This window comes from Arvicanthis niloticus, chromosome 28 (genome assembly GCF_011762505.2).
Source record: "Arvicanthis niloticus isolate mArvNil1 chromosome 28, mArvNil1.pat.X, whole genome shotgun sequence".
In the NCBI taxonomy this organism is placed as follows: Eukaryota; Metazoa; Chordata; class Mammalia; order Rodentia; family Muridae; genus Arvicanthis; species Arvicanthis niloticus.
The window spans coordinates 9557076-9678971 of NC_133436.1; the positions used below are offsets into that span (position 1 = coordinate 9557076).

General features: G+C 47.1%; 2 protein-coding genes and 1 pseudogene across 2 annotated transcripts; 1 reads left to right on the top strand and 2 right to left on the bottom strand.

Annotated features, from left to right (window-relative positions):
• Window positions 1–18800: 18800 nt before the first annotated feature.
• On the top strand, window positions 18801–60800 carry Ezr (ezrin). Its single transcript, XM_076926684.1, has 13 exons — window positions 18801–18960; window positions 40965–41048; window positions 44744–44839; window positions 45807–46081; window positions 46623–46706; window positions 47609–47755; window positions 51909–52005; window positions 56131–56294; window positions 56556–56686; window positions 57480–57640; window positions 57988–58080; window positions 59222–59473; window positions 59624–60800. The coding sequence occupies exons 1-13, from the start codon at window positions 18949–18951 to the stop codon at window positions 59786–59788; spliced, it is 1761 nt and encodes a 586-aa protein (XP_076782799.1). The 5' UTR covers window positions 18801–18948; the 3' UTR covers window positions 59789–60800.
• Window positions 60801–60918: 118 nt separating this feature from the next.
• Sytl3 (synaptotagmin like 3) lies at window positions 60919–119372 on the bottom strand. The gene is made up of 15 exons (XM_076926683.1): window positions 118972–119372; window positions 116308–116526; window positions 103825–103889; window positions 92041–92092; window positions 90465–90534; window positions 88760–88838; window positions 84784–84908; window positions 81305–81439; window positions 75699–75877; window positions 70237–70339; window positions 65674–65844; window positions 64130–64235; window positions 63194–63290; window positions 62384–62589; window positions 60919–61306 (listed from the first exon to the last, which is right to left on the bottom strand). The coding sequence occupies exons 1-15, from the start codon at window positions 119079–119081 to the stop codon at window positions 61197–61199; spliced, it is 1827 nt and encodes a 608-aa protein (XP_076782798.1). The 5' UTR covers window positions 119082–119372; the 3' UTR covers window positions 60919–61196.
• Window positions 71185–71942, bottom strand: LOC143440065 (large ribosomal subunit protein uL5 pseudogene; annotated as a pseudogene).
• Window positions 119373–121896: the final 2524 nt, after the last annotated feature.

Consider the following 121896-nt stretch of genomic DNA (forward strand, 5'->3'; position numbering starts at 1 on the left):
TGTGCACATGCAAACATCAGCACATATGTATGCATGCATGTGGAAGAGAGAGCTCAGCCTCGAGTGTCATTCCTTGGGCACTGTCTTCCGTTTTTGATACAGAATCTCATCTCTTACCAAGTGGTCTAGGCTAATGGTCCGAAATCCCTAAGGATCCTCCTGTCCCTGCCTCACCCCCAGGGTTGGGATTGCAATTGTGTACAACCACACATAGCTTTTAAACATGGGTCTGGGGAATCAGCTCAAGTCCCTGTGTGCAAGGCAAGCCCGTTACCTATCTTCCAGTTTGCTCTGACTTTTAAATGTGGATCCTGGGATCAAACTCAGGTCCTCCAGAACAAGGCAAGAACTTCCCCAGATGAGCTATCACCTCAGCATCCCAGTGTCTCAGCCTAACTATTTTTTAAGTGTGTATGATAGCAAGATCCAGCATTCACGTACTACTTAGGACTTTTCATCCTACAAGATTGATAGTCACCATTAATCAATTCCTTTCTCCTGCCCACCCCCAGCCCCTGTAGACAAGCAATCATCTGAGAGTTTCACTATGTCAGATACTGGAGTGGATTGGGAAGTATTAGAATTTCTCTCCTTTTAATGACTGATGTGTAGAGAAAATATTTTGTGTCTGTATAGATGTGGCACCTGTGGCACCTGTCAATAATAAATTAGTTGGCATATGGCTTAGGCATGAAATAGGAGGTGGGACATCCAGGAGGCAGAAAAGATTCTGGGATAGTGCCAGGTGTGGGAGATTCTCCCAGGAAAATGTGACAAGCTGGACACATGGTACCTGAGTATTCCGCGCCCCTTCTGAGTCCCCTTCACCCGTGAAAGAGACACGTGAGGCAGTGTTTGGGTGGTTACTACAGCGAGGCTTTATTCTTGTATCAGCAGAAGCGGAAGACCCCAAGCCCGGGAAAGGCACTGCTATATGTACCCTAGAGTGGTGTGTTCACTTCTGATTGGCTGTTCACTCATCACCCCATATTACTCCCCGGGATGGGCAGTGGCTTGGTGTGCTTTTGCCTTTTGCACCTGCGCAGTTAGTTGTTTACTTGTGGGAGCACAGGATGCCTGCGCCATCTTGTAATGGCGAATGTTGTCACGCTCACCGCGGCTCCTAACACCTGAGCACAGGTAACCAGTCCACAGGGCAGAATGCAGATCAGAACAAACGGGTGATTTTAAGTTATGATCTAGTCAGAGTAGAGTCTAGCTATATGGCCAAGGTATTTGTAAATATATTTTGAGTCTGTGTCTTATTTCTGGTAGCATGGGGCTGGGAGGAAGAATAATATTCTCTCTCTTGCTCCACATTCACTTTATCCATTTAGGTATTAAAGGACATTTTGATCATCTCAAACTCTTGTTATTATGGTATATTAGCAACTTTTCTATTGCTGTAATAAAGCACTATGATCAGGGCAGCTTATAGAAGGAGTTTTTTTTGAGCTTATGGTTCCAAAGGGTTAAGAGTCCATCGTGGCAGAGAAGCATAGTAGCAACCAGCACTGGAACTGAAACTGAAGGCTCACATCTTGAACTGTAAGCAGGAAACTAGGAGTAGCTGAGGCTTTTCACTCTCAAACCCCAGCCCCATTGACCTACTTCATCCAACAAGAATGCTCTTCCTAAGACTTTGTCTTAGTTGATGTTCTATTGTAATGAAGAGACACCATGACCCTAGCAACTCTTATAAGAGAAAGCGTTCAGCTGGGGCTTGCTTACAGTTTCAGAGATTTACTTCATTCTCATCACGGTGGGGGTCATGATAGCAGTGCAAGCAGACAGGTGCTGGAGAACTAGCTGAGAGTTCTACGTTCAGATCTACAGAGAGCAGGCAGAGAGAGAGAGAGAGAGAGACAGAGAGAGAGAGAGAGAGAGAGAGAGACAGAGAGAGACAGAGAGAGACAGAGAGAGAGAGAGAATGGGACTGGCTTGAGCATCTGAAACCTCAAAGCCCACCCCCAGTGACACACTTCCTCCATCGAGGCCACACCTCCTAATCCTTCTCAAGTAGTGCCACTCCCTGCTGACCGAGCATTTAAAGATGTGAACCTATGGGGGCCATTTTTATTCAAACTACCAGAGCCTCCCTAAACGGCAACAACAACTGGATACCAAGTATTAAAATGCCCAAGACCACGGGGGACATATCACTTAGACATTTTATGGCAATCTTTTTTTTTTTTTTTTTTTTTTGTTTATGGGGAGATACATGTTGTGGAGATCAGAGAACAGCTTGTAGGACCTGGTTTTGTTCTTTCACCATATGAGTTCCGGGGATCAAACTCAATTTATTAGGCTTGGCAAACAGCTTTACCCACTGGACCATCCTACCAGTGTATATCTCTATTTAACTGATACCTACTTAACTTCAATAATATACAAAGGTTCTATCCCTGTATCTCTCTCCTCCCCACTACTGTTCATATCACAAATTGTATATTCTCGCATTTTGTCTTTCCTACCGAACAGTCACTGTTTAGACTCTTTCCAAGGCTTCTGACATGATGGTGCTGTCTCTTCTCGTGACCACCGTTCCATAGTCATTCTGCTGTCCACAAATTACCATCTCCTCAGACCCATTAGTTATAAGATTCGTAAACAGATCAAAGCCCCCACACCATCCCTCATTCATATCTGCCACCGTTTAACTGCAATGATAAGTTCTTGTCAGGAGGGCGAACCTTGCTCATGGCGACTCCTCGGAGGGCTCAGCATGGCAGTGGCAAAGGATGTTTTAACCTTCAAATTCTGTACCAGAGGTAAAAGTGGTTTGCATGACACCATTGCAGATTTACAGTGTTTGGTTTGGTATCTGTGTATGATATTTATCCTTTCCAGAGAGCTTCATAATTCATGTGATTTCCCATTGTTCTGCAAGTTTTTCTTTTACAAGGAAAGAATTTGAATTTTCTGTTGACTTTTGCAGTACTCACAGTCTCGGATATTTGGTAATGGGATGGAAGGTGGGGGTGGAGGTTGGGTGGGAGGCTGGGGGGGTGTTTAATTGATGCTGTTATCACATTCACGAGTGTCTAATCTTTTTCTTCAAGGTGCATCATGGAGGCTCTTGCTGGATTTTTCCAGAACTTGAAGCCATGCAAACTTAGTCCCTGAACTCAGCAGTAACAAATACCAACATTTGCATATTCAAAAGGTGGAAGAGCTCTGAACCTCAAAGAAGTTGTTGGCTCTCTGTGGCCACACCCTCCTGAGTCCTGTCAAAATGCCACACTTTCCAAGATCCTGTCACAATGAGCCCTTAGCTGGAGCAAGCCTGGCATGGTCCCCTGTCCTGGCTCATTCACTTCAGAAATCACTTGGAAGACTTAAACAGGAGGCTTGCTTGGGTTCTTGAGTTGGAGGTTAGCCTAGATAAAACAGTGAGCTTCAATCCCAAAACAAATAAGTTAAATAAATAGGAAGAGAAAGAAAGAAGAGAAAGGAAGCTGAGGATGTATTGTTGCCCAGTAGAGTGGAGCTCAAGTGGAAACCCAACTTTCTCAAAGCAGAAAGCAACTGTGTTATGCAGACAACGAGGACATTTGTGAGTGATTTTTAATTTAGTTTATTTCAGACTTTGGTGTTATGAACAATATATAAGGCTTGACGATTATTTATTTATTTATTTATTTGAGACAGGGTTTTTCTGTATAGCCCCTGGCTGTCCTGGAACTCACTCTGTAGACCAGGCTGGCCTTGAACTCAGAAATCCGCCTACCTCTGCCTCCCAAGTGCTGGGATTAAAGGCGTGCGCCACCACCGCCCGGCAAGGCTTGATGATTTAAAAAAGTGTATTGAGACAGTTTTTATAAGAAGTTTCCAGGTACACTTGAAATAGCACCATGGACCTGGGGAAACGACTCAGAGGCCCATCGCTAGGCTAAGATGGACGAGGCCCTGTGTCCGATCCTCAGCACCAAAGTTTGAGTACAGTACTGTGACATTATGAACTTTACAAATGTGGGAAGCTACTAAAAGTTATGTTCAACCCTGGACACCATCCAAAGCACAGCTGAAAATTCAGGTATTTCTTAATCTACAAACTAAATGCTCCCCCAGGGCCTCTGCACTTATCATGCCATTGATGAAATTATGGGATGACTTTTGCTCAGATTATTCAAGCTTCTGACCTTAGAATCCAGCATTTTTACAACACTCTGTTATGACTATATAGATTCTGTAGTTCACTGGCTAAGATAACAGTGTGCCCCATAGTGAGGTGTTCCCTTATCTTGAAAAATGCAAACACAACAAATTGTCACAGAGTTAGAATACAGACATTTTATCTTTTGTTTTTATTGAGGTCTCCATGTATAGACCAGCCTGTTATCTACTCCTGTGCTCAAGAGATCCTCCTGCCTAAGATGCCTAGCTGCTGGGGTTATAGGAGACTGGAGAGCTGAAGACCACCATCAACATGTGAGGGAGGACCCAGGCCATACCTGCCGGAGCTGGCTTTCTTCCCAAGCTGCTTGCATAAACTTTGTCCCTTTCTCCTTACCCGGCTGCATCTCTCCCACAATGGAAGGGGACTTTGGGTACAGTCTTTATTGCCCTCAGGAATGGCAGCTCTTTATTCTTTGACCTCATCATACTTTGACCCTTTCTCTGGTTGTTTGTGTGCATCTGACTCTCAGCCCTTGCACTGGTTGGAAGATGTAAATTCAGTAATAAAACTTCCCATGTCTCCGGATGTATTTATGTGGCTGTATAGTGGTATTTGTGAAAGGTGTGCGTCCCAATACTCTACTCTTTCCTTCAGTGTGTCTACATTTTATTACATTTACTTATGGAGGAACACAATTGCTCCAAACACGTGTGGAGGTCCACAGGCAACCTATGGGAGTTAGTTCTCTTCTTCCACCATGTAAATCCCAGGGAGACTCAGGTCATCAGGCTTGGTAAGAAGCATTCTTACTGGTGAGCTATCTTGTCAACTCCCCGTATAAGACCATTGCTACCTCTGGGAAAGTGTCTTATCCAAGGTATAAGGAGACTATACGTGGGGTCAGAGTCTGTGCCTAGGGGAGGGAAAGCCTTCAATCAAAGGGGAAGTGAGTACCTTAGGAAGCGTGGGAGCTAAGGGTGACCCGTAGCAGATGGACATTGAGCTATATTCTCTTGTTTCAAGCAGTAATTAGTAGATCTGTAGATTACCCACCCCCTTCTGTTGTATCAGTGAAAGCCAAAATGAAGCTGGGGAGGGCTGTGGCACACTTTGGAAATGTACTGTCAGGGTTGGCAGTGTGTGAACATGAATATTAACAGCTGGCGTTTGCATTGGGGTTGCTGATAGGGCAAATTTTATCACCCGATCAACAGGACTGTTGTGGAGGTCATCCAGCCACTCAAAGACAGACTGAGGTCACTGATGCCAAATGCTATGCTGTATCCATCCCTAGCTCCTTCCTGCAGGAGAAATTGTGTCTCTACAGAGAGCAGGATGGCTGCAGAGCTGAAGGGTAGGCTTTGGTGTCATCTTGCGGTACAAGCTGAAACACATTCCACCCAAAGAATGCCTGGTTCTTCTCCTGTCCCAGTTTCACACACACACACACAGGAGAACACATACACACATGCACATGCAGGCATGTACACACACAGGAACACATATACACACACACGGGGGCACACAGGAGCACACATACATACAGAACACATACACGCATGCACACATGTACATGCAGGCACACACACACACAAAGGAACACATATACACACATGCATACACGCACACAGGCACACACAGGCATGTACACAACAGGAGCACACACATGCATGCCTACCTCACCTCTGAGAACAGACAGTAGAGTGTACAGTCCTTGCTTATCCTGCCTTCACATTCTCACAGAGCCAGCCAGGATTCCATTCTGTGGGAGTGAGAACCAGAACCTCGCTGCTTTCGGAGTAGGGACAAGACTATCACAACCTTGGGGATTCCCACGGTTCTGGGGATGACAAACCATCTCTGGGGCTTGCTGGCCACCGCTGTTTTCTCTGGGAAAGCCCAGCTACTCGGGTACTTGTTCTATAGCTGCCTACCTAGTATCTATAAGAGAGAGTGACAGACAAATTTACTCACTGACACACGTGTGCAGCAGTACAATATTAGTGAATATTATTCACTTCAAATAATGGATTCTAATCAATCCTACAATAACATCAGGCGTTAGGTGATAAAAGAGACTGCTTAGGGACCCTGCTCAAGCGCATAGAAGAAGGTAACTCTACACCTGTCTCATTCCAAACCCACCTCGATGCTGAAAAGGACCTACATTTACAGAGCACAGCTAACTAAAACCAGACTGTGTGGTGGTGAGGGGGTGCGTGGGGAGACAGCTCAGCCAGTAAACCCAACTTCATTCCCTAGAATCCACACCCAAAGGATCTGGGCATGGTAGCACGCACTCATAATCCCAGTAACAAGGAGTCAGAGATAGGCAGATCCCTGGGGCTTCCTGGTCAACCAACCTAGTCTTTTTGGTGAGTTCCAGGCCAGTGAGACACCTGGTCTAAAATCAAGGTGGATGGAGACTGAGAAATGACACCTAAAATTGTCCTCTAGCTTCTGTATACACGTGTATGCATGTGTGCAGACATGTGCATACATGTATATACACACATACAAATAAGTAACTATCAGGTGTGAGCTTGTGTTGATGGCGTCACCTCCAAGACATCAGAATGTGAATGAATGTATTTGGAAACGGGGTCACTGCAAATGCTAATGTATGGTAAAGTCACACAGAGTGAGTTCAGTCTTTAGTCCAACTGTGCTGACATACAGAGACACGCATGACAGTGAGCCACACTGGCAGTGAGTGACCGGAGTATTGTTGGCAGAGGCCAAGAGACTTCTGGGATTCCCAGAAGCCCGAAGAAGCGAGGGGAAATTCTCTCTTCTCCAAGTTTCAGAGGGGGTGTAGCAGACACACTGACTCCAGACATTAGGCCTTCAGAGCTTGGAAAACAAATGTCTATTGATGAAGCCTTTCTGCTTGTGATACTTTGTTATAGCCACCCTTGGAAAACTGACAGGAATGGTAACTAGAAAACAGTACATAGAGCAGCAGGAACTTGGGGTGACCAGGAAGACAGGCTAAAGTGGGTGGCAAGATCTGGAAGAAAGGAAAACTCTTTTTCTTAGTACTTATCTCAAAGAGCAAGCCAGATCCTGGATAGGAAGAGGCCAGGTCCCAGAAGATGCAGAACACATCTAGGGAGAGAAAGGTCCAGAGTAGAGCAGCTGCACTGTCCACAATGCTGGCGAGAGAGAAGCCTGTGTGACTCAGCCAGAGGAATGGGATGAGGCTGAGAGACAGGGTGTAACAGTGGTCACAGAAGGCCATGGGCTTCCCACAGAGGACTCTAGACAGGACTAGGGAGCCAGTGGGTAGTTGTAAGGCTGTCTGCTCCTCAGCATGGCCTGGTACCTGCTCTGGCGCCTGCGCACTACACCAGTGACATACTAAACTACCTTCTCTGGTTGCTGGATCTGCCCTCCTCCCTCCTCTTCCTCCCCTCCTCCTTTTCCTCTTCCACTTCCTCCTCCTCTTCCTCCTCCCCTTCTTCCTCATTCTCTTCCTCCCTTCCTCTTTCCCCTCCCCTCCTCCTTCCTCCCCCTTCTCTTCCTCCTCCTCCTTCTCCTTCTTCCCTGCATCCCTTTATTAGGGACTGAATCCAGCACCACACCTCACATAGGCTGGCCAAGCAGTCACTTGCTTGAGCTACTTGTCCCAATAGTAGGACCTGTCCTTCTTGAAGCTTGCGTCATCCTCTGCTAGACACAATGAAAATGACTAAGTTTAACCACAGGAAGTCTGGGCTCCCTGCCTCTGCTGTGCTGCAGGTGTAGCAGTGTGGTCCAGGGGACAGCCCTCCATTCATTCCACCGGTCTTCTCAGAGGGACCACATAGAGTCCTGCCTCAGCACTAGAGGGTTTGACCTTGACCCGGAACCTATACCTCCAGCCCAAGGGATTCATCCCCACCCCACCCCCCCATCTTTGAGCCTGTAGCCACAGCTCCTGTGCCCTCCGGATATTGACTGACGAGGCCTCCTTTCTGGTACTCTTTCCTTCCTGCAGCTCTGCTGGCCCCGGGCCTCTCTATCTCCTGGAGGGCAGGCTCCATCGCAGGTCCCACCTCTTCCCAGCATCTGCCCCGCTAGGCTTCCCCAGTAGCCACTGGCCTGTGAGATGTTACTGGAGGTCCGGTAGACACACTGACAGGTCCAAACCACAGCTGAGTCAGGGCTGTTCTCACTAATAAGTCACGTGGAAGCCATGCCTGACCTAAGTGAGACACGTAAGGAATATCTGTGGGTCAAGAGGAGGAATGTGAAAATTAACATGATTGTCGAGGGCAGAGGAACCGTGAACCTCAACATACCTGGTCGCCTTGGAGATACAGACGGGGTGAAGTGGGAATTTAAGTGGTTGGCTCCGTGATGGTGAAAAACTGAGGGCTTTGCTGATTGACAGGTGAGCTCCCATCTTGGCTCGCTTGCCCCTGGCCACGTGTCTAGCATAAGTTACTTAAGCTCTGAGCTCCAAGAGGCATATCCATCTCTCAGAGCGTCCGTGGAGAGCAAGTGAGGAACGGGTGACCTTCTGAAAGGGCACGGTGACCTGCAGTCGGGGTACGAGTCATCAGGCACAGGGCCCTTGCTCTGTCCTGATTCCCGGAAGAAGGAATAAAAAGCAAGCCAGCATCGCCCAGGTTCTCAAAGCCCCAGGGCACCTGGGGACTGGAGCTACCTGGCACACAGCCTTGTGTGGGCAAGAAAACGGAGTTCCCATAATAAGGACAGTCCTGTGCTGTGCTCAGAATTGGCACTTAATAAGGAGTGAGAACAGGAGTGGGAACATAAAATCAAAGCGGGGACGCCCCGATGCATGTCACGGTGCTAAATCCCCGGTGTCAGGTCCAGGATAGCCCTTTAGGGGCCAGCATGACTCAAGGCAAGGGATTGGGATTTGGGTCTGTGACAGTCCAGAGGAAGAGTAGTGGGGGCGGGGCTGGAAAAGAGGAGATAGACAGGAGTCTCACATACTCCAGGCTAGCCTCAACCCCACTGAGCAGCTGAGGATGAATTTGCACTCCTGTCTTTCTGCCCACACCTGTGCTGCAAGTCTAAACAGAAGGTCATAAATGTACAGGTGTTCTTCACACTTACTGCTTAACCAGTGGTCATAAGACTTAATAAAAGTTAAGACAAAAGCTACCAGAGGATCAGCCTGTCCTGGAACTCCCCGCAGAGATCTGGGAGATTCGTTTATTTGCAACAGGACCTCTTGGGGATCTCTATTGAAAAGGAGGAACAGATGAGGAGGAAATTCTCCTATCAGCTTCATCTAGCCCTCTGCAAAGCCATGGGCTTTAAGATGTGAGAGCAAAGATGGGGAGAACTGGCAGGAAGACCCAGGGACACAGGGGAACTTCAGAGGCTATGAGGGGGACACCAGAGCTGGATGGGGTGACCTAAAGGACACATATAACCCTTTATGTTTATCATTTATACAAACCAAAATATATACATAGAATACAATTTGTAGAGAGGACTTATAAACAAAATATGCATCACATGATTACAACATAAACGGCTAAATTCAATTTAAGTAGGGGGGCTCTTTAAGAAAATATCTGTAGGGAAAAACATTCATCGGGTTAGCCCGCACTCTGTCTCAGTCGATATTTTGTGGTTGTTGCATCTGCTTCACGGAGGCAGGTCTTGTTATGTAGCCCAGGCTTGTCTCCAACACCTATCTGCCTCAGGTTTCCACAGTTGACAGCAACATCTACTGTTTGCTGAGAATTCTTAGTGCTATAAGGAGTCCCAAAGGAAAAGGGACCAGTGGTAGGCTAGAGATGCTGACCGGACATTCTCTGTGTCACACACACACACATCTGCCTTGACTTAGAGCATCTCTGATGTCACTAACAACAAACAGAAAGACGTGGACTAAGTAAGTAAATCTGGCCTTGTGGGATTTGAGAGCTGGTACAGTATTTACAGAACAGAGTCAGTGGAGGGAAGCTGGCTCCTGCGTGGTATTTTAAGAATGGAAAGGCAGAAGTGTTGAATGAAGGTGCTGGTCCCGATTAAACATAGAAGATGCCAGAGAACACAGAGAGAGGTACAGAAGGGCCCTAGGAAAGCCAGTATAGATAAATCAGAGATATGAGACTCTGAGATACCAGAACATCTGGGTGAGAAGTCTCATTGTTGGAGAAAGCCTTCGAACCTTTAAGAAGTTTTCATTTTCTCTGGGACACCTTGGTTGATCTATGGCCTGGACACAGCACTTGATGGGTAGTCTTTTCTACCAGCTCCTGTGTGGCGAGCCAGAGGTGAGTGTGTGTTTCGGTTTGAGAAGGCCTCAGAACTTCTTCCCTTGACATCTCTTTTTCCTTTCCATCCCTGCTCTGAGACATGGCCCTAAGGCTGTACCGCTGATAAGGCTGCCATGGGGAATGCATGCAAAGAGACAACCTTGAACTGAATGGTAGAGCAGCAGCCCTGATCTCCTGCCTTGCCTGGCAGGATGTGGCAGAGGGCTGGCACTATGGCATGTAAGGCTGGAGGCCAAGCAGTGCTAGAAGGGCCTAAGAGCCTTTGGTGATGGCTCTGAAGGGAAAGAGCAGTCTAAGGTGCCAGGTGAGTCCTCCATATATAGCATCAGGAGGGGCCCAGCATGCTGTCCTGGTAGGTTTCTTCACAGTGAACAGTTCATATCCCTGACAGGAGTGAGGTCTCTCTCAACTAGAGGAGTGTCTTCTCTGTTTCAAGTTCTGGGAGATGATAGCCAGGCTGTAGAAGCTCTGGAAAGAATCAAGGCTGTCAGAGCTTGAGAGTTCCATGACCGCAGTCTGCCCACATTCCTATCTGCTTCTCCACTCTTCAAGTTACACAGGTCCTATCTTTGTCCAGAAAGCAGAGCAAGGAGCATATTTGGGAAAACCAGTCTGAGATGCAAAATAGCCTTTTGATTGTGAGTGAATATATGTATATATATCACTCAGGTTATATACATGTCAGTCACTCACATATGAGTTTACGAGTGTTTTGTCTACATGCTTGTATGTGCACCACATGCATGCCACAGGTATGCATAGTGAGAAGGTGTCAGGTCTCCTGGAACCACAGTTACAGGTAGTTGCAAGCTACCATGTGGGTACTTGGAACCAGAACGTGGTTCCTCTGCAAGAGCAGCAAGTACTCTTAACCACTGAGCTATCTTTCCAGCCCCAACTTTTATCTTTAAAAACAAACAAACAAAAAGGCCAAAACAAACAAAACAACCCCCCCCAAAAAAAAAAAAACTTCAAGCAACTCTCAGGAAATGTATACCTGTGGGCCCCAGTTTGCTTTGGGGAGGTCTAGCAAGAAAATCATGTAGGGTCTAAAATGTCTTGAGAGGAAGCAAGCTGCCCCAGTGTGGTGGAGGCTCTGCCACCATGCCTGAGTGTACTGGGTGGTCATTCCATCATCGCATTGGCCTCTGAGCAGGTTTCTTCACTCTGCAATGAGGCACATGGACGGGACGTGCAGCAGACGTGGGAGCAGTACCCATTGCTGCCAGTCTTAGGATCTTTCTGTTGGCAAGGTATTCTTTCTTATGTAACACTGGAGCAAATGAGGGCTTTGGGCATACAACCAAGGTGGAACCTGCTATATTGGAAGACCCATGGCCAATAATTCAGGCTACTGTACACCACAAATGAGGGGAAATTCCGTCCGTGGATATCCCTGGGTCTAAGGCCTAGAATTACCAACAGTCTTTGTTCATGCAGAGAATGGAGTGTCTGTGTGAACAGGCCAGCAGCCAGTTGTATCCCTACCTCCCCAACCCCCATGAGGAACAGCCCATTCTAGCAGTGTTGCCTGCCCCGAGAGACAAATGCTGGACCCAGTCCATACAGCAGATGCTGAATCTGGGCTATGGGGCATAAGGCAGAAGATGTACACACACATGGTCTGTGCACATGCTTCATCTGGCTTGAAGAGCATTTTGATGGAGAAACAACAACAACAACAAAAAGGTTCAACTCATTGCCAATACTTAACAATTGAGAGATTTCATATAAAAAAAATTATAGTTTGGGGCTTTTGACACTGGATGTCGGCAAGATAGGGTCCACGTTCCAGCTGGACCACAGCCCTCCAAGTTATCCTGTTTCCCCAAGTCCCAAGGGCCTTCAGTCTGCCACATCCTTGTCTGTCATCCAGGGTCTGAAGTGACTGCCAACACTCACCGTTAATGTTGGGGCAAGAGCCAGACCCAGTTCCTGGAGTCCTTGGGCTCCACCATCCACTGCTCATGCATCCCTAAATAAAATTCCCAGGGTCACCTGAGGGCCCAGTCTGAGGAATTGGTTTGGAAATAGCAACCAGCCAGTGACAGTGCCAATTTCTTAAAAATGCAGGGGAAAATCTGGTAAACTCCAAACAGCCAAAGGCCAAATTGCAATGAAGTGTAAACTTCAGGGTCTTCTCCTTGCAGCCCATTGCTTAGAGAGAGACAGTGCAGCTCAAGAAACTTGTCAATGAACTGCACGGACATGTGGAATCCTGGTGCAGCCTAGACTAAAGCATCACTTAACATGTTATGATGGTGGTAGGAGTCTTTAAGATCCAACAGAGTCATGGCACACTCAGTGCATATCTCAGAATTCTATTTGCTGAAATGTCAAAAAAGATTTTATTTTAAATTAAAAAAAAATTAATGGAAACTGGAAAATCTCCAAGCCTATATCTCAAATCTCAGGATCCCAACAGCTCCATGTTTAATGAGGAGCCACCATCGGTGCCAGGAAGAATACTCAAGGTTCTGCGTTTGGTTCATATAACAGATCTTCTCTGAGCTCTATCTTGTGCCGGGTTCCATCTTGGGCATTGAGAAACCAGGACCCGGTGAATGATGGCCTGACCTTGGGGGTGGGGCAGACAAACAGAAGGGACTCATGATTTTAAAATGCTTAATGTTTTTTTGTTTGCAACTAAACACTTAATAACTTTTTGAAAATCTGGCAAAATGTGTGTTCCATATAAACAGATTTCTTCCCATATAAATCATGACTCTGCACAGTAAAGACATGGCATCTTTAGAATATTAATTGTCCTTTTGAGGACTAAAGTAGGCTTTATCTAGAATGTCCCTTTTCTTAAAATCTGAAGATAATGGGTTGAAATATTAATTTTCATTAAACTTATAAATAGTGGGTACCTATCTGTTGACTGAATCAAACTTATAAATAGTGGTGGGTACCTCCTGAAAATTTAAAACATCAAAATCTTTAAATGGCAAAATAGGGGCTGGTGCAATGGCTCAGCAGTTAAAAGCGCCGAATGCTTTTCTGGAGGCTCTGGGTTTGATACCCAGCACTGTCTATGACAACAGCCCCAGGAGATCCAATGTCTTCTTCTGACCTCCGAGGTCACTGCCTACACGTGGCACACAGGAATGCATGCAGGCAAAACATCACCCATGCACACAACAACAAACTTAGGAAAACATCTTTAAAGGTGAAGTAATATATTTTCTGATACAGAGAGGGTATCAGAACCTTTGCCCTGCGATGTCACCGATATTGACTGTTGATATACTCCCAGGCTGTGCTGCAAGCCCCAGGAGCTCCTGAAGAGCGTGCTGTGCATGTGAGCCCAGGTACTGTTTTCTAATTTGGTATCTGCTCGGCATCAACTTCTGCCTCTTCGTGACCAGCTGTCCCCTGCCCTTTACCTGGTCTTCTGGTCTGCCACGCCCCAGGGAAAGCAGGGCATTGAGCCTATTAGAACTCAGAGCTGGAGCTGGGACTGTAGTTAAGTGGGTCAGTTCTTGGATAGTATGCATGAAGCCCTCGGTTTAATCTCTAACACTCCATAAAACCAGTTATGGAGGCACAAGCCTGTAGTCCTAGCACCTAAGAAGTGGGGGCTGGACAATCAAAAAGTCAAAGTCAATCTCAGCTGTACAGCAAGATAAAGGGCAGCCTGAGCTACATGAGACGGGCCTCAAAACATCAGTAAGACAGACAAAACACAAAATAAGGCTGGGGTGGAGGTAGCTTAATGGGTAAAGCACTTGCCATGGATGTACAAGGGCCTGCGTTCGGATCCTCAGAACCCATGGACAGAGTAACACACATCTGTGACCACAGTGCTTCACAGGATGAGCTGCAGAGAGAGGAGACTCCCTGGAAGCTCACAGGCCAGCTGGCCTGACATAGTCAGTGGTAAACAAGGTGAGGACCAACCCCAGAAGTTATCTTCCCATCTTCGTACGTGAAACACGGCACAGTCACTCCTGTACCACACTGGTGAACACAAAACCACATACATATTCACACACAAAGGTACAAAAAAAAGAAGTAAAGAACTCAATGAGAATTGTAACGCGTGGACTTTAAGGGCAACCTAGAAAACCTCTCAACATGCATGTAAACTGTTGTTAATGTTTTGGTTTGGGACGGTGCCTTGGGAAGTCAAGGCAGTTAAAGAAAAAGACTTCTAGGTAAACCATGCTACGACTAGTCATCCATCATCCTAGCAGACAGACAGGATGGTGCAAGGTCTGGGAACCCAGCTTTGGCAGTAACGAGCAGTGTCTGCTTGTTTGCTTATGCTACATTGCTCGAACATCTACAGGACCCCAGGCACTGCCCCAGTGCCGAGCAGTCAGCAAACCAGGCAGTCAGGAGAGCTGGCCTTTGTTGGGGATTGAGCAAACAGGAGCAAGCAACCATGGACTGACTGAAAGGGAGCACTGGGGACAACTGCGGACGAGGCTGGTTGGGAAGTACTCCCCGCAGCCAGGATAAAGACCTAGGGGACAGAAGACACAAGGCTGCTAGATATATGGCTGTTTGCTGAGAAGGGGTAGGGGAAGGCTTGAGGAATGAGGACTCCTTTGAAACAATCAAGAGGTGAATTAACACTGAGGAAACCAAGGTCAGAGCTGGAGGGATGGCTGAAGGCTTGGGAACGAAGGAGAACCTAGGAAGGCAGCATACACAGATAAGGGACTGATCTGGGTACACTGAGCTAGGAACGGCCGTGTGTGTGTGTGTGTGTGTGTGTGTGTGTGTGTGTGTGTGAAATGTGTCTAAGGTGAGGCAGGGAAGTGTGGCCCCTGGAATCAGCATGCCAGAAGTTATTGGCAGCCTTGACAAGGGAAATCTGCTAGAGGAATGAGCAGTTTCCATTCAATGGCCCCAGCTTGCTTTCATGTAATATGAAGGTATCCAAACAGGTACAACTTGGGACTTGGGATTCTTGGGATTCTGTTCTTCTCCTAGTTGAACCACAGGCTGAGAAGCTAGAAATGTTTCTTTAAGACAAGGGGACAATGATTAAAAGATAAATTATATATATATATATATATATATATATATATATATATATATATATATATATATGAATATGTGCTATCTGGGAGTTATTAGCCAAACAACTAGTATGATCATTAATACAATTTTACATAAAAGGATATTTATGCAAACTGTTAAAATGGCTATAGGCAGCATTCTTCTTATCGAGCTGTGCTGTCAAAACTGACCCCAACACGCCTTGGCTCATTGTCCTGAAGAATTCCTTACCGAGCTTTCTAGATGTAACACACATTTGGATGGAGCCGAGTGGCGCCCACCCTTTCACCTACTTGCTTAGAATGGACCTGTTGCCCCTTCCAGAAGCAGGGAAGGGAATTCCAATACTAACAGGAATTTATGGGCAGTTCAGGGGACTTTATGAGATTGTGTTTCTCCATGCCACACATTAGTTAATGAAAAGCTTATCCTGGGTTATGTTTAAGAGAAATATTTCAGTCCTAGAGAGGAGACAATAAGACCTGGGGGAGGACAACTTGACAAAGTTTTAACAATGTTGGATTTCCCTAAATGCCACATCTCTGTATCCCCAGAGTTCCCCGTCCTGATTTTTTATCCAAGGTTAAGTGATCCTCCGTTGGCCAAGGGCACTCTACAGGACTTTGTTTCTCCGTTGCTTATTGACTGTCCTTTCCAAGCTAGAGATTGCCATACACTTGGCCGACTAGGTTTAATTGGTTGAGATAACCTGGCACCCGTGTGGAGACAGACTCTCAAGGAGGTTGTTAGACTAGAGGAAATGACTTTCTCAAACTGCCTGTGGCCAGGGCGGTCCCTGTCTGGTTTGGTTTAACCTTGTCCCAAGAACTCCCAGCACGGTGTGAGGTCCCTGGCTCGGGAGGGAGACATGTGACCACGCTCCCCTGCCTGAAAAGCAGACAGCCTAAGATATGGCTTCAGTCAGAGTAAATAGCCAGATGAATAGCAACTGGGACAGTATCCGTAAGTCCCGGCTACACTGCTTCTCTTTGCCTTCAGAGGTACAGATTATCTTGTTATCAAAACAGTGCCTTCAGATGGAGATAAGAGCCTCCTCACAAAGGGTAAAGAGACATACAAGGTAAGTAATATTCACCAGGATCCTACAACTAATATATCCTAAGTCAGAGGTTCTCAAAATCACATGTGTATCACAATCACCTGGAGTGGGGGGGGAGGGGGAGGTGGTATGGGACGGGCCAATAGAATGGCTTCTCATTTCCAGGCCACTGTCCTATGACTGTCTCATAGACTGCCTTGGAGTTCAGACTCCTGAAAGTGCTGGGCTGAGGGGGTTTAAGTCAGATTAAAAAAAACAGATGACATCCCCCCCCAAAAAAATCCTTCTAAAACACTCATTAGGTGTAATATCTGTGGCTTTACTGGAAAGTAGTTTTACCCTGCACAGTAACATCTAAGTGTAAGTTTTACGGTTTTTAGTAATGGGGAAAGTACATACAAATATGGCTTTATAATGTTAATTTATGCAACAAGTAATATACATATGTTGAATATGCATAAGTGCTCTACAAGATGACACTACCATCTTCACTCTCCGGAGAAGATGGTAGCCGGGATTGTATGGCTCAGCCAGTGACCAGCTGGGAAGTGCTGGTGACAGAATGCAACTTTTGTTTGTTTCTAAACTCTGTCATCTTTTTTTTTTTTTTTTTCTACACCACACAGACTATTTTTCAAAAATTCCTTTGGAGGGTAAAGTTCAGGAAAGGCTTCTGAAGGCTATTTCAAACATCCACTTAAGAAGACAATATACTGTAAACGCAGCGAGATCAAAACTGGATTAGATGCAAGAAACTCTCTAGGCATCTGGGGAATAAGACAGCTCAGGCAGGGTGTGTTCGGAATATGTCCAATCTGCGATGCCCTTGCTGTTAAGTGATGTGAACGTTTCCCATAATTTCCTTTCTATCCACTATCTAATTTTCATTTTAATCAAAAACGAAATTATATCTTTCAAAGGAATAGACTCTGCTGATGAGAAGTCACCTCAGCCATGGTCTCGTTCTTTGCCAGGCCCCTGAAGTGCCTAGACATACAGATAGGAGTCGAGTGACCCACAGCAGATTGAGTCAGGATTTTCCTAGCATTGCGCTAATTTCACGTGTATATTCCATCGAAGTCTACATTGTGTAGATGTTGCTCCTAGGATCCCTATTCTACAATTTAGGATTTTCGAGTCCCAAACGAACTTTTCCCGTCCTGGAATGGATATACTCAGTCCCGGAACGGAGTCGTGTGCATGTCACATTCAATACATCTAATTCTCATTACAACTCACCTGTTCCAGTGCCATAAGATGGGGCGATTCTGCAGATAAGAAAACTAAGGACTCAACCTTTCCAGTCCCGTACCCCACTAGAAAGAGAACAACTTTAACCCAACTTCAATCACCTGAGATTTTCAACCCCCAGGTGGAGCTTATTAGTTGTCTCTGAACCAAGCTTTGAGAACCAAGACTTAAACTTCAATCACAGCCCAACAGATTCCACAGCTCGCCAGTGTTACAGAGAAAGCAAAACCAGAAAACTTTTAGAATTAGTTTTTAAGTCAATTTAGGTCAACTTCAGAGACCACTGCCTGTGGAGCCTTTTGCTACAAATTAGTTTTTTTAACTAAGGCGTGCAGAAAAGGGGTCTTCCACTCGTAAGCCTGTCTCAGAGGCTGCACAGGCCACGTGCACGGAGACCTGGGGCCGTGACCCGGGGGAGACCCGGCAGCCCCACCCACGAGTAGGCCCGGTGGCCGCCGCCCCAGCACGTGGAGTAGCATTTCCTCAACTCTGATCCGTGCATCACGGGGCACTAGCACCTTCCCTCTATGCTCGCCTGCCGCAGCACCGGACTCCGCAGAGTCGTGAGCGAGGGGGCGCAGACCCAGGCCCCCCCCCCCCGATCCCCTCCGGCCCCGATCCCGCCGGGTTGCGGCCTTCTTGGCGGGCTCACCTCCCGGGTCGTGCCCGCAGGCTGGGACAGGGTGCGGCCCCGGGACCCCGCCCCGCTCGGGATCCGGGGGCGCACCGGAGGAGCGTTCGGGGTGCCACCACGTGCGATCCCCGGAGGGGACTGATGGAAGAGGCAACCGCCTGTGCGGTCGCGTTGGGGACAGTGGAGCTGTGCCTTCGGTGCAGCTCGAGTCGCTGCGTGACCCTCTGTCCCCGGGGGGGGGGGGGCTCCCTTCCCGCAGCCAAGGCAGAGCGCGGGCTGCACGGACACGCGCCCCCCTCCCGGCCGATCCCAGAATGTGAAGAAAAAGGGAAAAAAGAAGTGTTAAAAGATCCCGCGGTTGCGGTTTCGACTCTGGGGCAACGGTTGCTACACGAAATGAAACCTGGCGGTGCGCTCGGGCGCGCGCCCGGTGCCCCGCCCCGGTGTGACTCAACCCTGGGACCGCCCCGCCCGTTCTTAAGCTCCGGACTGCGGAGCGCGCGCAGGGCTTCCCTCTGCCTGCAGGTCCCGACGCGTCTCCGTCGCCGCCGCCTCCGCCTCCTCCTCCTCCTCCGCACAGCCGACTTGCCGAGGACGCACGCAGAGCCACCAGCTAGCCAAGATGCCCAAGCCAGTAAGTTGTCTCTGTTCCGGAGCGGCTGGCTTACTCCAGGCCGGGTCCCCAAGGGAGTCACTTTGCACAGGCTTCTGTAGAGCCGAGTTCGTTTTCTGGTGAAGGGTGCCGACCGCCCTCTTGCTACCTGTCGACGCCTTTGTGACACTCTCTAGTCCCCTTTGTGGGTGGCTCTTTTTCGGTCGCTAACCAACCCCCACCGGGTCTTCGGACTGCTTTAAAAGTGTCTGCTTAGTGAAACCTCCCAAGTTTCTTAACTGGTGCAGGTCGCACTGAAGCTTGGTGGCTTCTCACACGACCGACACCTGCTCGCCCAGTTCCTTCCAGCGACCGAAATCACTTGCAGCCCACACCTTCCTGGGCGGTTTGAAGGACGTTTGGGAGAAGAGAGGCTTTGTGCCTGGGATAGCCTGGTCTCAGCCCCTTTCTCGTTGGCTGGGGAGGCGCGGCCGAGCTAAACAAGGGTTTTTGCTGGTTGCAGCAGGATCCCTATCTCGGGGAGGGTTAGCGGTGGACTTGAATTGCAGATGAGGCAGTCCCAGAGGCTTGATAAGGAGGCTCACCGGGCACTGGTCGTGAACTTGGGCTTGTTAACGTGCTGTGTGCTCGCCTCTCTGTTCTTGAATCTGAATCTGTTGAGCTTGCTGGCGGGACAGGGTTGGGAGGAGGGTAACTGCAAGGCAGGTCCTCCTTTACACTGGGGCGGGGGGGGGGGTATGACTGGGCGGAGGGAGAGTTTTATGTCTTGTTTGTTTCATTTTTAAGTTGAGATGGAGAAAATAATTAAGACTAATAAAAACTACAAAGAGTTTTCTTAATAAACTACAGAGTTTATTTCTAGTCCTTGCGGCATTATCTGTTTTTACTACTACTTTTGTGTTTTTTATGTTCTCCGAAAGGACGTTCTTCCCTAGAAATCTTATTTCTGTTTCTATTAGTCTTAAGCCTGTTTTCTTTCAGGTCAAAGGATTTACTCTAAAAATGATAATAGATCATCAATACAGACATCAATACAGCTTTTGGCTTAAGTTATCCATGGGACAGTATTTTGACCTCACAGAAATGCATTTTAAACTCTAAAATCTCATCCAGGCTCTACTATGCCTGTGGTATAAAACGGGCACAGGATGTGTTACTCTGGTACTGTAGCAGATGCTGGCGGTGGTCAGTACATTAGTTCCGGGTGTGTGTGTTTTTTTTTTATTTAATTAAAACATACAGAAATGGTGGTGGTGGTGGTGGTGGTGGTGGGGTGCTGGCGCTGTTTCCAGTTGCTCCTTTCCCCCCTCTCTTTACAAACTGTAATTTCCTTTATTCTTAGTTTTTTTTTAAATTATAAGCTACACATGGTGTATAATTTTATCTTTATAAACTAGTTTTAAGTGTGTAGGTCAGTGGCATAAAATATATTGTTGTCCAACCATCACCCATCGTCCATTTTTCCAACAGCACTATTCTACACGGATTCTCAGTACCCATACAACACAGATCTCAGTTTCCCCAGACCCTGGGGATCACTATACTATTCTACATCTGTGTATTGAGTAGGGACCTCATGTGGACAGAATCTTGATATTTGCGCCTTCCTGTTTCCATTAGTATAAAGTGTTCTAATCTCAGACACTTTTAAGATTCATTCATTCTCTCTGTCTCTCTGTCTCTCTCTGTCTCTCTCTGTCTCTCTCTCCCTCTCCACCTCCCCCTCTCCTCCTCTCCACCCTCTCCCCTTTATGGCTGATATGTTTGGATTTTGTCCTGTTTTAAAGGTCTTCTGTGGTAAGACCTTTGTTCTGAAAAAGTAAAGAGCTGGTCAGGTGCTGAGGAAGAAGGGTAGCCATGGTCTGTGTGCCTGTCAGCTTCTGTAACAGAATAACTTTTTTGAAGTCTGTTCTACAATAGCCAGAGTTAACAATTTCCAGACTTTGCTGAGAGGACTCCTTTTAGGTGCAAGGTGCATGCCTGGGGAAGGAAATCACCACCTGCCCCTCTGCAGGTGGGGGAGGGGTGAGAAATGGCCTGTTAGATTGAGCCCTGGAAGTAGCCCTAGTGGCCACCTCTACAGCTGTTACCTGGAAACTGAATTTGTTTAGTTTGTTGTTGTGTGTGTTGGGGGCGGGGGGGTGTGTGTGGTGGTGATTGGGATTTGTTTATTTCCTGCCAGGGTAAATGTTATATGAAACATTCACCAGCAAACTCCTTAGGTTTTTAAACAAAAGGTTTTAAACAAAAGGTTATTGATTCTATTTAAGCCTAAAGTGATAATCTTTCTTATGGTTTGAGTGGGTGGGGTGCTTCACTGGATTAAGGGGCAATCCCAGTTAACTGCAGATATATCTAGATTTTGGCCCTTTTGTGGCCTTTCACGGGGTTGGTTTCTTCTCCAGGCCCAGTCAGATGACTTTGTTCGTAAAACAGGTAGAAATGACATGATATTTAGACCCCGAGTATTAAATTGTTGGATGTTTATTCAGCAAGCAGAGTACCTGGAGCAGAGGGGCAACATGGTTCTTTCCCTGTGGAGACTCACAGTTAGGTTCTTCAACTAAGACACAAATTAGCACATTAACGGTGCCTTCAAAGGAGATATCTCCCACTAAACAGCAGCAGTTAAGACAGCCCCTGGGTGGGGTGGAGTGGTGGGGAAACCAGTTGGTGGCCTCTGGAGAAGCCTAAATTTTGTCTTAGTCCTCCTGGAAGGCATAGGGGAGGGTCTGGCACCTGAGGAGGGACAGCTGTGGCCTGTGACTGCTCTTGAATTTCCGTGGTTACTTTGGCACTCCATCTGAGAGGAGTGATGGACTTCCAAGGAAGGCAGTGGGTTCTCTGGAGTGAGTGCACCTTGGCCTCTGCTCATCTGGTGCCCGGATTGGGCTCTGTGTGGCCTCCTTGAGGACACGGGTGGGGTTAGCATGAGGAGCTGGTGCAGGAAGCAATTGCACAATCTTTTCAGGCAAGGTAGCCTGGGAGCTCCTCTCCCCCTCCCTTCTCTCTTGTTCTCCCTAACCTGCTATCCTGGTCTGGTGGGAAGCTGCAGGCAAGCCTTAGAGAGAAAGGTGTTGCCTTTCAAGCCACCATCTCAGATGTCTCCCAGCTTCACTGAGAACTGCCTGTCTGCCACACACGTGCACACACACACATACACACACACACACACACACACACACACACACAGACACACAGAGATGCCTTAACCAGGCCTCATGCCCAAAGTGTTGCTAAGGCTTATTACCCTTTGTTAGAACTCGAAAGTATGTCTGAATATCTACTGTGAACCGAAATTTTTCATTTTGCACTGGACTCAGGGCTTGTGCATGCTAGGCAAGTGAGTCGGGTTAACTTCTGAGACAAACCATATCTCTCTGGAAATACTGCCTTTCACTTGAGATTTTGACAGGGACAGATTTTAATGAATATACTCATAGGTATTATTAAGTGCGTACGCGTGCACGCATGTGCGCGTGCACACACACACACACACACACACACCTACCTTCATTGAGAAGTGCACGTGGACATGCTCGCTCTCTCCCTCCCCTCTCCTTCCCCGCCTTCCCCTTCACCCAGGGCAGATGGTGAATTAGGTAGCTAAGGTTTTGGCATGTAGCAGTGAGAAATGCTGGCTAGGGTTACCCATGGGCCGTCATCACACAATAAGGCATGATGAATATTTATAGCTCAGCCAGGAGTTCAGCAGACATTTGCTAAGTTCATTGTGAGAGGTGTTAAGGTGCCAGATCGTAGACACAGAAGTAACCCCTGTCATTGGGATTCCCAGTCTGGTTCGGGGCAGACAGTAATCGCTGTAAATGCTGAGCTGTGGCTCTGGCAGTTGTGGGAAGGAGTGCTGAGCAATGAGGAACTCTGGGCAATAGGAAGGGGGAGGAATTAGGGTTCCGGTTGGAGCCTGCTTGGCTGTGGAAGCAATCAGGTGGCTGTGCCGAGTCAGCCATACTCTGGCATTTTAATCTTAACTCAGGTTTTTACCTTCTGGAGGGAGCCACAGGATGAGTGACAGCCTGGACCAGGGTAGTAAAAGTGTGGGGGGGGGGACCCCCCAAACCCACTGATGGTAGATTGGATACACTGGGCGCCAAGGGCTAGGTCAGGTGGCCTTCCAGTTTCTGTCTTACACAGATGAATGGGTGCTGGAAAACCATGATGGGAGAAAAGCGCCTGCTTTTGTTCATGTTCATGTTAATAAAGTTGAAAAGCAGTACTTATTTTTTTAAAGTCTGACTTCAACCTTATGTTGCCATTTTGGACTCTGGCTTGTTACTGAGATGGGAAAGGAGCCTAGTAGGAAGGGACTTTAACTCCAGGAAGACAAGGCTAGCCCAGCACTGATGCAGAGCGGCAGTAGTGATGGCTTCTGTCTGTGTGGGTTCAAGGGCTGGGCTTAACTTGGTAGAGGCTCTTGGTTTTCAGAGGTGGGGAAAGCCTTTATCCCTGTGAAACTTTTCTGTGTCCAGCTTCTGTCTGTTGCCACCCTAAACAGTAACATTGTGATTTCTTAACAAGATGCACACTAACTTGATTAATAATGTTTATACCCAGGGGGAAGAAAACAGCACCACCTAGCGCTGTTAAAATACTCTTTTTCTTAATTTTCTAAATGGAAACTTTTGTAACTCTTTGACCTTTTAGAGAGAGCCCTTTCTTCCCTTTTAACATTAGCTATGCGCAGATTCTTGACTCTTAGTTTATAATTTATGTTATCACTATTGAAATATGAAACACTTATGCAAGAGACTGGAAGTTTGTAGCATCCTAACGTGTTTACCCTCCTTCGCTTCTGACTTCTGGAGGTATGTCAGTCAGATAATGATAGAGAGACCTCTTGTAGCCCAGGCTGCCTCACTGAATTTTTGCTCCTCCTACCTCCAGCTCCTAGGAATTGGGGTTTCAGGTTGGTACCAGCATATCCAGTCTATGCTGTGCTGGGGATCAAACCTAGGCCTCTGTGATCTGTAGGCAAGACTCTACCAACTGAGCTTTAGCGGAGGCCAAAAGTGTTATTTTGTTTGCTTGCTTGTTTGTTTAAGAACCAAGCGGCAGTGCTGGGGATGGATGGCTCAGTGGTTTAGAGCGCTTGCTGTTCTTGCAGAGCACCTGGGCTTATTTCCCAACACCCATCACGGCAGCCCACATCTTCTGTGTCTCCACTTCCAGGAAATGTGATCCTCTTTCTTCTGGACCCCTCCAGTATTATCGATATGCAGGCAAAACACTCACTTATGTAAAATAAAGTTAAAGGACCAAGCAAAACCATTGTTATAATGTGATTTAGAAGCTTTGACTAAGATATTTGTCATATACTTAAATGTACATTAATTTTTTTTTTTATAAAAATGCAGAGAACCACAAAAAATCTCACCAAGTGTACGGCTTGCTGTTAGGGAAGCCGTTTAGTGTCCATCCACCTTGGTTTGTCATCCAGAGCAGAAAAAGGTTTTAAGTGCAAAAGATGCTACCGGGGTAAACTGAGGTAAAGCTTTTATTTGTGACGTTCAGACAGCTAATCTTAACATACCATAAGCCTTGTTAAGTCTGTGTGAACTGCTCAGTGTAAACTGTCAGCAAAAGCAAGTTGTCGGGCAAGCATACCCAGGACCTTCATGGGGAAAGAGCCACAGAAAATGTTCAGTGAATATGACTGTCTGTCTTCCACATCTTCCGCTGTCAGAATCCCCTGGGATTTCTGCTTCCTGTCTATGTGGTGAGATCGTGGGCCTGGTGCTGGGGTGTGCCTGGTAGGAGTTCTGTTGGAGGAGGTGAGTGTAGACAAAGGTCATACTGAGATAGGAGAGCAACCAGGAGCAAGCAGGACCAGGGCAGTTCCCCTTGTTGGTCACTTACAAGGGGCCAGATAAGGGATCTAAACATTTCTGGCCACAGGCTGGTTCCATTTTTATTTTATTATTTTTTTTCATTCAGTAAGGACCTTTTAATTCAGATAGATGGCAATGCTGTTTCAAGGGAAAGGAAAACTTTAGGAACACCTGACCCTTTTATGTCATTCATATATCTGAGAGAACAAAGTTTAAAGGCGAAACAAAAATTCTAACTTCAACTCAATTCTCTCTGATGCAAATAAGGGTGGGGTTGGGTGTCACCCAATGGGGGGCCCACACAGCTCAGGACAGGCGTAACATATTTTGTTTCTCTTTTTGTGAACTTGAAGTCACTTTCTGCAAACAACTTCTCTTTCTGTTGTTTTTCTTTTCCTTTTGCTGGAAAGAATGTAATCTAACCTTACTGGGAAGGTGGAGGAGATGCTAGTAGGCACAGGGGAGGGTGGTAAGCCTTTCTTTTTCTTTAAGGAAGGGACAGGTGACCCCTCACGTAGGGCCTTCCATTTTTTCTATGACCTCCCAGCTAAGAATGTTTTCTTTTTAGGTTTTTGAAACCTTGTTTTAAAGCACCAAATAAGGCCCTTAAAGCCTGAGTTATTTACCATCCAGGCCTTTACAAAATAAAGAGCCAGTCCCTTGCTTCCAGGATAAAGGTAACCATTGTCAAGGTTTTGTTAGACTTCGTGCAGATTTTATGACTAGGCCAATATTTGGAAGGTGAGCCACTCCTTTGGTTCTAGTTTTTACAAAACCCATTCTCATAAAACAAGGAAGCTGTTCCTATGTTCCTGTCAGTTCATTCTAAGTCCTTCCTGTGTCCTGAACAGAGACTGCTACTGGGAACAGTGTCCCAGGGTGCAGACAGGGTTGAGGTTTAACAAGGCTGGTGCTAGTGGCTGCCCTTTGTTTCCTGGGGAAAGTGGCAGTATCTTGTGTCACCTCCTAAGCCATTGTCTCATGACAGATCTTTGGCACACACTGAGAGCAATTTGTACCTGATATTTGAGTTGGAAAGAGACCGTCTATAAATTAGTTGCTTTTTTTAATCATTGAAAATTTAAAAATTAAACCTAGCAGGAGTGACCCCGACCCCTTGACCTCCTCATTATATTTCAGACCTTAGCGCTCCCTTTTTGATGTTTGATAACTGTTTGATTTTTTGATGTTTGATTTGTGCCTTTCCTGGCTTTACAGTAGTGGTCAGACGTGGTTAAGTGTCAACAACAAAATACCCCAAACATCTGCTTCCAGAAAGACCTTTAAATTCTTGCATTATTAGCTGATTCATAGAGGGTGGTAGAAGATACAAACTGGACTCTTCATGGGTGATTCTGCCCACTCTGTGCCTTTAAACAAGAACCTGCCTGCCTACTTGTAAGGGCTGAGGAGATAGGAAAAAAATAGAGAGAGAGAGAGAGAGAGAGAGAGAGAGAGAGAGAGAGTGTGTGTGTGTTTCACATACTCAGCCTTGTGCCTGACCCTTGTGGGTTCTACTTGCAACTCCAGAATTCTCATCTAATTGGAAGTTTCCCGTCCCATGATGGTTACTCTTTTTTTTTTTTTTTTTTTTTTTTTTTTTTTTTTTTTGTCTGATTTAGACAGCCGAATGAACTAGGCAGCACATAAAGTTGTGTTTTCTGTTTGGCTCTCATGATGAATACTGCTCACACCCCCTCCTATACATGGTGTCTACGATGCTGGGGTTTCAGGTCTTGGGAACACACTGGCTGACAACAGAGGGCCTTCTAAGATTTGATCGCTGTTGCCTCTGCCTCAACATGGTTACCACATCATGGCTGACAGGTTTCCATTTGATGTGCAGACTCTCCTGAATGTGCCCCCACCGTCCCATAGTGGCCAAAGGCCAAGGAAAGTTAGTACAGGCCCAAGATAGCCTTTTGCCAAGAGGTCCTGGGGAGCAGTACCTTTCTCTGCTTCTCCCTAGGGAAGGACTTACGTGTGTGTGTGTGTGTGTGTGTGTGTGTGTGTGTGTGTGTGTGCTCTCAAGGGTTGATACATAATGGGAGTGGGGGTGGAAGCACAGAGATGTGGAAAAGCAGACAGATGGCTATCACATATGATCGAGCATCACATATGATCGAGCATTGTTAAGGTGTAGAGTTCACTTTTATTATTCGTTTATTCCTGGGTGAACTTGGTTTCCACATGAATTTGGTGGTGGATGTGCTTCAGTATATTCCTGGTCCACTGAGACCCGGCCATCATTTCTCCAATGCTGCGGGTCAGGGGTGTTGGTTGAGAAATGTTTGCCTGTGTCTCCATGGTGGTATCTTTAGATTTCTTCTTCAGTATGTCTTGGTACCGGATCCAGCCTTCGTCTGTATGTTCGTGAAGAGAGAACTGATCTAGAGTCGACGTGGTCAGCGCAGTTCAATGTGGGTCTGTCTTTGTGGAACAGGGTGTTGTTAGTGCTCTCACTGAGATGCTGAGGTATTGGCATACATACTGCATCACTGTTTGGATGAGCCTCCTCAGTAGCCTTAGCCAGGGAGGGGTTGGGACCACTGTGTACCTTCCTAAGAAGCAGGCTGGAGAGGAAGTAGTGAGTAGCAAAATGTATCAGTTGGATTCGGACAGACCAACCATAAAAGGATCCATGGGTCTTAGTATGCTCAGGGGTTCTCCACGAGGCCCTGAAGTGACATCACAGTGCTGTAGGTCACCCGTGTGTGGCAGATCAAATGAACAGTTGATGTCATTGCAGCTGGGCCTCCACCCTCCCCTCAGCACACATGCTTTTAAGGCAGTTTCTCACTAGACTTGCACTCGCCATGAAAACCTACTAACTCTTGGTTCCCGGCTAGCCCACGGCTGCTAGTCTATACAAGATTTGGGGTTGGGAAGTGTTGTGGCCCAGGATGGTGTCTCACTAACAAGTCTGTCAGCCTTGAAGACTGAAAGGAACATAAGATAGGAGGTATCTCCTGAGTGGAGAGCTTAGGCAGCCATTTTAGGAGGTCTGTGTCCTGGTGCTGGAGGCAGAGTGGGCAGGAAGTGGAGGGGGCACATCTGACAAGGGTTGGGGGAGTTAGTGGTAATAAGGGCTGAAAAGTACCTCTTATCTTCTCCACCCCCCCCCAGTCAAGTACTTGTGTACAGAACCCCTTCGTGGCATTTGGCTGTGACAACATGCAAATTGATGAGTTTGATTTAACTTAATAGAACCTCAAAAACAGACGTTTTAAAAAACAGAAGGGTTTTTTTTTAAGTATGCTTATTCAAGCAGAGTTTATAAACATGCTGATTTTTAGTGTTTTTTTTTTTTTTTTTTTTAAATGAAAGTTAAACTGGGGCTGGAGAGATGGCTCAAAGGATAAGAACACTGGCTACTCTTTCAGAAGTCCCTGGTTCAATTCCCAGCAACCGTGTGATATAGCTCACAACCATCTATAGCTGTAATACTATGAGATCTAATGCCCCTTTCTGGTGTGCATGTTTACATGCAGACAGAACACCCATATAAGTAAATAAAAGAAACAAAAGTAAAAGCTGTGAGCGGGTCAGGCTGCAATTGCTGAAGGCAAAAGGAAAGACTTCACTGGCTAAGATTAAAGATCATATCTAAGCTTCTCATAAGGAAAAACATTTCTTAAACTGCAGAATATTCCTGCTTGTATGGCCTTAGCTAGGGGCAGATTTGTCTCAGGACGCACACTGGATCTCCTTGTGGTCTGCATTAGAGGCGTGTCCCTAGAACAACAGATTACCAGGGCGGTCTGACACTCTCCTCCTCCCCTCCATTGGGAAAGGGAATAACTTCACAGACTTCTAAATTTACAAAGAAAATAGAGCATTCCAGGTGGGTTCAGTCTACAGGCCTTTCATTTCCTGCATGCTGTGAGCGGAGAATTAAAAAACCAGTGTAGCATGTAGCAGCCATCTTGGCTCTGTCTTTGTGGGGATCCCCTCTGTGTATATAATTAGACAGGTATTTCTGTGAGCTACATCCTAACTAAAGTGTGTGGGGCACAGCTAGCAAAACCAAAAGCCGATAACTCCACTAAAGAGCAAGTGACCTTGAATGAGAAGTTATTTAGTCTGCCTTGGTGAACTGAGGGGGTATGTTGGGTTGTCTCTGCTTCTTTCTCCTTAGCAGCAGGTAAACTCCTTTGGCTATCTCGCTCCCCTGCTCTATGTGAAGTGGTCTCTGAGAGTTCTTGTTTGATTCCTTTGGAAATCCCAGGCTGAAAGAAATAGGTACCTACTTACAAGCATACACAAAGTGTGTGAACTTACAGATGCCAGCACCAGCAGCAGCAGCATAAGACTGTTAACAGTCCAGAAAGCACCCTTCCCTTCTGTGGGTTCTGCCCACTGGCCCCCCTGCTCTGGTGTGGGTTTGGGAGGCAGTCTCTCTGCTACCCAAAGGTCCATGGGGAGGGCTCAGCACACCCTGTTCCCAGCCAGGTTTGGAAGTAGAGAGGTTCAGAACTGACCCTCTTTTCAACGCTCGGAAAGTTCCCTTCTGGTTCTAAGGTCAGATTTTTTTTCCCCCTGATCATAATGAGTACAAACAGGACTGGTTTGTCTGCTCTTTGTGTTTGTTAAGTAGCCTTGATCTGACAGGAAGTGGGTCTGGGGGCAGGAAGTATCTTACTTTCTCAGGCAGAAAGGGGCTATTGAGGAGAACTTGAGATTTCATTGCATGTTCTCAAAGTTATGGGAAAGTATTAGCCCATCAGAGTACTTAGTCGTTTTCACTCTGGAATTTACTAATAGACTTTTCAGTACATTGACTTAGATCCAACCTTAGAAATCAAACACAAGGGTTATACAGAGGGATGAGCATCAGGAGTTGAGAGAGTTGCCTAAGACATCTGGGTCTCAGTGCCCTCAGTCATTAAAAAGATTTGACTCTCAATCCAGGAAGGTGATGCCAGCCTGCTACCCAGGAGGCTGAGGCAGGTGGATTGGGACTTCAAGGCTGCACTAGGTACTTAAAGAGATGTTTTTTTTTTTCAATGAAGGCACAAGTGGGGCAATACATGCAGCCGCAGAGATACATGCAAGCGCTCATGCAGGTGGGTGGGGATGGGGGTGGGGTGAGCTGAAGGATGACAAAGACACAGGCACACACAGGGGCTAGGGATGCCCAGGCAGGAAGGAAGCAGTAGCTGGTCACGGTCACTTATAGAATAATTAACCTTGTCACTGTGGTAGTGAAAACATACACATTTATGTTACAGGTAGGAAAACTTCCCTGGGACAGTTGCCAGGCAGTTTTCAGGCCCAGCATCTGTGCCAATATATTAAGAATTTAGTGTTTATATTTAGTCTGGAGGTGGTGGCGCTGTGGTGGCACTGCCGTGAGAACAGTTTAGCAAGAGGCTCAAGGAGAATGCTGTGCTGACTTTCATAATTAAAGTTACCCATAGAGCTCCTTCAAAGTGCACTTGGCATCTGTAAAATAAGGTGTCCACCGGCCGTGTTCCACCCACCATGTTCCCGGGAAGCCAGATCAGACTGGCTGTGGGCACCAGGGCACACATGTACAAGGCATAGTTTATTATGCTTTAAAAAAGTGGGCGTTGGGGGGTGCCTATCCTACTCATGCTGAAATATGCCATAAGTATTTAAGTGTCCCAGAGTGAAGGGATCCGATGTTTGTGGACAGTCATGAATGTGAACATAAGAAGACTTGAATTATGGGGAAAAAAACCCTTAAATTTGGCAACTTCTATTTTGCCAGACCTGCTTGCAATTAAAAGTCAAAACGATGACTTTAGACTCTTATTTGATTTAAAAATTTATACCCAGCATTTTCTAAGCACCGAGGAAAGACAGCACATAGCGTGAACTGAGATACCACAGAGAGAACTGCTTGCTTTTTCTTGGAGTCAAGCTGGCTCCTTTGGCTTTGACCTCTGAGGTCACCTTCATTAGTGGTTAATGCTGGGGCAAACAGTCAGGACTGGCTGCTCTAAGACATGGGTAGTCGCCCTGTGGAGTTACTCTTAATTCATGCTGCCACCAGGAATTCTGTCTGTCCCTCAGCCTTGCTACCTGACCTTCTTTCTGGTGAGCTACAACTGTCCCCAAGAACAGAGTCTTCAGTGGAATAGCTGATGCTGGCCTCTGCTCCGATGTTGCTACCAGGTCTCAGTGACAATCAGTGGTGTGACTGGCATGCATTGTTCCTGGGAACGTTGAAGAGCGAGCAGAACTGCAGAACAGTGCTTTGACCTCTATGGAGCTGCTCTCTGGTTGGGTGACAAGTGGACTCTAGTCAGCTGACATTGGATATTATTGTTGTTGTTATCATTATTATTACTTAAGCAATAAAAGATATATGTCCTAGTATTGTATCATCATATGGAAATTTTATTATATTGAGACCATGCATCCTAGCCAGATGCCATTGTATGCTTGTTGTGTTAGAGACAGTGATACAAGCCGGGCGGTGGTGGGGCACGCCTTTAATCCCAGCACTTGGGAGGCAGAGGCAGGCGGATTTTTGAGTTGGAGGCCAGCCTGGTCTACAGAGTGAGTTCCAGGACAGCCAGGGCTATACAAAGAAACCCTGTCTCAAAAAAACAAAAAGGGTGGAGGGGACAGTGATACACAGATTTTATTGCTTGCCTGACTGACAGTTTCTGTGGTAACTGACCTAAGGCTGAGTGAGCTTCCTTTTCCATCTGGCAGTCTTCCTAAGCAGGTTGATCTAGCTGCTCTGTACACTGTTAGGCAGGCAGTATGGGATGACCAGATCTGACTTAGAGATACAGGGAGCTTGGTGTAAATGATCAGACCAGCTGTGTGTGTCATCTTCATCCATGGACTGTAGGTTCTGGTTCTTCTCAGGCCTGCGTCATCCCTACTGTGTGCTTATCCCACTATTTCTACCTTCTCCACACATCATCAAGAATGTTCCGGAAGCCTGGCAGCAAGAGCTAGTGCTTAGATGTATGCCAGCCTGCCTCCAAATGCCCAGTGACAGCTGTAGCTGTGGGTTGGGCGAGAACCTCAGCTGCCAATGCTGGATTGACAGGCATCACGTGAACATTGTAACAGATAAGTTCCTGAAGTAAGGAAGCCCTTGGCATGGCACTTCTCTCTGAAATACTTTGGTGATATTTTGGTCAATTCTGGCTTAGCATAGTGTATTTCTTGCTTTGGCCCCTCTTCAAAAGAAGGGATAGTTTGGTAGACTTTTTTTTAATGCCATTACAAATGAATGCTTTCTAGAAATAGTAACAATATAAAACGTGGTCCTGGGAGTTGGCCTTGTAGCAACTTTATAGACTTTATGAGTGTATAAACGGCAGTCCGCCCAAGTGCAGATGTAGGCAGTCCTGTTGTTACAGATGGAAACAAAGTTATCTTGACAATTGGCTATGGGGATCCGCTGTGAGACAGAAACAGTCACTGTAACAATAGCAAGGCTCTGGTTCAGGGGTTGGGGCCCGAGGTGGCTCAGCAGGTCTAGAGGTGCTTGTCTACAAGCTTGACTGTGTAAGATCACACACCCTAAAACCTCTATAATAATGGATAAGGGAGAACCAGCTTCAGAGTCCTCTGACACTGTGTTGGGTCCAGGCACATAGACACACGCAGTAAAAACAACTGAAAGAAATTAATTGTAATTAGTCATTGCTCCAACAGCTTCCAAAGGGGCAGAAAGAGCTTCAGAAGAAAAATCCAGCGGTGAGCCACAGAAACCATCCACCTTCTATGGGGCTGCATTTGCTCACCTTAGCTGAGTTCCGGAGTCCGCCTTTTTAGGCGGGGTGGTTAAAGTTTGCTGAGTTACTGGGAATATTTTACAGAGTTGGATTATTTGTTAGCCAGCATTTGTGCAAAGTGGCTACTGTGTCTTAGCAGATGCTACAGGATGACAGTGTATTGGCAGAGACAATGGTTTGTGTCAAAAATTAGAAGGGACCGGGATCCTAGGCCTAGACTGTGGGCCCCTCTGTCACTCCCTGGGCTCCTGCTTTCCAACCAGGTCATGATTAGTAGGTGCTTTAGTCCCAGCTAAAGGAGTTGCAGCCTTCAGTGTGTCAGGCTCTTTCCCATGAATACATGTTGTCACTGACTTCGCCCCTGAGCTTGGCAGAGTAAATAAATTCAACCCACAACCCCATCACATCCGGGAGCTGGGAAGCAAGTGCCTCTTTTGTTGGGCTAACACAGGCTACAATGTGGCTTACATCCCAGAGGAATACCACAGTATTCAGGAGTAGCTGGCCATACTTCTGAGACCATTAGGAAAGGTTATAGTTCTTCCTCAGGTCAGATAGCATAGAGTGTGTATTTCTAATCTCCTTCAGCAGGAGCAGGCCCTTAGGGGCAAAGATCTGTTATTATGAGAGGGTGTTGTGAACAGCATCATTGGAGTGAGATTCAGAACAGAGGACTGAATCCCTGCTTCTGTCTAGGGGAAAACCAGGACCAGGGAAAGCCTGGCCCTCACCCCTGCCCTAGTACTGCAGACCACAACCTAACAGCTCAGCAGCCAACCGTGCTCTGCTGCGTAGGGTAAAAAGAGGTGGGGGTGGAGTGGCCTCGCACATTATTACTGTCAGGCCAGGCTGTGTGATAGCTAGAGCCCTGCCTTCCCAAGGACATGGAATATTTTCATTTAAAACTCAAAACAAACAAACAAACAAAAAAAAACCACGTAAGCTTAGTTACATGTTTAGTTTTTAAAGAATGGTCTTCCTCTAATCTTTTTATCCCCATCAAGCTGCCTGTACATAGTAGGTTTGAGTGACATTTTGAGCTGTCCTGTTGGAGATCATCAAAGCGACAGGGAGCAAACTGACAAAACATATACCCACCCAATCATTCCAGTGGATTACGGAAGGGGATGTATCCATGCAGTGGTGTGGTGTTCGGCAATAGGAAAGGGGTGAAGCACTAATACAGGCACAACAGATGACAGATTTCATTTCTCTGATACCCCCAGAATAGGAAATCATAGAGTCTAAAAAAGTAGGTTATGGGTCATCAAGGTTTGGGAGTGTAAGAATGGGGCAGTGCTAACAGGCACTGTGTTTCGCTTTAGGTGGTTGCAAACATTCTAAAGCTAGCTGGGTGCACAGCTGGAATCCTTGACTAAGGCAGGAGGACTGTAAATTGAAGCCCACTGTGCTGTGTTGCGATACCGTGTCAAAAAGGAAAACAAAAATCTAAAACTTGACAGCCATGTTTGTTGTGTAACTCCGTGAATGATAGAAATTCCAAATTGCACATTACAAATGGGCGAGTCTTAGGGCGTGTAAATTACATTTCCTTAAAACTCCTAAAACACAGACTCAACATGAAAATGAAGGTAAAGACCTGCCTCAGTTTTCTAGTCCAAACAGCAGGCGAGTGTACATATGTCTGATGTCCTTTGTGACATCCCCTTCCTCCCTCTGAGGGAGAATGATACTATGATCACTTCCCATTTAGAGCATTTCCCAGCATTTAAAAAGTCCCACCCAAATAGTTGAAGGTTGTTAGAGTTGCTGACGGGGCACCCTCAGCTGGGCTGTTCCGCAAACAGCACCAACATTTGCCTTGATAAGAAGAGCTGGGCGCTCAGCACAACTCTGGGCCCAGACTGAGCTTTGAGCCCAGGCAGGTGTGATAACCGGGCACAATCTTATCACTGCATCCCCTGCCTGAAATCCAAACATTCCAGTGCCACTATTTGTATTGCCTCTCTGTTCCATGGCATTCCTGATATGTGACTATAGAAGAAAAATTACTGGAGACATTTGACCAGCAGTAGCTACTGTGTGTGTGTGTGTGTGTGTGTGTGTGTGTGTGTGTGTGTGTGTGTAAGGGTCAGTCTAGAATGTATCCCTGTATCAGAACTTACCTTGATATTTGCACTACTCTATAAGAGTGAGCGTAGACACTAGTGAGTCTACATCGAGTCTACAGACTAATTGTGCACAACTTTAATCCCAGTACTTGGGAGGCAGAGGCAGAGGCAGGTGGTGGATCTCTGCATTTGAGGCCAGCCTGGTCTACTTGTGGAGTTCCAGGACAGCAAGGGCTACATAATAGACCCTGACTCAAACAAAACTAGCAAGCAAAAAAAAAAAAAAAAAAAAAAAAAGTGAACGACTGTAGAAGAAATCTTAAGCTAAGGTAAGTCTCTCAGTGACAGTACCCAAAGGAACTTGAATAACAAGATCGGTTTGCCAGAGAAAGAACTGGAAGATAATTTAACTTAAGTCAAACTCAGCAATCACCCACGGGCTAGATGGGGCAGATGGTACAGTACAGGGTTTCGTTGTCCAGTCTGTCTTCTTTCCTTCCTTCCGTCTTTCTTTCCTTCTTTTTCTTTCTTTTTCCTTTTTTTTCTTAGACTCTTAGATGTTTTAGATGACATTTTTGATAATTAAACTGTAAAGACCCAGAAATGTGTGTTTTCAGAGTGCATTCTGAAAAGCCATGCATCTTTGAGATGCCTCTGATGAACAGAGCCTGGGAATTCTAGCCTGCAAGGTCATGGAATCTCACAGTTTGCCTTAGCTAAACAAAGGAAGGAGAACCCTACTCCAGACTCACGTGTCCCAAAGTCACATGACCTTGGGATCCATACTGTCTGGAGAACCACACAGCCACTGACATGGCCAGAAGACTCAAGACGGATTCCAGACCTTGTATGTGTGGAAAGCCAGGGATCCCACTCTGGTTGGAAAGTGGGATGTGGGGGGGAACAGAGAGATTCTGACTTTTCTGCCCAGCGATTGGGGCACCCGCATAGGTGAGGCTGGGTTTATTTACTTTAACAGGGTAGCTGCTACTGGTTTACTGAAAACAAAACCAGGTTGGATGTTTACAGTTTGGCCTGCCCTGTGACGTGTCTGCCCAGAAAGGTCATCCTGAAAATTGAAATGAAGTAGGTGTCCATGAATGACTTCTCCTCGCTGCCTGCTTCTGGCCTCCATTGTTACTTTCTTCCTTGTGGTCAGGTGACGTTACTGGCTGTCCTGTGTTCTATCTGCATGCCCCTAAGAAAGAAGGCAGCTTGTCTGCACCATCACTCTCCACCCCACGTTTCCAGACAGACCTCATTCCCCTGGACCAGCTGCAGCCAGCGGAGAGATCTTTGGCCTAACTTGCATGGAGTCTTTCAGACGTGAAAGGAGGCAAGACTCAGGACTGTCCTTTGCAGCTCAGGTGACTGAGACCCGAGGACAGAGAGAGAGCACCCTCTGCCCTGGGTTAAAGAACAGTCTCTGACATCTTCATTCTTGCCTGTGCTCAGAAACTTGTGGGCTCAATTTTAAGAAATAAGAATGCCTAAGCCAAGCCTGGTGTCGTACACCTGTAACCTCCAGCACTCTGGGGGTCAAGGCAGGAGGATCGTGAATTCTAGGCTAGGTACCTAGACCTTTTCTTAGAATAACAAAAGGAAGACTAGACTCTGAGACTGACAGACAGGTGGGCATCTGAGAATCGGTTCCAGGGAAGCTGCTGAGACCCACCCAAGGGAAAGGAAGGGACAGAGGACACAGGATAGTGTGTGTGTGTGTGTGTGGGGGGGTAACTGTGGTCTTCTCATGGTGTCCGAATGTTCTGAATGAGCCCAGAACATGGGAGAGAACTACCAGTAGGGCCGGGCCTGATAACTCTTCATTTCTGGGAACGACAGATATAAGCTAAGTGACTGAGTGCTTTGAGAATATTTATTAAGCAGAAGTGGGCGGGGGCAGGGTGAACAGGCCACTGTTCAGTCCTGATACAAGACAATGTGTGTGTTTTGCAGTTGGGTGGTCAGTGTGAATGCCTGTGAAATGCCAGTTGCTTTTCATTAAAATCAAAACATATATATATATGTTTTGATTTTAATATATATATATTAAAATCAAATACATATATATATATATATATACACATACATATATATATATACCTACACACACATATACACACATATACATACACATATATACATATATATGTATATATACATATATATATACACAATATACATATATATGTATACACACACACACATATATATATATATTTTAACTGGCCAGTTTCATTCTTGTTTCTTAGAAATAAAAAATTTAGTTCATCCCCATTTTCAGTTTTAGGCAGTTTTTTAAACAAATACACACACACAAACCTCCAGCACCATGTTCGGGCAGGAAATGAGAAACTGTCTCTTGCCACCAAAATTAAAACCATTCACCTAAGTTGTGCTACTGCCTGGGCTACAAAATAGGACCAACTTGAACCATATGTGTATTTATTAGAAACTCACCTTCTTCAAGGGGCTTCGGATATTGGGAGTACCCTACTAACCTGGCTTGTGTCCAAGATAATTTCCTTTAAAAAGGATTTTTACATGACATTTATTGGGGTGGCAAGGGTGTGCTGGTACCCCTGGTGTGCATGTGGAGGGCAGAATACACTTCGAGGGAGTCTGTCCTTTCCTTCCATCATGTGAGTCCCAGAGATCAAACTCAAGTCAGGCTTGGTGACCCTCGCCTTGACTTCCTGAGCCATCTCAAGTCAAGATAAGTCATTCTGAAGTTCTGGATTTTATGGTCTATCCCTGGAGCTGATGCCTTACGGCCTTTTTTCAAAATCAGTCCTTAAATGGAGACAGATGGGTTTGTGTTGTCCTTTCAGAGGGTTCTGTGGTGCTTTGGGATAGACTTGTGGAATGGTCACTATGCTCACTATGCATCTGGATGCCAGTTACATCCTCAGTGGAGAGACTAGCACATTTGTCTGTCTTGAGTATCAAGACTGTGGAGACAGCACTGTATCTACATACGTTAATATTGACTTGGTGAATTTTGGTTGGTTGGTTGGTTGGTTTGGTTTGGTTTGGTTTGGTTTGGTTTGGTTTTTTTTTTTTTTTTTTTTTTGAGACAGTGTTTCTCTCTGTATCCATGGCTGTCCTGGGACTTGCTCTGTAGACCACACTAGCCTTTTAGCTCTGAGATCACCTGCCTCTACCTCACGAGTGCTGGGATTAAAGGTGTGCTTAGGGAAGATTCTTAAAAGCCTGGTGTATGCCCAAATTGGAGCTAGGGATTATCCTTTCGGGTAGGGCTGGTGGAGGGAAATCATCTTGTGTTTCTGCTGCTGTAGAAGGTATGAATTTACAGTCACTCAGGAAGTTCACCTTGCACACTCTACTGAGTGATTATAGCCTACATCAGCACAAGTATTTATGAAGCTACTGGCTTACCTTTCATAGTTGTCCGAACTTTGACTTGAATAAAACCTAATCAGAGCCCTAATATGACACATAGCTGGGTGTGGCGGCATATGCCTATAGTGCTGACAGAGGCAGGAGGATTACCAATGAATTTTAGAGGCCAGTCTGGTTTACATAATGAGTTCTGGGCCATTCAGGGCTACATAGTGAGACCATCTCAAAGAAACCTCAAAGAAGAGAGATGGGTATTACATCTTAAATTCTTAATGTAGTTTTCAGAATGGTTGCTATCATCTCTCTCTCTCTCTCTCTCTCTCTCTCTCTCTCTCTCTCTCTCTCTCTGTGTGTGTGTGTGTGTGTGTACAGATATGGGCACACACGTTTGGACAGATGCATATGTGTGTGTGTGTGTGTGTGTGTGTGTGTGTGTACAGATAATGGGCACACACGTTTGGACAGATGCATGTGTGTGTGTGTGTGTGTGTGTGTGTGTGTGTGTGTGTGTGTATGCCTACTAAGGCTTGAAGTTGATGTTGGTGGTCTTCCTTATTGATGTCCGCTCTGTCTCTCGTGTAACTCCAAGTGTTCCAGCTCCAGCCAGTCTAGGGTCTGGTTACTCAAATTCTTGTCCTCATGCCTTGATTGTCAAACACTTTATCCATTGAGCCATCTCCACAGCCCTTGCAGCATCTTTTTGTGGTAATTACTGGCTTTGGCGTCTGGAGATCCCCTGCATTTAGAACGCCTTGGTTCTGGGCATTCTCTGCCTCTGTTCTGCTCCGTTTGCCGTGCCTTAGCCAGGTGGTCACTGAGGATCTGATGACCTAGTATTGGGATGTTTCTTTAGATTATGCTTTCTTAATGGCCTTTTTTTTTTTTTAAATTAAAAAGAGTATTGCTATCAGGAAATGACTACCACTTTAAGTTTTAAAAATCATATTAAAACGTAACAGCAAGTTTCTTTGCAGTAAATCCCAGTTCTTCAACTTGTAGATATGCAGAGACAGTTTGGACATTCTGGAGAATGCTGCCTATCTCCTGTGTACCAGTGATGCCAGCTAGCAAGCCTCTGGGTATCTGGGATGAGTGTTAGAGCATCCTTTGGCTTGTCCAGCCTTTTACATTAGGGGCAAATCTTTTATTTTTCCCTCTTCCTCCTTTTCCTTCTTGTTTTTTTTTTTTTTTTTTTTTTTTTTTTTTTTTTTTTTTTTTTTTTGGGGGGGGGGGGTGGATATGGTCTCACTATATAGCCCTGGATAGTGAAATTGATAGTGACATTTGCTATGTAGACCAGGCTGGCCTCAAACTCAGAGATCTGCCTGCCTCTGCCTCCCCACTGTTGGGATCACACCTGGTGCCTGCTCCCTGCTGTTGCATTCTGGCTAGATACTCTGTCCAGTGGGCTAAGAACTGGCTTACCTCATGACAGGTCACCTGTGCTGGAAAGAGACCCCTCTGGTCCTATCTATATCACCCATCCCTAAGCATTACAGCTGCTTTGTGCTCTGGTCTTTCTCTGTGGGAGAGTGATATGGAAGAGCCACTGAAGCCGGCGGTGGTGGCGCACACCTTTAATCCCAGCACTTGGGATGCAGAGGCAGGCGGATTTCTGAGTTCGAGGCCAGCCTGGTCTACAGAGTGAGTTCCAGGACAGCCAGGACTACACAGAGAAACCCTATCTCAAAAAAAAAAAAAAGGGAAGAGCCAGTGAGAGGGTTCCTATACAGAGTAAGCCTAGCTTTCTCAAGCATGAGATATGAAAACTATCTTGACTTTTTTTTAATTAAAAAAATTAAAAATTTATATACATAATTTATTATATTTTGTATAAATTACAAATTTCATATAATTTAATATAAATTTATCATATACAATTTCACAAATACATGTATTATATAAATATATGTACTATATAAGATATAATTAATATGTGTACATAATATATTATCTAGTATGTATAATATATTATCTAGTGTATATATAGTGTGTATTATATATTTATATGATTATATACTATGTATGACATATATGATATATAGTATATAGTATATTACTGTAATATATTAATATATGCAATATTACACTATATAATATATAATATATTTATGTCCTGCATGTTTGTATGTGCACCACATGCGTGCATGGTGCATGGAGGTCAGAAAAGGGCACCAGATCCCTTGGGACAGGTTATAGATGGTTGTGAGCCACCATGTGGGTGCTGGGGAACTGAACCTGGGTCCTCCGCAAGAGCAACAGATGCTCCTAACTGGTGAGCCAACTCTCCAGCTCCAACTAGGTTTGAACAAAAAACAAAACCCGTAGGGTGAGAGTAGGGACATTCTAAGGCTCTCCCAGGCACGGGACCACTTGCTGTGCTGTGTGTGTAGGGGGTTGGGCACCATTCTAATGCAGCGTCCCCTGCCGTCCCTTGCTGGCCTCTTAAGTCCAGTCACATGAGCTGGTGTTGATGGACCTGCACCATTTATGCTTGTCACAGTTTAATTTTTAGTCGTTGTTTTCTTTGTTTCTGCTGTATAATTAGCATTTAAATGGCTGCCTGATGTCCCGTTCTCTCTGATTTTGAAGTTTATTCATTGCACCATTGTTTTTTATGTCAGTTACTAATGTCCCCAGACTACCAGGCACCTTCCCCCTTCCTCTATGTGCCTTGGTGTGAACCTCCTGCTGGTACCTCAGCTGCCCTTCACTGGCTGTGGTGGTGGTGGGGGTGGGGGGGTCAATGAGCTGGTATGGGGGGGGGATGTATTAAGGTTTCACATACCTTGACACAGATGTACATTATTGACATGGTGAGACTGAGTTTGAACCCCAGACCCTGGACTTGCTGAGGCTTCGTCAGCCATGGCCCGTGATTCGCCATGAAAACAGATGTTACATGAGGAGTATGCAACTGCTCTACTCCAGAGCAGCTCTGGGTTTAAGTGGGAGGATGAGGAGGCCACCACGGGAAGACAAGGGATATCCAAGTTTCTCTTCCTCTTTTCTAGATCAACGTCCGGGTGACCACTATGGACGCGGAGCTGGAGTTCGCCATCCAGCCGAACACCACCGGGAAGCAACTCTTTGATCAGGTCGGTCTCTGACTTTGGGAAAGGAACTGACCAAGCGCTTAGGAGACGTCTGTAATGGGCCGATCCTTTTGTCTTCTAAGCACATTACCTTGTTTTGTTCACAAGGGCCTTTGAGAAAGCAGAGTGCAATACCCGTGAAGTCGGGTCTTTTTGTTAAATATTCTTTGTTGATAGCATTCACTTGATTTTGGGGTTTTTTCATAGCACCACTCAGTACCCCAAATACAGTTTTGTCTGATGGCACAGCTCTTCCCAAAGTGGACTAGAAAACATTTTCTAGTATTAACAGCTGTGTGTCACGGGTCAGCAAACTCTTTCTGCAGAGGGCCACACAGTCAGTCTTTCAGGTTCGAAGACCACGTGGTCTGTGTCATCGTGACCACTCATTCTTCCCACTGTTACTGAAAGTGGCCACAAATCCATGAATGACCTTGTCAAATAAAATCTATACGGGGGCGCCAAATTCTTAAAGGGATTTCCCGAACCTTCCAAAAACAAAAGCAAAACAAAGAGAACCAAGTTCTGATCTCGTGGGCCACACAGATAGTCCACAGACCAGATTTGGCATCAGGGCCATAGCTGGCTCCAGCAGGCAGGTTCACTGCAGTACGCCGGTTTTGTAAAGCAGCTTTTCCAGAATGTTCTTCATGACTGTCGCATAAAATGGGGAGGTGGGCACCTTGCCTCCCCATCTCATGGTAGGGCTTGGAAAAACCTCCTTGACGTTTTGTTCTCTGCCCAACTTCATAGACTAAATGGGACCAGACAGTGGTGAGGGATGTGCTGAAGATGCCTGTGTAATGCTGGTCAGAGCTCACCCTTGGCACCGAGGCCCTCCCCGGGGTCCACAGAGGATTTTTCGGGAGTCAATAGGGCAGGTGCATCCATGTCTCTGTGCCTTCTGAAGCCTCCTGAGATGAACTGTAGAGATGAACCAGAGCTAATTCTAGAGAGTAGGAGAGAGTGTGGGGATACAAGCGAGACCAGAGATGAGTCACCTGACCTGAGAGCTTGCCATCCCAAGTGCCCTACTGCCTCAGGAGGTAGCACTCTACATTCAAGGGCCAGACTGGAAAAATGGGAGCACCGGTGCTGGGGAGTCCTGGGAAGGGAATTCCAGCCCCTTTGGAGGTTCCAAGTGGTACAGCCCATGCTTGATCCAGTCTCCTCTGGAAAGTCAGTGCAGAGTAGTGTCATGCCAGGTGGCTCTGCACTGGGTGCCAGGGCATGCCTAGAACTGTTCTGCAGGGCTTGGTGTGGGTCTGGGCTGCTGGTCACCATTGTTTGAAGGTTGTTCTCTCTTCTAGTGAGATTTAAGAGATTCTCTCCTGGGGGGTAGGGAGGGGGCAAAGCTGGATTAAGGATGAAATTTAAAGGTCACCTTCAAAAGTTCCCAGGGGATGCTGATTGCAGTCGGAGTCTCCTGTGGCACCACAGGACCTGAGCCTGGCTCCCAGTGTTGGCTCTTGAGCACTTCTGTCCTTTTCTGCCTGTGAGTGGCAGGGCCACAGGCAGAACTGCTTCCAAAGCAGAGCAGGGAAACCAGTATGAGTGGAGAGACGAGACCATAATCACAGATCAAGGTCCGGGAAGCTTGCTCCTGCCTCTGCAGCAGCCTCTTCCCTCTCAGTCCAAGCTCCAGCTGGAGAGCCATATGGAGCAAGAACGGAGAATGGAAGTTCTGTGGGGACAGGAGGGGATGGGACAGCACTTCAGCTCCTGCTTGGGGTTGATTGAACCCCTGTCTTTACCTTCTAAAGCCAGTCACCCAAACCCTTCCTGAGGCAGAGGTAAGGGCCAACCCCCAAGCTGCTGAGACACTCCTTTGGGTGAGGCTGAGAGATGAGTCATAGGACCTTAAAGGCAATGGGACCGGATGGCTTTATGGAGGCGTGGGATTCCCCTATAGGGAGGACCTGTGACCTGTGGCGTGGTTTCAGAATATACTGAGGGAAGTTTGTGGAAAAGCCCAAGTTTTAAAATCAAAACACTGAGACCATTCGTTGGAAACAGTAAGGAGGATGTGGCAAATCAGGGCCATGGGGGCAGCTTTTCACTGAGAGAGGGGGCCTTGGCTGCACAGGGTGTTTGCAGACTGACATGTTCGTCTCCACAGATGCAGGAGAGGACTCTAAGTGGTCCTTGGAAGCCTAGGTCCCTAGGACTGCAGGCTGAGGCTGCATTTGGCGGATGGGTGTTAAGAGTGTATTAGAGCCAGCACCTGCTTGCTGTGTGTGGAGGATTTCCCTGTGCAACCTTATGTCACCTTGATGAGGTGCTGGCTTTCGGATAGGAAGGTGGCAGGAGTGGACATGGAGTCCTTTCCGCACCTGGCACAAAAGGCATGGGCAAGACCCTGGGAGCAGAGTAAAGAGACTGAATCCTTCATACCACCGTCTGAGGAAATCTTGGATGTGGTCTGCCCCACTGTTTTGTGGGGTGAGTATAGGAAGAGGGTGAACAGGGCACAGGGCAGTTAATAAGCAGAGACTTGGGTGTGGTAGCAAGCCTCTGCCTCGGAAACCCCACCCCCACCCCAACACATACACCAGATAAAGGTGATGGGCGTGGCCAGGATTTTATTAGAGATTTCAGATTTAATTTAAGCAGTTGCCTTGTAGATATGTTTTTTTTTTTTTTTTTTTTCTCTTGGGGAAGATACTCTTACCATGTAGCTGGGGACGGTCTCTAACTCTCACTGTCTCGAGCTCCCGAGAGCTGGATTTGGTGTATACCGTCACACCTGGCTTCCCGTGTGGTTGTGTGTGTTCAGTCTGCTTTCAGCATCACTAGGCACTCTATGAGAAAGACTGGTAACCTTTTCTAAAGGCTTAATGTGAGTTTGAGGCCAGCCTGGTCTACAGAGTGAGTTCCAGCGCAGCCAGGGCTACACAGAGAAAAAAAACAAAAAAAAAAAAAAAAAAAAAAAAGGGCTTAATGTTGCATGTCAGCATTTAAAATTATAATATCTAGAATTTGGGACTTAGTTCTTTTTTTTTTTTTAATTATATGTGTGCACCTATGCAGATGTCTGCAGTAGCCAGAAGAGAGCGTCAGATCCCCTGGAGGTGGAGTTGACAGCTGTTGTGAGCCTTCTGACGTGGGTGCTGAGAACCCACAGAGCCTGTCCCCTGCCTCTGGGACTCTGCAGATGATCAGTCACTGTCCTAAAGACTTGACTCATGAGGACTGCCATTGCAGAGCTTTAACAATAGAACACAGGATGCTTCCCCCTCCTGTTGTCCTTGTTGCATCTTGGATTGCAATCTTAGCATAGCTATGAGAATTTCACATTTTTGGAGGCCCTTGGCACGAGAACAACCAAGTGACCTCTGCCTATCCTACTCTTACAACCTGGAACCAACCCCACCTGGGCACCCTGATGCTGGGCAGTGTTCCTGGACATTCATGAGGTAGACTGTTGGTTCTGTGTGCTTGTCACGCCCTGCCCTGCAGCCTGAAGTAAGGGGGTGTGAGCGAGAATTTATATAACGTACAGATAACCAAGTCTGGCCAGATTCAGGCTAAAATGTGTCCTTTGTATTTTGACCTGACATCTGTGAGTCACAGGTTAAGGTTGAAACTCTGCCTATTCCTTGTACCAAGAAGTTTCTGTCTCTGGGGACTCCTGACACATGAGGGACTACCTCATGTTCTGGTGCCTGTGTTTCTCATGGTAGGCCTCTCTCACACAGGTGGTAAAGACTATTGGCCTCCGGGAAGTGTGGTACTTCGGCCTCCAGTATGTAGACAATAAAGGATTTCCTACCTGGTTGAAACTTGATAAAAAGGTAAGTAGGGATAACTTTTTACAGGCTGTTAATTGGGAGCTGGTCTGCTCTGTGGACATTGAAACCAGAATGCTCCAACGAGGTCCTTGTCTTTTTTGTTCCTTGTTATTTGTGTAAAGATTTTTGTAGACAGAGAGGCTGCATGTTTCCAGGAAGAATGAATGTGGACTAGATTTAGATCTTGGCAACTTCTAACTCCTCCTCCTGGCTCCCCTGTTGGGGCAGGTAATGGTTAACTGCCTCCCTTTTAGTTGGCCTTAGTGGCTTTTTTCATGAGATTAATCTAGAAATCGTGAATCACGCACCGTGTTGTCAGAACCTGCCACTGCTCTGTTTGAGTCTGCAGTAAATTATCTCCTAGCTCCAAAGATTGAGCAGCCCCGCTCACAGTAATGAAGTAACTCACCAGCTAAGTGTATTTCCTTCAGACCCTTGGCAGGCTCTGCTTTTTTTCTCTACCTCAATTTCTGTGTCACTGTAAGGAGGGTGAGGGTCAGTTCATGATCCAGGGCCAGACCAGCTTCATAGCGGGTAAGAAGGACATGGGGTCATTCCTAAATGAGTTCTCTGGGATTGATTGAGTTCTCTGGGTCTCAAGAAAGATAATGGATGGAACGAGCCAGTTTCCAGCAGAGTGGGAGAGTGCTTTGGACTGAATTACTGCCGCACACCCTACAGCCATGAATTTCAGGGCTAGGGAATGTGGCTGAATTGGAAGAATGCTCGCCCACCATGTCCAAAGCCCTAGATAGACCAGGCCTGTGGTGAGTTGTACCCATAATCCTGGAACTCAGGAGGTGGAGGCGGGAGTATCAGACATTCAAGACCATCCTCCATAATGCAACAAGTCTGAGGCAAGTCTGGGATACTCTCACATGATAGCAGTGATAATTACCAGATACTTTTGAGTCACTGGTGCTCGGGAACGGCCTGAAGCTGGCTCTGAGGACTGCTGTCCGCCTCTCAGGTCTCTGCACAGGAGGTTCGAAAGGAGAACCCTGTCCAGTTCAAATTCCGGGCCAAGTTCTACCCTGAGGACGTGGCTGAGGAGCTCATCCAGGACATCACCCAGAAGCTCTTCTTCCTGCAAGTCAAGGAAGGAATCCTCAGTGATGAAATCTACTGCCCCCCAGAGACCGCTGTGCTCCTGGGCTCCTATGCGGTCCAGGCCAAGTTTGGAGATTATAACAAGGAAATGCACAAGTCTGGGTACCTCAGCTCCGAGCGACTGATCCCTCAGAGGTGAGCCAAGGCTGGGCTGGGTGAGCACAACCCCCTGCCTTGGGAGGAGAGAGCAGGGGGTATGAGAAGGGAGCAGGCAACTGTCAAGGTGAAGTGTCCCCTTAGGCTGGGATTCTGGTATTTTCCTCAACGCTCACTTTGGAATGTTCTGAGCCAGCAGGCTCCCCTGATGATTAACTGTGACTTAGCTAGGGTACCATGTCCCTCATGGGTCTGAAAGGCAGGCCCCTTTCTGACCTGCCTGCTTAGCTCTGCCTGGTTTATAGTAACCTGACCTCTGGAAAATCTGTCCTTACTAATGGTGGCCCAAAGGGACCCCCCCTTTGGAAGAAAGGGTTATTTAAAATAATTTTTTAAAACTCCCAGCGGGAATGTATTCTTTGGAGGGCTAAATCTTCAGGTTTATGCACAAGAAAGAAAATCAGAAAGTAGAAACAAAAAAGCCACGATTGTCCCATTCAAAAGAACAGTGAGGGATCGAATGCTGGCGGAAAGTGACCTCAGGGGTGACAGTCCTGTATCTCTCCTTTCCCAAACCCAGAGTCATGGACCAGCACAAGCTCAGCAGGGACCAGTGGGAGGACCGGATCCAGGTGTGGCACGCAGAACACCGAGGGATGCTCAAGTAAGTGCCTTTCAGCGTGCCTTCTCTGGGTCTGTAGGCAGCTCTTCCGGACAGGTCAGTGCTTGGTCTTTGTGCTTGGTAAAGTCCAAGACGGACAAGTGGGCTCCCCTTGGGGAGAAGAAAATTTGAGTTTTGTGTTTTAAACAAGGCCTGGTGTTCTTGCCTGGGGACAGAAACAACTGAGCTGCAGCCTTTCATGCTAGCTAGCGCTAACCACCCTACAGCGGAAGGCCCCGTGGCTGACACTCATTTGACTGAGGGTAGCACTGGTTGCCAGTGAATTGGAGTTTCTGTCTCATTGAGGAGCTCTAGCTAACGTGCTTATTAAGGCTATTGCCTAAATGTAATATACACTATCTATAATGGAAGCACGGACCACAGGTGAGGAGGCTTGAGGGACAGAGGCATGGGGCTTTCGGATACTCAAATGAAGACCCCAGTTCCTGCCTCTGGCCTTGCACACAGCCCCTACTACTTCCTTGCAGTTTAGGACTCAGGGACTGTGTGCCGCAGAGGCCTTGAGTGGGCCAGGAGTCTTTGAGAGTCCTTTCTTGGGATTCCTGATGGCTCTGTGAATGCAGGAAACAGAGTTATCCCTAGCAAGAGAATAAAAAGAAAAAAAATCTGTCTCTTTAGAAACCAGGGCAAATCAGGGGTTCTTCTTGAACTCGTGGGGGCTGATAAATTACAGGGCTCAAGACAGAGGACAGGCCCCTCTCACAGAGATGCTTGCAGGCCTAGCTCATCTCTACTGCGTTGGGTAGCTCCAGGCCCTGCCTGCCTGTATGCCTTGCCTTCCGTTCTATTCTGTGTGACCGGCCTTCATTTCAAGAGTACCCAGAGGCTTGTGTGTTTGGTGTCATTGCTGCAAGCTATAACACCTATGTTTTCTTTCCCATTAGGGACAGTGCTATGCTAGAATACCTGAAGATTGCCCAGGACCTGGAAATGTATGGAATCAACTATTTCGAGATCAAAAACAAGAAAGGAACAGACCTTTGGCTCGGAGTCGACGCCCTTGGACTTAATATCTATGAGAAAGATGACAAGTGAGTTAAGTTGATCGTTGATTTTAGCTCTGGGGTAGCAGGCCTGGAAAACAGATGAAGTGCCAGTCTTGCGTGTGTTAGACTGTGTGGTAGCATCATCTTAAGTGGTGACTTGTGCATCTGTTCTGTAGCACAAGAAGCCTGTGGCAAGGGAAGGCCCAGAGTGCGGCGACTACAGGTCTCTGAGCCCTGTGAAGCAGAGATTGGTAGCTCCCAGAGGACTTTCCCCCCTCCACGGCTGCCCCTAGGCTCTTGCCTAGCCAGGGTGGACTCCTGCCTGGCTCAAGGCTTGTGCTAATCCAATCAGGAATGTTGATATTGCCACCAGACACTCCAGGGTTCTGTAAGCAGCAGCCTGCATGTATGAACAATTAGCTAAATCCCCTGAGCCTGCAGAAGATGTCTATTTGTTTAACAGCCAACACACTGTGAGCAGAGTCATAGAAAGAGAGCTGCCTGACACCAGGAGCCTCTTGTCAGCTGCAGGTGTTTGTCCCTGAGATGCCTTCGTCCCACCAGGGGAAGCCATCCCGCTTCACCAGAGGTGAGGTGGTCCTGGAGGTGGCCTGAGCACAGAAGATTGCCTCTGACAGAAGAGCTATGAGACAAGAATGCCCCAGGGTCTTGATGTCCCTGTTAGTAGGTCTTCTCTGTGAAACATAGAAGCCTAGAGCCCGGGGATGCAGCTGAGTCCTGTGAAGTGTGTCAGGATGTGATGTCCTGCTCCATCTCCTGTCAGCTCCCCAGATCTACCCTGTCCCCATGGTCTCTCTGGAGCCTAAGGACATGTACATAAAGAATCCAATTAGTGGCCAGGCATGGTGGTGCACACACCTTTAATCCCATACTCAGGAAGCAGAGGCAGATAGAGCTCTGTGAGTTCAAGACCAGCAAGGGTTGCACAGTGAGACTCTGTCTAAAATATAAACAACCCATTCAGAACATCCCAGGGACCCTGAACCCTTGGAGAACCAGAAGCGAGCTGTGGAGAACTTGCTGCTTGCTTGGGTGATACAGTGTTGGTAGAGAATCTGAGTCAGAAGGAGCTCTCAGAGCCAGGCCACAAGGTCTTCCTCCAAGCCTTTGGAGGAGCCAGGGGCCTGTGAGCCATTACCATGTCAAAGAGCTATGCATGGAGTCAGAAAGTCAGAGAGCACGGGCTCTGGCCCTTGTGGAAATGCATGGGGGAAGCTGCCTCTGTCCTCTGTCCTCTGTCCCTTAACTCCATTTTTGAACAGCCAGATTTTGTAACAAGCCCTGGTGAGGGCTGTCCAAACAGGTTTTTCCAGCTGTAAGAAACAGCTATAGGCAGGAACTTGCTGATGTCAGCCTGTAACCACCTCAGCCTGCAGAAATGTTGCTTTTTTTTTTTTTTTTTCCAAGTAAAATGTGAACTGTGCTCTACTGGGCCCTCCCCTTGCCTCCCAGGCTCTCATTCAGCAGCCAGCTGCGGTTCTTCCAGTGGCCTTCCGTCTTCTCTCCTGGTAGCAGGAGGCAGCTCCACTCCCATCACCATACCCTCTAAAGAAGGCACGCCCTATCTTCAGAGGAAAAGCATTTAAGCGGACATGGAGTCGGTTAACAGTTCTTTCCCATTTGCAGTAGCTGTAGGAGATTGTTCTGGTCAAAGGGACCAGAGCTCTAGGGGACCGGGTGTTAAATTGCATCCTTCACCAATAGAACTGGTGGTAGGGATTGGATATTCTTGATACATTGTTAATAGGAGTAATCCAATACACAAACAAGCAGATATATCTTATCATAGCCTTTCTGAAATTAAATGGGCTCTGGCTGGGACATGTCTCTCAGGAACCCCCCTTTTATGGTATATGTTATACAATTCAATAGGAGTCTGGGTACTGAAAGCATTTGTCCCCTTTCTTTAACCCTGGGCTAGGAAGGAGGAATAGGAGATAGGCATGCATAGTCCCTTCTCCCACCCCTCCATGAGCGTCACGCACAGAAGTCCAGTTAGGCTGGATTATGATTCCCCCTGACACTCTCATACCAAAACCGACACAAAAATAAATGAACTTAGCACACAGGGCTGGCCCTGAATCCTTAGTCTTTGCAGTTCCCCCCGACCCCTTGGGTCACTCCATCATGAAGTGTAGGCAGCAGTCCTGGCTCCACGCTTCACATCTTTAAGGGAGTGGGGTCCTGGGGGAGCTTTGTGGAAAACGGACACCTGCTGAGGTTGGACACCTGGCTTTTCTAGGTCAGAAACTAGTGAGACCTGTCTAGACAAAAGCTGCAGGGCAGAGCCTGGACTCCTTGGGTTTTAGGAGTTGGTGATGTTGACCTGGCTGTGTGACCATGTGGCTGTGGGTTGAGTAGCTATCCCCTGGTTCCTAGCTCTTCTGCCACCAGGTCTTGCTCTTGGGGTCTGGGGCAAGTGCTTTAAAAATGGTTGTCTGACATCACTATGCTTTGGCATTTCCCTGCTAGGGGGACACAGGCAGAAATGGTGGCAGGGCCAGGCCGTAGCTGTATTTCAAGTGTTCTTAGACCTGTCGACAAAACCATACTGCTGAAAGTTCTGTATCCCACGGGTGACGGCGAAGTGACAGAACAAACACTCTGCATCTGAGTGCCGTGACGCATGCTAGCAGTGGGTTAGGTAGGCACAGGAGGCAGCCGTGGTGAAAGCATTCATGCCTGGCCAGTGTCCACCACTTCTGCAGTTGTGTCATGACTGCCGTGCTCTCGAAGCCATCTGCCAAGCTTACAAGCCCTCTCGTGGCCTCCCGAGGCTGCCTTGTGTTTTTGACCCAGCTTTTGCTGTCAAAGCAAGAGCCACCCTGCCCGTTATGTCGTTAATCCCACCCAGACTCCCACCTAGCTGTGATCCCCTCCAAGTAGAACCCGTAGGAAATGACAGGGTTTGTTTTGTTCTTTTTTCTTTCTTTTTTTTAATTATTTTTATTTTAGGTGTGTGTATGTGACAGTATGGGGGTGGTACATATACGCACACGTGGAACGGATGTGCTTGTGCAAAGCCCAGAGGACCCCAGCTGCCCTGCTTGATCGTGCTCCACTTTCTTCCCTTGAGACTGGGTCTCTCACTGAGGCTGGAGCTAGTCTGGTGGCCGGTGAGACTCCATAGCCACAGTGCTGGGTACAGATGCTTTTTATATGAGTTCTGTGGATTTGAACACTGAACCCTGGTTTTTCACACTTGTGCCCAGAAGGGTCTTGCCCGCTGAGCCATCTCCTCAGCCCAGGACAGCTTTTGATGGCAGTGCTTGTGGTTTGAGAGTCTGTTTGAGAATCTGTCCTTTCTTCTGGATTGCTATTACTTCTGGTAAAGTGTTGGAGAGTAGGCTAGAGACGTGATTAAGCAAAGCAGGTCTTGACATCTCTTGATGGGAAAGCCAGAATTCAGGCCAGTGGTGTAATGACATTGAGTAGTAAGGCCATCTAGGGCTTTTGTGTCGTCTCAGCTACCGTGGGCTGACACAGGGCAGCATCCAGCCAGGCGGGAGTGTGTATTTCAATAGAATGAGAGCCAGAGGTGCGGAATCTACCCCCATCCCTGCCCACCTCGTGGGTCAGCAGCTTTTCTGTAAGGAAAGCCCATATGGAAAACAAGGCATGTTTTTATAAAGCCGAAAGTATCGTGGTACTTAACACTAAGCTGGTTTGTGTCAGAGGGGGAAGGAAAGGGCGACGGGGCACAGAGGACAAGGAACTGTGTTGGCAGCCTGGAGCCCTATGTCAAAAGTATAGTTTTAAAGCTTTGAGTAAAAACTCTGCTGACATATCTGGAGAGAGCGCCGACTGGCTGACAGGGAATTAATCAGACAACAGAACAGAAGCTGGGCTCTGGCAGTATGAGAAGTTGGGTAGGGTAGGCATGTGGGGGTTTGGGGGAGGTCAAGTCGGACAAAAGAGTGTTCCTGATTAATAGTCCTCTTACCACAAGGTGACCCAAGGTGATGTCGCACAGCTGCCTGATGCTGAGAACTAAAACCTGGCTGCACCAGGGTTGAACCTGGAAGGGTAAAGTCTCTTTGAACTTGGTGGTTCTATTAACTATGTATCCTGGACTTTGCTTTGTATTTTAAGTGAAAAGATTTGCTAAGGTCCCTCAGTCCAAGAACACGTGAGTGTGTATCTGACCAACTGCCGCTTTTCTTCTTTATAACCTCAGGTTGACCCCGAAGATCGGCTTCCCTTGGAGTGAAATCAGGAACATCTCTTTCAACGACAAGAAGTTTGTCATCAAGCCCATCGACAAGAAGGCACCTGTAAGTTCAAGTGTAGGCAGGATCACTGCTTCCAATCTCCCAGCCAACCGGGTGTTCAGGAGAAAACTGAGATTTCTTAGTATCCAGAGTACATAGTGTTCCTCAAGCTCCCCTCTAATGGAAGCTGCTCCGAGATCTTTGGGCCATGTGACTGACCGCTGCAGTGGGAGGTTGCTATGGAGACCAGATGTGTCTATCCAAAGCTCAGTGATCTAATCTTAGTCTTCATACAGAGAAAAGGGCAGTTCTCATTGACCTTGACCAAGTGATAATAAGTGCTTCTCAAAATGACACACTTCTGCTGTGGCACACCCGGCTTGCCCAACCTTCATGTGGGCAGCCAGCCTACCCCTGGTACCAACTTGTGGGTGGAGCTCGTGCCTGTGTTTCATCAGTAGTTGGTTGGAGGATAGGCAATTAGCCCTTCCAGTCCAAAGGACCAACATTGGGCTTTCTGTACTGCCTTGGGTTTGCCAGTTAACCATTCCAAGTGTTTCAGAGCATGGTGGGTCCCCAGGGGTTCCCCTCTGCCTCTTGCTTCCTGTTGACGATGGGCAGCCCACTTTCCTCTTGTGGTCACCCTGGCCTATCACATGATCTTCACTCAGGCATGTACTCCGCCCACGTGGGCAGCAGAGTGTAAAGTAAGAGCTGAAAGAACCAAAGCACTGTGAAACTTTATTTGGGTTTTATTCTGTCAACATTTAAACTTTTAATTGATGCTGGGCCAGAATATTGAAGACATATAGACACAACTGTCATAGGGTAGAAATAGCAAGACCTCCTTTTTTCTAGGTTTTGTTTTTTAAGTGTGGTTTTTAAAAAGCTTCCTCTGGCTTTTAAAAACCTCAGTTTGGGAAAGACTTTGGGTCCCTGTGTCTTGTTATTGTTGTTCCCGAGTTACAGCGGTAAGCTTAGAGAGGCAAGCATGGCTGTGTGTCTACACCGGGGATGTCTGCTAAGCCTCTCAGGGCTGATCACCCCTTGGAAATTGTAAACCCGCTTGGAACACTCAGCATTACTGACAGTCACTTCCTGGCGGATGGACGTGAGCTGGCTGTGGGAACTGTAAAGTCAGCAGGTCTCCGCTTGGCTTGTGAAAGTATTTTCTTTATTGGAATGTCTCCTGCTGTTTGTAAACCTGTGACTCCTTCTCCACTCCACAAGCACTCACTTAGTCCTTGAAAATTGTTTTTAAACAGGCTCCATGGTAACGGCTCCCATTAATATGCAGGCCCTCCCCATCCCCCAGCCCTAACTGAGGGTCACAACGAACCCATGTTCTGTGGGCAGTGAGGCGGCACAGCTAGAAAAATAGTTCTGAAGTCTGGGTAGATTGCTGACACATTTTCTTTTTTCTTTCTTTTAATTCAGCCGACAGTAGAGGTGGCCTTTGGGGCTAGACGGTTGAAGAATGTGTACATGTATGTTGGTATACGTTTTAGCTTTCTTTGGAAAGTCCAAGAATGCAGACACAGTCGTGGTTGATCTGACTGAACTAGTGCATACATGTTCACTATCAGGCAGCCCTGCTGGAAGCTTCCCTTATAGAAATGGTTGCCAGGGAGACGGCTCAGTCAGTCTAGTGCTTCCCAAGCTAGTATGAGGCCCCGAGTCTGAATCCCAGCAGCTACGTAAACAGCAGGTGCAGCTGGAGGCATGTGACCCAGTGCCGAGAGGAAGTAAGGTGGGCACAGGAGGAGCTGTGGAGCTCAGAGCCAGCCAGTCTAGCTGAATTTCTGAGCTCCAGGTTCAAGGATACACTCTGCCTCAAAATATAAGGCAGAGAGCAACAGAAGAAGACACCAACACACCCCTTCCAGGTTCCAGGATTCCAGGATTGCCCTGTGGCCACGGACAGTCGTGCTTCTGCATTGCAATGGGGGGCAGAATCTAGCAACACTTCTCAGATGAAAAGTGAAGCTGGCTGAGGGGAGGGAAGGAGGGTAGCTGGGCCTCTCAGTGTGTTGACCCAAATGCAGAGGCAGCGTTAGTCCAGAAGCTGAGGGGTGACGCGGACGCAGTGACCCTCCATTCCTTCCCAGGGCTGTGGAGTGGCCATGCCTAATCCCAGTCAGTGTGTGTTAACATGGGACTCAAGAAAACCACATTCTCAAGGTTAGACTATAATACAAAAGAGCAGAAACCCTGAAGGTGAGGAGGTGTAGGGTTTCTTTTCTTTTTGCCGCCTTGTAAAGGGATCCCTGGGAATTTATAAAACTTCTCTAGAGGGCAAGCCAGGAGGCAGCGGCTTCCCTGCCCACTCACAGCAGTCTGGGGCCGCATTCTGACTTTTAGGTGGGCTCTCCAGTCTCATTTCCCTTTTAGCATGTCTGGGCAGGTACCTCTCCCTTCAGAACATTCCGAAGCCCCCAGGACAGTGGCTTTTGAACTGTTAGATAATGTGTGGACTCCGCCGAGCTGGTTGCTCAGGGAAGCCTCCTCAAAAACCCCTCTGACAGACCCCAAATGGTCCTGGAATTGGACTTTGGCCTCATGGGAGTTTCCTGGGAGTGTGCCTGACAGGATTTGGGGTGTCTTGGGCACCCTTTCTCTTGCTCTTCTGCCTGATGTTTGTTTTTGGGACTTGGGTTGTCCATCCACTAAAAAAGCCTCCCCTTGTCTTTTTTTTTTTTTTTTTGCATTAAAATGTTCTCTGAGGACTTGAACTCACAACTCTAACTTGGAGTCATAACTGGCTTCTTTCAGAGGCATAGGAGAAATTCCTTCCCCTCAACCACCCAGCTGCCGACTGCTAACTCTGGAGTGTTTTCTAATAGTTTCTGGGTCAATTTCTTTTAGGCAGGGGCTGGGGGAGCCTCATGGTAACCTGTATGTAGTTCTGATTCTCGAATCGAATCCTTGTGATTGGTTGTTTTCTAAAGGGGGGTTGGGGCATTTCTTTGCACACACTTGTGAGTCACAATGGGACATTTTGGGGCTTGTGCCTTTGAAGCCTTGAGCCAGGGTTGTTTTCTCCTGTGTAATAAGAGATAGGTGGGTAATAAAAATTCCTGCTTCTCTTAGCTCTGTGGACTCCTCCCTGGGAAACCCAGTGACTTAATAATCAGTCTGTGAAACCAGAGAGGAGCCCCACCCAGGAAGTTGAGGGTTCCAGGAGGCCTCATGTAGACAGGGGAGCTAAGCTGCCACCACATGTTTGGTGTGTTGGCTGTCAGTCTCCACAGGTGGAAGGAACACTGCTGTGTTAACCTCACAGATGGCTGGGGGAACCCAGGAAGCATTTCCAAACAGACCATGTAACCTAAACTAATCCTGGAAGGAGCAAGAAGTTAGGAGGCAAGAATGTCTGTGATCATGGCCCTAAACCTGTGTATACTAGTGACAGTTTCCAAATACCATGTTCTGCCCTCCTCTTTGAGGAAGAAACTGCATCCATTGTGAGCACATATGGCACCTGACCCAAGCAGCCCCTGTGCATGGCAGTCAGGGTTCACTAATTGTACTGTCCCAGGTACTATTAACACACTGTCCCAAGTCCCTTGTGGGTATTGTCTGATTTAGTCTTAGGATGTTCCCGTTATTCTGTTGCTCTTCTTCTATGACCCTGAGGCTGAGTGACAGATGCTCAAATGTGTGACAGCGGGCTCAGGGGTCTATATGGTTGGTAGGGCTGGCACGGTAAGGCAGTGGGAATCCAGAGCAGTGGAGATCAGGGCAGTCTGTACCAGTGTGAGAGGGGACAGGCTTGGCAGGAGACGGGAAAACTCAGACGTTAAGGTGTAGCGTGCATGAAGGAATGGGAAAGGAGGGATGGCGACAGGCTGGGGAGCCGGAGAAGCATAAACCATGGAGAAGCAGGTATGCTGGGAGGCCAGTGATAACCAGCTTTCTAGGTGCAAAAGAGGCCTCTCTAGGCTGAGATTTAGCGTGTACACACCCATGCTAAGCACACCACAGATGTACACGTGGATGTACACACACATGCACATTCCCAGGATCCCCTTCCCTGACCCACTGAATATATCTTCGACATACAGGGAGTGGCCCCCCCTCTGTGGCCTTTGACCTTTTAGAGAAGGTGGCGAAACTTGTAAAGTGTGGTCTTGAGAAAGAAGGCCGTTAGCGGAGCTGAAGCCAAGGCCGCCCTGGTCTGTTTCATAGGACTTTGTGTTCTACGCTCCGCGCCTGAGGATTAACAAGCGGATCCTGCAGCTGTGCATGGGGAACCACGAGCTGTACATGCGCCGCAGGAAGCCCGACACCATCGAGGTGCAGCAGATGAAGGCCCAGGCTCGGGAGGAGAAGCACCAGAAGCAGCTGGAGCGGTGAGTGGCCGGCCAGGCAGGACACAGCACCACCTGGGACCCCAGGCTTGGACAGTTGCCTCCTTACATGGCTGCTCAGAAGCACAGTTGGGATCAAGCAGGGACTGTCCCTGCGACCTGCTCTCTCACCTGGTTTGTCACAACCCATCCAGACACAGGCTGTGGCATCCCTTTGCCTGTGGCGGCAGACCGGCAGCTGCAGATCTGGGTCTGTCTTGAGCCTCACCCTTCTCTGGTGTCTCTTCCTCTTCCCTCTACCAGACAACAGTTGGAAACCGAGAAGAAGAGGAGAGAAACCGTAGAGAGGGAGAAGGAACAGATGCTCCGGGAGAAGGAGGAATTGATGCTTCGGCTCCAGGACTATGAGCAGAAGACCAAGAGGGCAGAGAAAGGTCAGGGGCTCCTGCTGTCTGCCCTTTCCCTGCCCCCACAGTCACTCCAGAGTTCGTTCCCCCAGAGACAGGCAGGGTTGGCCCACAGCCAAGAGGGAACTTGTTCAAGAGTTTAACACAACCCCCCTAAGACAGAACAGAGCAATGCAATGTCATCATTGAGATTAGAAAGGAATCCTGTGCTTTACGAATGTCTGTTTCTGTCATTAATGCCCCTGCCACCCACATACACACACACACATACACACTTACTTTACCAAGAATGTTGAACTTTAGTGAGAGAGATACCACATCCCTTCAGCATATGCACACCTGTCACAATCAGCTTGTGACACCTCCACCATACATCCTGGGGTCATAGGTGCTGCCCTGCCCTCCGAAGACATTTTAGAATAGAGGAGAGATGCTGTTTACTGGCACATGAAAGATACCAGCAGGCCATTTCTGTGTCCCAAGTAGTGTCCAGGTGATGAGCCATAAGGCTGTTCTGCCTCAGGGTACCATTATCGGGGTGCAACGGGGTCAGGGAGGTCAGACCTGGCCCCGGGAACCAGGATATCTAACCAGCTGCTCCTTGGTGGTCTCGAACCACACTGAGGAAATTATCTTAGCAATGCCAGGAATGAGCCCCGAGCTATCCCTGCTCACAGCTCAGTGACTCAGTCCAGGACTTGGTGATTGTTGAGATTGGTTTTCACCCAGTCTCCTTCAGCCCACTTGGGGTGGGATTGGAATGCTTAGGGTCACTTCCTGCCCAGGAGTCTGAGCAGTGCTGACTCCATGTTCTCTGCAGAGCTCTCGGAGCAGATTGAGAAGGCCCTCCAGCTGGAGGAAGAGAGGAGGCGAGCCCAGGAGGAGGCCGAACGTCTGGAGGCCGACCGCATGGCCGCCCTGCGGGCCAAGGAAGAACTGGAGAGACAGGCACAGGATCAGATAAAGAGCCAGGAGCAGCTGGTAGGGATTGCCTGGCTTCAAGATGCTGAATTATAGAGAGGCTGTTCCTGGGGAATCAAACGAGACAGTTGCCTTTCAAAGCTCTCAGCTAGTACTGTAAACAGATCTGTGGGGGTGCGCTGGGGGGAGGGCTGGACCTGTCCGAGTCCTCAGTCAGGGAGGTGGAGGTGAGTGCTCAAGATCCCACAGAGACACAGGGAGGTACCCATAGGGTCCCCTGACCAGGAAGAGGGAGGGGGCACAGCTCGTCACCAGGAAGGCCATTCATTCTTGTGGGCGAATGAATGTTGGTTCACCAATGGACTCTGCCAGAAGGATTCTAGACACCCCTTTACCCTCCCTTGTAGGCTGCAGAACTGGCAGAGTACACAGCCAAGATTGCCCTGCTGGAGGAGGCACGGAGGCGCAAGGAGGACGAGGTGGAGGAGTGGCAGCACCGGGTGAGTGAACCCCAGAAGCCAGGCATGGCCATGGGGTATGTCTTAGGAGGGGGACTCAGCTGCAGGCCACATCACAAGTTTCTGGAACCTCTTACAATCCTCTGCAGATGCCTTCTCTTGTTAATGAGGCAGAAATCCCCAGAGAAATGGCCTTGACCCTGCTCACGAGGTAGAGCAGCATGCTAGCACTGGATTAGCAGAGGAACAAAGGGCCCACTTATTTCTTGCCCTCACTTCGTCCCTATGTCTTCAGCCGTGATCAAACACCCCTAACTGGGAACTAGTGTTGATTCTAATTGCTTGGGTACCCCCTGCGACAGGGTCACACACCCTGAAGCAGAATGTGACAGTTGGAGTGTACTGGAGAACTTTGGAGGTTTCCAGACTAGCAGGGACAGCCAGGGCTCCCAGATGTATGACTGAACACTCACCTTTGAGCTTCCTGATGGGGCAGCATCCAGTGTATTGTCCTGCCTTGTCTTCTTTACAGAAGCTCTGTAATAGCTAAACTCTCGAGTTCTCTCAGAGAGCCCGGGCTTCCCCATGTTCCTGTACCCCCAGGACATTAGAGGGTCCAGGTGCGATTCTTCACACAGACTTAGCACAGGGCTCCAAAAGGCCCCGCTTCACGTGTCCTTCTGCTTCTGCGGTCCCCTTTCTGGGTCCGCCCTGGGCCTGCATCTCCCATCATCCATACCCTACATGTTCTCTAACCCACTGCAAGCAAAAAACTTAGGATTTGGGGAAAGTGCTCATTGTAAAAGTATTAGTTAAGGAAAGCCATTTATAAGGCAGGTCTGAGCTAGAAAGGGGTGCAGGTGGAGGAGACTGGGTCTGGGCCCCTGGCTGACACTCTGAGAACGAGATACATGCACAGACTTACTCCAAGTGGTGGCACTTCCAGTAGCTGGAGAACACAGCCAACAAGCGTGTGCCAGGATTATAGGCAGAGAGAAATGGCGCTCTCGAGCACCCAGGGTCCAGAATCTTGATTTTCTGGTTGCACTGTATGTGCTGTCACTCTTGCCAAGAGCCAAGGGGAGGCAGAATCCCCAGGCTCCTCGCCAGCAGACCGTGACACTTCTTACATGACAGGCTGTGCAAAAGAGTCCTCGCTTAACTAGTGTTCTCCTCTCCAAAGGCTAAAGAAGCCCAGGACGACCTGGTGAAGACCAAGGAAGAGCTGCACCTGGTGATGACGGCTCCCCCACCCCCACCACCCCCAGTGTATGAGCCCGTGAATTACCACGTGCAGGAGGGACTGCAGGACGAGGGAGCAGAGCCCATGGGCTACAGCGCCGAGCTCTCCAGTGAAGGCATCCTGGATGACCGCAACGAAGAGAAGCGGATCACAGAGGCAGAGAAGAATGAGCGTGTGCAGCGGCAGCTGCTGGTGAGCGGGCAGGGCTCCGACCCTAGCACCTTCTCCTGCCCTAACCTAACCTATCCTCAATCCTCATCTCCCTGCTGGTCCACAAGGAGGGAAGCCATGACCTCACGTGGGCAGGCAGGTCAATAACAGATAACTTGCTTCCTGTTTCAGACGCTGAGCAACGAGCTGTCCCAGGCCCGGGACGAGAATAAGAGGACCCATAATGACATCATCCACAACGAGAACATGCGGCAAGGCCGGGACAAGTATAAGACGCTGCGGCAGATCAGGCAGGGCAACACCAAGCAGCGCATCGATGAGTTCGAGGCCATGTAAAAGCCAGTCCGGGACCAAGGGCAGAGGGCACCTCGCAGCAGGCAGGTGTCACACTCAGCTCTTTGGTACTAAGTCTAGAAACCCCCTTGCCGTGTTCCAGTCCCTTAAAGAGCAGTTACCGGGCTGACATTCTGCCCCAAGGCCCAGTGGAATCCTCCCTGGTTACTTCCAATTGTATCACATAGTGCCAAACAGGCCAGATCTGTATGACAGTTACTGAATCTCTTCCTGTTTGGAGCAGGGATTCAGATGGCTGGCCCGCATGACACGAGATTCAGTGTCGCTGGGGACAGCACTGTGGCTCACACACGGGTGCCATACTTTTCTCTAGTTTTACAATGAGCTAAAATCGACTTTGTTCTTGATTTCTATGAAGGATCCATCTCTGTGTGTTGAGGGGTGAAAATGATTTTGAAATTTGAGTCTTAAAGCACGCCCCCACACAGTCTCCTTCCTCCAGGCTGCTGGCAGAGTCTCCGGCAGTCCTTAAGAGTATACGGTACAGGACTCTCCGACACAAAATTTTCATGCCTACCTGTTAGCAAACACTGCTGGACTTACATACCTAATGATCTGCTATAGAGGATAGTATTTATATATAATATGGGTTTGTAACATTAGTTTAAAAAAGGGAAAGTTTTGTTCTGTATATTTTGTTACCTTTTACAGAATAAAAGAATTCAACATTAAGAACCATGTAATCGACACTTGATCTGACACAGGGGCAGCTGGGAAACCAATGACTGCAGTAATCACCGCTGTGCAAAGAAAAATATTGGTGGTTTTGTGCATATAAAATGCATACTTCAATTTCCTGTCAGTTTCTTATCGAATACACACTGAGAGCATTCAGATTCCAGCCCTGAAGGGACTCCGGTTTCTTTATTGTGAGCAACTTGTTCCTGTTTTCAGTTTGTCTTCCTTCCTTGCGCCGGACTGTCCTTTTTCAGTTGTGATGTCCTGTGCAGGCGACTCTGCACCAGATTTACACACAATAAAAGCTCTCCAAGGCCTTGAGTCTGATTGCATGGGGGTTTGGGGGGGGGACCTCTGGGACTTGCCTGCAGGATTCCTGAAGCATACTAATCAGAAAGGTGTCTTCCCGGGCCCCACTTTACTGGGAGGCAGACAACATTCACCTTACTTTTATTTTCCTCTGAAACACATAACAAAGCTTAAATTTTGTTGTTAATAAATGCCAGGAGTTAAGGACACTGTTCTGATTTATTGAACTCAGAACATTTCCACATCTGTCGGACAGTAGCCTCCCCCACCACCACCACCACCAGGGTAGCAGTAATTATGTGTCCTAACCACACACATAACTGTAGTTGGCTGGCTATTGGTGATCTGGTGCATCTGATTTCTGCCAGGATCTCACTTCCTGTTGACCTTTGAGGGCGTCACCTCAGTGCAGGACGAGGGTCATGTCTGTCCATAAGTTGGGGCTGGACAGGACTTTTTGCCACTGAAGCTTGGACTGAGAACACGAGTCGGTACAGCCCACAGTACTTCCCTCTGCAATGAGACCGTAGGTGGGAGGGAGTGAGATTGCCCTGTGCTCCCTTGCTTGTAAAGAAGCAAGTACCCAGAAGAAGCCTGTTCTCCCCCTCAATTTGAGACTTCCTGAGAGACACCTCACCCCTGCACAGGTGGCATCACCCCCAAAGCCTAGGTGTCCGTGCTCTAAGTCAGTGGTTCTCAACCTGTGGGTCAGGACCCCCCAATGGCCTTTTCACAGGGCTGCCTAAGACTCCATTTCATAACACTAGCAAAATTACTGTTACGAAGTAGCAATAAAATATGGTTGGGACCACCACAACATGAGGAACTGTGTTACAGGATCACAGGAAGGTTGAGAATTGCTGCTTTCAATTGAAAGGAGGTGGACCCGGCATTCACTTCTTCCCAGTGGGAGTCGCAGAAGTTAATTCTGAGACTGGAGGTGGTCTGAGGGTCCTGTTCGCCCCCCCCACACACACACACACACACATCCCCAGGAAAGATTTGATTAGCAAACATTTGCATTCTAAGGAATGCAACCACAAGCCTTGTTTAGTAATTCTCAGCTGGCAGTCTTGAGGAGACCAGTGCAGGGGAGGTCTTAGACTGTGTAGGGCCCTGCTGAGAACCAAACCTGCCCACTCTCAGTAGGAGGCTGTCCATAGGACGCCAGCAACCTCCCCGTGAGCAATAATAAATGGCGCCTTTGTCTGTCCCGTGATGATGCCCTTCCATATGTATGCTTGTCTGGGTTAAGATATTTTCCTTACAAAATAATCCTCTTAAGATTGACAGGGGGAACAAAAGTAAACACTGTCCCTTGCCTGGTGTGAAGCCTGAAAGCTTTTGTTTCTTTAGCTGATCCAGATCTGATTGAAATTGCTGAAATACTTGGCTGTATTATCACTTTCTTGCAGAGTTAGACCTCGGCTTGGGGATTCCCATTAAGACGGGACAGGGCAGTTTCAAAGCCAGCTAAATCGTTTCCCCTTCAGAAATAGGTATCCATGTTGGGAAATCACTAAGGGCATAAACCTGTGGTTTTTCACTGAACCTCAGAGACAGACCCACAAAAAACGCGAACAGACTTACTTGAACCAAGCCTGGCTTCCCCCAGTAGACGGTCACTCATACCAAAGATGGCCTGGTCCCAGACCGTCAGCTCCAAGGTGGACTGTCTGAGCTGAGACGTGCTCACGCCATTGAACACGAAGGAGTGTTTCCACTGGGGACAAGCCTGCTTCTTCAGCACTGGGGACTTCACACGCAGCTTTTGTTGGTCTGGCAGGGTGAGACAGCTGAAGAGGGAAACCGGCATATGGTCCTCACTGATTATTAGTGTTGTCTTTTGGGGACACTAGTGTGCCTGTGGCGACTACGAATAGCAGAAGAGTGGCCATCTGATGCCTAATGCAAGAGGAGGTGCCGAGCTAGGGAAATGGTAACAGATTTCAAAACTGATGGCTGCTGTTTCGAGAAGTGATGAGGTCTGGGTTTCCGGTCAAAGTGTGTTATTCCCAGCCAAACCTTAGAAGCAAATCGCACTTCTTGGAAGTTCTGGTTCTTAAAAATGTGCTATGCTCCATTTTAGTCTCTTTACGTTTTATAATCTGTTTATAATTCTGTGTACGTGCGCACATAAGACCTAGTACACATGTCACACACATGTTGGTCACAGAATAACCAGCAGGAGCTGGTTTTCTCCCTCTGCTGTGTGGTTGGTTCCACTTGACAAAAGCAAGTGCTTTTGTCCATGGAGCCATCACCCCCCCCCCCCCGCCCCATATTAGATTTTCGTAGGAAAGCTAAAATAAGATGAATCCAAATGACCTATCCTTTCGCTGTTTCCTACAGGTTTAGGGCCATGTTCCATACACACTCACCAACACATCTGATACTTACCCCTTAACAAATGAGTTTAAGGTGCCATCTGACCTCACCGGTAAATTCTTGGCCCCCAACACAACCAAACACAGTTGACCATTAAGCGCTAGCTGACCTGTTCGGGAAGCAAAGTCAGAACTCGTGTTGAGCCTATTTATGTGTGTGTGTGTGTGCAGAATCAACAGAAAACCGTGAGTAGCTCCCTGCAGAGCCATAGCCTCCAAGCCTTAGGAAAGCTCTCAGAAGAGGCTCGCTTCTCGCTTCTCTCACGGCTTCGTTGGCTTTGCCCACCACACACTGCCTTTAGGGCTGGCATGCAGACAGGAGGGAAGGACATGTAAAAATGCCAGGAAGGTGGCAATTACACAGAGGACATGGGAAACCAAAAGGCAGGGCGCTCCTGCAAGCTGACTACTAGCTCGAGGTTTGAGAAGGGAGCAATAACCTGCTGTTCTGGTGTGTTCCTGGCTCTTGGAGCTCTGGATCAGAATGTCCTATTCCTGTCAAGGCCACCACTCCACCCTTTGTCATTCTGAGCCCTCTGTGTCCTCCAACCTCATAGCGTGCACAGACCTTGCATTATCTAAGTTAAATACCTGGAAGTCATCCATGCCCTTGGCTCACTCCACCCCAATCTCTCTGAGTCTCCAGCCCCTAGTGCCCTTAGAAACTCTCTTGGTTCCTGAAGAGCCATGTTGACCTCTAGATGCATGCTTTTGCAGTGTCCCCTTTGATCAACAGGGGCACTGGAGGCTGGCCAGTCTACATGTTAAAAAGGATGAGGTGTGTGCACTGGAGGCCTTGCCTGTTCGCTCATCCATGTTCCCCTCAAGTCAGGAGTTCTGATGTGTGGGATCAGTGGGCAGTGGGAAATCTTATGTCTACTTCAAACTGCCCCCCAGGCTTTGGGGACAGTGACAGATACAGGTGCTCACGGGGCTGGGGGTCACCAACCTTCTTGGGCCTCCTGGAGCTTTCTTGGCCCTGCGGGAAGGACCAGTTTGGCACGAACAGCAAGTTCTCCATTATTCTGAGGAATATTCTCTTCATGTTTCTCAGCCTGAGGGTAAGAGGCAGAGGTCAGAAGCAGGAGCCTTCTCGTTGTTCCTCAGAACCACCCAACTGTACTGTGCATTTTGTCCCAACTCCGTCCACAAATGTCCCATCCCCCACAAGGCCTCTCAAGGCCTGAGGGTGAAAAGGACATGCTTGGTGGGCTGGTCTTCTACCTACACTGGCATCCTGCCACCCTCAGCCCCTCAGGATGGGAGGAGCAATCCACTCCCTCAGAACATCGGAAGCCACTGGGAATAGCATGCCTCCAGGAAGTCTGGACAGCAGTGGGCATAAACCTGTGGGGGTTTTACTGAACCTCAGAGACAGACTCACAAAAAGTAAACAGACTTGAGGACAATCAAGGTCTCATCTACCAGCTTGCTCTCAGTCAGAAGGGTTGGAGCTACCCTTCCATGCCAATGTCTCCCTCCCTCAGGCACCGAGGAAGAAAGCGCTTCAGGCTGTGCCTGAACCGTAGCTCTATAAGCCATGGATGTCTAGCCCCTGTGGAGACACCATTCAGTCCACAGAAATGGCTTCTCTGGTCATGAGTGATTTTTGTCAGAAAGTGAATGAGAAGCCCAGAGAGGGGATGATCCTGAGTCTGATGGACCTTCCACCTCAGCTGTGGAGACACCTACCAGGAGGGAACCGGGAGGGAAAGTCATGTCTGCCACTACCAGAAGTGAGAAGCTGCTCTCAGAAGCTCTCAGCAAGCTTCCAGGACTCCTGGAAGCCCGCACGGGCCAGCTACCATCTGCACTGAAGCATCCCACAGGTTCTTGGGTGCCAACTGGGACAGGGACCCACAAGGTCTAGGAACCAAGTACCAGCCCCTGAATGCCTCAGTGGTGGAGCCCTGTGGCAGGCCTGTGGACATTCCCTGTTCAGTGACAGGATGCTACTCTCAGCTGGCATCCGGTAGAGTGGCTTTAGCTTGGCATTTTGCTGCTAGCTCCTTCACCAAAGGAGGCTGAGTCAGGTACCCAAGGATGTACTAGCCAGGTTCATGCTACCAGTGGGGTGGGAAGGGGCTTATTCTCAAGAACATGAGTGAGTTCATGGTGACTGGGCACGCCCAGCCCCTGTGGTATTTTGAGTGAAAAATGTCACTCCATCAATTCAGGAATTTGAACACTTGGTCTTCAGTTGGTGGTACAGTTTGAGGAGGTTACAGAACTTTGGGGATGTGGAGCCTTGTTTGAGGATGAAGAGTGTCACTTGAGGTGCTCTATAAGAGTTTGAACCCTCAGCCCACATCTAGCTTGCCTGCTCTGCTTTCCGTGTGCCCCTGAGATGTGATCTCCAAATTTCTTGTCCCTGCATGAATAGCTCCATGGTGGACTAGCCCTGTGGAGTCAGTCACAATAAACACTTCCATGAGTTGTTTCTGATCAAGGTGTTTTCTCACAGCCACAAAAAAGTAACAAAAAGACACACACCTTGGCCCGAAGAGGATACCATCTGGCATTCTGTGCCGCACTGTCCTCAAAGTCCCATGTGGCCAGAGGAAGGATCACTTCTCCAAGGAACACCCTCCGGGCAAGAGTACCTAGGTGCCACACAGAGACCTGAAGCCTCCGGGTCACCAGCTGGGCAAGGTCCACTTGATACTGCAGATGCAAGGACAAGGTTGTTATAGCCAAGTCTCCTAGACCCACCCTCAGGCCTGCACAGGCTGAGCCCTGAGACTCGGCGGCAGCCAGAGCCCAGGTGTCGTCAGGGTGAGCCAAGCCGCTTGGATCCAGTGGTCAAGACAGAAGACCTCTTTGCCTGCATGCCAAGTGCCTTGTGACCCTCCCCACCGCTACACACACACACACACACACACACACACACACACACACACACACAAACAGAGCCTAGTTCTCAGCCCCTCCCACCCCTATTCCCACGGACACCTTGTCCTATTTCTCAGAACGTGGCCAGGATGAAGGTCTCAGCCTAGCTCAAGACTGCTGGAAATGGAACCAAGAACTGTGTCAACGCAGGATTTGCCCTTCCACGGGGCCACCCTATACCAAGCCAGTATTAGCCCAAAATACTCAAGCTCAGACTTGATTTCTAAAAATGCAGTGGGACCATAATTGGATATAAAAGATAGGTGTGACATGCATCATGTCCTGCGATCTGTCCCCAGTACCACAGTAAAAATAAATAAGCAAACAAGCTAACAAACAAATCCATCCTCAGTACCACAATAAAATAAACAAATGGATGAATGAATGAATGAATGAATGAATGAGCTTTCATGCCTGCAGTTATGTTTATCTTGGATAGAAATGTATGTGAGTGGAAGGTGGGAAGAGAGATCAGGACTGTAGGTGACACAGGGCCCTTCTGCAGGCTGTGCCACCACATGGAACACTCCTCCTCAGCCTCTGAGAACCTAGATTTCAGTCTGCACATTGTACTTTCTCTGATAATGAATACAGGGCAGGCTGCTGGGCCCTGGTCTTGTACTATGTGTCTTTGGCCTCCACAGGTACAAGTGAAGCCAAGACCATGAATCCTTCATTGAAGGAGGGTGTGGCCCTCAGCCTGGAAGCTATCAGTGGTGGGTGGCACTGCCACCCATACGTCCAGCCCTGACCTCTCACAGTTGACCTTTGCATCATACTGCCTACTCTAGGGTTGTGGCATGGTGTGGGTACACGTGCACTCTCTCCAGTTGGGTTTTGTGGCCTCTTTTCCACTCTCTGTACCTTTCTTTCCCTTTGAGGGACAAGATGGGAGGAAGACTGGAACTAGAACACTGTCTGCTTTTGCAGACAGAGGGAGGTGGTAGTAATAGGTACCAGCCACCCCCACCCTGCCCTTCTGGCTGGCCTTCTCTCTGGGGTCTATGAGGCTATATGGGTCTAATCACTCTTAAGCCATGTTTCTATTCCACAACCCTTGGCGATCTCACTGTGTAACTCTGGCTGGCCTGGAACTCACTATGTAGACCAGGCTAGCCTCAGACTCACAGAAGTCAGTTGTCTCTGCCCCCCACGTGCAGGCTCCCTGCTCCATCTCTCTCTCTGTCAACCAACCAACCATATCATTCTGCTAACTCATCCTGCCACCTCTGCAGGGCTGTGCTTGCTGCCTTGTGAGAAACTATTCCAAGAAGCACTAGCTACGGGGCCATGGTGGAATGGGGCCACAGTGTCGCCTGAGGGCCATTCCTTAAGCACTCACTCTGCAGCCACTTGTTGGACTCCCTGAGACACTGAGGCATTTCCTGGACCTTGATGGTTGCTCACCCCTATCTGATGAACAGGACTTCTCTCCTCCAGTAGCCTAACTTACTGGTCAGACAAGAACTAGCTTCCATTGTGCTCTCCAAAGCCCACACCAGCGGCCTGGAGCTGCTGTAGACTATGGGGTCTGACATCGTCAGAGAACGAGAGCAGACAAGGACGAAACACCCAAATCTACTATGTCTGTTCCCCTCAGATTCTCATTCAGAGAGAGAGTCTCACAGGGAATAGAAACCTCCCTGGAACCCAGAGTAGCCCCCAAGAAACATTTTGTTCAGAAAACTGTGACAACTGAATTTTAGAGGCTCAACTTTGTGTTTTTGGATGTATTTGTGTAGGTGTGCAGTGTGTGTGACCTGTAGTGTATAATGTATATCACATGTCTGTGTGTTACAGTATGTATTGTGTAGGTGTATGTGCATATGGAGGCCAGAGATTGACATTAAGTGTCTTCCTCAATTGTTCTCCGTTTTCTCTTTTGAGACGGGATCTCTCAGCTTAGCCTAATGCTGATTGGCTGGGCTGGCTGACCAATGAGCTCCAGGGATCCTCCTGCTTCTGTTCCCAAGCACGGAGGCTATACACATGTGTCACAACTGTCTTTTTACATAGGTGCTGGGTCCTCATGCTTGTGCGGCAGGCACCTACCAGCTCAGCCATCTCTCTGGACCAAGCCTCAACCTTGGTCTACACACTTAGGACTAGATGGGGGTAATCAGGGTAGGATGGCTGTTGGCCTACACACAGGGGAGGTTCTCACTGCCGTCTTTCCTTGGTTTTACAAACCCCCTAGATGCCAAACCCAGATGAAGTAAAGTACAGGTTCCTATCACTTTTTTAAAAGACTGACTTGGAACTCACAATGAACAGCAGGCTGGTCTTGAACTCAGAAAGATCCGTCTGCCTCTGTCTCCCTTGTGCTGGGAGATTAAAGGCGGGCACTACCATGCCTGACTGCAGGAATTTCTTCAAGAATAAGTTTAGTCTGTGTTAGAACACTGTAAGATTAAATTAAAGACATTATCCTTTCATATTGATCTAAAAGATTGCCAAAGACCATAAAATATTTCTAACAGACTATAATTGTGGCTTCTTTGAGATCTTGCGTGCAATTTAAATAAAGCAGGTAAGACTTTTAAAAGTTGAATTACATAATCAAATACTTATCTACAATAGTTGCTGTCTAATTTCTTGGGCCTTAGTTTTACACAAAATACCTTGTTAGGCTTATGATGATTATTTCAATATCAACCTAGTATGTACCGGGCGGCACATATTTTCAAAAGTCTCCCAGAGAGCAATCAGCCTGCAGGCGGTGATTTGCATGTGGGTGGCCAGCAGACTGAAGTGTGTGGGAACAGGGCATTTTGGGCCCTGCCCACACCTGCTGAGTCAGTGTCTGCAATTTAAAAACAAAACATGGGATTCCTACCCCCATGGACCTTTCCAGGACAGCTTCTCCATTGTGAGTTCCTGCTAACTCCCCAAATCTAATTTCCCGTTGGCAAGTGAAGATTCTAATACTACCCTCAATGTGTACATGAAGCATCTGGCCAGAGCGGAGACCACAAAACAATGGCTATTATTATTATTATTTAATGAATTCAAGGCGCTGTTCCAGCCCCCATATGGCCCCTGACTGCCACTACTTGCCAAGAAAGGCAGACAAAGCCCTCTTCCTTTGATGGTGCCAGACAGCAGGACTTTGGAGCTGCCAGTCCTGGCTGGGGTTTCCTTAGGTCCAAGCTGCCCACGGTTGGAGCAGCCTCAGCCCATGGTGGGACTTCCTCGGCTTCAGATGAGATTCTGAGGCTCTGGCTCTGCTAAAGCATAAACCTGCTTCTTAAAAGCACAGAAAATAAAAATTCAAATGATTCCTTCATAATTTTTGTCTTTGTGCATGTGTGATATGTATAAAATGTGTCTAAATGACATCTGTAAGGTATGTGTGTGTAGGACATGTGTCTACACATGAAGTGAGTACATCAAGGTCCAGGCACTTGCTGGGATGCCCATGAAGGTCAGGAAAAGTCTCATCCCTGATCTTCACCCTCTGCCTCATCTGAGATGGGGGGATGCCCATGAAGGTCAGGAAAAGTCTCATCCCTGATCTTCACCCTCTGCCTCATCTGAGATGGGGTCTCTCTTGTCTTGCCACGGTGTCTCCAGGCTAGCTGGCCTGCCTGCTTCTAGGGACCCTGTCTCCACCTCGCATCTTGCTGTAAAACACCGAGATCATAGCAAATGGCACACACCTGGCTTTATGTGGCTGCTGAAGACTTTAACCTACTGAGACATCTCCCTGGTCTATTTGTTCTTTTATAAAAAGGACATATTTCTCATTAAGAAAAGAAAGAAAGAAAAGAAACCTGTGGCTTCCATCTATTCCAATAAAAAGGCACTTCTGTGAAGACTGAAACCCAGAAGCTTCATTCCCAGAATCCTCTGCTCGAGAACACTGTTCTGATATTCAGGCAAATGTTACAAGACAAACCAATCTTTCAAGTCACCCTGTGCCTGCTTGTTAGCTTGAGACGTGCGTTTTCTTAGAAATCATTAATCCAAAGCTTTTTTGGAATCCAGCAGAGTCCAAAGGCTGACATCTACCTCCTGTCAGCTGGGCACTGATTGAACCATAGGTGACTGCAGTTCTATGTAACTGACTCAAGCCTTACAAAGAGGCATGCTGGACTCTGACCCTAGCTAGGCCCAGCCTGGGGTGGGGAGCACTCAGGAATGTTTTCCCCGCCTGGCCCATACCTTCAAGGTTTCCTCAAAAGTCGGGTCCAGAGTGTTCTTTTGGACTCGTGTCTTGCGTTTTCCCTGGGAGGATCTGTCAGGCAGCAGGTAGGTCTTGACATACCTAGTGGGAAGAGGCAGAAAGACAAAGGGAGACCTCAGCATGGGGAGGACAGAGTTCAGGGGAGCAGAATGCAGCATCAGTGGATCCTCTGCCCTGCTTCCCTGCTGGACCTTGAGTTGATGGACAAGGTTTAGTGCATTCTAACGTGTGTGTGTGTGTGTGTGTGTGTGTGTGTGTGTGTGTGTGTGTGTGTGTCTTAGTTAGGGTTTTACTGCTGTGAACAGACACCATGACCAAGGCAACTCTTATAAGGACAACATTTAATTGGGGCTGGCTTACAGGTTCAGAGGTTCAGTTCATTATCATCAAGGTGAGAACATGGCAGCATCCAGGCAGGCATGGTGCAGGAGGAGCTGAGAGTTCTACATCTTCATCTGAAGTTTGCTAGTGGAAGACTGACTTCTAGGCAGCTAGGATGAGGGTCTTAACGCATACATCCACAAGGGCACACCTACTCCAACAAGGCCACACCTCCTAATAGTGCCACTCCCTGGGCCAAGCATATATAAACCATAACAATGTCTAATGTCTTTCTTAATTGTCCTTAACATTGCTTGCTATCATCATCATCATCACCATCATTGTCACCATCACCATCATCACCATCATCACCACATCACCATAACTATTGCCATCACCATCTCCATCATCATCGTCACCACATCAACATAACTACCATCATTATCACCACCACCACCACCACCACCACCACCATTGGGTCTCTAGACTTGTTTGCAAGCCCCAGAGCTCTTCCCGTCTCTACTTCTTTATCCATAGGATTGCAGATATACACCAACACACACAGCTTTTTTTTTTTTTTTTTTTTTTTTTTTTTTTTTTTTGCATTTCTGAGAAAATTTTATTGTTTCTTTGGATAAAATTTATTTTCCAGGAAGGATGATCCCATCATACTTCTGCTGGAACCAGCGCATGGCCTCCTCTTTGCTGATTCTGTGTTTGGCCCCAATGCAGCCTGTTCTGCGCTTCTTGTCTGCGATGCTGAAACCTGGCCTACCCAGCACCACATAGAAGTCCAGGCCGTATTTGCTTGGGTCATATTTGATGCCCAGGTCAATGTGTTCCTGAATTCCAAAACCAAAGTTTCCAGTATCTGAGAAGTTATTTTTTCGTAACTCGTATTCCCGCACCTTCAGGCCTTTCTCCAGAATCTCCTCTGCCTTGGCTCCGCGGACTGTGCAGTGAACAGCAATCTTCTCATTTCTCCGGATGCCAAAGGACCTGACAGTGTACCTAGCTTTGGAGAACACAGGGGTCTGGCCTGTGAGTTGCTCCAACACCTTGGCTGCCCGGGTCAGTCTGTCTCCGCTCTCCCCAACACAGATATTGAGGCAGAGCTTGCGGATGCGAAGTTCCCGCATGGGGTTCTTTTCACCTTGATCTTGCGCCATGGTGGAGAACAGGAAGAGAGAGTGCCCACACACAGCTTTTTACATAGATGTTGGGGATCCAAACTCAGGTCCCAAAGCTTGCAGAGTTGTTTGCTGACTGAGACACCCCCTATAGGCCAAGTGCTGTGTTATGGCAGGATACTTATTCTGCTACATTGTATTCGCAATGGAGCTCCATGATTAGGTAGTAGAAGAGGAGGTGGAGCTGGGAGAAAAAGAGAGAAAGGGGAGGGGAGAAAGAGAGGAAGGGGAGGAGGAGAAGGAGGCTATCGGCCATGGAGAACCACAGATGGGTTGAAAACTGTCCTGGGTAGCAACTTCTATTGAAAGGCTAGATATTGGGTAACAACTCTGATTGTGTGGGCATCTTGTTGACTGAGCATTTCTAAATATATAAATCCTTTAGATAATCATTAAGCTTTAAGAGTCTCAATTCTACCAGATACTGTGAGGATACTGGCAGAGCCATCCCCCGTGCTGGCATCTCCTGGGTGCTAGGGCCTGCGCATCTAGCTAGCCGGAGCCCTGGTCAGAGCCGAGGAGCAGCGAGAACTTGGTGGCTGCCCGGGGAACAAGCTGGATCAGGCACTGAGTTCTAAATATCCCCCTACACTGTGTGAGTAACTTCTGATTCCCACAGCTTTGGCCAGGCGTTCAGCGTGTAACCTTCTGGGATATCCTTATGACTACAGGTAAAGCTCCTTGCCCTTGCTCTCTCAAGCCCTGCTTCTAGAATCAGTCTCAATTCTTCATCCACTGTTTGATGATGAGTGCAGAACCAGATGTTCCAAGTACATGCTGGGACCCCTCTTTCCACCTCCATCCACTGTCACCCTTGAGCCCTCAGAACTGAGGAGGAGAATGGAAACCCAGGGACCTCAAAGACTGAACTTCCCAACTAAGGATCCTGCTTTTAATCTGTGGAAGTAGAACTGTTCATCTACACAATTCTGTGACTTGCTTTTGTCGGCACACTGAGACTCATCACCACAGCTGACCTGGCCTGGTCCTTCATTTTCCTGCATGTCGTTACTATGTTAGTTATCCACATACTGTATTAGTTACCACGACTCTTTAGCCTCTTAAGATTCTTCATGTCTTAGTTTTTGTTATTATAAATAAGTCTATATTGCTGACACATACATGCAAAGGACACAAAACTAGAAATGGCAGGGTTTATGCTAATAAGCATTTTCAACTAGGCTACATCCCCAGCCCATAAGAATGCTGTCAGTTTTAATAGATCAGGTCAAATTCAATCTCTTTAAAATAAAAGGAACTATTTAGAAGCCAGGCTTGGTAGCATGGTGCCTTTAATCTTAGCACTTGGAAGGCAGAGGCAGGCAGATATCTGTGAGTTCAAGGCCAGCTTGGTCTACAAAGCAAGTCCCAAATAGCCAGGGCTGTTACACAGAGGAACTGTGTCTTGAGAAACAAACAAGTCAGCAAATAAAACAGAACAAAACTCAAAGAACTATTTGGTTTCATTCCTGATATTAGTATTTCTCTTTATCTTGATAGATTAGCTACATGTTTTCCAATATCACTAACCTTTACAAAAAGCTTACATTTGGCTTTTGATTTATTTTTTCTGTTACCTGTACATTTCCTATCCTTAAAATTAATTTGCTCTTTCTCAGGTATTTTTTAGGTCTATCTATCTAATGTGTATGATAACACTGTAGCTGTCTTCAGACACTGCAGAAGAGGGCATTGGATCCCATTACAGATGGTTGTGAGCCACCATGTAGTTGCTGGAAATTGAACTCAGGACTTCTGGAAGAGCAGTCAGTGCTCTTAATCTCTGAGCTATTTCTCCAGCCCCATTTTTTTTTTTAAAGCATTTAAAGGTTAATTTCTCCTTTGTAAATATAAACATTGCTTTGACTAAATACCTCAAATTTTGAAGTGTGAAAGTCAGGGGGTATTTTAGAACCAAGATTATTCCAGATCCCTGGGGCTATGGGGCCCACAAAGGAACAGAAGCTGACACCAGGTGATAAGGGGATCATTATGAAAAATTGTAATCACTATATAAATTTGTATTTTGAGGGATAGGCAAGACTGAGGATCTATTGAAGGCTTCAGAATGGAGTTTGATTAGCTCATCAATTCATTGCTTTTCCTACCATCACTTGCAAGCTAGTAATTAAAACAATTGAGAGGAGAAAACTCCTTGCCTTAAGCCATACCAGAAAAATAATTCTACTACTTCTGAGAAGATCTAAGTGTAACACACACACACACACACACACGTTGCATTTGGATCCTGAGTCCAATTCCCAGCACCCACATGGTGGCTCATAACCATGCATAATGGGATCTGATGCCCTCTTCTGGCATGCAGGCGTACATGCAGATAGATCACTCATATGTAAAGAAATCAATCTTGAAAAAGAAAAGGCTCAGAAAATTTATCACACCAAATTGTCTCCATGAAAAGTCATCACAAATAACCTAGAAGTAATAGCTGGAATAGGTCATGTAAAATATATATATAACAGAGCTGGAGAGATGGCTCAGTGGTTAAGAGCACTGACTGCTCTTCCAAAGGTCCTGAGTTCAACTCCCAGCAATCACATGGTGGCTCACAACTATCTGTTATGGGATCTGATGCCCTCTTCTGGTGTGTCTGAAGACAGCTACAGTGTACTTGTATAAATAATAAATAAATAAATATATATATATATATATATGTATATATATATATGTATATGTATATACATATATATATCAGATGCAGAGCTTTCCCTAATTTAAACAAGGAATTCAGTCTATTTTAAATAGTGTTTTAAATAGGGCTGAGGTCTAGACTAGCTCATCAGTGGAGTATGTGCCCAGCATGCACAAAAAAAACCAAAGGGCTGGGGATGAACTGAATAGAAGTTCAGCGAAAGAGAATATGTTTTGTACACATGAGGCCCTGCATCAATCTATGTGCGCGCGCGCACACACACACACACACACACACACACACACACACGCAAACAACAAAACCAAACCAAGCCACAGCCCAACGACATGAACAGAAAGAACCTTTGCTTTTCTCTGCTAGTTCTCACCTTTCGATAATAATGACATTTCCCTTTATGTCAGTGGGGAGATTCTAAAAAATTCTTTTATGAGGGACTGAGGAGACAGCTCGGGGGTTAACAACACTTGCTGCTTCACAGAGGAGCTGAGCTCAGTTCCCAGCACCTACACAGTAACTCCAGTTCTATGGGGTCCAATACCCTCTGTCCTGGGGTTTTGAATGAGATAGGCTCACATGTTTGAATACTTTGTCCCCAGTTGGTGACCCTGTTTGGAAAGGATTAGGAGGTGTGGCTCTGTTGGAGGAGGTGTGTCCCTGGGGCAGGCTTTGAGTTTCCAAAAGAAGTGTCAATTCCATCTTGATCAGTCAGTCTCTCCCTCTCCCTCTCCCTCTCCCTCCCTCCTCCCTTCCCCTCCCTCCCCCTCTCCCTTGAGCATTTGTGGTAGTTTGTTTATGCTTGGCCCAGGGAGTGGCACTGTTAGGAGGTGTGGCCTTGTTGGAGTTGTGTCACTGTGGGTGTGGGCTTAAGACCCTTGTCCTAGTTGCCGGGAAGTCAGTATTCTGCTAGCAGCCTTCAGGTGAAGATGTAGAACTCTCAGCTCCTCCTGCACCATGCCTGCCTGGATGCTGCCATGCTCCCGCCTTGATGATAATGGACTGAATCTCTGAACCTGTAAGCCAGCCCCAGTTAAATGTTGTCCTTATAAGAGTCATGCATTTCTTCAAATCAGTAAAGTCCTAAGACCCGCATCCAAATTCCCATGTATGCTAATGTCCGCAAAGCCAGATTCTGATGCTATATTGACCAATCTTTACCCTTGCATGAGCAAAAGTCCTATTGAAGTACCACCACTGTCTGATGCCAAAATTTCAATTAAAAAACAAACAAACAAACAAACAAACTGCAACAACTTACGGGTTGCACTTTCTCTTCTTTTCTTCTCCATAGGCGAGATTCTTACAGGTCTTGATGCATATCTCTAAAGAATGGCTTTTGATGCAGTAATGAATGGCAAACTCTATTTCTCCAGTGACATTAGCATTGTCAAAATTCCCCATCTCCGTGCAGGTGCTGCTGATACTCACTAAGCTTCCCTGAAATCAATGGTGGACGGACATAATACATTACTTCACAGTTAACACATAGGTTACAGTTCCGCTTTCATGACGAACAGAGAAAGATAATACTGATCTCAGAGTTTTGAAGACAACTCCATGAAATGTCTTACGTCGGTGGACTGGGCAGAGCTAATGATAAATTATATTTAAATTTTACGGGCACCTAAAATAAAAATGAAATTACCGTCTAATATTAGAACAGTCTAAGCTTAAATGGCCCGTGAAGGTGTGTACGTACCTGAGCATGCCTGTACCTCAAAGATTGAGTCATCTTATCACTATTAAATATACTTGACTGCTTAAATTAAATATACTTAATTTGTGAGCAGTCCCTCTCAGCATGTTGACATTATAGAAACAGTGAAGCCTCAATAATTTCTCCTTCTAGTACCCAACTGGCTCCTCTATACTGTAAAGCTCTCTGAGAAGAACCCAAGAAAGCCTATAGCAGACAGCGAGAACCAGCAGAAAGTGATAAAAAATCAAACCAAACCGTCTCAAAGGTCCTGGAACCTGAATTAACTAAAGCCAAGACTATAGTCAGAATGCAGAAAAATGCTGTCTGACCATGTGACTGCCAGAATAGAAAACAACTTTAAAACGGTATACGTTCAAGGACACGCAGGACAGTGTGGCGGCGAGAATGAGCGAGAGTTAAGAACAGAGACTGGGGAGATATGGAGAGAGGTTGTAAAAGAAGCGAGGAGAAGGAAGGCGTGGAGCAACCGCAGAGCTAAAGAATTCTAGTTGTCACAACATCTGTACTGCAGCTGCAGCTCAGCAACGAAGCGCTTGCCTAGGCTTTAGCAGAAGCACAAGGCCCTGGGTTCTATGCCCAGGCCTGGGAAAAAACCCCAAGGGGCCCTTTGCCTAGGAAATCGGCCCAGGAGGAGAAGTACTTTGCCCTCTGCACAAAGTTCTTTGGAGGTGGCTGCTGATACTCACACCGGGGCCTTGTCTGGGGCTCAGTTCTGTTTTCCCCAGAACAGAGGCTGCAAGCCCTGAGCAGCGAATCGAGCCCACCTAAAGGTTCTGGCCCAACAGAGCAATGCAGATTGGCTGCCTGATTCCTGTGAGTGTCCCTGGCACTGTCCGTCTTAGAGACAAAAGCCAACTCTCATCAGAGCAAAGAACACCCACACGCCAGTGGTCATGGATCTCACTTGCTAGGGACCACCCCCAACCCCACAGGCCATGATTTCATCCACTATAACCACAAGCAGAGCCCAGAGCCTGCCCACCTCACAAAGGCAGAAAATCTAGAAAAATTATGGGTATGGTTTTTTTTTTTTTAATTTATAAATTCCAATAACCCACAACACATGGGAAAGTACTACAAAGTAGGTTAGTGGGTGACAGGCAGACTTTCACCCCAGCCTGAGCCCCGCTGGCTGTGTGGTCTCCAGCAATTTCCCTCCTCGTATTAGTCCTTCCTTTTCCTATTGAACACAGGCTGCTTCAAAACCACCTGCCAGTCAACTTCGTTTTTCCTTATGGTTTTATTAGATAGCTACTGTCAGCCCCTTCAAAATATTCTACCTTATTTTAGTGTTCACACAGTTCAAAGGGTTTTATGTGCTTAGGAACCATAGCCTGTTTTCTGTTTGGCTGCTACCAAATTTCCAAAACTAAGACAATTATAAGCAACACTGTCCTGGACATCTAGAGGTGCACATTTGGGGCAACATTCAGGGCACTCTTTAAAATTATTTCCTGTCTATTAAGTTTCTCAAGAGAACCGGCAGAGCTAGGAGTGAAATGCCGAGGTAAGGGGTGTGTCCAGCAAGCACAAGGTCCTAGGGCAGAAGCCAGGAGAAGACACCTCAAGGCTTTTGAATATATTTGTACATCTCCAACTGCACCCCAGGGAAGCTGCTGCCATCTCTGTTCACCATGTTTTCAGATGCCTGCCGGTCTGGGCTCCTGCTTTGAAAATTTTAGATATTATTAACATCATCCCAAAATAACATTTTGCTTTAATTTTGCCCTGATTCCACTACTTGGGAGGTTGGGTAATTAATTGTCTCTATTTGTTGCCCATCTCTGTGTGTAAGTGGAGATCTCATAAGCCTTTTCTAGCCCAACCCCCTATGTCTCAGAGTTGTGAATCCTCCCTGAAAGGGTGGAAAACATCTTTGGACAAGAAATAACAAAGTGGTTATTTGCCTGATGGAAGTTTGAATCCTTTAGGCAAACACAGCTTTGGTTTAAAAGATGTTTTGTTGAGACAACAATCTAATCTCACCATCATAAATTTGAAGGGTACACACCAGGGGAAAAAATCAGAAGGGTTGAGAGAGGAGTGTCTTATTGAGTTTAAGCCAAAAGAAACTATTCTCTAAAAATAAAAGGCCTAACACATTGGCTCCCTCCTCAGTGTAGCGGCCCCAACTCTTCCTAAAACACCTTCTAAAATTCACTTTCTTGTATAATGTTTATATGTATAGATGTGTGTTCATGTGAAGGCACACATGCCACTGCACACATGTGAGAGTCAAGAGGACAACTGTGGGTGTCGGTCCTCACCTTCTGCCTTATTTAAACCAGGCTAGCTGGGCCTGAGCTTTAGGGTAGTCTCCTGTCTCCACCTCCCATCTCACTGTAGGGGTGTTGGGATTGTGGACACATGCCACAGCACCTGGCTTTTATAGGGCTCCGGGGATTTGAACTCTGGCCATCAGGGGTATAAGTTTTACCCACTGAACCATGTCCTCTGCCCAACCTTAGAAACCTCTCAAAAGTTTTCCAGGCAGGGGTTAGCTATAGGGAGAGAAGAAACAAGAACAGTGCAAGTAAGAAACCACTTCATACAAGAGCTCAACAAGCCTGTGGGTCCTATCTGATATTCCTGGGCTAGTTGGCCTCAAGTCCTGAAGCCCCCTGTAGGACTCTGGTAAACCATCTGAGCCCTGGGCTTTCAGGTTGCTGAGTTGTAATATGTACTAGCAGTGCCCACCACAGGGTCACATGACAATGTATGGGATGAGAAGCTATCAGTGCAGGCTTTCAGAGAGCATGATAGCTGACATATAATCTGGTATTTACCAAGGGTCACTTGAGTGACAGACACAGCCCAGGGAGCTTGGGAATTACATTCTAATGAATAGCTGGTGAAAGGCAGGAAAGTGAAGTACATCTTACTTAGAAGATGCTAAGGGCCGGGCGGTGGTGGCGCACGCCTATAATCCCAGCACTTGGGAGGCAGAGGCAGGTGGATTTCTGAGTTCGAGGCCAGCCTGGTCTACAGAGTGAGTTTCAGGACAGCCGGGACTACTCAGAGAAACCCTGTCTCGAAAAACCAAAAAAAAAAAAAAAAAAAAAAAAGAAGATGCTAAGGATATGATAAATGTGGAGCTTCCACTGGGGTGAGAACACAGCTTGGAAGGCTCGTGATGAAGCTGGAAGCAGTCCCTTAACAGGCTGAATCTGCCACTGCTTTGCTCTTGGCATCCCACCTTCTGGAGCCATACATTTCTATCATTTTTAAATTACCAAGTCAGTGGTGCTTTGAGATAGCAACACAGAACAGATCAAAGTTACTGTTGACTGAGGCCTCATGTTCCCTCAGCAAATTTCTAGGCATTTGGTTTTGTTTAGTACATGAGTGAATAGGTGATCCCGTCCAGAATCTAGAATCTAGAATAGTTGATCCCTGTCTAGAAACTGAACAGATTTTAAACATTATGAAGCCATCTTGAAAAGGAAGAATAAAACTTGAAGACTTACACCTCCAAACTTATAAACAAAGCAAGGTTCTCTGGGCATGAGGACAGACCTAGTGACCAGGGAGAACCGAGTCCAGAACAGGGAGCATGCTCAGTAAGACCCCAAAAGGACCAAGTCTTTAGAGGAACGACAGTCTTTTTACAGGGGATACCATATTGAATAAATAGCCACATAAAACTAGCCTTGCCCTGTGCATTTTACCAAATGGCTAGGCAGGGGACAGATGAAAACACGAAAGAAAACTTTTTACTAAAGCTTCTAGACAAGATGGGGCACTATCTTTACAGCTCATGAAGATACAAACCACAGGAATACCCACAGAAGAAAATCTTGATAAAGGGGACCATTAAAATGCTTCCACTGGGGGTGGTGGCACACACCTTTAATCCCAGCACTTGGAAGGTAGAGGGAGGGAGATCTCTGTGAGTACCAGGACAGTGTGGCCTATACAGTTAGTTCCAGGCCAACCAGAGCCATATACAGAGACTCTATCTCAAAACAAAACACTTTATTATAACTTTTCTTTAACACACACCATTGTTTTGTTACTGTTCTGGTTTGCTTTCTGCTGCTGTGATAAAATCTATAACCTAAAGCAGCTTAGGGAGCAGAGAGTTTATTTCAGCTTATAGTCCACAGTCCATCAGGAAGGGGCCAGGGCAGGAGCTTAAGGCAGGAACCAGGAGACAGGAACTGAAGCTGAGATCACAGAGGTACACTGCCTGGTGGTTTGCTCAGCTTGCTTTCTGACACAACCCGGGACTACCCAACCATCAGTGACACCACCCACAAAGGACTGGGCCTTCCTTTGGTCATTTACCAAGAAAATGCCCAACAAACTTGTCCATGGGCCAATCTGATGGAGGCAGTTCCTCAATTGAGGCTCCCTCTTTTCAGATGACTCCACTTTGTATCAAGTTGACAAAAACAAACCTGCACAGTTAATCGATTACTTTCTGAAGATATAAAGATGTTCTCAACAAGATGATATTTTTTAAAAAGGTGAAAAGACAGCCTCAACATGTCCTCAGGCTTTTCCTAACCCCAAACCTAACCGAAAATCACCTCCAAGCTCCACTCTGACCCTCTGACCACAAGACAACAGTCTAGTCCTTCCCTTGAGTCTTAGACACGTATCTATTGATAGCACCATGACCAAGACAACTTATGGAAGAATGTGTATAGGGGCCTTGCAGTTTCAGAGGGTAAGTTCACAACCATCATTACTGGGGAGTATGGCAGGAGGCAGGCAGGCAGGCAGGCAGGAGGCAGGCAGGCAGAGTGCTGGAGCAGTAGCTGAGAGCTTATGTCTCATCCACAAGCATGAGGCAGAACAAATTAACTGGGAATAGCATGGGTTTTTTGAAACCTCAAGGTTTAAGCCAGTGACACTCCTCTGGCCAGGCCACACCTCCCAATCCTTCCCAAACAGTTCTACCAACAGAGGACCAAGCATTCAAACATATGAGCCTATGGTGGCCATTTGCATTCAATACACCACACCTTGTCTTCTAAGCTAGCTGGATCTGGTTTGGTTGGTTTCCTTCCCTGGTGCTGGGGATACAGCACAGACTTGTGGGGTATGCATGCCTGTGCTCTGCTCCTGAGCTACTTCTTTAGGCCCCAATATCTTGATAAACACACATCTTATAGAAACAGTATTGGGACAAGACTCACATGTCTTAAGCCTCCAGAGAAGACAGCGCTGTGTGTCGGACTGGACGGGGGAGTGTCTTGCTTCAAATCAGGGCTGGGAGGGTGTTTGGGATCTTGTTGATGGAATGCTTTCAGAATATCGGGTGTGCTGGCCTTCTGGAGAGAGCAAACACAAACATCATAGGCCTCATCCCCATCTGACTGAGAGTTCAACAAGCCCAGCCTGCAGGCAAGCCCAGCCTGCATATGTGAACTGCTGTCTCTTAGACACAACCTTCTAGCGGGGGAAGTCAGGAAACACATGTTTGGATGAATTTACACACCTATACACCAGCAGGGCCCTGAGGCAGAGTCATTGGGGATCGTTGTAAGCATTTGACAGGTGGGCTGTTTTGGAATACAAAAGTATTAAAGGAGTTTAAATTCTGCCTTTAATAATGATCATGATAGGCAATCATGTAAAATATAGTATTCACACTGATAAACAATTTTAATTCTAATGTACACATAAGGAGAAAAACATGCATCTTCAAATTGTATCTATTCTTTGTTTCTTTTGCTAGTGACTGATATTTCTTCTGTAATGATACAGCTGGTCTTCTTAGTGCTAACCCCTAACCTCAAGGGATAATTTCAGTTGAAGCTACGGAAGTAAAATAAAATGGCTAAGCTGGTCTCTGGTTGTTCCATGCTGAGTGTGTGATCACAGAGGACATCGGTGCAGTGGTGTCTACACGGCAGGCTGTCTGTCCACAGCCACCCCTGCACTTTCTTGCTTGGGTCCCTCAACTCTCACAACTCAGCAGCCAGCCTCTGGGCTGGGAGTGCCTGGGAGGCTTCTAGTTTGCTAGTGACTGATATTTCTTCTGTAATGATACAGCTGGTCTTCTTAGTGCTAACCCCTAACCTCAAGGGATAATTTCAGTTGAAGCTACGGAAGTAAAATAAAATGGCTAAGCTGGTCTCTGGTTGTTCCATGCTGAGTGTGTGATCACAGAGGACATCGGTGCAGTGGTGTCTACACGGCAGGCTGTCTGTCCACAGCCACCCCTGCACTTTCTTGCTTGGGTCCCTCAACTCTCACAACTCAGCAGCCAGCCTCTGGGCTGGGAGTGCCTGGGAGGCTTCTAGTCCACAGGCTTATGCAGCAGGGGAGGGACAAGCCAAGGATGTCACGTGACACCTACATTCAGAAGGTCAAGAGTGAGGCCTGGGGGAACTTGGGATACCCCACATGGGGCAGGGGCTGGGGGAGGCGCTGAAACATTGGCCTGCTCCTTCTGACCACATTGTACTCTGCAGCCTCGCTATCCAATGTCATCTTTAATGGAGACAGATTTTACAGAGCTGCTTTAAAGATGACATTAAATATCAACGTGGCCTCTCTACAGGGGACAATGCCTGGCTTGTGGTTAGCCTTCAGTCAGTGCCACCATCAGACCAGCTTGATCTGACTGCTAAGTGTCGTGCATCTTGGTCCCTTCCCTTGAGTACCACTTCTTCAGGCTTTCACTTATCCTCACAGGGGAAACTGAAGCAGCTTAAGACATAAGCAACATCTAAGCCCAGGTTCTACTCCTAGCACTGTCTTTCCCTCCCTATGAGCTGCTGGATGTGTGGCCTCTGAGTAAAGTTCAGGGTTTTGATCATGGTCACGGGAGCAAGCCTGTGATAAACTAGGGAACGGAGGCGCCATCTGCCCAGGACAAAGTGCTTTGGAAATAGACCTTATGCTAGCCCCCATCTGCCACCTGAAGAAAAGAGGTTGGCTCCAGGGATGCCACTGTGAGCCAATACTTGTTTGCACTTGGGAATTTCAAAAGCCCTGCTGAGTACATTTCAAATATTAGAGACACAAGTCATCGGAAAAGCGCCAGCCCCTGCCACCCCTTATCACCCAGAAGCTCAGCAGAGATGCCCCAGAGCCTCTGAATCTCATTCCCAGGGAGGACTCCATGATGTGGGAGTCTGCATTCCAAAAGCCTAATGACTCTCCTTCAGTCACAACTTACACCAGGAGTAGTTATTCCAGAGCTTAGGCTCCAAACCAAGATGAGACCAGTTTAGGCACAGCATCCTCATCTCCAGGCAGAAGCCCTGACCTCTCTAGGCCTCCGTGTCTCTCAGTGTGAAACGGGGCTGTAGTTAATACCCATTTTTGTAGGCTTGACAGTCACGTAAAGCTCTGGGTACAGAGTCTAGCACATCGTAACAAATGCTCAAGCTTAGAGACTCTCTCTGGGAGACTTAGATGGCAAGTTAGAGGCTGCAGTTTCTCACTGGCTGCATACAGGACTCCATGCTGGGCAAACACGAGATCATACCATTTTCTTTTTTACCAAGAGGCATCCTGGGCTCAGGGGGAAGGCAGCAGACAGAGGTAGGATGTGAGATCTCTAGATCGGGGGTTCTCACCCTTCCTAATGCTGCAACCCTTTAATACAGTTCCTCATGCTGTGGTGACCCCAACTATAAAGTTATTTTTGTTGCTATTCCATAACTGTAATTTTGCTCCTGCTACAAATCATGACTTATTTTTGGAGATAGAGCTTTGCCAAAGGGGTCGAGTCTCACAGGTTGACAGCCACTGCTGTAGAGTATGTTCTAGAAGGAAGGAGAGTTAAGCTCACCACTGTCTAAAAAAAAAAAAAAAAAAAAAAAAAAAAAAAAAAAAAAAAAGACAGTCTGGGGACATCTTGGATGGAGCCCACAGTCATAGAGGAGGGACATGGGTCCTGTAGAGCTCAGCAGATCAACAGCATTGGCCTGCCAACAGGTCACTGGGCTGGATTGGAACCCAGGCATTATCTGGAGTTCAGTGCCCCTGCTTTTGGCATAACCCACAAGGCAGAAAGCAGAGCGGTGGCTTTCCTTGCAGCTCTCCTTCCCCAGTGAGCCCTCTTGCTTTAGATCACAGGGCAGGAGCAACCTTCCCACTTGTCCGTGCATGTGCAGAGTTTGTTTTTCTTTCCACCAGAGGCCCAGGCAGAGCCTAACCAGAGGTTCTTTGTCTTGAGCAGAAGTAAGAAGGCCTCCTAATCATGAGAAGAGACTTGCAGACCCCAGAAAATAGCAGGTCAGCCTGCATGTAAGGCGTGCTTTTGGTGTGGCACTGAAACCAGAGAGAGGTGGCCTCGGGAGCTTGGGTCAGGTTAAAGCCTACCCCAGATATGAACAATTCTCTACATTGATCTTGAATCGTTCTTTTTCTTTTTTTCCAGGGGGGAATTGTCTCACATTGTTTCTCAGGTTGCTTCCAACCCCTCAATTCAGGCAAACCTCCTCACTAACTGGGAATATAGGCACAAGCTTATTGCATCTGATCTGGATCTTAAATTCTGTGCCTCCTTTAGTCGGGTGTGTCTGAATACACACTATATATAATTAGGTTTTCCTGGCTGATTAAGGTTTTCTATCAAAAGAAAAGTAAATGCAGAAAAAGACAGGCCAGAACACTCAGGAAAGATGGCATGAGTATAGTCAGTTGCCTCAGCACCTACCCTGGATGTGACATTGACGGCCGTGTCTGACTGGCTCCGCCTCTCTGTGTAGCCCACACACTGCCTGGGATCCATGGCCAGAAGATGCTTCTCAGAGGTCATGTCATTCTGAGACTTGGAGAGCTCTAGGAGACAAGAGTGACAGTCGAGAGCAACAAGCTTTGCCAAAACCAGAAGGATCCCGTTTTTGAGGTTCCCCACCATCCATAAATCCTAGGGCCCTGACAGCTCCCCCCCCCCAAAAAAATAAAATGACTAGGCAAGGGCGGCAGATCCATGTGGCAGATCCACAGCAGAACAAAGGGCAAAGGGCACCAAGGGTGACCGTATGTCAGAGGAAGAAGAAAGGTTGGACCCTTCAAAGGTCCACACTGGTCATGTGCTCATGGGCAGCCATTGTCAGGGTGGGTTGAAAGGGAACCTCCCACCCAGCTCCCTGCATCCCAAGCCATCTGTATAATCAACTGCCTGTCCACACACAAGCAGCTGGCTTTTTAGGGGTTCCTGACAGAGAGTGTTGACAAACTACTTTCTCTTGTGACTATTGGAAGGCAGTAAGATTTGAGGTGGCCCAATAGTTGCTTCAGTAACTACACCCTGGAAAGATCACTTAAGCTTTGGGTTTCTCAGTATGACAGTATCTAGCCATTTGTCTTTTGTGGGCTATGCTGGATGGGGAATTGTCTTGGGACACACATTAAAATGACAGGGAACAAAGGATGGGGGAGACCCCAAGTGAGTGAGAGCCCCAGCTTTCAGCCAGACTCCCCCTTAAATCCCACCTCCCTTCCCAGAGGCCCCCTCAACTATCTCCATAGCCATACTCTCTATAGAGAAGATTTGAATTACCTATGTTATTCTAAAGTTTTTTTTAAATGACACTACATAAGAAACAGGTGACCTTATTTTTTAACTCTGCATTTTATTCAACATTCATTTTATTAAGATAAATCATGAGTATTAAAATTACCTGTGAGATCAGTTACCAACTACACCAAATCTCTGAGACCTATACCTAGGGAATAGCTTGTTCCAGCTAAACTCCTGGCAGTGGTCCCTTGGGAACTCCTGAGCAACATGTGGCACCACATGCCACCAGCATCTGCTGGTCCACACACGGAGACATTGCTAGGAAGACCCCAGGCTTTTGCTGCCTGTTAGCTGTCTGGAGAGCCTTGGAGGTCTCCCTTCTTAGACCTGCTTCCTGAGCCCAGAATGCCCAGTTTGCCAACCTCACTTCTTAGCTTCTTTTCTGAGAATCACAACACCCTAGCATTCTCAAGTCTACAACCCAGAAGCATCCTGCTGAACATTGGTTGATGGCAGCAACTGGAAAAGACTAGCACATGGTAGAGAGGACAGCCATCTGTAGCAGCCTGGAATGTGAAGGGCACAGAAGGCTCTTATGTCTGGTAGGACATAATGTTATAACATATATATGTATATACATATATATGTTATATATAACATATATATATATATATATATATATATATATATATATATATATGAGATTATAACATTATAGGACATAATGTTATAATCTCTTATGTTGGTAGGAACTGTCTGTCTGTCATCAGTCTATCCACACTATCCTATCTGGAGACTGTACCTGTTCAGTCCAGGACTGTAACTTAAAGTAGAGGAAAAACTGGAGAAGTTTGGAGTTCTGACAAGTAGGTTTCTATATCAGGCTAATAGGCGGAGAGGAGTGAAAGAGCAGAAAGAAACACAGAGTGTTCCCAAGTAGGAATCCAGGCCCCTGTCCTCTGCTAAAGGGGCCCAGTGGGTTGCCATTGTGAGCTGTTTGTGGGTTTTGTAAAGGAATTGAATCTCTCGTGTCTTCCAGCTACTTGGGCAATACTGGCAGCCAGAGGGCGCCACTCTGGGTCATTACTCTCAAACCCTGTGGTTCCAAACCAATGTTAGCATCCGGGCCACTGTCCTTAGATCGCTCTGGGCTCTTCACAAGCCTATCCCTGAGGGCCCCAGGCACTGACCCACCTTTCTCCCCATTAAGGTCAGGCTATCTTCTGTACCTGCTTCTGCAGGCCCCTGCTTCTGCAGGCCCAGGCATGGAGCTTTGGCTGTCCCTGTCTATGGCTGACGCCAGGCCAAGGACCAGTTGACGTTCCATATCTGAGGACAGGTGCTTCACTCACCCCATCTGAAGATCTGTTCTTGCTACCTACCTGACAAGTCCCACCTGCTGGAGCGGGTGTGTAGAGAGGACTGCACCAGGTGGACCTCTGCATTTAGGTCTACCTGTGCCTAATGGACGAGCGTGCTACGACACAGGTGTCCTGCCTCTTTGGATTTTGGAGGCTGGGGGATCTGAGTGTTGGGATGAATTCTGAGGTACCAATTCCATAGTAGCCTTGGACTGAGGGGCGTGAACTAGAACTTCCAGAAAGAAGGCTGGCCAGTGGTAAAGATCCTGCAAAGTCGACTGATTGATTAGAACTAGTCTGTGATTGTAGAGATTTTGAATTGTTGCAGGTCCAGAGCCAAATTATCTTGGGCTATCTCTGGCTTCCTTAACAGACACTCATTGCCAACCTCTATGTGTAATCTAACATCCATCCTTGTGACTATTAAGTAGGTCTTTTTGGAAAATATATTAACTCCTAGCTTCCGTTGACCCAAAGGCTAAGAATGTCATCAGATAACGTCTGAGGTCTATCACAAATCCCCCAGTTCGTGGTCCCCCACCTGTCTTCATGTTCCTGATGACTTTCAAAAGTGTTCTTGATTTATGACTTTTCTCATGGAATTACCACTGATTTTTTTTTTTTAGAATTTATTTATTTATTTTGTGTAAGTACACTGTAGCTGTCTTCAGACACCCATATGAGGGCATCAGATCTCATTATGGATGGTTGTGAGCCACCATGTGGTTGCTGGGATTTGAACTCATGACCTCTGGAAGAGCAGTCAGTGCTCTTAACCACTGAGCCATCTCACCAGCCCACCACTGATCTTCATTAAACTTTTACCACATTTGGTTCTGGTATTTGGGGCAACCAGGGCCGCTCATCTTTGGCTCCAGAAAAACAAAAACAAAAACAAAAACAAACAAACAAACAAAAAAACCTATCTCTTATTTCCTTTGAAGTGAGAGCTGTGCTTTTGCATTGATGGAGAATTCATATAAGCCATATGGACTGGGGCAGGGGACTGATTTAGAAGGCTGCCGTGGGACCAGTACCAGCTGTCACAGCTAGGCTGATGCCCGTAAAGGGGCAAACAGGCCCATGAAATTCAGAGATTTTTTTTTTTTTTCCTCCTCTTGAAAGAGACCCAGGACAGCCCACTGCTTATCTCAAGAGCAGGGCTTTCATTTCAGCTGTCTGTGTGACAGAGCTGGTGTGGAATACAGACAACTCATTTAAATCAAACTGTACAGTTGGCTCGGAGCCAACGGCAAGGAGCCTATCCACAGGCAGCTACAGAAAGGGCACGGCAAACGGAAGACAAAGAAATAGCAGAGAAAGAGAAATGTGTGCCCAGGGTCCATTTGGACTTGCTCTAAACACTACCCAGAGCGAGCATGAGAAGCAGAAACAGGTAAAAGACATCCGAACAGAAGAAACACCGAAAGAGATGAGGTGCCAAGGCAGGGCAAGCCTGGGTTAATTGTATCCACAGATGGAGGACTAACTACCACATGCAGAAAAGTTTTCCAGGGAGAAGAACGGACAAGTGGCAGGCACTGGGTTCTGGCAGCTAGAAAGGCCCTGCTTTTGGATTCCTTGCAAGGTAATTTTGTTTCCATTCCTCAGGAATCCTTTGTGCTGCTGAGCTGGGCAGGTTCGGGCAAGACAAGCCCGAGTCAGAGCAAGGCTGACAGACTGATAGGCTGATAGCTCCCACCACAGGGAGCTAGAGGCTGCTCTATTGACCCCTGCCTGAGGCTGCCTGGGCTAGCCTGCACAAGGCAGGGTGGAAGAACAAACACATCCTGAGAGTTACTTACTTCTCATTTGGGTGGTGACAGACAGAAACAAGTTTTCCACGGACTTATTAAACCCTCTGAAGTGGCCAAGTTCCTGTAACTAAAATAGAAACAGGAGACTGTGTGGTTACATCACCAGTGGTCTTTGCCCCACAGTCTCCAGGCTGCCAGCCTCCAAACACTGCCGGAGGGAAGATATGAGAAGGTGTGTGGGCATGGGTATATGCCTGTGTGTCTGGAGGGGACAAGCCCCCAGGAAATAGGCATCCCTGGCACGATGCCATCTTTCTCTGGGTTTTGCAGCCTCATTAAAGGATGGAGCATTCTCAACAGGCTGTTCATGAGATAACAACCACCTCTTAGGCGTAATGACTGGCATTTCATTGACTCAGAGATGGTACGCAGCTAATTACTGCTTGTTTGACCTCTTTGGTCTTGTAGCCCTACCCAAACCCCATGTAGAAGGCACAGAATGCAGGTGGCATGGGGGTACTATAGGGACGAGGTGACCAGCCTGAATACAAAGAGCTCTCTCCCCCAAAAGGGAACAGAGAAAATGGGGTAGCAGTAACTTTGTGGAGGTCTCATTCATCCATCTACCCACTTACTGACCATCCATCTCTTTGTCTATCTGCTGTCGGTTCATGTGTCCACTATGTATTCATTTACTTCTATCTACCTACCCACTCATCTATCCATCTGTCTATCCATCTATTCATCCAATGTCCATCCACCCATCTGTCTATCCATCTGTCCATCCATCCATCCATCCATCCATCCATCCAGTTTCTACTTTATCCACTGCCTCCTCAACACTCATCTACTTACCCACCAATCCATCTATCCATGTGTTCAACCATCCATCTGTCTGTCCATCTGTCCATTCGTCCACCCATCCATCCAGAGATCGTGTACTCATACCCACCCACTGACTATCCATTTGTCTACCTCCTCACCATCCATCCATTCAACTCTCTATCCACCCAACAATCCATTTATCCTCCCTTCCAGTGTCCACCCATTCACCCAAAAATATGTCCTCAGACCGTAATTATAGGAAAAAACAGAATAGGACTGTGGGACACCCCGGGGTGTCTGTGAACTTGGAAAAGAGTGAACACATTTTGTCTCTCAAATGAACATGTGTATTATCCCATGTAAGACATAATTGTTCCCTTTGATGCCCAGATTGATAAAGATAACCAGAGCCATACAATGTCCATGGCACTCAGTTTCCAAGTACACACAGACACCATTCTGCGTGGGAGACAGGTCAGAGAAAGAAATATTTCTGCTGCTCGGGTGGAAAGTCAAGACAACTCCCTGAGATCACACAGCTAAGTTCTTTGGGTGGAAATGGTTCTGGTTCCCCTGGAGCCTACAAATACTAAGATACATTCTTGTTGCATCAAGCATAACTCCCAACCCCCACACACAACCTGCCCTACACACATGCCAGATGCACACACACATAAAGGCACAGAACAGAAGTGAGAACGAACACTGGAGACAAGGATCAGGACAAGATGTCTCAGGGTACAAGCAGAAGGAGCCAGCTGAGGCTGCAGATGGTCCCTGGCCACAGAAAGAAACAGAAATCACTTCTCCACCTCCAGCTCCAGTTAAGCAGAGCCACACACTCCAAGGCTGTTGAGTCAACTTTCCAGCATCCTAGCCTGCCCTTCCTGCCCTGCTTCCCACCCAGGGTTGAAGACAGACAAGTTACCCTGCTGGGGCTGCAGCTGCACTGGCTCTCACTGAGAGGTGGTGGCGTCGGAGGGACCACGGAGATTTTGCTGCCAAGGGGAAACACGAGAATAATGGATTAGAACTACAAGTCACTGGCTTACAGGTTTACAAATGTCTGAGTTTATCACTCAAGATTTTAGCTTTGTGTCTAATTTCCTTTTAAAAAAAATGACATGGTAGTGTTGCTTGGCGCTGCTTCTCTGTGTGCTGTGTCTGGGTATGGACTTGAGGATGTCACTGCCTTCAGCCCAGGCAACACCTTCTCCAACACAGTCTGAAGCCACTAGGGAATCTTGGCTCCCACTCTGAACTGCTCTTGGACACAGGCTTCATATGTGGAGTCCTACTTGGACTTTTGCATTCTTAGTGCAAACCACACCAGCACAAGAGCCAAAATGTGAAAAGAAAAACAAAAAACTGCCAGGCAGTGGTGGCGCACACCTTTGATCCCAGCACTTGGGAGGCAGAGGCAGGCGGATTTCTGAGTTCGAGGACAGCCTGGTCTACAGAGTGAGTTCCAGGACAGCCAAGGCTATACAGAGAAACTCTGTCTCAAAAAACAAAACAAAACAAAACAAAACAACCTAAACACTTTGAGAAAAACTGGAATGGAAGCATGAGCTGAGAGAAATAAGAGCAAACATGGGAAGGGAAACTAAGAAAGTGAAAATGTATGTGCTCACATGCCAGTAATCTCCATGCTGGTAGGCTGCAGCAAGAAGATTGCCAGCAATCCATGGCCAGCCTGGACTACACATCAATGACAAGACCATGGGGCTACACGGCAAGACAAGGAGGAGGAGAACGGGGGAGGAGGGAAGTTGAAGGGGGAGCAGAAGGAGGAAGAGAAGAAGGAAAAGGAGAAGGTGGAGGAGGAAAAGGAGGAGGAGAAGGAAGAAAAGAAGGAAGAGGAAGAGAGAGAGGAGGAAGAAAAGGAGGAGGAAGAAGAGGAGAAGGAGAAAGAGGAAGTTCTAAGAGAACTTGTGCTTGACTGGATTTCACCCTGAGCACCAAAAAAAAAAAAAAAAAAAAAAAAAAAAGTATCCATAGGAAATTCTCAGAGACTGACAATCACTGAACTCAGCAGAACGGGGATTGTGTGACCTGCCAGTGTGACCTGCCACTTCAAGGCTGCCAGGGACTCAAGAGTTCTGTCCAGAGATGTTAACTTCTCTCAGAACACTGCTCAACAGCCAACAGGTATTTTTAACGTCAAAGATGCCTGAGCCAGGGGAGATGTCAGAGAAAGAAAGCAAAATGGAAACGACTTCTTGGTTTAGAATGGCATCGGATGCACCATCAAAGACATCATTTTGCTCTTTATAGCATCTCAGGAGACTCTGAGGGGGAAGGATATCACATCTAAACACCGGATAGTTAGAAGGCTCCTTGGGAGACTCAGGAAGCTCCTCTCAACCTTGCCAGGAACTTCATCATTAAAAAGTCATGTCCCAGAGTAGAGACCTCTGAAGGTCAGGGATGTGTGAGTTCTTTCAGGGTATCCCCTGGGCTCCTGCTGACTGGGCTCCTGGGACTCTCAGTCCTACACTCACCTCAGCCTCTGATAAGCTTGCAGGAGCTTCGCCCCAGCGGTCTCGCGTCTGCCTGGGGGAGAGACAAGGGCAGTCAGTACTGAGAACAAACTGTAGATGACATAAACTCAGGAATCCATATATTCACATTGTTTTAATATCACTTCTTGTTATTAAAAAGATCTTTTGGGGATGATGGGAGTGCTCAAAAATCAGATGGCGGAGGCTGGGTGAAATGGCTCAGCAGGTAAAGGTGCATGCCACAAACCTGCCGACCTGAGCTTCATCCCCCCACCAAATCCACATAGTGTAAGGAGACAGAAGACTCCTGCAAGCTGTTTCTGATCACTACACATGTGCCTGGTACATTCATGGCACGCATATGTATGCACGCACGCACACACACACTATTAATAAACTTAGGGCTAGAGAAATAGCTCAGTAGTTAAGATCATGGATTCATCTGGCTTTGATTCCCACCACCCACATGACAGTTCATAACCATCTATAACTCCAATTTTAGGCTATTCAACACTTTCTTTTGGCCTCTGTGGTCATGCATGTGGAACACAAACTTCTATACAGACGAAACAGTCAAACATATAAAAATAAACATAAAGATATAGATGGTGGAACTATTATATAACTTTCCATTCACTGGACAACCGTTGACTTGTTAACAGCCCCGGCGACCTACCCACCCATACACCCCAGCCCATCATGTCTGGGAATGTCGGCTTCAATTAGAAGTTGATGTTGAATCCGATTTTCTAAATCTGGGTAATTTGAAACAATCCTTCAAGTTCCCCAGTACCTCCCCCACCCCCACCCCCAGGAAACACTGCATAATTGAATGTATCCCTCGAAATGCCCCTTGTGACGAAGACTTAACCTAAATCTCTTTAAAAAAAAAAAAATATAATCTCCTTAAGTCTAGTCAGAGTGACTAACGCTTTGCTAAATCAGATTGTACCTGCTATGGTAGCCCTTTTTGTTTTGCAGCTCAAGGAGATGCCCAGAGCCTCTATGAGGTCCAATCCACCAGGCTCTGGGAGGTCAGGGTAGCTCTTCTGTGGTTTGGAAGATTTTATTTCATTTCATGGATGTGAGTGTCAATGTTGCTTAAGGACACATGGACAGAGCTTAAGGACACATGGACAGAGCGGAATGTTGAGAACACTGGGATGGAGTGTTGGGGAGGGGGACCCTAGGAGCGGCAAACAACACCTAGAGTTAAGCCCTGGTGTCAAGCTCCAACCCTCAAAGCAGGATATTAGCCCCCAGCTCCAGGTCTTTAGCTGGGCTGGAATCCTTAAAATCATAAAGGAATTTTTGTCTTGTTTTGAGACAGCATCTCATGTAGCCCAGGCTAGCCTTGAATGTACCACAAACTGAGTCTTATCCCAGCCTAAATGTTTTGAGTTTCCATGCCTGTGTATGTTTTGGGGCTTCATAAAAGAGTCCTAAAAGCAACTAGGACCATCCCTACATGCTGGTACACTAAGGAATACTTCTCCAGCGCACACAAAAGGCCTCTCCCAAAAGCTGGAAGTTAAACTAGTAAAAGTAGCAGGCAGTGCCTGGAGCCCCTCTTCTAAAAGAGCTGCCTGGATGGTAGTGACTGTGCAGGAACAGAGAGAGGGCTAGGTGATGGTAGGCACGGAGGCAGGAGAAAGCAAGGAGAGGGGGAGAGAGAGAGAGAAAAATGGCAACATTGTTTACCCAGCAGGACCCCGGAGCAAAGACAATGATGCTCTGAGCACCCACTCCATGGTCAGTTTACTTTCCCTTAGCCTCTCTCACCCGTATCCTTGGATACCAGTAATACAATGACCCTGATGCATTGTCCCCCACTGCCAAATCTGATGCTGTCATTCTCTCACCTAAGTCCTCAGATCACAAGCCCCACTTGACGTCCCTGTGGTGTTCTTGTCTTGCCTGGGCTCCTCCCAGCCTACGGCCCTCGCTTGCCCTTTCCACTTCATTGCTTGGTTTCCCTGGACCACACCTGGCCTCCACCTCCGCAATTACTGGCACCTCCACCTCGTTTCTTTGGGCTACATCCCCAGGCAGTCCCACCTCAGGCTCTTTTTTCTTTCCTCTAACAAACCCCCAGCCTGGTTTCCATATTTCATATTCTCCTCCTGCGGCCACTGACCGTGGTCTTGCTGCTGTGTGCCTTGCTCTCTGCTGCCCCCTGCTGGCTGTAGCAAGCTGAGCACCAAGACAGAACAGGAAGCACTTATGCTCTCAGGGGCAGGAAAGAAGACTCTGGTTAAGAGCACTTGCAACTCTTGCAGAAGACCAGGTTCAGTTCTCAGCCCTTACACAGTGGCTCATAACCTTCCATAACTTCAGGTCCGGAGGATCTGACTCCATCTTCTAACATCTGTGGGTCCCAGACACGGGTGTGGCACATATTCATATATGTAGGCAAAACACTCATACACATAAAATAAATAAAATACTTAAAAATAAAAATACTTTTAGCTTACAACATAAATTTGCCTCAGATCTATGCGTCATATTGTGGGGAAATGGGAGGCTATGCAGAACCCCAGATTCCCCTTCCCTTGTAGATCAGAACCTACAGGGTATGAGATCCTCAAGTGAGGGTAACTGGGTGCACACAGGGGTCTGAGCCGTGCTGCCCGATATGGCTTTTCTTCAGCCCCCATTCACTACCACTTCCCTGGATCTTTGCTTTTAGTTTCTCAAAACCACTAAATATTTTGTTGTTGTTGTTGTTGTTAAAGTTTCTAATTCCTGTAGCCCCCTAAAGAAATGTGCACAGACAACATTCCCTGGAGCTCAGAGTAGTCGGACTAGAGAAACCTGTATCCTGCCCAGCTGCAGGCAGGACAGGCTCCTAGATGGCCAGGGATCCTTCCAAGATCATGTGACTGATTGTGAGCGGAGCTGGAGTATGTGCGGGCACACACACACACTTTTTTAGATTTATTTATTTAATGTATATAACTGCTCTACCTTCATGTATACCTGTGTGCCAGGAGAAGGCATCAAATCCCATTATAGATGTTTGTGAGCCACCATGTTGTTGCTGGGAATTAAACTCAGGACCTCTGGAAGAGCAGCTAGTGCTCTTAACCTCTGAGCCTATCTCCCAGCCCCCTACCCCCAACACACATACACACACATACACACACACACACACACACACACACACACAGAGAGAGATACATTTTAAACATGACAGTAATAATCTCACTTTGGTGATATTGCTCTTCCCCTTTCCCAAGTAAATACCAGGGAACCACCCAGAATGAAACCCCAGGGCCCACAGCTTTCTCTGAAAACTAGGGAGTACCCTGCATTCTGAGACATTTCCCACAAGCCTTCTCTGTTCCCACCTTAAAGACTAGACCCTGGGGGAAACAGGATTTCTGTAGGCAGATACAGTGAGGAAGCCAAGCCACCACAGTCCTTATCTGGTAGGGTTAGGCTCTTATAAAGAGAACTTGAACCCAAGCTGGACCTCCACACAAGGCAGACAAAATGGAGGTGTCTGTGTAGCAATGAAGGCAGGGCTGGGGTGAAGCTTCTAAAAGCCAAGGACAAGTAGGGGCTGCAGAGATGAGAGGAAGCGTGGTTTCATGAACACCTTGGTCTTAGGTTTCTACTGTCAAAATATCAAACAACTCTCCCTTGCTTAGAGCTGTGAAATAACAAAGACTCCCTGCTTTTTTTTTTTTTTTTTTTTTTTTTTTTTTTTTTTTTTTTGTGGTGTCCTAGGAAGCCAGTCTAGAGACCCTTTAGGACTTAGTCTTCACCTTCCTCTCCTGGTTCACCTGCTGCCACCACTACTGTCCCAAATACTTGGTCCTGGCCAGGTGAGCAACCCAGAAACATCGTCCCTAACCCACACTTCATATGCTCCCTCAGTGTCTTTCACCGGAACTGGACCTTGTCTATATCTCTTGTTCCTGTCTTGCTAAATAAAGGTTTATTTACAGAGACATGATGACTGTTATGTGCTGTTTTAACTGTCAACTTGGCACGATCTAGTCGCCCGGGAAGAGAATTTCAATCACAGAATTGTCTAGGTCACCAGGTTGGCCTCTGGGTATGTCTCTGAGAGAGTGTCTTGATTATTAATCAGTGTAGGAAGAGCTAGTCCATTATGGGCAGTGCCACTCCCTAGTCTGGGACTGAAGAAAGCTAGGTATAAAAAAAAAAGCAAACAAGGGTGCATTCGACTCTCTTTGCTCTTGACCATAAACGTGATGTGACCAGCTGCTTGAGTGTCTGCCCTGACTGCCCTTCAGTGACAGACTGTGACCTGACATCGTGAGCCAGATGAACTCTTTCCTCCCCTAAGCTGCTTTTGTTATCACAGCAACAGAAATGCACCTGCCATTGTGAGGATGGTCACTCACACACAGTGGCTACGGTACAGATTTGTGTTTAAGTCCCGTGCCTTCCCCACAGGAGGCTGTATGTCTGCTCACATCCCCCATTAGACTGAGAAATCTCTGAGGACACGATCCTCATCTTATTCATCTCGGCTCCGCAGAAGGCAGCTTTCCGTGCAAGGACAGTGGAAGTGGTTGTGAACACAGCATTGAGAGGAGCCGACACCAGCTGAGTAGTAACATGGAGGCTTGCTAAGTGTGCCTGACAACTCATAGGAGGTAGCACAAGACAAATCCGGAAGCCATAAATCTGAGGAAGGGTGGGGGTAGATGGGGGAGGGGAAGGGTGGGGGAGGATAGAAAGAGAAAGAGTGGGGGAGAGAAAAGGTGGGTGAAGATGGAGAGGGAAGGGTGAGGGCATGGGGGAGGGGAAGGGTAGGTGAGGATAGAGAGGGAAGTGTGGGGGCATGGGGGAGGGGAAGGGTGTGTGAGAATGGGGATGGGGAGGAGAAGGGTTGGGGAGGATGGGGAGGGGAAGGGTGGGGGAGGATGGGGGTGAACTTTACAGAGTTGGGAAGTAGGAAAGGGAGAGAGTAATCAGAATGCATTACATATATATCTGTAAAATCGCCAAAGGGGAGGGGGGAATTGGGAATCTGCTTTGGGAAGATTACTACCTACAAACGCTGGATAAAAGCAGAAAAGTTTCAAGGTCAGGGTCTTTATCTACTGATCATGAAATCTGACTTGATCGGTTCTGCTCCACCCAGGTTCACTGGAACAGCCTAACGCTCCTACAGTTCGGCACCCAGTAAGCCTGCTGGGAACACCCCTTCTAGAGCTCAGGTCCCTCTGAGGGGCTGTGTCTGCAGTCTTTCCTCTTAGAAAGAAAAGGAGCCTTCAAAACCAGGATCTTGTCTTTTCTTTAAAAAAAAAAGAAATAAAGCATTTTTCTTCCCAAAAATAACGTTATATTATTAAAGATACTAGTAGGAGAGTGAACTCACACAAACTATCGGTCATAGCTGTTCAAAACTACCCTTGCCTACTCTGGTGACTGAGATAGGTGGTGTTCACTAAGTAAACGGTGTGGAGGGACGCAGGCACAATCTTGAATACAATTTCACACATACTCAATGAGACCTATCTCTTTAAAGATTGTATTGTAGAGTGAAAAATTATAAAGACCATTTTATGAAATATGTAGACTTTTTCTTTGCCCTTAGACCTGGGCAGAAAAATGCAAGTTCCAGAAAGCGGAACTGAATGTAAGATTTTCACTACCCCAGGACACATTCCAGGTGAAGGACATTATTTCCTGAATCAAAGCTCAGGCAGTAGGCCCACCTATGGGTGGAAAAGGCCCAAAGCAGGAAGACACATTCCTGTCCATAAAAAATACAAGCCATCTAGGTGGGGCTGTGACTGGAGGAAGTGAGAAATATTTTGTAATGACGGTATAGGGGACAGTGACTAGGTAAGACTACATTTTTTAGAAAAATGATTGTACTGAGTAATTTCCATGGCTATTAACCTTTCAGGGTGGCTTTCTCTGGAATGTTTCGCTATTCTTATGTTATGTATCCTTGGCAACCCCTTACCCCCTCCCCACTCCCCTGGTTTGTGGTTTTGCTCTTTAAAAGACCCCGTAACCCATCACTCTAGGCCAAACCTTGCTCTTCAGGGAGAGAGCTTGTGGTTTGACCGCCGGCCAATTTCCCTAATAAAGCCTCTGCTGATTGCATCCAGGTATGGTTTCTTGTGATCTTTGGGTGGTCATGATCTCCTGAGACTTGAGGAAGGGTCTCCCGAGTATGGGGGTCTTCAGTATCACATTTAAATGTTTTGTGTTTTGTGCATGTGTGTGCATGCGCGTGCATGTACAAGCGCCACATTTTAGGAGTCAATTCTCTCTCTGCTGAGCCTGGAAATCAAACACAGGTCATCAGGCTTGGTGGCTGAACCATTTTACCCCCCAACTTATCCTTTGTCCTTTCTGTACAGGGAATGGAGCCCAGTGCCTGTGTATGCTGGGCGAGCACTCTGCCACCGAGCCACAGCCCCTCCCCCCACTTCTCTTCATTAATAAGCCTGAGTGCTTCAAACCCACACAGTCTGCTACTGTCTTCAAATTCCCGTGGCCAGATAGATGGGCACTGGCTAAGTTACCTGTGTAGAATAAGACCCTCAAAAGTTGAAAATATGAGGCCGGGCGGTGGTGGCGCACGCCTTTAATCCCAGCACTTGGGAGACAGAGGCAGGCGGATTTCTGAGTTCGAGGCCAGCCTGGTCTACAGAGTGAGTTCCAGGACAGCCAGGGCTACACAGAGAAACCCTGTCTCGAAAAACCAAAAAAAAAAAAAAAAAAAAAAAAGTTGAAAATATGAAAGATTAAACCCTGCTTGTTACTAGTATGGGATTAACATTTATCAAAAGCAAAACACATCCTGGCTAGTGACACAGTGAACCACAGAGACAATCAGCCGAGGAGGGCCAACCTTCCTAAGTTGTTTTATTTCCAGTTATTAACAATAGAGCAAGTCTGGGGAGATTGTTTACATGTAACATTTACCCTTTTTTAACTTGAAAAGTAGTAGTTCTAAAAGTATTGATGTTGCTTTCTGATAGTTTTCTCTTTGAGACAGGATCTCACTGTATAGTCAGCCTCAGCCTCTTTGGTGCTGGGACCACAGATATTCTTAATGTTTGACTTTCATCTAATACACACACACATACATACATACATATATACAAATGTGTATATATATATACATAGGTATACATATATACATGTATATATACATATTTACACACATGTATACATATATACACAATGCATGCACACATGTACACACACACACACACATGCACACACACTTTTCTTTAAGTCAATGGGTCAGGTAGTCCAGGCTGGCTTCAAACTCACTCTGTATCTGAAGATGACCTTGAACTTCTGATCCTGTACCTAAGAATTACAAGCATGCACAACTGTGCCTCATTTTATACAGTGCAGTGGATAGAACCCAGAGCTGTGCACATTAAACAGACACTCTACAAACTGACGACTATTAAGGTCCTGTTAAAGTGTCCTGTTCGGAGAACAAATTAAAAGCACCATTGACACCAAAGTAAAATGTGCACTTTCAGCAACCAGCCAAAAGGTGGCGCCAACAGTAAAGGTGGATCTCCAGTTTCAGATTTGCAATTACTAATGGCCTAAGAAAAATGTCCATCATAATTAACATTGCCACATTACTAGTGGTGCTTGAACCCACAGTGCTCATGAAGAATGCCCTGGGGACCTGCCCAAAATAACCCTGTCCAAAACCCACTGACTCCATCTAACCTACCCCAGTGTTGCATGAATTGGAACTTTAGTGAAGCCAGGAGCTACAAACTTGAAACAGTTTCAACTGACGGTGAAGCCAGGGTCCCAGAAACCACATTAAAAACCATCTGCAGGCACCACCAAGTACTGCAGACAGCAGATCTACTGGGAACACTGCCAGGACAGCCAGGGAAGTTTCCCCAAAACACTTTAGAGTGTGAGGCTCTGGACACAAGATTCCAATGGCACAAATAAACCCCATCAACACAGCTGCAGAACCAGGGGCTGGGGAGCTGGGTCAGCAGGTAAGAGCGCTTGCTGCTCTTGCAGAGGCCCTGAGTTCAGATCCCAAAACCCACATCAGATATCTCCAGTTCCAGGCGATCCAATACTCCCCTTCTGGCCTCCACGGACACCACATAGATAGGGTGCACGTACATACACCCAGGCACACACGTGAAATAAATTATTTCTTTCACAGAACCTACAAAACTAAAAGTTGTAGTGTATCATCAGAAAAAATAAATAAGCCAAAGTAACAAACTGGTTTTTTGTGCCGAGTAAGGAACTGGGGCTCATTTTTTCTAATTCTTAGATATTTATTTATCATGTGTGTAGCGTATATATGTAGACGTGTATATCTAAGTGTAGGGGTACATGCCTGTGCACACTCACGATGTTGGCTCTGCCACTCCCAACCTTGTTCTCTTGAGGCAGATTCTCTCACTAAACCTTGAGTAGACTGGTGGCCAGGAAGTTCCAGCAACCCCTACCGCAGTCCTGCGGTTACTGGCACATATACAGTCACACTAACTAGCTTTATATCAGGTCTGCAGATTTGAACCCAGAACTTCATGATTGAGCAGCAACCGTTCTTCCCCACCAAGCCATCTTGCTGGCCCTCTTTTTTGAAGGTTGGGAGACTGGTACAGTAAATGTCACCACAATTTATCTCTAGTACTCTTTATTATTTCTTGCATCTAGTCGACTTTCCTGGAAATTCTGGTAGCATTTATTTTAAATGGTACATATCTGATAACCAGTAAAGGAGAAAGAAGTGAGAAAACCAGTGTTAAGAGCACACTGATCCCTGGAATTGCAGCTAAACATTAATTGGCTCTAGGTTTCTAGTGCTAAAAAGAGCACCCAACCTTAGCCAGAGGTGGGCACTCAAGGCTGTAACACCTGCCTTTATCATCAAATAGCTCTGCCCTGCCTGCCACCCACAATTGCAACTTAGCTAAACAAAGGATGGGACATTCTGAGGGTGGCTGAGACATGGTCATTGGAAAGCATATGGTCCATAATGTTTAAGTATCTGGAAAACACTCTTTACAAAGTACTATACAGAGAAATATCAGGATAAAGTTAAAGACAGGCTGCCCCCAGTTACATAAATCATCATATGAAATTGTCTCCCATCATTTTTTAAACCTGTCTCTTATGATTCAACTAAATAAGCTTTTTTTAAAATACATTAATTTAATACATAAAGATTAGATTTTTAGTACATTTTGATTTAGTGGGGGTTGGGTGTCAAGGGACAACTCGTGGGAGTCAGGTCCCCCTATCACGTGGGTTCCTGGGACTGAACTCAGGTTGTCAGGCTTGACAGCGGGCGTCCTTCGCCCAAAAGCTATCTCAAAAGTCTCTGGTTTTAAAATGTGAATATATGTACATGGGAGAGCACATGCCCATGTGCACACATGTGTGTGCAGAGAGAGAGAGAGAGAGAGAGAGAGAGAGAGAGAGAGAGAGAGAGAGAATCCTGAAGTAACGTGTAACAGAATTATTGGCAACTGTTCTCTGGTTGAATTTGCTATGCTTTCCACATTACCCCTCTGCCTTTTCCTCCTCTTTCTCCTCTCCTTCTCCCATCCCTCTCCCCCTTACCCCTCTTCTTTTTTTGATGGGGAGACAGAACCCAGGGACCCACAAATGCCAGGCAAGTGTTCTACCAAGCCTTGTCCCCAGGCAGTCTCACTTTCCAATTTTTAAATTGAGTACATAGTACTTATCATCCAAACAAAAGCTCAAATAGAATTTGATATCATGCTTCAGAGAGGGCTGGAGTACGGGGAGAAAGCGGCTGGCCCACCCTGCCAAGCATATGAAAGCATCCTAGAAGGTGCTCCGGCAAAACACCATAACCCTTTCAAGTGTTCCTGCTCCAACCAGCCATCCTGGCCCTAAGAAATCCACCCAAGGGAATTACATAGTACTGTCGAGATCCCTGTACAAGATGTTCAACCAAGTGACCTGCCACATGGAGATCAAATGAACCAGAGTAGTCGCTGGCAGTGGAGAGAAGGGTAAATAAATTGCCAACACTCCATTTGATGGATAAAGTCATAGATGCATTTCGGAGATGTCTGTGGTGGTTTGAAGGAGAAACGGCCTCTTGTAGGCTCATGTATTTGAATACTTGGTCCCACCTGGCAATGTGGTCGAGGGAGGGGTAGAGGGAAAGCTATGGAACCTTAAGGAGGCAAAGCCTTGCTAGAGGAAGGGTATGGGGCTTTGAGGGTTTACAACCTGGTCCCACTTCCTGCTTGCCCTCTCTGCTTCCTGTGTGTGGACACAACATGATTAGCCAGCTTACTGCTTCTGCCACGCCTGCCACCTGGAAACATAAACGAAATAGACTTCTTCTCCGCACCCCACCCCCACCCCCAGAGATAGGATTTCTCTGTATAGCCCCAGCTGGCCTGTAGAGGCTCTAAGACAGAGACTCATCTGCCTCTGCCTCCATGACTAAAGACATGGACCACCACCACCAGGCTAAACCCCTTCCTCTTAAGTTGTCTTTGGCGTGAGAGAGCAAGAGAAAAGTAATGAATAAAATGTCATCATGCCCCTGATACTCAGGTCCCGTTCATATGAATGAACCCAGTAGGTTACCTCTGGTACAGGTCCAGCCACTGACCTTTGAAATTTACTTATGTAACGCCTATTTAGCGTTATCATCTTTGGTGTGTGGATGCGGTTACATGTGCGGGAGTACACACATGTCATAGAACGCCTGTGGAGGCCAGGGGACCATCTCTGGTGTTAATCCTCACCTCTGCCTTGTTTGAACGAGGGACCTGTCTTTTACCACTGCGTCCATCAGATTGGGGACTGCTGGTCCTCGGGTGTTATCTTGTTTAGTCTCTCATTGGCTGGGAGCTCGCCGGGAGGCTGGTTGCCCAGCAAGCCCTAAAGATCTGCCTATTTCTGCCTCTACAATGATTGCAAGCTTGGACCACCAGGCCCAGTTCCCCCCGCACCCCCCCCACACCCCTTTTTGAGGTTGGTTCTGAGGATGGAGCTCAGATCCATAAACACTTATCAACCAAAGCCAGATTAATTTAAATTATTTTAAATTAAGGACCATGAACAAAATACTAGATGAACAAGATTTCAAAAATAATTCTAAATGATTATAAATGCACAGTTTCTGCTGTAGTGAGCCCTGGAAATGCACAAGGGTGCCTCGCAACAGTCACAGGAAAACCGTGTAGGCTCTGTGCTCAGCAGGAAACAGGCTCCAAAGGGGTAAAGTTTGGCAAAGAAGAAACTTAGAGGAAGTGCTGTCTGAGAGGCTAGACTGGGACAGAGAGGGAGGAGCCTCGGGTAAAGGTAGCCAATCAGTTCAGAAGCAGGAAAGTTCACAGCCGGAAGGGGTGGACCGGATGTCTGTGCAGACATCCTGCTGTTGTCTGGGTTCCAGTACTTGGTTCCAAGAGGCCAGATCAAAACGGGATCATTTATGCTCAAAATCAGCCTTAAGGAAGAAGAGAGTCCAGATAGACTAACACCTGGAAATAGGAAAGTCTACTTGATCTGAGTTGCATATGGAGTCCTTACAGCCTAGGTTAGCGGACTGAGGCAGTAAGCCTCAGAGACAACAATCACGTCAGGCAAACAGAAGTTACATTAACACCCTTTACCATTACTCTGTAATTTCTTGTCTTGACAATTCCAAGACCATGAACCTTTTTTTCCCTTTCAACTAAAAAAAAACAAACAAAACAAAAACAAAAACAAACAAAACGTAACGCCAAATATTCTAAAACTAGAAACGATCATTTTTGCACGGGTTAAAGTAGTAACAGCATTTACCTGCAGTTGGAAATTTCCTGGCTCGTTCCTCAAAGAACCACTCTCCGGTTTTGATTTTCACGTTTCTGAAAAGCAAGCAGAGTCATCTGTTTGAGAGCAGGGCCTCACTCTCCTGCCTTGGGCTGACTTAGCATTCACTATGAAGCAAAGCCTCAAACTCAGTGACACCCCTGTCTTAGCTTCTCAAGTGTCGGAATTACAGGTGTGAGCCATCTTCTGAAATTATAACATTGAAAAATATTTTTAAATAATATTATTTTTGCAAGTGTGCTTTGCCTGCATGTGTGCTGTGCACCATCTGCATACCTGGTATCTTCAGACACTAGAGTACTAGATCCCGTGAAATTGGAGTTAAAGATAATTATTAGCTACCTGGCCTGGCCATGGCTTCTCTCTATGTAGTCCCTGGACATTCAACCTTTTGGCTTGAGGAAGAATTGTCTTGGGCCACACATTCAGAAATATCCAACCGAAGGTCAGCTTTGAATGTGACCCAACACAAAATTCTAAACTAAATAAAGAAATTTTGAGATTGGGGGGGCGGGGGGAGGATGATTTTCTTTTATAATTTTTAGGATGCTCAAATATGCTGTCCTAGTTTGCTTTCAGTTGCTGTGATAAACACCTACCAAAAGCAAGAAAGGGTTTGTTTACCTTACAGGTTACAGTCCACTATCAAGGGAAGCCAGGGAAAGAAGTCAAGGCAGGAACTGAAGCAGAGACCACGAAAGAATTCGCTACCTGGCTTGCTCTGCCTACATTCCTTGACAATGCAAGACCACCTGCTTAGTGTATGGCACCGCCCATTGCGGGCGTGGCCTTTCCACTTCTATCACCAATCAAGAAAATGCCCCTCAGACCTGCCCACAGGTAAAGCCAATGGCTACAATTCTTCAATTAATGTTCCAAGGTGATTTAGTTCGTGTCAAGATGACAAAACTAACCAGCATGGGGTCTCGGTAGATGACTGTGTTGTGTCTAGATGTACGTACAAACTCTTGCCACCCGAGAGCCACAGGTTGAACACTCCTGGAAGGACACGCCCCGCCTGATGGAGGCTGGGATTATAAACATCGAGCATCCGGTGCTCCACCTGCTCCTAGAAGCACCAGCATCCACTGTCATGGTCTTCAACACCCGCGCCCCCCTCCCCCCATGTTGAATTAGCAAATGAGAAATAACTGTTAAATGTGCTTTGCAAATTCCAGCACATAGATATTTCCTAAGGGGGAGGCCGGAGGAGCCGAGCAGAAAAGCTATTTTTGACCTCACTGCTATGAGCAAGCAGTGAATTAAATAGGCACTTAGGGGTCACTTCTCTGCATCTGCAGGTGGGGAATGCAGCTCCAGAGATGCTAAAGGTCAATTTTTCATCATTCGACTGACCAGAGGTGGTCTATGGCTTCAGAATTCTTTGAATGCCTGAAGCAGCACGTCCCTGCAGGTCTGCTCTCTGGCCAAGGCCCTGATGGCAAAGAAGCCTCAAGAACGCTCCCAAAGAGACCCCGGCGGCTTGACCCGTGCTCAGGCTGCAAACCCTCCAAATGTGAAACAGAGTAACAGGTGTCCTGTGTGGGCGGGCCCAGCCTCTAACGCCTGCTGAGAGCAGTCTGTGCGTTCACCCAGCTGAAAACTTTCCTCCAAACAACCTTGGGTGATGAATCAGATTAATGTGGGTTTGTTTTGTCTGTCCACAAGCCCAGCTGAGCTGCTCTTGACGTTGGCACAGGAAAACGGACTGACGTTAGTGATTAAATCCTAGGCAACTATGAGAAATTGGAGACTCATGATGATGAAGCAATGATTTTTCTCACGCTGCTATCAACCCCTCTTGCAAAACATTCACCAACGTCTCCTCCCTAACCTCAGGGCCTCTGCCTCTCATGCTCAGAGAGACACTCTCACGGGTTCCAGCACAGTAAGAATGAATGAGTGTTCTTATGTCTCCAGGGAGCACCCTGAGAAAAAAAGGGATAAGGTGGGCTCCAAAGCAGACGCAACCTGTAGCAATGTGCGCTCAGAAGGGGTCCATGCTACCAAAAGATCAGTGCTAAGGGCACCAGGCAAGCACTCCTGAGCTTACTCTATATGTGTGTGTGTTTTATCCAGCTATGCGCATTCCTGGTGCCCCTGAAGGCCAGAAGAGGGCGTCAGATTTCCTAGGGCAGAAGTTAGACAACTGTGAGATCTGAGGAGACAGCAAACAGCAGCTGGCAAAATGCCACAGAAACCGGAAAACCTGGGAACTGCCATGCTAAGCAAGTCTCCCCAAGGCAACTAGGAAGTAGTAGAAAAGAAGCAGTTTTCAAAAATATGTCTGCTGCCTCCGTGCCAAAAATCCCCACCAACAGCAGGTAATCCTGGCTTGAGTGGGGGTGGGGGTGGGGGGCGGCAGAGTGCAGGGGCTTTAGGACACTGACCAAGCCCAATCACAGGGATCCCTGTAAATAAAATAAATAAAATAAAAGGCAGCACGAAATCATCTAAATTCAGAATGAGGTTGATTCAGTTCAGCTGCTTTCCCAGAACACAAAAGAAGACAAAGACATGAAATACCGGAGTGGGGGTGGGGGTGGGGGTGGGGGTGGGGGAGGGTGGAGAGATGGCTCAATGGTTAAGAGCACTGATTGGTCTTCCAGAGGTCCTGAGTTCAAATCCCAGCAACCACACGGTGACTCACAACCATCTGTAATGGGATCCAATGCCCTTTTCTGGTGTGTATGAAGATATACGTATATATAATAAATAAATCTTTAAAAAAATCAATTAAAAAAATGGCCCCCTTGGGGATGATGGGTGTTAGAAAGTCCATGTCTCATTTCACCATGCTTAAACCTCTCAAGGACCTGTCATAAAACAATAGTATGTCCAAACAAACAAAAAAATTCTCTCTCTCTCTCTCTCTCTCTCTCTCTCTCTCTCTCTCTCTCTCTCTCTCGCCTTCTCGCCTCAGTTTGGGTTTGGTGCCTAGTGGTAGTGGTAGAGCTTTTGCCCAGCCTGAGCAGGAATCTAGGTTCAACCCCCAGTACAAGGAAGGGGGTGGAGGGGAGGGAAAGGAAAAGAGAGAGGTAGAAAAAGAGACAGTAGAGGAGGGGAGGGAGGGGGAAGGGAAGAAAAGGGGGAGGATTGGAGAAAAATAGCACAAAAGAGAAATTGAAATAATCAAATTGAAAAAAAAATGGTGATGGTGTAGAAACAGGCAAACTCAAGTGTCAGGGGCAGCCCTGCTTATTATACTGAAGGCCTAAAATCAGCAATAGGCCTAAGTCAGCCTGCTAACAGAAAGTCTTGGGTCTCTGTGGAAAAACACTGAAACAGATGGCTATAAGATATGATAAACAGGCAGCTTTGGTGGAAATTTACCAGCCTGGATAAAGACAAGTAGTCATAGGTCTTGTGGATAGTCATAGACCCTGGGTAGCCTTGGTGGATAGTACCAACTTAGATAAGGACAAGTGAATCATAGGTGGAGTCATAGTGACCTGCCCTGAATCTTCTCCCAGCTGATACCCTGTTCTGAAAGATATCTGTACTCCCCATGAACACCTACGATCCTGTGTCATCCCCTTCCCCACATCCTGCATTTTTGTGTTTATAACCCCTGTGCGAAAAAGTAAAAATTACGATTTGATCAGCCTATAGACAAGTTGTGTTTCTTTGCGTTCGCCTGTTTCTCCATTCTCTCTTTTTAATGCCCTGCTGGACAGGACACTCAAGAAGCTGAAACACCAAAAGTTCAGAGGGAGCCTCCTTGGTCCATAAAGATCAGCTGGAAAGACCCCCTTCCCCAGACACGCTTAACTGGAAACAGGACTGGAAAGGGGGCGTTTTTAGTGCATAAAGAATAGTGGTGATACAGCGTCAGACGCCTCTGTAATATTACATTCCAAAAGACAAGAAGACATTTGTTACATTTCTTGATTAAAAGGGCAAGACCCAGGATTCAAAACCCAGTGAGGTCACTACTGGTGGGAAAGCCCCAGGGAGGGCACACTCAAGTCCACTGACTTGGAAACCTTGGTAACTGTGTGGCTTGTAGGCGGGTAATGCAGAATGAGTGAATTGAACTGGTCTCTTATGAGAAGGGCACTTTGTTGGCTTCTGAAGAGCATCAAGTATGCATTTGAATCAAAAAGAAATTCTAGAATCAAACCCCACTATCAGCCAAACACCACTGTGTAGGAGGGATTTCAGAGCATAACGAGGACTCAAGGTCAGCTTTATGACTGGGCAGAAAAACCAGGGCAGCAAAAAAGGAGCTCATTCATAACAATACTAAAACCGCTGCATCAATGGACCAGGGCAGGAGCTGCGTCATCGGGAGCCAGTACTTTGCTTATAATGACTGCTGGTTTGGGAATACACCCTGGTCTGTTGTGAACAGTGTTATGGAAATCTATGTGAAAGCATAGTCTGCAGAAATACCCACCCCCACCTGCCCAGACTCCCAACTCCACCCCTCTGTGACCTTGAGTGCTCACTAGGGTAGCACTTGACCTGATCACCATGCAAGTGCTAGCCTGGGCAAACTGCCTCTTCGTATGGTGACGGGCTTCAGCTGAACTAAGTAGATGACAACCCAGAGAACAAACCAAAGACATAATTAAATAAAAAGCTCGCTAATTCTCAAAAGGGTTTAAAGTGCTGACCACAAACTGAGCCTGGCCTTGAATAGGGATGGTAACTGTGGAATCACGCTCTCCCTGCTCACGCTGGCATCAGCCATCTACTAATCCTACCACTCAAGAGGTGGAGGCAGGAGACTTGTGAGTCTGAGGCCTGAACTACCTAGCAAGGCCCTGTCTCAAAATGTATTCTCTTTATTAAATACCGAAAGGGTATTCTAGGGCTGGGCTTGGTGGGTACAGTCGGTGTGGAGTTTAAATCTCTAGAACCCACATAAAGTTAGTCATGGCACCATGAGCCTATAATCCCAGCACTCCTGAGGGAGGGGCCAAATTCTCAGGAGCCCAGAGGCCCGCTACCCTGGCATATGAAGTGGTGAACATTAAGGAGGTCCTGTTTCAGACAAGGTAGAAGAATGGAAGGCAGGGCTGGAAAGATGGCTCAGCGGTGCGTACTGCCCTTCAGTTTCTGGCACCCACGTCAGGCAGCTCATAACTACCTGTGACTCTAGCTCCCAAGGGATCTGATGCACCTCTGAGGGCACCAGCATTTACAGGCACACACTCCACCCCAGACACACACAAGTAAAAATAAATCTTTAAAAGAAAGAGGTAGAAGGTAAGGACCAACACGTCAGGGCGTCTCCTCTGATTTCCACACATGAACATGGCACACATGAACCTGTGCTCACACGTGTGTACACATACATGAACATGCACACTCCCAAGTCATACACACAAAAGCCTTCTATCATTTTGGTTTTTTGTTTACTTGTTTTTTTGGGGGGGGGGTGTTGTTGTTGTTGAAGACACGATTTCTCTGTGTAGTCCTGGCTGTCCTGGAACTCACTCTACAGACCAGGCTGGCCTCATAGACCTACCCCTGCCTCTGAGCACTGGGAATAAAGATATGCAGTGCCAACAATTTTCTACATTTTTAATGTCTGCTTTGTCTCCAAGACTTCGAAGAATATTAAGAATCTTTATTTTTATATACGAATAAAATATTATGATCCTGCAAATAATGTCTCTGCTCTCAATCCAAGCATACACACTCCACATGGAATGACCCGTGTCTCACCCCGAGAACTAGACACAGAACACGGCTAGTTAGGAACTCTTCCTGGCTACGTCTGACTATGTGAAGTGCTTTATACACGATACCTGACTTGGTTATACATCATGAGAGACACACAGGTCTGGAGATGTACTTTCCTACCTAGCTTGTGGAAAACCCCAAGTTCCAGCCCCAGCCTGCTTCCCCCAAGCAGCACAGAAACGACGTCTCTGCCCACAGTGTTACCGACGGGCTTTGGGAAAGCCTATGGAATTTAAAACAAACAGTGGGCAGTGAGAACACTGAACTCTAGCCTAAGCACCAATTGAAACCCTGCTTGGACACACCCGGCTGTCACTTTCCTGTCTTTCAGATGGCCGGTCCTTCCTCACAGAAGGACTGCACGCACTACAAACACTGAATATGAGGTCTCTTACTGTCACTGTGGGTCATGTGCCTTTGTGGGCTAACGGTGGTAACTTGAGATTTTTGTCAAAACAATGGAATTATGGAAATACGGAGGGTTAGCTTGAAATTGACAGGATTTTCCCCCTAAACTCTAGGAAGCTTTACTTGAATAGGAAATGTAATTGTTGAGGGACCTTCGTTAAAATGTCACTCGATTTTCAATAAAAATTTCCCCCATGCCATGCAGAAAACACAACATGCCATCTCATAAGAACACACTATGTCCAATATAAAACCCAACTTAGCAGGGTCTGTCGATACAGGCCTGGAATCCCAGCTATGGGAGAGGCTTTCAGGGCTGTAGCTCACTTGTGGTAATGGGTCCTGTTGGGCTGTGTTCCCACGTGTCTGCCACCCCAGGCAGCTGGAACCGACTCTGGGGAGCATCGAGGAATTTGACTGAGTTCCCTCTACATGGCACCAAATGGACGCTGGGTTGTGAGAAACTGTGGGGCTCTGCCTGGGCGTGGGGAGATCTCAGTTTGAAGTCCCGAGGGGGGGCAGAGCTCCTGAGTGGAGGTGAAGCAGCTGACCAGGAGACCAGTGGTCTCTGTCCTTGGGGTCCCAGACACGGCAGGGTGCAGTGGAAGAACTGAGACTGGAGGGCATACGGGCTGGACCGTCCTGAAGCCGAGAGAGGCGAGAGGAAGAAACTCTGGCGGTGTCTCATGGGGTGAGAGACTCTTAGTTAGGCCACTCGCTTGGCTGGCTCAGCTAGCTTGCTTGAGTTGTCAGGGCTCCGTGGTGGGAACGTAGAGAAGTCCTCTAGCAGGAGATTAAGCAGCAGCTCGGTAGTCAAAGGCCTTCTCCACAAAAGACACATGGAAGTCCATGGTTTTAAAAGGTTATTGTCATGGTGGAAAGTGGACAAGTGGATGAGCTGTACTCCCCCAACCCCACCCCCACCCCCTTCCCCATTTCTCAGGGCAGACCTGAGTTAAATAGGGAGGGAGGAGGGAGGAGGGTCTGGGAAGGAATGCTTAATTGGCTATGCCCTCTGGCCTTTAGGTATCTCATTAATATGGAAATCTCTCCAGGCCCTGAGGCCTGTAGCCATCTTCCTGTGCTAGGTGACACAAACCTCTCTTTGGGAGGGACTGTAGGGGGGTTGCCCTACATGACTGAAAGCGTGGATCAATGGAGGTCTTAGGCCACGAGTTAGGAGCCTGGAGTCTGGGAGCGTGGCGAAATATATGCCATAATACCAGTTGGGTCTCCGGCCATCTCTAGCCAGTGCTCCACCAGAAACCAAGCTATCCTTTCATGGTCCCACAGAGGCTGACGCAAGAGAATCACAAGCTTGAGTCTGGACTGCTGAGTAAGTACAAAGCCAGGTGAGGCTTCTTAACTAGGCCTTAGCTCAAAAATGTAAATATAAACAAGTAAAATCATGGGCATTTTAGCCCAGTGATGGACACTTGCCTGGAACGTGAGCAGAGGACTCAGTTTCCCCAAATCCTAATCTAGAAAGTGATTTGCTCTGGGGCTCAGGGGGTAGTATACTGGCCACAAAACAAACAAGCAAACAGAAAACAAACTAACAAATTTAGGTACTGAAATTCTGCTCCCCCATCACTTATATAAATAAACGTTGGGTTGGTGTGATACCTCCATCTATAATCCCAGCATACGGAAGGTGGACACAGGGGATCCCTGAGGGATTGAGGTGATGTCCTCTGGTTTCAAGTGAGAGACCCCACCTCAACATATAAGGTGGAACACACTGGAGGAAGATACCTGCCGTCAACCTCTGCCCTCCACACGCACATACATGTACACACACACACTACACAAGAAAAAGCATTCTGAACCAACCCAAGTCCCTTCTGATACATTCCAGAATCTTATGGCAATCATTTCTGCTTATAGCAATAGCTCAAGACTAGGAGGATACCAAGGTTGGTTTTCTATTGAACTCACTCAAACCCCTCCCCTCTGCCATCAGGATGGCACACCCAGGACATTTGAGCAATCCAAAAACAGACCCCCAAAACATCAGCACCAACTGCCATAGTCTAGAACTTTCTGTCTCAAACTCTGTGTGCTGGCTAGTTCTATGTGAACTTGACACAGGCTGAAGTCTTCTGAGAGGGGGGAGCCTCGACTGAGAAAATGCCTCCGTAAGATTGGGCTGTAGGCAAGCCTGTAAGACATTTTCTTAATTACTGATTGACATGGTAGGGCCTAGCACATTGTAGGTAGGGCCATCTCTGGACTGACAGGAGGGGGGGCATTGTCCTTGGTTTTATAACAGTGGCTCTCAAGCTGTGGGTCATGACCCCTTGGGGGATAGCCTAAGACTATCAGAAAATACACACTACATTGTGACTTAAAACAGTAGCAAAATTACAGTTATGAAGTAGTAATCAAAATAATGTTAAGGGTGGGGGGCCACCATAACTTGAGGAACTGTATTAAGGGGTCACAGCGTTAGGAAGGTTGCCTTGAACTTGTGATACCCATCCCTCAGCTTCTGAAGAAGGCAGAATTACAAGCCCACACTTCCAGACCACTCCCCTTGCTCTGTCACCACTGCCTTTCACCTCAGACCACTAGATGACAGCTGTAGACCCTTGCTGTGGCTTCTGTAGATCAGAGTATGTGCTTTAGCAACAATCCCCATGACCCAGGACAGGGGCTTCCCAGTGTCTCTTAAAACTGTTTTCCCAGGGCTGGCTAATCCCCGGAGGCAGGTTAGGATTGATGAACTGGAGCCACACTGCTTCATAGTCTCAGGCACCGGCCCTCTGCCTCAGCATCCCCTCCGAAGTGTGGGCAGCAGTAAGTAACCACCCTTAAGATGGGTTGGAGCTTTCGCAAGGCTTAAAAGTACTCTCCCACCACAGTGATCTGGGAGTCACAGGCAGCTCTGAGTCTGGCTCTCTTGTCAGTCCCTGTTCTGAGCTCTGGGTCTCTTATCAGTCAGCAGATCTCCAAGAGAAAACTTGCCCTGAAGGAAGAAGCCGGCTGCCAAATATCTTCCGGGGCCTCCGGCAGCCAGCACTTTTCACCTGCTTGCTCTGCAGTAATCTAAGTTGTATACCATTCTTTAAAAAGAGAGTAGCTAGAGACCTGGGACAGGGGAGGCTCCCAGGAGAACATGGGGGTGTCCCTAGCTGAGAATCCTAGCAGCTAGGGATATGGAGACTGAAGTGGTCACCTCCTGTAGCCAGGCAGGACTTCCAGTAAAGGGAGGGGGCATCAACCCACCCACAAAACCTTCAACCCCAAATCTGTCCTGCCCACAAGACGCACAGGGATAAAGATGGAGCAGAGACTGAGGGAACCGCCAATCAATGACTACCCCCAACTTGAGACCCATCCCACGAGAGAGAGCCAACACCTGACACAATTAATGGTATTCGGCTATGCTTACAGACAGGGGCCTAGCATAACTGTCTCCTGAGAGGCTTCATCCAGCGGCTGATGGAAACAGATGCAGAGACCCACAGCCAAGCATCAGGTGGAACTCAGGGAGTCTTGTGGAAGAGTGGGGCATAGGATTGAGTGAGCCAGAGGGGTCAAGGACACCACAAGAAGACCTACAGAGTCAACCAGCCTGGACCCACGGGGGTTGCAGAGACTGAGCCATCAGCCAAAGAGCATGCAGGGGCTAGAGCTAGGCCCCTCACACACTTGTAGCAGGTGTGCAGCTGGAGCGTCATGTGAGTCCCCTAACAATTGGGCTGTCTTGGACTCTTGCCTGCCATTGGTTCCCCCTTCAGTAGCTGGACTGACTGGTTGGGCCTCAGTGGGAGAGGATGAGCCTAGTCCTGCTGGAACTTCATGTCCCAGGGTGGGGTGGTACCCAAGGGGAAAGGATAAAGAGGGGATGGAGGGGGCTGCTGCAATTGGATATAAAGTGAACAAATAAATTAATAGTAATAAAAAAAGAGAGAGTCTCACTATATAATCCTGGCTGACCTGAACTTACTGAAATCCACCACGCCTGACCCTTGTTTGTATTCTTTCCATTGGTACCCCCAAGTCTCCCTCTCTTAGACTTAAAAATCAAGTACCCTCATCCCCTCATCCAGTTCTTTCTCCCCACGCCACCCCCCCCCCCCCCAAGGGAAAAGCAAGGGGAAGAAATGTGGCTGGAATCAAGACCCTTTCCTAGGTCCCATGTGAGACGGAGATGGAGACAGCTGAGCTCTGCAGGGCGGTGGCCCTGAGTGGACAGAGCCGGAGACAGGAATAAGGAGAGAGAAAGCCCCAGTTACTGCAATTAGCGTCTAACACGGGCTTCCTTCAAGAGCCCACCTGCAGTGATGCAATGATCGCAGGTATTTTGAAAAATATCCTTCTTTCAAAATAAGGAAGCTGGGGGTTAATAGACTTGACATTCTGTGTGTTTAGTGGGTCAGCTTACAATGCTGGGCAGTATGCCGTGTAGGGCACAGATTTCAACATCCTTCCCTCTTAGGAGAGCACCTCAGCCCAGACCTTCTTTCTTGATCCTTAGTTTGCAGTTAACTATTAGATAGGAGAAAGTTGATGAGGGTTCATTTAGGGCTTGTCTTAAGGTTGACTGTAGACATCAAAGCCAGGAGGCTGACTGAGTGGAGGAGAGAGTCCTTGGACCTTTCTGGAGATGCCTGGGAACCAGTCCCCTCCCTAGGCCCACACCCACACCATATGGCCAGGGTAGTTCATGGTCCTGCTGAGGAGTTTTCTCTTGAACTTAGAAAATCTGAAGGATGCTGACTACAGCAAGACCAGGAAAGGGGAGCAACCCAGCCAGGGCAGGGCCGTAGGGGCTGTGACAGAAGGGACTGGTTCAAAGACAGAAGGCAGAGCCACTTGCATTGCTTGCCAGATGCCTGACATGCATTAAGCCTTACATAGGGACAGAAAACCAAGCACTAATGTTAGGGTATCTGGACAGACAGTTCTCCTGATTTAGGGAGGGAAGCTAGCCTTATGCAGCTCTGTGTATACTTTACAAGCTGCTTTCAGACCAGAGTGCCTGGTCACTCTCTCTTCCAGTAAGTTCTGTGGTATTCACTGTGTTTGTTCTTCCTTCAGATGGGTGCACCCCTCCGTGTTCTCCAGACACCTATGATCTGCTCTCACGTGGAATGGTGGGGCTGCAAGTCAAATGCACTCCTAGTTTCTGAAATGGCTTGTTGAAAGACACCACTTCTGTGTTTAAGAACCTTAGTATCAACCAGGTGCTGTGACGAATGCCTTTAGTCCCACTACTTGTAGGCAGAGGCGGGTGGATCTCTGAGTTTCAGTCCAGCCTGGTAGTTCCAGGGCTACATAGGAAAGCCAAGTCTCAAAACAAAACAAAACAAAACAAAACCTCATAAGATATGGCTCACTCATTAGGAGCACTGGCTGCTCTTCCAGAGGAAGAGTTCAATTCCAGAGAACAGTACAGTCAACCAAAGTACAGTCAACCCTAATACAAGTCCAGAGTTCCTGAGTTCAATTCCCAGTATTCACAGTGGCTCACAACCGTCTATAACTTTAGTTCCAGAGAATACAATATTCTCTTCTGACCTTCATATGCACACAATGCATAGACATACATACATGTAAAATATATAGCAGCAGACTCAGTAAACAACCATCTATTTCTGTATCTGAGTCCACGTCCCTCCTTCAAAACACTCTTCTATAAAGTGGCTCAGAACCCTGCTCGCATCCCTGCAGTCATTCCCTGACACTTCCTGAAGGGAATAAGGGCTAAGAAAACCAAGACATTGGGTTGGGCATACAGTGGCCTTGTAATCTCAGCTCTTGATAGAGGCTGGAAGACGAGAAGTTCAGTATCAACCTTGGCTACATACATTGAGTTTGAAGCCAGCCTGGGTTTCATGAGACCTTCTCTTAAAACAAAAAACAAAACCAACAATACCAACAACAAAAACTGAAGCAATAATCAAGAAATTCAAATAAACTGCAAGTTCTGGGTCAGCCCACCATCAGTCACCAAACATTCATAAATAAAGATGTTTTATGTTTTATGGCTGGGTACGATGGCACATGGTTTTAATCTCAACACTCAGGAGTCAGATCTCTGTAAATTTGAGACCAGCCTGATCTATATATCAATCTGCAGATAAGCCAGGGATATACATACAGTGAGACCCTGTCTCCAAAAAAGTTTACATAATAAAACCATTTTTTAAATTAAGATATCTCCCTCCCAGCTGTAGCTTATGCAACCTGGGAACATCTATGGATCAGATTTGGTATGATGGCTTTTGGGAGGCATCTATTGGTGATTGAAGTGTGATGGACCATCCCTGAGTCCTGGGTCAGAGGAGAAATAGACCACTATTGCACATATGAACACATACATACCCTATCTGTGATGCTTACCTGTCCTCAAAGCACACAGTGCACTTCCATGCATGAGTCTTCCGCAGGAACACCCGGCACTCGGAGCACACACGGTGGCTGCAGCCCTGACATATGGCCCCACGGTTCAGCAGAAGGCCCAGAGCCCGCTGGCAACGTGCACAGCACTTTTCCTTGTATTCCTGGCTGGAGCTCTTTGCCCCTTTCCACCGAAGATGCTGCAGGTGTGTTTTCAGTTTCCTGTGACCCAACAAGTTGAATAATGATTGGTTGGTGTAATGATTCATTTTCATTGCCCACTTGGCATAACCTTAAATCATCTGGGAAGAGCCTCAACAAGGATCCTCTACGTTGGGTTGGACTGTGGACATATCTGTGGAAGATTGCCATAAGTTAATTGATGTGGAAAGAATCAGCCCACTGTGGGCGGCACCATCCCCTAGACAGGGGATGAATTGTATGAAAAGGAAAAATGGAGTTGGGCAACTCTCTGTTCTTGGTCATGGATGTGATGTGACTGGCTATTTGAAGTTCCTAGCTGCACTTCCCCACAATAATGGGTGGTAACGAATGGGAAAAGATGAAATCAACCTCTTTTCCCCTCAGAATGCTTTTTCCCCCAGGGTGATTTATCATAGCAACAGAGATAAACCTCGAACAGATATGAAGCTAGACTACAGGAGCCTCCACAGTGCCACTCTGCTAGTCTCTCACCTTGCCTGTGGAAGCCTGGGCTCAGGTTAAACAGCCCATGTCTCAGAGGCAGCTCAGGCACTGTTCACCCTTTCAGAATAAAACCTTCCTCACCCGTGTCCACCAGACCATTACTATTCCTAACAGCCGTCTCTTTAACCACCAATAAAGTTCCATTTTTCTTGGTCTATTATTATCTCAGTGAATCAGGGTTTAGAGATACATTCAAAGGGTTTTGAAGTAAAGGTGGGACCAGGTGTGGTGGCACTCCCCTTTAATCCCCGTATTTGGGATAAAGAGGTAGGCGATCTCTATGAGTTCAAAGTCAGCCTGGTCTACATACACAAGGAGTTCTGGGACAGCCAAGATAGATCTTCTCTCAAATAAATAAATAAATAAATAAATAAATAAATAAATAAATAAGCAAGCAAGCAAGGAAAAAGAATTTTGTAATTTTGGCTAAGTAGACCACTTCCTTCTTTAAGAATGTGATTTTACATGTGTGGTATTTTTTTTTTCCATGTGGATGTTTAACATTCATGCGTGTTAGTGCATCATGGGTATACTGGGCCTTCAGAGGCCAGAAGAGGGCACGGGCCCCCTGGGCCTGGAATTACGGATGATTAACTATCATATACGTACTGGGAATCAAACCCAGATCCTTTGGAAGAGCAGCCTGATGCTTTTAACTGTGGAGCCATCTCTCCTGTAACTCTGGAAAAGTTCTCCTATTAAAAGCATTGGTTTATGGGCTGGAGAGCTGGCTCAGAGATTAAGAGCACTGACTGTTCTTCCAGAGGTCCTGAGTTCAATTCCCAGCATCCACATGGTGGCTCGTAACCATCTGTAACGGGATCTGATGCCCTCCTCTGGTGTGCCTGAAGACAGCGACAGTGTACTCACATATACAAAATAAATAAATCTTAAAAAACAAAACATTGGTTTATCCCCCTCCCCTCCCCCATTTAGTGCTGGGATTGAATGGCATGTTTCTTATGTGCTAAGCATACATGCTCATTCATCCGCTTGCTTTCAAGGATGTCTAAGAGCTGAAAGGTGACCGCGAACTCTTTTTATTAATTAAAAATATTTAGATTTCTTTTAGTTTTGTGAATATGGGTTTTTTGCCTGTATGTATATATGTGTACCACATGAATACCTGGTACCTACAGAGACCAGAGAGGGCATTTGCTCCCCTGGAACTGGAGTTACAGATGGTTATGGGCCATCCTGAAGGTCCTGGGAATTGAACTCACATCCTCTGCAGGATCAAAAGGGGCCTTAACTGCTGAGTCACCTCTCCAGTCCTGACTGACCGGGAGCTCCTAATCCTCCTGCCTCTACCTCCCTGGTACTGGGATTCCTGGTGTGCAGGCGAATGTGGAAAAACAAGCGATTTATTTACAGAGGGAAACTCCCAGGGAACAGTGGGCGGGTCTGATGGTGTCCAGAGCTGCCAGTAAGCGCAACCTCACACCACACAGCTCCTGCAAACCAGCCAGGCCACAAAAGAAGCTGCTGTTGATAAAGGGACAGGGAACAGGCTAAGCAGGTTCACCTTCGGTTCTCCAAGCCAGCCCCTAAGGCGAAAGTGCACAAAGAGAAAAGACAGCCGTGGATTCTACCGGTTTTCTGTTTCTGACCCCCAACCCCTGATTTGTGCCTTCAGGTACCATGGAAATCAAGGAACCTTAACTGGAAGTTTTCCCTTGGGAGCTGCCAGAAGCCTGGCAGTGTTCTCTAGTAGCTCCTGCGAAGTGGGCAAACGCATAAAGAACAAATATCACAAAGGTGCCTCTTCCCAAAGAATTGTGAGATTAATTTAGTTCTATACAAAACCAATCCCCATCCCCACACCTGTCACTGGGATCCTTCTGGGTGAGAAACTCAGCCTTGAGTTAGCAGTCACAAGAAAGCCAACGAGCCGAGCCATGGCTCCAAGCAGAAAAATCCAAGCCCCACTGGACCGCCCCAGGTCGAAACGTAGCTTACCGGACCCTTTCCTCCTCGATGCTTTGAACAGTTTGATCTCGATATAGGACCCGGAGAATGATGTCCCGTTCCAACTCCTTGAAGGACTCTAGGTCCACTTCGTGGGCCATTTCCTCTCCGCACGCACGACAGAAGTGATCCACTGTCCTGCGGAGAAGCCGGAATCCAGCTGCTTCCCTGGATCCCGCAGGAGCCCCTCTCTGGTTTCACCGGTGACTGTGTTTGACTTGTGGCTCTCTCTTTCTTCCTAACTGGGTCATACTCCTTCAGAGACGCAAACTCCACGAGGCTGCCCCACGACTGGAGTCGCTTCCACCCGGAGAGTGTTTTCCCTGGGCTCTGCCTGATGAGACAAGAGCGTATCTTTTTCTGAGGTTTTGCCAGAGATTGTTATAAATGATGCATGGCTGCTGAGCAGATAATTTCTGTAAAGCGCTAGTAATCTCCAGCCTGAGGAAGTTGACAAGCAGTCATGAGAGATCGTGACTACTTAGGGCAGCAAAATTTCCCCAGAAAAAATATGTCCAGACCAGCTGAAGTGACAATAAGAGTCCGGCCTGGTTAATGTCTTAAAACCTGCTTAAAAAACAAAACAAAACAAACAAACAAAAGCCATAAAGAACTAACAAAAATCATCCTCAGTTTGCCTGGCTGTACACTGTCCAACATCACTCCAGAGGGGAGACCACGGGGGCAGACACAGCTTTGTGTTTCCAGGTATGATTCAAACGCCATTGAAGAAGACATCTTTTCAACACTTTGTATAATTTCTAAACTTGGATTTTCCTACCAAAAATTCTGGATCTTCAGTTGTGAGAGGACAAAGACCCATGTTTAATGTTAATGTTTATTGTTTAATGTTAGCCATTCTGTCACGGCAAACATTAGAGAGTTCACCAATTTAATTACATAGACCCAGTTGGCTATGGTGGTGAACTGTTTGCCTTTGAAGGAGGAAGACTAGAACTTACTCCTCAGTACCCAAGTGAAAAAGCCACACATATAGGTGCACACTGAGAATCCAGGAGGGGGAAACCGGCAGATCTCTAGGGCTTGTTGGTCAGCAGGCCAAATGGCTAGTTCTGGGCCAGAGAAGGACTCTGCCTTTAAAAAAATCAAGATGGGTGACGTCCGAGGAGCAACAGCTGGGGCTGCCGCCTGGCTTCCATATGTTTGAGCATACATGTGTACCTGCACGCATGTAAACAAACATGCATAACACACACACATACCAGTAAACAGTGTGGTGGGGTGGGGCAGCAAGAGGTACAACAGTGAAGAATATTCGTTACTCTTCCAGAGGACTCAGTACTCATGCTAGGTGGCTCACAACTGCCTGTAACCCCAGCTCTGGAGATCCAAAGCCACCTCTGGCTTCTATGGGTCCTATATTCATATGCACAAACACACACGTACACACATAATTAAAATAAAAGTAAAAATATAGTGTGTTAAATGCATAAACATGTATCATAGTCATTTACCATTATCAAGTGTTCATCCCACATAAAGAGAGTTGCATGTGCTACCCTGGCCATCCAGTAGGCTCGGTTGTAGCAAAACCACCACAAACATGCAGAACCAGATAGGAACGTCCCAACTCTGTAATAATCTTATAGGACCATTACGTTACATATATGTTATGTAGTTGTTCACGGACACACCATTACAAAGCACATCACTAGCTTCACACCACTTTAATTGAAAAGGCATTAGAGCAAGGATGTCCTCAGATGTTGGCTATTATTTTTTTTTTTTTACAAATATCGTTAGAACTCAGAAAGATTGCCATCAATTAGGGGTATATGCATAACCACAGGAACCTCAACCTATCCATTATTTATGTCCTGTAATAGCGCTGTGAGCATTGTTAGGCATCGGGCCCTGCTTCTGTTTAGTGCAAGTCAAAAGATTCTGCATGCCTCCGTCCACCAAGAAAATGTAGGCGAGTCAAGCAGAATGCTTTCTGTAACGCCATTTTGATTTTCCAGCCTAGTTAGTCCCGGAATAATGAGGGACCTTTCTGTACTTTGACAGCTTTTGAGTTCATAGGTAAGCAACAGACTCCTATGGCATCACTCTCTTTCCACAAAGACTCTTAACCCTTTTTGTAATCTGTTGTAGTCTGGGGAGGCCTATGCAACATTGGGTTATAAAAGAAATTGGTTACACTGCAGTATTAAAAATTGTTACATAGTAGCTTGTGCAGTCGTTGATATGCGAGATAACTAAGGTCTGGCAGTGATGTACCGATTAACAATGTCAAAGTGGCAGTCATCTAAACAATGCTTTGCTGCCTGTCTCTCTGGCACATGATGTCATAGGAAAACACATGTGATTTCTGTCGGGAGCAAGGTCTGGCTGACTTCACCTTGGCCTTTGCTTACATTCACAGTGGAAGGAAATGTAAAGAATAATGGAAACAGGGCCTGGAGAGGTCTCTCAGTGGTTAGGAGCACTGGCTGCTCTTCCAGATAACCTGAGTTCAATTCCCAGCAACCACACATAATGGCTTACAACTATCTGTAACTGTAGCCCCAGGGGGGTCCGGTGCCCTTTCCTGCCCCTGAGGGCACCAGACACACAGGTGGTATGCAGATATAACTGTACACATGTAATAAAAATATTCTTAAAATATTAATGAAAATAAGGATCAGGCAGTGGTGGCGCACGTCTTTAATCCCAGCACTTGGGACACAGAGGCAGGTGGATTTCTGAGTTCGAGGCCAACCTGGTCTACAGAGTGAGTTCTAGGACAGCCAGGACTACACAGAAAAACCCTGTCTTGAAAAAAAACAAAAACCAAACCAAACAAATGAAAATAAGGATGTTGTTTCCCACTGACCAAGACAGGCTAAGGACTATGGCCTAAGAAATTACGTGTTTATTGATTTCTTCATTGTAAGATAAAGTTAACGTAAGAGT

Bases quoted from the DNA above. Each gene is read 5' to 3' on its own strand.
- Ezr (XM_076926684.1), top strand. The intron at 44,840-45,806 runs GTAAGTAGGGAT...TCCGCCTCTCAG, and splicing joins GGTTGAAACTTGATAAAAAG to GTCTCTGCACAGGAGGTTCG. The intron at 59,474-59,623 runs GTGAGCGGGCAG...TTCCTGTTTCAG, and splicing joins GTGTGCAGCGGCAGCTGCTG to ACGCTGAGCAACGAGCTGTC.
- Sytl3 (XM_076926683.1), bottom strand. From the start codon at position 119,081: ATGGCCCACGAAGTGGACCTAGAGTCCTTCAAGGAGTTGGAACGGGAC. The intron at 84,909-88,759 runs GTAAGTAACTCT...CTTGTCTCCTAG, and splicing joins TGTCACCACCCAAATGAGAA to AGCTCTCCAAGTCTCAGAAT. The intron at 70,340-75,698 runs GTAAGTTGTTGC...TCTTCCCACTAG, and splicing joins AAGAAGAGAAAGTGCAACCC to GTATGTCAAGACCTACCTGC.